Source organism: Adiantum capillus-veneris, chromosome 14 (genome assembly GCF_014529385.1).
Source record: "Adiantum capillus-veneris isolate H3 chromosome 14, ASM1452938v2, whole genome shotgun sequence".
Taxonomy (NCBI): Eukaryota; Viridiplantae; Streptophyta; class Polypodiopsida; order Polypodiales; family Pteridaceae; genus Adiantum; species Adiantum capillus-veneris.
The window spans coordinates 120,468,246-120,612,424 of NC_140944.1; the positions used below are offsets into that span (position 1 = coordinate 120,468,246).

The 144,179-nt window shown below is 44.0% G+C and overlaps 1 protein-coding gene across 1 annotated transcript; it reads left to right on the plus strand.

Annotated features, from left to right (window-relative positions):
- The first annotated feature begins 37,905 nt into the window (after window positions 1-37,905).
- On the plus strand, window positions 37,906-105,591 carry LOC147443034 (cysteine synthase-like). Its single transcript, XM_086528979.1, has 10 exons — window positions 37,906-38,299; window positions 81,629-81,738; window positions 81,842-81,899; window positions 82,282-82,545; window positions 82,782-82,919; window positions 83,082-83,133; window positions 83,211-83,290; window positions 83,382-83,441; window positions 104,455-104,535; window positions 105,362-105,591. The coding sequence occupies exons 1-10, from the start codon at window positions 38,003-38,005 to the stop codon at window positions 105,452-105,454; spliced, it is 1,233 nt and encodes a 410-aa protein (XP_086385105.1). The 5' UTR covers window positions 37,906-38,002; the 3' UTR covers window positions 105,455-105,591.
- The last annotated feature ends 38,588 nt before the right edge of the window (window positions 105,592-144,179 follow it).

Genomic DNA, 144,179 nt, shown 5'->3' on the forward strand with positions numbered 1-144,179 from the left:
CATTCTTCTTTGGAACTGTGAATCACCTGTTTGAGTATGGAGCACAAGAAGGCTCCAAGATTCCCAATTTGATTTTCTCATTTAGTAGCTCTACTAACTTTGGCAAATGAGCCTTTGGAACCGGAATAGGCCGTAGATTCCAAGGCACATGAGGTATTGTGAAAATTACCATAGGAGCTACAATAGAAGGATCAACAATCCTATCTCATGTGGCTCAAATGCAAAAGCCTTATGAAAATTACCATAGGAGCTACAATAGAAGGATCAACACATCCTATCTCATGTGGCTCAAATGCAAAAGCCTTACCATGCTTTGAAAGCATTTTTTTGAAGCACTTTGTCTCCTCCTGTGTTAGAAACTCCTCGCGACCAATCTGCAAAACTTGGAAAGACTCCTTTGTGAAGGTATGCCCAATCTTTTTAGGATTCCTCAAACTTGGTTGTAAAGAAGCCTGCTCAATCTTTTTCCTATTGTTGGGTGGTAAGGGTGAAGCTACTGGTTTCACCTTCTTTGCTACACTCTTGTATTTCGTTTCAACATGGACTTCTGGGCCAACTGTTTGGTTTTCTTTAAAGGCTTCTATTACTTGATACATTTCCATAGAGCAAACTTCCACAACTTCATTTTCAAGATGCAAACTAGACCCCATTATAGCATGAAGCTCACCCATAGTATCTACAAAAGAAACTTGTTCACACAAACCCAAAACATTTTCAGTAGGCTCTAGCAACCCACTCTTTTTCATGCCTATTTGTACATTATGCACATATTGCCTCTCACATCTCTTCAAATCTTCAAGTTTTGTAGAACATACTGGTCCATTCTTGTTACCAAGGAGCTCGTTGAGAAAGTTTCACCTATATTTGGATCAGGCGAGACCCTTTTTCTTTCTGTACGACTGCAATCCCGCTTTACAATGGTACTTGGCGAAAACCCATCATTTCTCTATGATCATGAAACTCTTTGCCCACCTTTGGTAGAGGATGTTCTCTGAGGTTGTCATGATTTCTTTCATGGTTTACACAAATTGTGAGAAATTGGACGGCTCGTTTACCATCTTTGCTACATATCCTAGCATATGCTGAACCATCATCCATTACCTTTGTTTCCATTCAAACTCCCACACTGTAGGGGTGTCCAAGGATGAGATGATATGAAGATGTATTCTATACAAAGAAGTTTTGGTCAATCTTTACATCACCTATTGTCACCTTCACACCTGGACATGCTGCATACAATTCACCGAATGAATTGTTTGCCACTTTTACCATCCAACCATGATCTGTGTCCATCGGCCATTTGCACTTGTTGTAGAGACTCTTTGACATTATGTTTATTTCTAAATCATGGTCAATCAAGGCAACAAATGGCTCTTCAAGGTCACCTACCTTGACCAAAGTTCCTGCAGTAGCCCTTGCCCAGTGACTTCATGAATAGTAGCTCCTAGGAATAGCTTCAACTTCTTCATCATCATTTGAGAAATGCACTTGCTTCACTCTCCCACTAGATTGGTAGCATCCTACCACAGCTCCATCATCCTCCTTATTTTTCAACTGCATCCCTTGTGTCTTCAAGGTTTCCCCTTCAACCTGCAGATGAGAAACTTCAGCAAGGGTTTGCCTCTTCCTCTTGATGATGTCAATGATCTCCTCATGAAATTCACGCTTTGCAATTCCAAGAACTTGTCCTAGAGTAAACTCAATCTTGCTACTCAAGATCCTTTCCTCCAAAACTTTCTTTAAATCTGTAGCAACCTCAATATCATATCGTAGTTTATAAGTTGGGCCTTTTGTCTTACCTTTTGTTGGCTCTTTCTTCTTTCGTGTTGTAGACTCCTCCATGAGTACTTCAGGTGGAGATGCTCCTTGTGTTGAGGGTGTTTGAGAAGGCATTGAGTCGCTTCTTTCCCCACTTCTAGAAGCTCTTTAGATGGTCCTTCATCAGCATTCTCACGTCTGCGCTTCTCTTCTACAATAGCTTCATTTTGTTGGCATTTTGTAATGTAGGCATGCACTGACAATGAGTCCACTGGATCATTCCATCCTGTTTCTAGACGTAGCAATCACCTGCTTCATGTAGAATCTCTTTTGTAAGCTTTCCCTTTTTAGCTAATTGCATGACATTTGGCCATGATGGTCCCTCACCTCTACATCACTAAGATGCTCAATTTTTACTCCATAAGTAGCTACGTCAACTGAAGAGGTGGCATGGTTAGTTGCCATATCTTCAACTAGGTTTGCATTCCCCCCTTCCCAAAGGTAGTTCTCAAGCGTAGACCTGTCTCTCTTAAGTGGATTTTACCATCCTTAAAAAAGACAACATCTTTTGACAAAGCATCACTAAAATCATCACAATCCCTTCTTACATGGTTTGTACTATCACACCAAAAACATCTATTAACAAACCCTTCTTTGGATTGTTGTCTTTGCCCAGGAAGTGGCCCTGATGATTGGCCTTTTTCTTCAAGCTTTGCAAGCTTCGCCTTCAAGCCACGCATTCCCTTCACAAGCTCATCAAGCATGGACTCATCAAACTTAGGAGCGATAAAAGTAGGCTTTACCATTTTGTCAGAAGTTGAGGTGGAAGGACTTGTAGTGTTTACTACCATCTTGTCCCTTCTTCTTTGTCGTTTGGCAAGCAGTGAGACAGCACCTTCAACTTCATTCCAGTCGGTCTTTAGTCCTTGCTCAGCATCTTTATCTTCAGGAAGAAGCTCCAAATTTTCTTGAAACTCTTTACCTACAGCTTGTAAGAAAAGATCTGTCTTCTCTGCATCTAGTGTGGCCCTTTCTGTCCTAGTGAGTTGTGCATAGCGCCGCTCAAATTCCCTAAGTAGCTCTGTTATTGATAGTCCTTTATTTGGCTTGACTACCCATTCTAAGAATTTTCTTTTGGTTACTCTCTCAGAGTCCTCCATGAAATATTCCTCCTTTAAAGCTACTTTGAGATCTTCCCAGTTTCTCCCATGTCCATCTTTGATTCCCCTAACATGTTTCCTAATTTCTGGAGCAACAACTAGCTCAAAGCTTTGAATCGTCTCACCTTCAGTGACACGCGATGCAGCTCCATCTCCTTCACATACTCGCGTAAGTACTTGGTTACATCTTTGCCATTGAACTGATCCATTCTATTGACGACTGCTTGTATGGCCTTCGTTGTTGAAATCTCCCTTCTTTCAGTGGCATGTTGTTGTTGCATGAACATTGCAAATGCTTGAAACATTTGCATTGTTGCTGGGTCAAAATGCATACCCTATTGCTCAACATGATCACCCATGGTTACCCAAAAACTCTCACCCTGGAAGATTCGCATCGGGTTCACCAAAAATATGTCGACAAATTTGCAGTCTTACAGGAAAGCACCGTGCTTTTGGCTGTGAGAGTTTGTGAGAGAACTCCAAAAACTATATGAAGGAGTTAAACCGTAGATGCCATGAAGTATAGGGTTTGGAAGGAAGTGCAATCAAAGAAGCTTCATTCTTTCTTTCTTGTACTCACTCACACAAAGAAAGAAAACAAAAGAGAATATCAAAACAACACAAAAATGAAAACATCAAGGCTATGGTCATAACGTATCATAGGTAATATGAAAAGGTTAATAGATGAGTTAATGGCATTCAGTCTTTGCGGACCAAACAGGCTACGAATTGTTCTTTGGAATTGTAGTTTTGTGCTTACCATAATATATATATTTTGTCTAGTGATTGGGATTAATTGTGTGTACAAATCCTCTTGGTTCATAGCAAGATAACTACACTTATGTCAAAAGAAAAGTTATAGTCTATAAGAGGCAGTATGATGGGTTCCGATGAAAGAAGTATTTCATTGAGCCTTTCTGGGCCAAAGAGAAACACTATACGTTGTTGAAAGTGTATTTTACAGCTAATCCATACGTTAATTCTAATAGATCACACAGAGTGCAAGCGATAGAAATTCTCATCATGTGGATTATTCATTTAGGATAGTATGTGAGAAATGTAGATATGAGAGAAGTGAAGAGATGAAAATTTTCCCTCCCAAGCCCTATTCTTGCCCGTAAGCAATAAGGATACTGCGGGGAGAGATGTACATGTAGCAAGGAGAACCTAGAATTTATAGAGAGAATGAATTTCTAAGAGTGAGAGAGATAGGTTTGGTTAAGGAGATGAGATTAGATATATATATATATATATATATATATATATATTGGATTAGAGATGGAAAAGAAAACAACAAGAAATCAACAAAATATCAATGTAGAACACATCTTACTTGTCAAACCCTTCGGCACCATTTTTGATGGAGAGAGAAGAAGAAGGAAGAATTCAACTTTGATTGATACACCAAATCCAAGACCTTCTTCATTAAAGTCGATCTTCCAAGGATAGGTTACAAGAATGGCTAGTCTTCCTCTAAGAGAAAGTGTAGGCTTAGGCTTATGTTAATGGCTAAGTACAATTAAGCATTACTACTCACTCCCTCATGAATTCCTCGCATCAATGGCTTGAATGTTTTAATGGTTTTCAAGGAATAACAGGTCCCTTTTATAGGTGAGGGGAACCCCCAAGGGTTTACACAAGAAGATGAGAGCCAGTGTGAATAGAAACTGAAAAAGTTGGAAATGAGTTGTCCCTCCATGATGTGGGCAGATTGGGGTCCAGTATTTTGATCATATCTCCTCAACCGTGGCTCCAAATAAAAAAGTAAAAATATAGGTAAAAAATTCAGCTCATTAGCTATGAGTCCCATTTTATATACTTTTTTCAATTCGGTTTGGAACCTTGTGTTAGAAAATCATCAAAATAGGGTCCATTTTTGGCATCAAAAGTCTTCCTGTGGTCCCCTTAGCTTAGACTTTCATTTGATTCCAAAGGACACCTCATGCAATACAAAAGCATGACATTGCTCCTTGACAAAGTTTTGTAATCATGCTTGCAATAATGCATCAAAAAAAAGGTATCTTTGAGAATCATGCAAGCTAGTGTCCCACTAGGATTTGATTCCTTCCTAGTAGCTATTTAAAAAGAAATATAAGAAAAATATGGAAAATACATAGAATATATATATATTAGAATCTACCCTAGATATAGGATCTAGCTAGGGTGTGAGATAATAATGAGATAGTAGAAAGAAAGAATCTTTTTTTTTGCCCCAAGCTAAAGAGGCGGAGCTATTGACTCTTTTCAATAGTACTTTTTGACTGTAAAGTAAGAATATGTTACCCTTGAGATAATAGAATGAGATAGAAAGCTTATTATTATACTTAAATATGCATATGTACATTATAGGAAATATAATTACGTATCTAAAAAGTTACAAGATAACTCTTATAGCATGCGTTCCCACTATGTACATGTCATAGCACGACAACGCCTTTCTATGTACACCCCTATACGTCTTCTGCTCTTTGCTCTACTGCCAGAGGCTCAAAGAAATGGTCTACTCCCACAAACAAGATGCTGAAGCAAAATCCCAAATGCAAGGTGCAACTCTGCTTGGGTTCCTCCACTTCTTTATCGTAGTGGCAATACTCCTCAACCCTTCGAAAACACGACGGCAATTGAAACTTCAAGCGTTATCAATTGAAAGTTCATGCATCTGGAGCCTTTGTAAGTCAAATTAACTTGAAATAAATTTGAGTTGTAGACAAATTAAGTGCCCCTAGATTATTAACAAAGGAGTGCCTTTGGATGTGAGAGAGAGAGAGAGAGAGAGAGCTAGCTACTTTATCTTCCTTTGTGAGTTAAAAAACGTGGCCTTTTTATGTAGGCTCAAAAAATCTCACCATCAACCATCCCCTTCTCTTTAAAGAGTTGGCACATGTAAAGGCAACGAGAGAGCTACACCCACAAGTGAAGAGAAAGGAAGAAAATTACAGACCGTCTGCGCACATGTTGTAAGTGCACAAGCACCATTATTATTATTATTATTAAATAAGCATAATTTGACATGCTAGCGGCATTGGCATACGCAACATGCAAGAAGACTGGGTGTTGGTATTTGGCAAGCGAGGATCCCGCACTTTCAGACCCACCAGCAAACTTGGCATTAAGCTTACTCAAGTGAAGCAAACATGGCAAATGATCGTGGGCTTACAAACATGCATGACAAGGTTCAACTCCCTTGCATCATGGGCAGAACAAGTTAGCCTTGCATTGTGCACAAAGCCCATTGGGTGCAAGTGGAGTGGCAAATCTACAAGTGCTTGCACAAACCAATGAGTCCGGTTAATGTTGTAGTCAACAAGGCAGGCGATGGTGGGATTGCAAGCCAATGGTAGTGTTGTACTTGGGAATCAAGGAAGGAACGTGGTGATATTGTGACACAAAGGTTATTGCATGCTAGAGCCAGCCGTTTCATGCAAAAAACTGTGGTTGAATTAGTGTTTCAAATGTATTATGACACATGTTATGGTAGATGACTTCAAAGGGTGGCAATAGACTACAAAGAGAGAGAGAGAGAGAGAGAGAGAGAGTTTACTTTTGATGCTTTTTTTGATTTTGTATTAGTTTGTGTGTATTGTGAGGTGTGGCATATCTTTGATAATCTTTCTGCCATTGTAGCCTCTGCCGGAGGAGGAGGGAGTCTCACTCGTGCTCCAACTCATGCGGTACAAAATTCATTGTTGGTGATTTGGAGGCTCTACATTCAGATGAGTCGCTAGTGGACTGTGCATGTGAGGTGCATCCGCTAGTCCTTTTTTAACATGCATGGCAAGTTGGCAAGGGTTTTGACTTACGTAAAGGTAATTGTGGACAATTGAATATAGCTTACCGATTGGTGCCACATGGCAATCCAATATTGGCAAGCCCTTTTTCTTTCATTTTCTTATATTAGCTAAGAATTATTCTATGTATGTGAGAGAAAGTTGAGACGTTTGTTTTCCAATTGTATAAAGGGAGACATAGAGTAGCTGGTCACACAAAAATATTGTCCTCTTATGTAGGCCACTATGACTTTTCATGTTGATTTTTTCTTGTTTTAAGGTTATGATCTCAATCATAAACCATCCTTCATGCAAAGACCTTATGCATATTGTAAAGCCTTGGGTGACTAGACCTTAGGATTCTCCTCCCAACCTCCCAATATAAAGGCAGGCTCTTAGTCTCTTGCCCTAGACGGATCCCCTTGTCCACACTGCCTAGCTTGGCCCTTGGCCCAGTCCATGACTCCCTGTCCTTGCCCTTGTCCTGACATTACTCTCCTCTTAAGAAAGAGTTTTCGTTCTCGAAAACAAAAGTGGGAAACTTCTTCTTAAGAGCACTAATGTTTTCCCAAATGGCACCTTCCTCAGGTCAATCTTTCCACTTGATTAAAGCTTGTCGACGTACATGATGACGCGTACGTAAATCATGATAGTCAAGAATTCGTTCTGGTTCATGCGGTAGGGTAGGAGGTTCAACGAAATCGACCAGAATATGTTGGTCAATGACATTGTCATCCCCATGTAATCGCTTATGTAAACGGCTTACATGAAACACCGGATGGATACGAGAATGTGTGGGTAACGATACTTTGTAGGCACAATCACCAACTTGCTTGAGTATTTTGAAAGGCCTACAATATCTTGGAGATAATTTAGGTGTTGGCTCAATTTTCAAACTTTCTGAATGTTCTAGCACACATAAAAATAAATCCTCCCCTTCCTCAAAGGTAACTTGCTGACGTTTCTTATCAGCGTATTTCTTATACCAATCATGCGCTTGTCGAACGTTCTGACGAGCGAGTTTCAGCATATCCATATGGTCTTGGAGAAAATCCTTAACCTATTGGAGTTTTTTGGTTGCCAACCCCACCGTAACAAGTGACCTAGGTTGAAAACCATACATGAGCATGAAAGGACTAAATCCAGTCGTGACATGCTTAGCACTGTTCTAAGAAAACTTAAGAAGAGGTAGATATTCTTCACGGTCTGTTTGTTTCTTGCTAACGTATGCACGTAACGTATCCTCTAGCACTTAGTTAACTCGTTCAGTCTGACCATCCGTTTTTGAATGATCAGTTGTACTGAGGTTGAGTTGTGTACCCAATCGTTTAAACACAGCCCTCCAAAAATGACTATTAAACTTGGGATCACGATCACTCACAGTGTTACTTGGCAAACCATACAACTTATATAGATTGTCCACAAATATCTTGGCTAATTCTGGATTCTTAATTGTTGATTTGGTTGGAATAAACTTACATAGTTTAGTCAACCGATCTACGACCACCCATACTGAGTCATGACCTCGTACAGTGGTTGGTAAACCCACAATTAAATCCATAGAGATACTTTTCCATTTCTCATCGGAATCTCCAAAGGATGTAAGAGTCCTCCTGCTTTCAGGCGCTCTGCTTTGTTAACTTGACATTTTTGGCAATGCAAGACATCATCTTGAACAAAGCCATGTAATCCTGGCCAGTAAAATTGTCGTCGTACGAGAGCATAAGTCTTTTTAATACCCGTGTGCCCTGCACTTGGACTATCATGACATTCATAAAGAATTTGGCGCCGAATGTCTGTGTCCGTCGGTACACAAACTATCCCCTTATGGAGTAGGTACCCATTGTCGATGGTAAAATTCTTCCATCGCTATAGTTCATCACTCAATAGAGGAGAACTGTGTGTGGAGGTTAATGATACACTACTAGCATTGGAGTGAGAAGGATCCCTCATTTGCACATGGCTCCACACTTTGGAATATGCGTCATCCTGCTCATATTTGCCCTTTAGAGAATCCAAAAATTCACTGCGAAGTTCAATGAACAAGACAGAATTGATCTCAAGCATATGACTAAGAGCATCAGCCACCACATTGTATCATCCTTTACGATACCGGAGCTTTGCGTCATATTCCTGAAGAATCTCAGTCCACCTGGCTTTTTGACCCTTCAAGTCGGTTTGTTTTGTAAACCATTTAATGCTTTCATGGTCAAACACAATCTCAAATTGAGCGCCATACAAATAATGTCTCCATGTTCTCTCATAACCAGAATAATTTTGTTGTGCTGAATCAAGCTTCTTGCTTTCAAATGCAATTGCATGGTCACTGGCATCTGTTTCCATAATGAATGGTTTCAAAGGATCTACAATAGCTAGAATTGGAGCTGTAGCTAATGTATCCTTGAGCGTATCAAAACTATGCTGCTGAGCGGATCCCCACTGAAAGGTCTTGCCCTTGCCTTTCAGTTGGTCCGTCATGGGCACAACAATATTAGCATAGTTTTTAACGAACCTTCGATAAAAACCTGCAAATCCTTTAAAAAACTGTAACTCTTCTAGATTTTTAAGAGAAGGCCACTGCCGAATGGTATCCACTTTAGATTGATCCATGTATAGCCCAGTAGCTGAAATAACATGCCCAAGATAGTGAATTTCTCCTTCAAGATAGTGAAGAGGAAAGGGAATGAGATCAAGTGAGAGAGAGAGAGAGAGGGAGGGGGTATAGCGGCTTAGTACTTAGGCACCACAAAAGGATGGCGAATCCGCACACCCTTCACACATACACAAGCTCACTCCAAACACGCAACTAGGTGGCGATTCCGCACACCTCACATGGGCAAAACATTGCAAAAAAACATACTCACAAAACCTCAAGCTTTATTTAGAGAATAAGGCGATGAAATGGGAAGCATAGGGTAGGGGAATGAGAAGGGAGAGAGTGATAGAGCACATGGCGGATAGGTGGGAGTTGATGGCGAAAACTCGCACGAGGGTTATGGACATCATCCTTCATTTAGTTGCCCTTCATCTTCCATAGCCCAAGGGTGTAGAGGTCATGCTCAAGACGAGCATGGTGATTGTGGTGATGGTGATGGTGATGGTGTGGGTGTGTGTGTGTGTGCACTAGGCACACACAGTGCATAGTGTACTCTTTGGTGATGTTGTGTGTATCTTTAGTGTGATGGTGACCCCTCTTTATATAGGTGTGGAGGGAAAAGAAATTCTAAAATTTATAAATGAAGAAATCATTATCTACATAGGCCATGTGACTGTGGGCCCCACTTGTCTGGCTGTGTGTATATGTGCCAGAACAGCAGTCTCATGAGAGAGAGACTAAGAGAGAGAGATGGGTTGATGAAAAAAAGTGAGAGGTGATATGGAGAATAAAGTAATTATAAGAGAGGAGAGAGGGGAGTGTCTTCAGAGGTGAATCTGTGTGCAGATGTGTGTGAACACAGGAAAAATCAGCGAACCACCGCGTGGGGATGGGTCTGTGGGCACCTTTTTCAATGAAACTGAGTGTGTGTGAGTGTGGGGGAGGTTATTTAGCTACAAGACAAGAGACATGGCGCCCTTTAGAGAGAGAGGGGGGTATTTGGGTCATGGGATATGATAGGAGAGAGAAAAGGGGGGGTGGGATATACTATTTTAGAAGATAGGGTAAGTTGCATGTGAGTTAGGGTGCATTATTGGTGAGTTAGAATGCATTATTGGTGAGAGGTGGGGTAGCTTGAGGGGAGAGAGAAAGGAGAAAGGACAAGGGGAAGAGAGAGGGGTTTACCTTTTGAGTGGAGGAGAGGAAAAGGGACACACGGCGGGACAACAGTGAAGAAAAAGGAGGCAAGGTGGGGATGGGCTGCCCCGCAGGCATGAGGTGGCCTATTTTACCTTTCTCATATATTTACATAATCATACTTTTTTTTTTCTTACTTTTTTCCAATGCCTTTTATCACTCCCTCCCTAAGAGGGGGTTTTCATGGGGTGGGGACGAGAGAAAAGGGGTATGGGAGCTTGGCTTGTAAAAAGCCCCCATCAATGCTATCTTGCACTGATCGTGTCAGCGGTAAGCATTAGCAACCTTTGCTTGTTGAGAAGTAGTCGTTGTTGGTGGAGGAGATGAGAGAGAAGCATGCGGCGTTGAGGAATGTTCAACAAATTCAATATTAGACAGAAAATGAGACAATGAGTAACACAAGAAAACTTGACCTATTTCATTATCAGAAACGAGCTGCATAAGCTCAGCTGTACATATCAGTGGTGAGGAAGGTACATCCTTCTCTCCTGACAACACATGTGCGCCATGGGATTCAAACATCAAGCTGTTGTGCTCATAGCTACACTTCAGTAATGGTCCTAGGCTGTGCAACCATTCCCTACCAAGTACCACATCTGCCCTCTCCATGTTCATCACCTGAAAATCCAAGGATGTGGAGTAGCCTTGTACTTCCAATGGTACAGCTCGGACTTGAGTATCCCAGATTTCAGCATCATAACCATTCATCATTGCTACCTTGTAGTGGTGGGAACTCGGAGTTTGAGGCAATTTGATTTTTTTCACCAATGCATAATTAATGAAATTGTGAGTAGCGCCGTCATCTACCAAGATGCACACCTTGTGACCTTACAAAGATTCGTGCATACGCACTAACTCGTGTAGACCGAAGGTCTAATGCCACATGGAAGCTGTGATACAGCATTCATGCACTACCTTGGTGTGTGTTACTTCTATCGTAGAGAATCGTGAGGAAGAGTCAAGAGATAGTAGTTGCACCATGTGCACTGCTTTCTCCTTGCCATGAGCAGCAAATTTTCCCTTGGGACAATCCTCTTTGCCATGGCTGCTTCCCAAGCATTAAAAACATAACTTCTCTTTTTTAGCATTATCAAAGTCCTTAGGAGAGAGAGGACCACGGGACCCCTTGGGTTTTTTAGCTGCTTCAGAATTGGCTACTATAAATTTCCTTTTATTGTGCCCATATTGTGTATGTGTATTAGCAGGCACATGATTATTATGTGATTTCTTTTCATCTGGATCATCATGAATGTGTGCTTTCACTATGGCCTTTTCAAGTGTTTTAGGGTCCTGAGTCTTGACGTGCTTCTTAAGTTGTGGCGTCAAACCGCAGATAAACCCACGTACTTGCTGAAAGGTGTCTAGTGCTTCCAACTTGAGGATAACATCCCGATAGTGAGAGATATATTCAAGTAATGATGGGTGTTGGCGCATGGAACACGTGTCCCAAGCCGTCCAATTTTGGTATGTCCCATTTGTAGGCAAAAATTCTTTTGAAACATAGCCTCAAAGGCTGCCCAACTCTGTGGTATGATATTCTTCTCCTTGAGAGACATCCACCATTTGTAGGCCTTACCTTCCAGAGTTAGACTTGTTTGCAGTGCTCTGACTGCATCCGGAGTACGTCGTAAGGCGTGAATTCCATTCCACTTGCTGAGAAAGATATTCACTGCATCCTTATTGCGATCTCGGTCTTCCCCCTTAAAAGTCGGTGGTTTGGTGTTTTTCAACAACTCGTCCACCTCCTTTGCAGTGAGAGTGTGCAAAGAATCTAGAGATGGACCTTGTCCATGATCAGAAGGGCCCTTGTCCATGATCAGAAGGGCCTTGCCCCTGAGTAGCAGTGTCCTCATGCATGTGTGTGTCAACAGGGCCCTTGGCCGGCTGTTGCATAAATTGTATCACTAACATAGATAATTTAGTGACATTTTTATTTAAAGATGCAAAATTTCCTTCCATTACTGATATGTGTGACTGAAGTGCACAAAATTCCTGAATATCAAGCAATTCATAAGCGTCATCACCTCCCGTAGCGTCGCGGGCACCCTCCATGAGAGCATCCAGCCGCGAGCCATCATGGGCAGGATCAGGCGTATGATGCTCGAAATCAAAGGTCATATTGATATCTGAATCCATGGCAACACCGTGCAAGAGAAAGAAGAATACCTTGAGTCGACAAATAATCCTGTAGTCGTAGTTTTCACCGCAGTCAGTAATTAGCCGTGCTAATTACGTTGGATACTTGTTTGAAAATTTAAAAGTCGTCGTCGACGAAGCTTGATGCGATGCTACAATTTTGCAATTTGGAAGATATAGCAAGGAATTGACGTCCTGTCGAAGAAGTTCTTGGCCCTTTGGCGAGGTTATATTGCCCTTGTCCGGGTAACAAATTGAGGTTCAAAGCCGAAATTACTGCCGTACAACAATTAAGTGCAAAATTCTACAACTTAATCACTCTTGGCTTGCTGAACGGTATGCCGAGAATCGAGGATGGTGCCCCGCTATATATGTCAAGACCCGTTTGGGTTGTAAGGGTGTATGCCGGGGTGGGCATGCACCCTATGTTGAAAACTTTTGCCCAAAGTTTTTGGGCCTTAGGGGCAACATGTGAAAAGCCATGCCAAAAACGACGATGGCGTTCTGCTGCTGCAGGCCGCCGAGAGGTGAGGAAGCTCCCAGCACTTTGTGAAGTGCTCGGTTGAGCCCGCCTCAAAAACGAGATCCCCTCACCATGGGCTCGCGCGTCGTTCAAGGCCGAAAATGACAGAGTTGGAGCAGGTGATCCTGTTGCCTTCCTCCCTTGCAAGCGGGGTTACGCACCCAAGAACTCTTGTCAAGTTTGCTGTGGAGAGAATTTATGCCTTCATGCACATGCAAGAAAGCTCCAAAGAGGTGTGGCTCTCCACGCATGTGTGTCCCAAAAAATTAACTTGCTCTTGATATAAGTGTAAAGCCTTGGGTGACTAGACCTTAGGATCCTCCTCCCAACCTCCCAATATAAAGGCAGGCTCCTAGCCTCCTTCCCTAGATGGATCCACTTGTCCACACTGCCTAGCCTGGCACCTGGCCCAGTCCGTGACTCCCTGGACTTGCCCTTGTCCTGACACATATTTCTACCATGCCTCCCTTGTGTGTTCATGATGGAGGCATAGTTATCGATGAAGGTTATTGATATCTATGCCTTGTTTGACCACCATAGTTTTTCACATTTTTGTAGCATTTGCCATATGTTTGAAGCCATAGCCAATTCCCTAATGTGTCTGGATGTGCTTGACAAGTAGTTTTAGAACATTTTTGAGTGAAAACTTACATGATATTTGTGTAACCAGGTCTTACCAACAATCACCTAGATGCCTTTAAAATGAGATCCCATCAACATACTTGCTCTTAGTGCCTAAGGGTGCCTTCTATGAATCCTAGCTAGAGTGAAGTAATAGTGCAAGTATATGCTATAGTAGCTCTCAAGATGAAGAGAACTAGTTCAAAATGCCTAAGAGTGCCTTCTATGAATCCTAGCTAGAGTGAAGTAATAGTGCAAGTATATGCTATAGTAGCTCTCAAGATGAAGAGAACTAGTTCAAAATGCCAAACCTATTGTATTGTGAAGGTCCACGTAGTTTCAACGTTGCTCAAATGGTTTGTGCTAAGCTTAGACAACATTATGTTCAGAGAATAGAAAGAGCCCTCCTACTAATTTCTCTATCCCATTCCAAGTTTTCTCTTTCCCATACCAAGCTTGTGCAACTTTTTGGATGGGTCATAAAGGAACACATCAACTTTAGCACCATTCCGTGGATATATAATATGGTTCAGAATATAAAATTGGAAGGATGATAATGAACTTGAATGGCTCTATGTTGGCGAGGATCTGATGGGCTAAAAAATAAACAATTCCTACTCGCCTCTGCAAAATTCTGAATTCATTGAACAGTTTGACTCAAGACTCCTCCTAACTTGGAATTCATTGGCCGGTACGCTTCATAATTGAAACCATTTGATCACAAATTTGTAAAGAGCAAAGGGGAAAAAAGGAAAATAGGGCTAGCCTTGCCTTGGGCCTCCAATTGCGCTATTGTGAGAAGATTGCATGCTTCCTTATAGTGTGCCGGACCTCAACGACCAGCTGTGAGGAGGAGCTTACATGTGCGAGGAACATTGTAGAAGCTCGGTGAGTGTGGGAGCTTGCCGGTTGAGTACAATTGGAAGTGGGGAGGGGTGCAGCTAAAGGAGCTTATAGGTGTGCAGAGCTATAGAAGCTTGGTAGGTGGAGGAGCTTGCAGATCGAGTGCAGCAGGAGGGGAAGGGTTATGGGAGCGGATGAGTTTGCACACAATAGAGGCAAGTAGCTTCTCTTATCGCATGCCATGTCGGGTTGTAACGCCACTTGCGGCATAGGAGTAGCGACCCTGCTTGTGACCCGGCATAGACTATTAGATGTCTGGCAAGGGTTATGGGAGTGGATGAGTTTGCACAGTAAAGGCAAGCATCTTCTTTGACCCTGCTTGAGTTGTAATGCCCCTTGTAACATAGGAGTGGTGACCCTGCCACTCTAGCTCATTGTTAATGCATTGGTTACATTGTCCAGCCACCATAAAAGTCATTGGAGAAATAGAGCCAGAGATGGCGATAGAAGAAGCTAGAGATGTAGTGCAATCATGGGGCCACCCTGCATAGGTCGGATGTTGGTAGGCCAAGTGATGCAGCCCAGGCCTTAAATTTGGAGGCCATTTTGGGCGTCATTGGCATTTTGGGCATCAAATGAAGGCTAGAATGGTCCACAAAGGCTTCACCATGAAACTTTCTTACTAGGGGGAAGGTGTCATTAGACTCCCAAGTATAAGGAGTAGGGTGTCATATATATATATAGATATAATGTGTTGTAACTTGTGTATTCTTATTATCTCAAGGTTAGATACTTCAAAATACTATGCAATTTTGAATATGAGCTCTCTCATGTTTCAAATGTTTATTATGAATGCATGTATGTGTAGAGGTGTCACTTGTTATATTGTAGTGACATAGTATCGTACAATGTTAAGCGTCATTTGAACTGCACAACTCAAAAATCGATTGACGCCCAGCTTTTATAGGCTGAGTGTAATTTGAAGCTCGATAAATGTAGACTAGGAGTCGTATATATTTAACCAAAATCTAAGGGAGGGAGTCAACTTTAAGGCCTGATGCAGCCTGCATAGGTCGAATGATGACTGAGTGGTGAGCGAATGGGTGGATGTCACTGGGTGAACGGACCAGATACCGAATCATGATGGTGGAGGGAGTCTATGCTAGAGGAGCTTTTAGGGAGCATCGATCTATGGGGTTGGGAATCATGTAGCCATGGCGAGCGCTGGATAACACTGAGGAGTGAGGATACATCATAGGAGTGGGAGAGCAGCTATAGAGAGGGAAGAGCATTAAAACTCACAAAGAAAGAGACAGCGAGAGAAGATGCACCATGTAGCCATGACGAGTGCTGGATAGCACTGAGGAGTGAGGATACATCATAGGAGCGAGAGCAGATATACAGAGGGAAGAGCATTAAAACTCACAGAGAAAGAGAGAGCGAGAGAAGATGCGGTGCATTCAAACCGTTTCAGGCTATGGAACAGAGAGCGTCAATGAGGCAGTGAGGCAGGTGGTCTTTTGTCACACGGCCAATAGGGGTGGCATCCCTCTCTAGGCTCTCCTCCAAGCTCTCGCTGCTCGGACTCCCACATCCTCCTGCTACCCGGACTCCCACAATGTATCACCGGATCAAGGAAATGGCACCACGTGGGGTAAGGGGCTGTCGAAATCCCTTTACCTTTTATTATAGTATGCGTACGGGCGACCGCCGAAGGCAGCCTCTCTCTCTCTCTCTCTCTCTCTCTCTCTCTCTCTCTCTCTCTCTCTCTCTCTCTCTCTCTCTCTCTCTCTCTCTCTCTCTCTCTCCCCCCCCATCTTTATCCCGTGCATGTGAGCTTCTCTCACTGTTGGCATTTAGCTTTCAGCTCGCAGACATTGACACGTGTAAAGGGCTTCTCTCACTTTTGGCATTTAGCTTTTTGCTCGCAGACATTGACACATGTAAAGGGCTCTCCTCCAAGCTCTCGCTGCTCGGACTCCCACATCCTCCTGCTGCTAGGACACCCGCATTGTATCACCGGATCAAGGAAATGGCACCATGTGGGGGAAGGGGCTGCCGGAATCCCTTTCCCTTTTATTTTAGTACGAGTACAGGCGATCGCCGAAGGCGGCCTCTCTCTCTCTCTCTCTCTCTCTCTCTCTCTCTCTCTCTCTCTCTCTCTCTCTCTCTCTCTCTCTCTCTCTCTCTCTCTCTCTCCCCGTCTTTATCCTGTGCATGTGAGCTTCTCTCACTTTGGCATTTAGCTTTCAGCTCGCAGACATTGACACGTGTAAAGGTTCTTATGTCGGCTCCTCGACGTGTAAGTGGGAACCAAGTCAATGGAGTGCTTCAGAAGGCAATGGAGTTGGAGGTGATTGGCCAGGCATGAGTGCGAAGTTACACGACAGCTTGTGGATTGGAAGGGAGCGTGGAGGCAAAGAAGAGGTTAATATACACATTACTTTGATGGAGTATATTTGCTGTCGGCTTTGGGGGGGCTCAAAATCACAATCGCCGAGTCAATCATTTTCGCCAAACTCCATATGCATGCCATTATGTTGTGCACCCCAGCCTCTTAACCTGAACTTGGTGCAGCTCTCCCAGTTTGCTGACTCTGCTCGCCAACATGTAGCCGTTGTGCTAGTGCGAGAAAGAGAGAGAGAGAGAGAGGGGGGGGGGGGGGGGGGGGGGGGCCTTGAAAGCCCTCATCCACTACAAAATATAGGCATGGGTTTTTAAAACACCGATGGCAAAGGATCCCTTTCCTTGAAAAGAAGCGGGTAATTGAATAGCAAGGCGTGTGAAACTAAGAGCAGCAAAGAGCGCATAGTACACTGGGAGGAAACCGGAAGCGAGCTATAAACTTTTTTTTAAAAAGTGGAGGTCTTTACCGCGACAGCACTTACACCTCTCTCTCTCTCTCTCTCTCTCTCTCTCTCTCTCTCTCTCTCTCTCTCTCTCTCTCTCTCTCTCTCTCTCTCTCTCTCTCTCTCTCTCTCTCTCTCTCTCGTCCTCTTGAGGCTCAAAGAACACTCGTCGGACTCCTTAGAGGATGACATGTGGCACCACACTCCCTTCAAATCCACAAGCTCCCATGTAACTTCACGCCCATGCCTGGCCAGCTGCCTCCAGCTCCTTTGCCTTCTGAAGCACTCCATTGACTTGGTTCCCACTTACACATCGAGGAGCAGACATAAGAACCTCGATGAGCCCTTTACATGTGTCAATGTCTGCGAGATGAAAGCTAAATGCCAAAAGTGAGAGAAGCTCACTGCGCGGGATAAAGAGGGGGAGCGAAAGAGAGAGAGAGAGAGAGAGAGAGAGAGAGAGAGAGGCCGCCTTTGATGGTCCGCCGTACTCGTACTATAATAAAAGGGGAAGGGATTCCGGCAGCCCCTTCCGCCACGTGGTGCCATTTCCTTGATCCGACGATACAATGCGGGAGTCCGAGCAGTGGAAGGATGTGGGAGTCCGAGCAGCGAGAGCTTGGAGGAGCATCTAGAGAGAGATGCCGACCCTATTGTCCATGTGGCAAAAGCTCCACCTGCCTCACTGCCTCATTGACACTCTCTGTTCCGTAGCCTGAAACGTTTGAATGCACCGCATCTTCTCTCGCTATCTCTTTCTCTTGGAGTGTTGAGTCAAACCGTTCAATGAATTCAAAAGTTTGCAGAGGCGAGAAGGAGTTGTTTATTTTTCAACCCATCAGATGGTTTCAATTGTGAAGCATATCGGCCAAAAAATTCCAAGTTAGGAGTCGTCTTGAATCAAACTATTCAATGACTTCAAAATTTTGGAGAGGACAGAAGGAATTGTTGGTGTAATTAATGAGAAGGAGTGTCTTTGGCCATGGAAGTCTTATAGCAGCATAATCTATCACTTTTCTTTGTGCTAGTTTGGTCAACTTTGAGTCTTGGCATGTTGGCATATAGCATCCTCCAACTTTAGGAGGTTACTTGATATTTTTACTCTAAAGTGTTTCCAATTCAAAGTTTTGAGTCTCTTAGTTTTCTTTTATTCATGCAATACTAAGTTATTGAGAAATATTTGTGATCGTTTGTTTGTGAATCCAGCTTGATACTGATTCAAGAGACAATTTTGGAGAATATTTGCTGCTATAAGGCTTTGTCTTTGTAGATACTTTTTTGTGGCTTTGTAAGATACTTGGAGCTATGGTTTGTAGTATATTGTCATGCCTCGATCTCCTCTTGCATTCATCTATATACTATTATAATGGGGGATGGAGTATATTTGCTGCCAACATTGGGGGGCTCAACATCACAATGGCCGACTCAATCGTTTCCCCAGCCTCCCAACCTGAACTTGGTGGGGCTCTCCCAGCTTGCCGGCTCTGCTCGCCAACATGTAGCCATTGTGCTAGTGTGAGAGAGAGACAGAGAGGAAGGGGGGGCGGGGGGGGTCTTTGAAAGCCCTCATCCACTACAAAATATAGACATAGGTTTTGAAAACACCGAAGGAAAAGGAGCCGTTTCCTTGAAAAGAAGCGGGTAATTGAATAGCAAGGCGTGTGAATATGAGAGCAGAAAAGAGCGCATAGTACATTGGGATGAAAACTGGTAGCGAGCTATAAACTTTGAAGAAAAGTGGAGGTCGTTACCGCGGCAGCACTTACACCTCTCTCTCTCTCTCTCTCTCTCTCTCTCTCTCTCTCTCTCTCTCTCTCTCTCTCTCTCTCTCTCTCTCCTCTCCCCTAAGGCTCAGAGAACACTTGCCAGACTCCTAACAGGATGACATGTGGTAGGGGGAGGGGCTAGAATCCCTTCCCCCATTATAATAGTATATAAATGAATGCAAAAGCTCGTTTTAAGTAGCTAGAGTTTTAAGCTATCTCAATTAGTTCAAAATTATTTGCAAGAGGAGATCGACTAGCAACAATATACTACAAACCACATGTCCAAGTATCTTACAAGGCCACAAAAAAGTATCTACAAAGACAAAGCCTTATAGCAACAATATTCTCCGACATTGTCTCTCGAATCACTACTCAAGATGGATTCACAAACAAACGATCACAAATATTTCTCAATAACTTCGTGTTGCATGAATAAAAGAAAACTAAGAGACTCAAAACTTTGAATTGAAAACACTTGAGTAAAAATATCAAATAACCTCCTAAACTTGGAGGATGCTATATGCCAACATGCCAAGGCTCAAAGTTGACCAAGCTAGCACAAAGAAAAGCGATAGATTATGCTGCTATAATACTTCCATGGCCAAAGACACTCCTTCTCATTAATTACACCAACAATTCCTTCTGGCCAATTTTGAACACATTGAATAGTCTGATTCAAGATGACTCCTAACTTGGAATTTTTTGGCCGATATGCTTCACAATTGAAACCATCTGATGGGTTGAGAAATTAACAATTCCTCCTCGCCTCTGCAAAATTTCAAATTCATTGAACAGTTTGACTCAAGACTCCTCCTAACTTGGAATTCATTGGGCGGTACGCTTCATAATTGAAACCATTTGGTCATAAAATATTATAGAGCAAAAGGGCAAAAAAGAAAAATAGGGATACCCTCGCCTTGGGCCTCCAATTACGCTATTGTGAGAAGATTGAGTGCAACAACGTCACCTTTTCTTTTTATAGAGTGCCAGACCTTAACAACCAGCTGTGAGGAGGAGCTTACATGTGCGAGGAACATTGTAGAAGCTCGGTGAGTGTGGGAGCTTGCAGGTTGAGTACAACTGGAAGTGGGGAGGGGTTTGCAGCTAGAGGAGCTTACAGGTGTGCGGAGCTACAGAAGCATGGTAGGTGGAGGAGCTTGCAGGTCGAGTGCAGGAGGAGGGGAAGGGTTATGGGAGCGGATGAGTTTGCACACAATAGAGGCGAGTAGCTTCTCTTACCGCATGTCGGATTGTAATGCCACTTGCGGCCTAAGAGTAGCGACCCTACTTTTGACCCGGCATAGACTACCTAATATCAGGCAAGGGTTATGGGGGTGGATGAGTTTGCACAGTAAAGGCAAGCAGCTTCTTTGACCCTGTTCGAGTTGTTATTCCCCTTGCAGCATAAGACTCGTGATCGTGCCACTCCTAGCTCGTTCTTAATGCATTGGTTACATTGTCTAGCCACCATAAAAGTCACAGGAGAAATAGAGCCAAAGATGGCGGTAGAAAAAGCTAGAGATGCAGTGCAATCATGGCACCACCCTGCACAAGTCGGATGTTGGCGGGCCAAGTGCTACAGCCTGCACATGTTGAATGACAACTGGGAGGTCAACGAGAGGGTGGATGTCAATGGATGAACGACTAGATACCGGGTCATGATGGCGGAGGGAGTCTATGTTAAAGGAGCTTTTAGGGAGCATCTATCTATGGGGTTGGGAATCATGTAGCCATGGCGAGCGCTGGATAGCACTGAGGAGTGAGGATACATCATAGGAGTCGACGCAACTATAGAGAGGGAAGAGCATTAAAACTCACAGAGAAAGAGACAGCGAGAAAAGATGCACCATCTAGCCATGGCGAGCGCTAGATAGCATTGAGGAGTGAGGATACATCATAGGAGCGGGAGCAGCTATAGAAAGGGAAGAGCATTAAAACTCACAGAGAAAGAGACAGCGAGAGAAGATGTGATGCATTCAAACCATTTCAGGCTATGGAACAGAGAGCGTCAATGAGGCAGTGAGGCAGGTGGAGCTTTTGCCACATGGCCAATAGGGGCAGAATCTCTCTCTAGGCTATCCTTCTAGCTCTCGCCGCTCAGACTCCCACATCCTCCCGCTGCCCGGACTCCGGCATTGTATTGTCGGATCAAGGAAACGGCACCACGTGGGGGAAGGGTTTGCCGGAATCCCTTCCCCTTTTATTATAGTACGAGTACAGCCGACCGTCAAAGGCGGCCGCTCTCTCTCTCTCTCTCTCTCTCTCTCTCTCTCTCTCTCTCTCTCTCTCTCTCTCTCTCTCTCTCTCTCTCTCTCTCTCTCTCTCTCTCCCCCTCTTCATCCCGTGCACGTGAGCTTCTTTCACTTTTGGCATTCAGCTTTCTGGTAGCAGACATTGACATGTATAAAGGGCTCATCCAAGTTCTTCTATCAGCTCCTCAATGTGTAAGTGGGAACCAAGTCAATGGAGTGCTTCAGAAGGCAAAGGAGCTAGAGGCAGCTGGCCAAGCATGAGCATGAAGTTACACGGGAGCTTGTGGATTGTAAGGGAGCATGGAGGCAAAGAAGAGGTTAATATACACATTACCTTGATGGAGTATATTTGCTGCCGACTTTGGGGGGGCTCAACATTACAATGGCGGACTCAATCGTTTCCGCCAAACTCCATATGCATGCCATTATACTGTGTGCCCCGGCCTCCTAACCTGAACTTGGTGCAGCTCTTCCAGCTTCTCGACTCTGCTCGCCAACATGTAGCCGTTGTGCTTGAGAGAGAGAGAGAGAGAGAGGGGGGGGGGGGTCTTTCAAGGCCCTAATCCACTACAAAATATAGGCATCGGTTTTGAAGACGCCCATGGGAAAGGAGCCATTTCCTTGAAAAGAAGTGGGTAATTGAATAGCAAGGCGTGTGAAGTTCAAAGGAGCGAAGAGCGCATAGTACACTAGGATGAAAACGGGTAGTGAGCTATAAACTTTAAAAAAAGTGGAGGTCCTTACCGCGGCAACACTTTCACACCTCTCTCTCTCTCTCTCTCTCTCTCTCTCTCTCTCTCTCTCTCCCTCTTGAGGCTCAGAGAACACTCGTCGGACTCCTTAGAGGATGACATGTGGCAGGGGGAGGGGCCAGAATACCTTCGCCAATTATCATAGTATATAGATGAATGCAAAAGCTCGTTTTAAGTAGCTAGAGTTTTAAGCTATCTCAATTAGTTCAAAATTACTTGCAAGAGGAAATCGACGCACGACAATATACTACAAACCACAGCTCCAAGTATCTTACAGAGCGACAAAAAAGTATCTACAATGACAAAGCCTTCTAGCAGCACTATTCTTCGAAATTGTCTCTCGATTCAGTAAAGCTGGATTCACAAACAAACAATCACAAATATTTCTCAATAACTTCGCGTTGCATTAATAAAAGAAAACTAAGAGACTCAAAACTTTGAATTGAAAACACTTTAGAGTAAAAATATAAAGGAACCTCCTAAACTTGGAGGATGCTATATGCCAACATGCCAAGGTTCAAAGTTGACCAAGCTAGCACAAAGAAAAGCGATAGATTATTCTGCTATAAGACTTCCATGGCCAAAGACACTCCTCCTCATTAATTACACCAACAATTCCTTCTAGCCTCTGCAAAATTTTGAATTCATTGAATAGTTTGATTCAAGATGACTCCTAACTTGGAATTTTTTGGCCGATAGGCTTCACAATTGAAACCATCTGATGGGCTGAAAAATAAACAATTCCTCCTAGCCTTTGCAAAATTTCGAATTCATTGAATAGTTTGACTCAAGACTCCGCCTAACTTGGAATTCATTGGCCGGTACGCTTCATAATTGAAACCATTTGATCATATAATAGTATAGAGCAAAGGGCAAAAAAAGGAAAATAGGTCTACCGTTGCCTTGGGCCTCCAATTACGCTACTGTGAGAAGATTGCATGCACCAACACTATGTTTTCTTCCTTATAGTGTACCAGACCTCAACGCTCAGTTGTGAGGAGGAGCTTACATGTGCGAGGAACATTGTAGAAGCTCGGTGAGTGTGGGAGATTGCAGGTTGAGTACAACTGGAAGTGGAGAGGTGTCTGCAGCTAGAGGAGCTACAAAAGCTTGGTAGGTGGAGGAGCTTGGTAGGTGCGGAGCTACAAAAGCTTGGTAGGTGGAGGAGCTTGCAAGTCAAGTGCAGCAGGAGGGGAAGGGTTATGGGAGCGGATGAGTTTGCACACAATAGAGGCGAGTAGCTTCTCTTACCGCATGCCATGTAGGGTTCTAACGCCACTTGCAGCCTAGGAGTAGCGACCCTGCTTTTGACCCGGCATAGAGTACCTGATCTCGGGCAAGGGTCATGGGGGTGGATGAGTTTGCACAGTAAAGGCAAGCAGCTTCTTTGACCCTGCTCGAGTTGTGATGCCCCTTGCAGCATAAGATTCGTGACCCTGCCACTCCTAGCTCGTTGTTAATGCATCGGTTACATTGTCTAGCCACCATAAAAGTCACCGGAGAAATAGAGCCAGGGATGGCGGTAGAAGAAGCTAGAGATGCAGCGCAATCATGGGGCCACCCTGCACAGGTCAGATGTTGGCAGACCAAGTGCTGCAGCCTGCACAGGTCGAATGACGACTGGGTGGTGAGCGAGAGGGTGGATGTCACTGGATGAACGGACCAGATACCAGGTCATGATGGCGAAGGGATTCTATGCTAGAGGAGCTTTTAGGGAGCATCGATCTATGGGGTTGGGAATCATGTAGCCATGGCGAGCGCTGGATAACACTGAGGAGTGAGGATACATCATAGGAGTGGGAGAGCAGCTATAGAGAGGGAAGACTATTAGAACTCACAAAGAAAGAGACAGCGAGAGAAGATGCACCATGTAGCCATGGCGAGTGCTGGATAGCACTGAGGAGTGAGGATACATCATAGGAGCAAGAGCAGCTGTAGAGAGGGAAGAGCATTAAAACTCACAGAGAAATAGACAGCGAGAGAAGATGCGGTGCATTCAAACAGTTTCAGGCGATGGAACAAAGAGCGTCAATGAGGCAGTGAGGCAGGTGGAGCTTTTGCCACATGGCCAATAGGGGCGGCATCTCTCTCTAGGCTCTCCTCCAAGCTCTCACTGCTCGGACTCCCACATCCTCCTGCTCCCCGGACTCCCGCATTATATCGCTGGATCAAGGAAATGGCACCACGTCTGGGAAGGAGCTGCCGGAATCCTGCCCCTTTTATTATAGTACGAGTACAGCCAACCGTCGAAGGGGGCTTTTCTCTCTCTCTCTCTCTCTCTCTCTCTCTCTCTCTCTTTATCCCATGCACGTGAGTCTCACTTTTGGCATTGAGGTTTTAGCTTGCAGACATTGACACGTGTAAAGGGCTCGTCCAGGTTCTTATGTCAACTCCTCGACGTGTAAGTGGGAACCAAGTCAATGGAGTGCTTCAGAAGGCAAAGGAGCTCGAGGCACCTAGCCAGGCATGATGAGCGTGAAGTTACACGGGAGCTTGTGGATTGGAAGTGGAGCGTGGAGGCAAAGAAGAGGTTAATATACACATTACCTTGATGGAGTATAATTGCTGTTGACTTTGGGGGGCTCAACATCACAATGGCCGTTTCAATCATTTCCGCCAAACTCCATATGCATGCCATTATGATGTGCGCCCTAGCCTCCCAACCTGAACTTGGTGCGGCTCTGCTCGCCAACATGTAGCCATTGTGCTAGTGCATGCGCATGCACGCGCGCGCGCGCGAGAGAGAGAGAGAGAGAGAGAGAGAGAGAGAGAGAGAGAGAGAGCGAGAGAGAGAAGGGTGGGGGGTCTTTGAAAGCCCTCATCCACTACAATTGTTTTAAAAACGTCGATGGCAAAGGAGTTGTTTCCTTGAAAAGAAGCGGGTAATTGAATAGCAAGGCGTGTGTAGCTGAAAGCATCGAAGAGCACATAGAACACTGGGATGAAAATCGGTAACGAGCTATAAACTTTAAAAAAAACTGGAGGTCCTTACTTAGGCAGCACTTACACCTCTCTCTCTCTCTCTCTCTCTCTTGCCCTCCTGAGGCACAGAACACTCGCCGGACTCCTTAGAGGATGACATGTGGCAGGGGGAGGGGCCGGAATCCCTTCCCCCATTATAATAGTATATAGATGAATGCGAGAGCTCGTTTTAAGTAGCTAGAGTTTTAAGCTATCTCAATTAGTTCAAAATTATTTGCAAGAGGAGATCGATGCACGACAATATACTACAACCAACAGCTCCAAGTATCTTACAAAGCCACAAGAAAGTATCTACAAAGACAAAGCCTTATAGCAGCAATATTCTCCGACATTGTCTCTCGAATTAGTACTCAAGCTGGATTCACAAACAAACGATCACAAATATTTCTCAATAACTTCGTGTTGCATGAATAAAAGAAAACTAAGAGACTCAAAACTTTGAATTGAAAACACTTTAGAGTAAAAATATCAAGCAACCTCCTAAACTTGGAGGATGCTATATGCCAACATGCCAAGGCTCAAAATTAACCAAGCTAGCACAAAGAAAAGCGATAGATTATGTTGCTATAAGACTTCCATGGCCAAAGAAACTCCTTCTCATTAATTACACCAACAATTCCTTCTGGCCTCTGCAAAATTTTGAACTCATTGAATAGTTTGATTCAAGACGACTCCTAACTTGGAATTTTTTGGCCGGTATGCTTCACAATTGAAACCATCTGATGGGCTAAAAAATAAACAGTTCCTCCTCGCCTTTGCAAAATTTTAAATTCATTAAACAGTTTGACTCAAGACTCCTCCTAACTTGGAATTCATTGGCCGGTACGCTTCATAATTGAACCATTTGATCATAGAATAGTATGGAGCAAAGGGCAAAAAAGGAAAATAGGGCTAGCCTCGCCTTGGGCCTCCAATTGTGCTACTGTGAGAAGATTGCATGCTCCAACGCCACGTTTTCTTCCTTATAGTGTGCAGGACCTCAACGACCAGTTGTGAGGAGGAGCTTACATGTGCGAGGAACATTGTAGAAGCTTGGTGAGTGTGGGAGATTGCAGGTTGAGCACAACTGGAAGTGGGGAGGGGTCTGTAGCTAGAGGAGCTTACAGGTGTGCGGAGCTACAGAAGCATGGTAGGTGGAGGAGCTTGCAAGTCGAGTGCAGGAGGAGGGGAAGCGTTATGGGAGCGGATGAGTTTGCACATAATAGAGGCGAGTAGCTTCTCTTACCACATGCCATGTCGGGTTGTAACGCCATTTGCGGCCTAGGAGTAGCGACCCTGCTTTTGACCCGACATAGACTACCTGATATTGGGCAAGGGTTATGGGGGTGGATGAGTTTGCATAGTAAAGGCAAGCAGCTTCTTTGACCCTGCTCGAGTTGTAATGCCCCTTGCAGCGTAAGAGTCGTGATCGTGCCACTCCTAGCTCGTTGTTAATGCATTGGTTACATTGTCTAGCCACCATAAAAGTCACTGGAGAAATAGAGCCAGAGATGGCGGTAGAAGAAGCTAGAGATGTAGTGCAATCATGGGGCCACCCTGCATAGGTCGGATGTTGGCGGGCCAAGTGCTGCAGCCTACACAGGTCAAATGACGACTATGAGGTGAGCGAGAGGGTGGATGTCAATGGATGAACAACCAGATACCGGGTCATGATGGTGGAGTGAACCTATGTTAGAGGAGCTTTTAGGGATCATCGATCTATGGGGTTGGGAATCATGTAGCCATGGCGAGCGCTAGATAGCACTGAGGAGTGAGGATACATCATAGGAGCGGGAGCAGCTATAGAGAGGGAAGAGCATTAAAACTCACAGAGAAAGAGACAGTGAGAGAAGATGCACCATGTAGCCATGGCGAGTGCTAGATAGCGTTGAGGAGTGAGGACAGATCATAGGAGCAGGAGCAGCTATAGAGAGGGAAGAGCATTAAAACTCACAGAGAAAGAGACACCAAGAGAAGATGCGGTGCATTCAAACCATTTTAGGCTATGGAACAAAGAGCGTCAATGAGGCACTGAGGCAGGTGGAGCTTTTTCCACATGGCCAATAGGGGTGGATTCTCTCTCTCTAGGCTCTCCTCCAAGCTCTCATTGCTCGGACTCCCACATCCTCCCACTGCCCGGACTCCGACATTGTATTGCCACATCAAGGAAATGGCACCACGTGGGGGAAGGGGCTGCCGGAATCCCTTCCCCGTTTATTATAGTATGAGTACGGCCGACCGTCGAAGGCGGCCTCTCTCTCTCTCTCTCTCTCTCTCTCTCTCTCTCTCTCTCTCTCTCTCTCTCTCTCTCTCTCTCTCTCTCTCTCTCTCTCTCTCTCTCTCTCTCTCTCTCTGTCCCGTGCACGTGAGCTTCTCTCACTTTTGGCATTCAGCTTTCTGCTCGCAGACATTGACATGTGTAAAGGGCTCGTCCAAGTTCTTCTGTCGGCTCCTCAACGTGTAAGTGGGAACCAAGTCAATGGAGTGCTTCAGAAGGCAAAGGAGCTAGAGGCAGCTGGCCAGGCATGAGCACGAAGTTACACGAGAGCTTGCGGATTGTAAGGGAGCATGGAGGCAAAGAAGAGGTTAATGTACACATTACCTTGATGGAGTATATTTGCTGCCGACTTTGGGGGGGCTCAACATCACAATGGCCGACTCAACCGTTTCCGCAAAACTCGATATGCATGCCATTATGTTGTGCGCCCCGGCCTCCTAACCTGAACTTGGTGCGGCTCTTCTAGCTTGTCGACTCTGCTCGCCAACATGTAGTCGTTGTGCTAGTGCTAGAGAGAGAGAGAGAGAGAGAGAGAGAGAGAGAGAGAGAGAGAGAGAGAGAGAGAGAGAGAGAGAGAGAGAGAGAGGGGAGGGGGGTCTTTGAAAGCCCTCGTCCACTACCAAATATAGGCATGGGTTTTGAAAACGCCGATGGCAAAGGAGCAGTTTCCTTGAAAAGAAGTGGCTAAGTGAATAGCAAAGAGCACATAGTACATTGGGATGAAAACCGGTAGCGAGCTATAAACTTTAAAATAAGTGGAGGTCCTTACTGCGGCAACACTTACACCTCTCTCTCTCTCTCTCTCTCTCTCTCTCTCTCTCTCTCTCTCTCTCTCTCTCCTCTTGAGGCTTAGGGAACACTCGTCGGACTCCTTAGAGGATGACATGTGGCAGGGGGAGGGGCCGGAATCCCTTCCCCCATTATAATAGTATATAGATGAATGCAAAAGCTCGTTTTAAGTAGCTAGAGTTTTAAGCTATCTCAATTAGTTCAAAATTACTTGTAAGAGGAGATCGACGCACGACAATATACTACAAACCACAGCTCCAAGTATCTTACAAAGCCACAAAAAAGTATCTACAAAGACAAAGCCTTATAGCAGCAATATTCTCCAAAATTGTCTCTCGAATATTTACTCAAGCTGGATTCACCAACAAACGATCACAAATAATTCTCAATAACTTCGTGTTGCATTAATAAAAGAAAACTAAGAGACTCAAAACTTTGAATTGAAAACACTTTAGAGTAAAAATATCAAGTAACCTCCTAAACTTGGAGGATGCTATATGCCAACATGCCAAGGCTCAAAGTTGACCAAGCTAGCACAAAGAAAAGCGATAGATTATGCTGCTATAAGACTTCCATGGCCAAAGACACTCCTTCTCATTAATTACACCAACAATTCCTTCTGGCCTCTGCAAAATTTTGAATTCATTGAATAGTTTGATTCAAGACGACTCCTAACTTGGAATTTTTTGGCTGGTATGCTTCACAATTGAAACCATCTGATGGGCTGAAAAATAAACAATTCCTCCTCGCCTTTGCAAAATTTCGAATTCATTGAACAGTTTGACTCAAGACTCCTCCTAACTTGGAATTCATTGGCCGGTACGCTTCATAATTGAAACCATTTGATCATATAATAGTATAGAGCAAAGGGCAAAAAAGGAAAATAGGTCTACCGTTGCCTTGGGCCTCCAATTACGCTACTATGAGAAGATTGCATGGACCAACACTATGTTTTCTTCCTTATAGTGTACCAGACCTCAATGCTCAGTTGTGAGGAGGAGCTTACATGTGCGAGGAACATTGTAGAAGCTCGGTGAGTGTGGGAGCTTGTAGGTTGAGTACAAGTGGAAGTGGGGAGGGGTGTGCAGCTAGAGGAGCTTACATGTGTGCGGAGCCACAAAAGCTTGGTAGGTGGAGGAGCTTGCAGGTCGAGTGCAGAAGGAGGGGAAGGGTTATGGCAGCGGATGAGTTTGCACACAATAGATGCGAGTAGCTACTCTTACCGCATGCCATGTCGGGTTGTAACGCCACTTGCGGCCTAGGAGTAGCGACCCTGCTTTTGGCCCGGCATAGACTACTAGATATCGGGCAAGGGTTATGAGTTTGCACAGTAAAGGCAAGCAGCTTCTTTGACCCGCTCGAGTTGTAATGCCCCTTGCAACATAAGAGTTGTGACCCTGCCACTCCTAGCTCATTGTTAATGCATCGGTTACATTGTCTAGCCACCATAAAAGACACTGGAGAAATAGAGCCAGAGATGGCGGTAGAAGAAGCTAGAGATGCAGTGCAATAATGGGGCCACCCTGCATAGGTTCGATGTTGGCGGGCCAAGTGCGGCAGCCTGCACAGGTTGAATGACGACTTGGTGGTGAGTGAGAGGGTGGATGTCACTGGATGAACGGACCAGATACCAGGTCATGATGGCGGAGGGAGCCTATGCTAGAGGAGCTTTTAGTGAGCATCGATCTATGGGGTTGGGAATCATGTAGCCATGGCGAGCGCTTGATAGCACTGAGGAGTGAGGATACATCATAGGAGTGGGAACAGCTATAGAGAGGGAAGAACATTAACACTCACAGAGAAAGAGACAGCGAGAGAAGATGCACCATGTAGCCATGGCGAGCACTGGATAGCACTGAGGAGTGAGGATACATCATAGGAGCGGGAGTAGCTGTAGAGAGGGAAGAGCATTTAAACTCACAGAGAAAGAGACAACGAGAGAAGATGCTGTGCATTCAAACTGTTTCAGGCTATGGAACAGAGAGCGTCAATGAGGCAGGTGGAGCTTTTGCCACATGGCCAATAGGGAGGGAATCTCTCTCTAGGCTCTCCTCCAAGCTCTCACTGCTCGGACTCCCACATCCTCCCGCTGCCCGGAATCCCGCATTGTATCGACGAATCAAGGAAATGGCACCACGTGGGGGAAGGGGCTGCCGGAATCCCTTCCCCTATTATGATAGTACGAGTACGGCCGACCGCCGAATGGCCTCTCTCTCTCCCTATCTTTCGCTCCGCCTCTTTATCCCGTGCACGTAAGCTTCTCTCACTTTTTGCATTCAGCTTTCAGCTCACAGACATTGACACGTGTAAAAGGTACTCAAACTGCTGTTATAGAATGTTGGGGTTAAGGCCTATGTGCCTTGACCGGTTGCCCAGGTCATGGGCGCCCGCCCACTGTTACCCTATACTTATAGTGAGTATCCTATATAGGGGGAGCTGCCACTTCACAGTCTCCCCACCCACATCGTGTGTGTATCTCCTTCTCTCTCTCTCACTCTCTGTCTGTGGTGCTCCCCGATCCCCTTCAATTGGTATCAGGCCTTAACCCCAACAACCTTCCACTTAAAGGCTAATGTGCCTTTAAGCAAGATCTACTAGTGTACAACTAATAGAAGGTGAGATATTCTCTCAACTTATGCCCACTGACTCTCGATGAGCTAGTGCATCCGGCTCTACTGATAGACAAACATCCCGCTGCGGAAGCCACACAGAGCTAGCTCCAAGCTCTGCAAAGAGTCTACAAGAGCTCATGCACTCCTGCAAGTATCGATCCAATACCTGCAAACCTCCCCTATGCTCTATGCCGAGATCAATCATCGAACAACTAATCAACCCTGCTGCAAATGCTCCCACTGCAGCTGCTATGTCGGGCCTCGAGATCAGCATCTCGTACATGAGGACACCGAACGTTGATGCAACCCTGGCAACCTCTGCCACCTCCAACTCAGAACTCAACTCATGGCAATCCTGTCCCCTATCATAGAGACCATGGCACTCTGACTCCGAGCTTTGGAGTGATTCCTCGTGCCCACCACATATCACATGTGTACCAAGAGTATCCATCTGTCCTGAATCTGCATCAAGCTCTGGCATAAGCATATCAAGAAATGACTCCACAATAGCCGACATCTCAGCATCCATGTGAGTCATCTCTGTCATCACCTCTGATGACTCATCCTATTGTGACTCACTAGAGCTGTCCCGCTCTACCTGTGCATCCGTAGACGCAACCTGCACAACAAGGTCACTGCTCTGCACTCCATGCAAAGCATCCTGCAACCCACAAGAAAAAGAGACTCGCCTGCTCTCTCGCTCTCTACCTGGCTGCATGATCACAGAGACAACACCGTCTCTCCCGTGATCCACATGCAATGGGTAACCTGTACCACTCCTGGCACCCCTTGCAATCACTAGCGAACCCAAATGCATCACAAAATCTCGCTCTCGTAGCGAAATCTAACATCCACAATCTCTAAGCTGACCAATCGAGATCAAACTCACTGTCAAATCTGGTACATAGCGCACATGTCGTAACAAGTAAGATGCACCACTCGGTAATGACAGTCTCACATCTCCTGCACCTGCTATCGCATGCACCGATCCATCGTTCAAACGTACACTACCAAGCATCCCTCTAGAATAGCTACAAAACCATGCACGATGCGGCGTGACATGAAACATAGCATCTGCATCTAGCAACCACTGCGAAGGGAGTGCACTATCCACATGTATAGCATCTCGTGCATAGCTCGAGGTAAAAGTGACATCCCCGTCACTAGTATACTCCGACACTACATGTGCCTCAACTGTCAAATCAACCGAGTCCATGGCATCACTACATACATCTCTGAGACTGCCATGTCTCCTATGATGTCGCATACGACAAAAACAGCACCGTCTAACGTGTCCAGAATGACCACAATACCAACATGTCACATGTTGGCGTGCTCGTGAATGTACATGTCTCACACGAGTCCATGATGACTCAGATCTATCATACATATCATGTAATCTGCGCCAAAGTGCTCTCGAAGTAGTCTCATACATAACAAGAGCATATACAGATTCCGCAAGGTGCAAAGAGAGCGTAGATAGTGCCATCTCCTCTAGCTCCTGCCACTGATCGTCAGACATGTTTGAAGGTCTACCTACATCACCACTCAATGGTCGATGCAACCCTCGCTGTGTCAATGCATCAAGCATACACTCTCTCCATGCCGCTAAGTCTGACCCATCAAACACACGCATCTGTGAGAGGTCACAATCTGATCGATCACCTGTCTCTGCCATGAGCACAATGTAGCAAACTAGAAAGCAAAACCACCTCACCAACAACACGTGGAAACTGTCTACAAATATGGCCAGAAACACAATGTAAAACCTGTGAGACACACTCCAAAATAGAGCTCCCGCAATGTCAACCAAATCAGCCCTAAACTGGCTCGAATCGCATCAACAAAAGTCTGCAAATATGGCTGTAAAATCTGATGCAAAGTTGCACCAATAACCGTGCAAAGCCTTTCACAAAATCACAAGTCAATATGACTCAATCGCGCATAAATATCTGACAAAATTTTGGCAAAGTCTCCTTTGTAACTGGAGCAAAATCTCAACAGTAAACCTCAAAGAGACAATAATATATGCCACAATGGCCAATCCGGGAATAAAGTCGACTGGAATCACCTCACAAAGTCGTACATATGAGCATACCCGCTCTTGCCGGAGTACCACTCAACGGCACCTCAAATGACATACATGTGAGTGATGATTGCTGCCAAAATACCTTTCAATCGATGACCAAATGTCTGCCAGATAACTATAGCAACATTTCGCAAAACCTTGCAAGATCTGTCGCTATGCGCAATACGAAATACGGCACACAAGGGCATACACAAGTGACTCCAAACTCCAACCAAATGATGACTGAAAATCACTTGTCAAAGTGGGAGTAAACTCAACCACTAAACTGTCAAAGAGCAACCTACGGATACGTAAAAGCTATGGCGAGAACCTGGATAAAATCCAACAGAGTTTCTTCTATAAATTGAGCCAAATCTCAAATAATCTCAGCCATAAACAAATACACAAATCCATATATGGCATACATAAACCGCCAAGACCATGGCAACATAGCTCACTCTCGCATGAGTGGCTCTCTGGACAAATGTATATCCAAAAACCTGTGTACACCTATGAATTTGCTGGTTGCTGCAGAAAATACTCCGTCTGTGTGAGATATACCAAAAACAGTGTTTTTGGGACCCGAAAGTGCACAAATAAACCTGCTGCTGTACCTGCTGTAATTCAAAGCATAATTTCAGAAAATAGACATCACTATCGCGTCCGGAGCGTGCCAAAAACCTGACCTAGACTCTTGGATCATGTAGATCTGACTCTGTATGACGGAGCTACGCAAAAAACTGCGTTTTAGAGCCCGAAAATGGCAAAAACGGGCTGCACACAGTCTTGAACCTGCTCCTGCTCCACTCTGCATGATGCAATGTCCTCTCAATGCAAGATCCAATGCAAGAGCTCTGCCACAACATCATCCAAGCACTTGAATGTCAAGCTCTCCTCCGCCGAGCACTTCTCTAACGAGCTCCACTGAGCTCAAAAGCTCCTCTCACCAAGGAAGCCGCAACCGCCTCCTCGACCAAGCTTGACCACACCAAGCTCCTAAGCTCCAAAGACAATGCTCCTCAAGCTAAAATCGCTCTCCGTGAAACTCCGCGATCGAACTCCACCGTCGAGAGCGAGCGAGCTATCGCCTCGAAGCTCTCAAAGCCGTCGTGCTCTCTACGGTCACCATAGCTCTGATACCAATTGAAGGAGTAGAGCGAGTTCACCATATCGTCGTGCTCTTCTTCTCGCACTCTCTCTCGCGTCGCACTTTCGCTCGTACTCCTTCATAGAATACATATAGATACATATAGATATCTATACTATTTATTAAGCGCACAAGGATTCCGGTCCGCCACGCGGCAAAAGAAGAGCTGCTACAAAGGGCTTGGCCGGAGGTAGGAAAACGGGCATGTAGGGAGCTGAACAGGCAGGCATCACAAGAATTCCAGTCCGCCACACAACAAAAGAAAAGCCGCTGCAAAGGTCTTGGCCGGAGAGGGGAAACGGGCATGTAGGGAGTTGAAAAGGCAGGCATTCTGGTGAATGAGGTGAGAAGAGGAATGTAGGTGAGGGAACCAGCTTGCAGCCATTGGTTTTCTACTGCTACATTTCACTAGGCGATGCCGCCCTGTTCCCCTCTCTCATCACATGCATGCACACAGTGAGCACAACAACTTAGGAAATGGAGTGCTCCATGCAAGCTAACAACAACAAGAGCATGGCATGGGACAACCTAACTTTAGTGTTCTGATGTATTTTGCAGGATGCAAGGAAGAGAGTTTCGAAGTGTTGCGAATGAGAGTAGAGTTGGTGGAGGACAGCTCCTGTGAGAGAGTTTCAAGGCCAGGAGTCTTGAAGTGTGGGACCGATCCTGATGCACTCTCTATTCTCATAATCAGTGTTGCTTCCAAATATACAGTCTGGACTTTGTGTTGTTTGATCTCCAACTCCCATTCATCCACCGCAAGTCTCTGGAAGCTTATTGGGATAGGGACACCGCGTGCATAGAGAGAGAGAGAGAGAGAGAGAGAGAGAGAGAGAGAGAGAGAGAGAGAGAGAGAGAGAGAGAGAGAGAGAGAGAGAGAGAGAGAGAGAGAGACTTGCAACACGCTATACTATCTATTCGCCATTAAGTGCAGGCTCATTCTCTTTGCACGACAGTGGTGACGACACATCAAGGAATGCTCTCTCTCTCTCTACGTTCAATAGACAAGTGTGCAAGGGGCAGTACCGTCCAGCGTCTCCCCTCTCTCTCTCTCTCTCTCTCTCTCTCAGACACACTCATAGACAACGATGGAAAGCACCATAGTGGGTCAAGGAGCTTGAGAAGCCTGAGAATGATCAAGCATGTTGGGCGAGGGCACACACACAACTCCTTGCCTATCTTTGCTGAACGCTCAAACAGAGATTTGATCTTTGTCGCACATCTAATTTACTGACGCAGAGAGATCATCGACAACACCCGTGAATTTGCATATGGACATGAATTCGCATGGCATGGGGCAAGGTCTGTTGACAAGCTGTGAGGAGGCTGAGGTAGACATCCCACAGTGAGCGAAGTCGATCCCTACACCCGCGCCCCTTGGCCCCAGCGGCGCCGTGCACCCCTCGCTGCTCCTCTCTCTCTCTCTCTCTCTCTCTCTCTCTCTCTCTAGGTACTACAGTCACCGGCAGCTCAATGCTCAAACATGCGTACCCAGCCAACGTTGGCGACATAGAAAGATGAGAGATGAGAGATGGGAGGGAGAGAGTGCACGGGGGAGCGAATGCGGATGGCATCGCTTTTGTTAATGTTGTCTTCCTCCTCCTCCTCCTCCGTTATGCGAAGAGAGAGGCAGTTGGCTTGCAGCCCATGGTGCTCAACCTGCTCAGAGAGAGAGAGAGAAAGAGACTCCGCAAAGAGAGAGAGAGAGAGAGAGAGAGAGAGAGAGAGAGAGAGAGAGAGAGAGAGAGAGAGAGAGAGAGAGAGAGAGAGAGAGAGAGGCAGCACAAAAAGTACTCTAGGAGACAGAAAAAGGGGCAATCGGCGAATAGTCCAGGGTGCCTCCGCGAAGGAAGAGAGAGAGAGAGAGAGAGAGAGAGAGAGAGAGAGAGAGAGAGAGAGAGAGAGAGAGAGAGAGAGAGAGAGAGAGAGAGAGAGAGAGAGAGAGAGAGAGGCGGCACAAATAGGAGCTTCCTATATGACAGGGCCAAAGAGCTCTAAGGTAAAAGCTCCATATTAAGGACATTGAAAATACCAGGGCAAAGTCTCAAGATATGCTGCGGAATTCTAAGGTTGGAAGGATGCAGCGTGTAGCTCAAGAGGTCGCCAAGCCGGGAAACAAGTCTTGAGTATTTTCGCTCAGCACGCAGTAAACGTGACAGAGAAAAAAATTCGGGTCCCATTTTTAGGACTCACCCTGCCCCAACAAAAGACCAAGTTGGCGATGCCATTTGAACATGCTCTCTGGCCATCCGTTAGACGACGCATCACTGATCTACACCAAGAATACGCTCATTGGTGTACGCTTACTGGAGCGTGAATGTGATGCTTTATTGGCGGCAGGATAGGCCGTCTGCAAGGACCCGTCCGCTTATCGGGCTTTTACCCTAGGCTATTTTCAGGGGATGCGACATCGTACCTCTCACTGCCTTGGTCGGCATGTATGCCAAATGTGGAGCACTTTATAAAGCACAAAAAGTGCTTGAGCAGGTTCCTATCTGGGATGTCTCTTGGAATGCATTGATTGTAAGATATGCCCAACTTGGGCAGAGCCAAGGAGTTATGTAACCCCTCAATCCGTCTGAAATTTGGCACTTAAAACCATGTTGAATTCTTCCATGCAACAACCTTCACAATGAGTAAGGCGGTGCCCAATTGCAGAGATTAACATAAGGAACTTGCCATCTGTTCCGCCGACCCAGCTTTAACAGGTCTACCTAACAAACCCTTTTGCGCCCAAGCAGAGCGTAGACTTCACACGTATGAAAAAATCCAACCTATAGTGAAAGGTCTCTTCAACATGGAAAACTCCATGGCCAATGAGCTCATGAGTCACCCGTGTTACATTTCAGCTTTTTTCACTTTCCCTTTCGAATGTGTGGTTGCATTTTAGGATCTCTGCTTCTCATGCATGATTGCGGGATATGCCAAGGAGCTCTCGACCATTTTCAATAGATGCGACGTCGTGCTTGGCACTACCTTGGTCAACATGTATGCAGGTGCACTTCATAAAGCACCAGAAGTGCTTGAGGAGCTTACTATCCGAGATGTCGTCTCTTGGAATGCAGTGATTGCAAGATATGCCTAACTTGGGAAGGACCGAGGAGCTTTGGGCATTTTTAGCGGATGGGAAGTGAGCGTGTCTATCCAGATGCAATCGCATACGATGTAGGCTGTTTTTATGTGATGCAAAGAGAGGGCGTCTCTCATGATGCAATGTTTGTCTCAAGGAGTGCATTGATTGTAGGATATGCCCAACTTGGGCAGGGCCGAGGAGCTCTGGGCGTTTTTCAACGAATGCGAAGCGAGAATGAGCTCTTGAGTCCCCCCCTGCTACATTTCAGCTTTTTTCACTTTCCCTTTCGAATGTGGTGGTTGCATTTTTGGATCTCTGCTTCTCATGCCTGATTGTGGGATATGCCTAACTTGGGCAGGGCCAAGGAGCCCTCGACCATTTTCAGCACATGCGATGTCGTGCTTGGCACTACCTTGGTCGACATGTATGCCAAATGTGGTGCACTTGATAAAACACCAAAAGTGCTTAAGGAGCTTACTGTCCGAGATGTCATCTCTTGGAATGCACTGATTGCAAGATATGCCCAACTTGGGCAGGACCAAGGAGCTTTGGGCATTTTTTAACAGATGCGAAGTGAGAGTGTCTATCCACATACATGTTTTGTAAGCAATGACAGATCCAAACCTTACACGAGTTTTTAGAAGAATAAAAATTCACGCTTTGTAAATACCATGTGTGTCATGGTAAGAGCGAGCAAGCTAGTAGATTATAGTAGAGAGAGATGAAATTCAAGCAACCAGAATAGGCTAAAGAATTGTCAAGGTTCAATGAACTTCACACTTAGACGTTGCGTCGTCGTCTTCTCACATTCCAAGGGGACGATATAGCAGAGCTCGGTTTCATTATCCGAGCACATGGCGGCCGCCTCTTGTTCTCGCTGCGCGATGCAAGCAGCCTCTTCCTACGTGGCAGCAGTAGCAACATCGCCATCAGTATCTTCGGCATCATCATCCCTTCCTGTAGCCCGCTCAGCAGCGAATGTGATCCCTGGGTCGCAGAAATCTCGCCTTCATGCAACTTTTCTTCAAAGATCTCCTGTGCCTGCTCGTCCTCATGTATTGAAAAGCCCTTGCTGTGCTGTCTCAGTTGGGATCTCCTCCGAGCCAGAGACCGCAGTTGAAGGGGTCAACATAGCTGAGGATGTTACCCAGGTTTCTTCTTCTTTCTAATTTTGCATAATGCTCATTCATAATTAGCCATTCTGGTAAGTGAGTATTTCTGAGAGAGTTTACAAAGAGTTAGCTCTTAAAAAGTGCATCTTTTGAGCGTTTGTCGTATTTAGTCTTAAAGCGTTACACCATCAACTTATTATAGACCTATGAACATTGTTTGAACTTGGAAGATTAGCATTGAATTTGGAAATAACAACCATTGACAAATGACCACACCTTAATCTAGCTCGAGGTCCTCAACCGGTACTAGTCTTGATCATGGACGTTAATAAATTCTTCATCATATTTGTGACTTCTTTCTTAAACACAACTTTTTATATGTTCTAGCTTCATCTAGGTGCACATATTATGCTTAGCTCAAGTATGAGCTGATTGAAGAAGGGATGTAATCAATACCGCGACATGTGCTTTTCTCAAATTGTAGTGCATTATCATAGATTCAACACAAAATGACATTCTCCTCAGGAAGATCACAATGTTGTGATGTTGGTTTTATCAGATTGTGCTAAGATGTTTAAGCTAGCAATCATTAGAGCTCTCAAACATTTGAAGCATATATAAAGAAATAATTATCGTGCAAATAGTCCTTTGAGCTTGAAAACTGGAGCAGCTGCGAGCAGCTAGGGGATGGATGGCAGCAAGATAGTACGGGGAATGGCTGCTTTACATCTGGCAGCTGGCAGCTACTGGGAACTCTTAGCCGGCTGCCCACATCCTCAAGTGCTTCCTCTAATCTAAGGGAAGATGATAATGACACTAGTTTAAAGGAAATCGGGGGCATCGGACTGGCTTCAGGTTTGCTTTGGCTATTTAGCAGTTTGAGGTGCCTACAAGGTTATCCTCCATGGAGATTGCGACCCACTGAATACATCAGGAGATGCATTGAATCAAGCTATTAATGGTGCTTTCCTGATGCCTTGCGAAAGGAAGGAGTGCTTATCAATAGAATTATTATGTCTTCAAGATGGGAAACTAGCAATTGTTGAAGCTGCTAGAAATATATGCCTTAAATCTTTGCAATCAAGTGCTTCCTGTTCAAACAAGGTCATGCCTCGTCATGGGTCACGGGTGCAATGGAGGTGAGAGAGTGCTATGCGAGGGGGATCGGACCCTCTAGCTACTTATCTACCCAACCCATTCCAGAAATTGGTCACTTAGCTTGGGTATTAGCTTTAGAAAATTATATGGTTGTCACTAGTTTTTGTATATATCTGCAATGTTCAGAGATCAGTGATTAAAGATCAGGCCTTTGTATATATTTGCTTTTGATTTTAGTTACTTATCTCTTTATTCTCAGCTACAAACTCCCACAGCTATGGACCCGGTGTCTTTCCAGCACTGCGCGCAACACTTCTCGACAACGTATTGAAGGGGATGCCGGTCGCCTTGTGTCACAAACGGGAGCGCATAACAATATAAAATATAATTGGATAAATAGAATTTATCACTTAATATTGAAGCCAGCGGATATAGAGAGAAATAGATAGATAGAGAGAGATAGAGTGAGAAGATCGACACAGTACTGGTGACCAGAAGATTGGCTGGTCCCCCCCCGTAATAGTATTTTTATTATTGAGGAGAAGTCTATATAAGCACTTGAATCGAACGTATTACCACGTTCGTTCTAGAATAAGACTTGATGGTTCCTGGAAGTTTTAGCTTCCAATTCCTAGGGCAAAACCCTATTCCAAGGAACTTCCGTTCCTTATTCCAATTCCTCGAGAATCAAGGTTCTCGCCTCTGGATCTCACCTTCTAGACTCAGGGCATGGCATCCCTGCAACTCTTTTCCAACTCTCTTTCCAAAGTCCTCTTCCTGCAGAACAACTCTGCTTTCTCGGACACGAAGTCCTTACTTGGGAATCCCAACTTCCGGATCACAACTTGAGAGACTACCTCTCTCCGATCCGTGGATCTACTTCCCAAACTCGGGTACGAAACCCCTGGGCTGATCTCGCTCTAGTTCCTCAGAGCGCTTTTCTCCTGTAGAGGCTCATACCTTCCTTTGCTCCTACTCCCTCACTAAGAGGAAGTACACCTACAAACAAATACTCAGAGTTCATAACATGAAAATCGTTACCTTCAAAGTTTCGACGCTTGAAACGCAACTCCGTTCTCGAAAAGCAATTCCCCGGAAGAGATCTCTCCATAGAAAATCCTCTCTTCCAATCCTACACACAAAAGAGGTGTGTTCTCGGGTTCCTTCTCGTAAATCAGCCCCGTCTACGACGTTTATGGGCTGAAAACAGAGAAAAACAACAGCTTGTCGCGATGGAAACATGCTCCGTAGGCACTTCTTCGCGAGGGAACTCGCGCACTAGGTCTTGACGACATCTGGTACACTTGGGGCAGCCATGGGCATCACCTACAACATCTTTACGGCTGAAATTTGCAGAAGCATCTCCTCCTTGCAAAGATGGGTCCTCCTCCCTGAGTGAGGGCATGTGATGCTTTTATAGCTCCTAGCCACGAGCACAAATAGCTGCTCGCATAGAGATCGCGCCGTTTTTTTTTTTTTTTTTTTTTTTTTCAATTTTTTTTCGCCGTTTTGCCAGACAAATAGGGAGAGAAAACACTGGCTGATCTGTTGCCTTATTTATCAGATGGCTGGCCACTTATTAAGTGGGCGGCCGACGTATTTTCAAAATAGTCTGAATCTGCCCAAAAACTCAATAAAACCTTATAAGCTAAAAACAATGCTTTCACAGCACTTCCGAGGCGTCCCTGGATGCAATCACATGCACAGTTGCAATGCAGACATAGACTTCCTCGCGATAAAGCATCTGCTTTCCCGAAAAGCAATCCCGCTTTCTCAGAATGCATCTGTTTTTCCTCAAAGTTTCCTCTGAACTCATCTTCATTCAAGTGCTTGCTTTTCCTTGTGCACAATTCCAACATAGTTCGGAATTTCCTCCCGACTATGGATATTCCCTTTCAGATGCACCCGTCACCCACCTTGTGACGCATCAGGAATACCCATCACCTAGTCCTTTCCTACCGAACTTATGGTACAATCTCCTTCACGATGCTCTATGTCACCCATCCTATGACGCATCAGAGATGTCCCTGTCACCCATCCGATGTGACGCATCAGAAGTACCCGTTCCTGGTGGCCTTACAAATATTCCCGTTCTCAGTGCTCCCGTCATTACTTTGAATGACGCACTAGGAATACTCTGTACTCGGATGTCTCCAGTGAGAAAAACCCTCTCACTTAAAATTCCAATAATTCATTTAGAATTATTTTTCATGTTGTTCCAAGCGAGAAAACCCTCTCACTTATAAATCCAATAATTCATTTAGAATTATTTTTCTGTCAGTTAAAGCCAATTTAGCAACATCCCTCTTACTTATAAACAGTTGTCCTCAACTGTAGAGGTCCAACTGAACTGTCGGGGAGAAACCGTAAAGATTCCAAATCTTGCTCAATAGTGAGTTGAGCTAGTGTCACAAAACGGGAGCGTACACGAGCACTTAGAAAATCTGAAAATTATAATTCTTTGAAAACATGAGAGAAGGGAGAAGATCGACACAGTATTGGGGACTAGAAGATGGGCTGGTCCCCCCCCTTAAGAGTATTCTTTTCTTCAGGGAGAATTCTTATACAAGCACGAGAACCCGAGGAAACCCCTCTGTTTTGTAATCTTAGACCCGAAGGTCATGCTTTCCCGTAAAAGGGGAAAGCATGACCTTCGGGTCAAGGCCGTTCCTTCCCGTAAGGGACTTAGGCGTGAAGCCGTACTTTTCCGTAAGGGACTTAGGCGCGAAGTCGTACTTTCCCGTAAGGGACTTAGCCGTGAAGCCGTACTTCCCGTGAAGGGCCTTCCCGTGAGACGGGAGATTCCTGCAAAACAAACCACACAAAGCAACAATTCTCAATGCGTATCAACACCTTATACCTGTCACTCCTTGCTCGGAGAATCGACCTCCGTACTCAGTCGTCACGCGAATACTTGCAAATTCTGTCGCCAGGCTCTACGTTAAATTAAATTTAACGGTCCGTGCCCTGGCAGGCGGCCGGACAAGTGTGAACAGGTAAAAGCGGTGCAGTGCCAGTGCGGCATTGCGCCGGCAGACCTTTGGTGTTCTCATAAAAGAATCATTGGTAGCATTTGTTAGTTAGTTGCACATTTTTAATTAATGAGCTAGAAGTTTTCAAAGTCAAAAGTTGAATGGTTTTTAAGTTTTTACAGTAAGTGTGCCAAGTGGCACACTTACCAATGCAAACTAACTCTCACTCTCACTCTCACCCTCTCTCTCTTCCTAGCGCCCCCTCTCCCTGATGGCTATTTAGGAGCGCCCCCCCTCCCCCATTTTCAAGGCTGGCAGTGCACCTACCCCCCCTAATGTGAGCGTGCTCTACGCGGTGGAGTCCTCCATTGAAGCTTGAGAGCAGCCCCTTGCGACATATGTGGTAGCCTTGTGCTCCCATTGTCAAGAACAAGGGATCTCACAGTCATAGACACCTTCTGGTGAAGTTTCATCGCGAGAAGCTGTCGTAGACGCTCTCTTAGCAGAGTGCGGCTGCTGTAATTCTCTGTTTTCAGCCCCTAATCACCTTGATTAGGGCTGTTTTCAGCAGATCAGCCATAGAAATTTCTTCTCTCTCCTTATCCTAAGTCTAAATCAAGTTTGGCGCGATTCCATCGCGAAGAAGACCTCTGTTTCGGCGTAGGGGTGTGCACAGGTAAGAATTTCAGGTTATGTGCAGAAAATTACAGCAAGCATGTGCATGTGCATTTTGCTTGTTTCTCTTTTGTGTTCGATGCATGAATGAATGAGCATGAAGGCAACACATAACGGAAGATGGACTCTCCTCTGTGAGAGCTTCCGATGAGCTGTTTTGGAAGATAGACTTTCTTTTCGAGAGCTTCCAACCAATCTCGCAGAAGAGGGGAAATCCCCTAAGCAGAAAGAAAGTGGAAACACTTTCTCAGTCAGTAGTCAGAACAGAACAGAAGAAAGAATAGAGGACGGGCGTATGCCCCGTTCCTGTGCTTGTAAAGATTCTCCCTTAGTAATAAAGATATTCTCTTTATGGGGGGGGACCAGCCCATCTTCTGGTCCCCAATGGAGTGTCAAGTTTTCTCTCTCCCTCTAATTCTCTTGAGTATTTGAAGTGCAATTAAACGTCAGTTTACGCTTCCGTATTTTTGTGACACAAACACAATTCCAGATGTTCAAGGAAACACCGAAACAGAGAAAGGAAAGCGTCAACTTCTGAAGGGCTGGGGGTCTTTGAACAACCAGCAAGTATTGATTCTTTATGATCCAGGATCCACAGATAACTTCATCTCCCTGGATACTGCGGAACGTTTGTGCCTCACACCGGCTCAGCTTGGCACACCGGTTACATCCGGATCGGCATTCGAGGGGTTGACAACCAATGCAACTCCCGTGCAAGGACAACTCAATCTTCGGATTGGCGAGTACAAGGACCGCGAATCATTTTTGATGGCACCTATCGAGGGATGTGATATCATCTTGGGTATGCCATGGCACTTTCACATGACACCTATTCCCGATTATGTGGAAAAGACCCTCACTTTTGATCATGGGGGTAAGAAAATAAAGATTCAAGCTGACGCAGGAGATTGGCAGTTCCCAATTGTAAGCCATATCTCCATTAAGAAAGAAATGAAGATGTGTGTTTCTGCTTACTTGATTTTTGCAAAGGATAAAACTAGTAGGGACTCTCTCTCTAGTCTGGAAATTAAGCGTCTTCAATTTATTGAAAAGTACAAGGATTGTTTCACGGAGACACTTCCTGATGAACTCCCTCCGGTACGCCCGGAAGATCACCACATAGATCTCATACCGAAACTTACCCTAAGGCTTTATTAGCTTTATTAGCCTTAGGGTCACTGTTCTAAGGACCCCATCTCATTCATGTGCTTGTACTGACGCACGTATTTTTCCTGAGCCTAAAATCTGAGGCTACTGCTTACCCCTTTCTGAAGACCCGATTTCCCAATCACTAGGGCTTCATGGTAATTTCTGCTAAGGTCCCTCTGAGGTGTTGTGGCCCGCATTTAGGCTCACCTGAGGCCTTAGAACTGCTAGGTCTATTCTGGTGTACACACAACTAATTAGATGATTCTGTTCTCGTAAATAAATTAATTATTTACAAAGTCCGACTTAGTTACATCCCTCTTGGTTCTAAACAGTTGACCTCAACTGTAGAGCGTCAACATAACTGTGCAAGATGTCAGGGTAGTCCTTAAGATCGGACTCAGTCATCCACTTTGCATCTAAAGGAGTGTAATTCTTGAACTTGACTAAATACTTTCGATGTAGACTCCCCGACTTGAGTTGTCTCTCCGAGTGGTGTATTATCTGTTCAAGTTGAAGGATTTTCTCAGTCTCTTCGACTTCTGGAGGATCTTTTTGTACGGGCGCCACTGGAGGAGGTCCAACATATGGTCGGAGGAGACTGATATGAAAGCATTGTGGATGCGCCAGTTAGAAGGCAAATCCAATCTGAAAGTCACATCATTGACTTCATCTGTAATTTTGAAAGGGCCGTAAAATCTATGGGAAAGTTTGACAACTTTCCCTTTGCCGACCCGCTTTTTCAATCTAGCTTTCTCAAACCGAAGCAAGACATATTGTCCTTTTTCAAGATTGAGATTCCTTCTGTGCTTGTCTGCTTTTCTCTTCTGTTGCTCTTGAGTACCAAGAATCGCTTGCTTTACTTGTTGATGGGCAATATCAATATTGCGCACAAATTCATCTGCGGCGAAGATGTTTTCTTTGGTCACCATAATAGGAAGTAAGAGTGGCTTCCCATAAATAATTTCGAAAGGGGCTTTACCAGTTGAGGAATGTATGGTATTATTATATGCAAACTCAACTATTGGTAAGTACTGTTCCCATTCGGATTGTCGTCCCGAAACATAGCACTTGAGGAGATCTAAAACAGTGGCATTAGCGATTTCGCTTTGACCATCTGTTTGAGGATGATAAGCTGATGAAAAATCAAGCTTTGTTCCCAAGTTTTCGAACAATGCCTGCCAAAATAGACTAGTCATGCGGGGATCTCTGTCGCTCACAATAGTCTTTGGCAATCCATGGTGTTGAAAAATCTGAGCTAGAAATATTCTAGCCATGTGATCAGCTTTGATCGTCTTCTTTACAGGAAGAAAATGGGCTTGCTTACTGAATCTGTCTACTATAGTCCAGATTGCATCATTTCCATTCTTGGATCGAGAAAGATCCGTAATAAAATCCATGGCAATACTTTCCCATGGCGTGTTAGGCACAGGGAGCGGTTGAAGCTTGCCATAAACTTTATGTCTGTCATATTTTACCTTTTGGAAAACTAAACACTCACGTACATGTTTTTCAATGTCCGCACGGTGTGTTGGCCAAAAGAAATACCTTTCGAGGGCACTAGTGGTGGAAGCAATTCCCCGATGCCCGGCATAAGGAGAATTATGTGCTTCATCCATCACCTTTTGTCGTAAGGGCTGAGCTATGCATATTGCTTGTTGACGATAGAGTGTATTATCCCTGATAGAATAAGGTGGCTTTGGGTGACCAGCTTGAAGATCTGCCCAAATTGTGGCGAAGTCTGGATCTTGAGGATACATCTCGCTGAGAGATTCTAGTTCCTCATGATAAATTGTTGTTAGTGCATTGATCTTTGGACGCCTGGAGAGAGCATCTGCAACTGCATTCTTTGTTCCAGAAGTGTGTAAAATCTGAAAATGAAACATTGAAAGAAAGTTGGCCCATCTCATCTGCTTTTCTGATAACTTTCTCTGTGTGAGAAAGTAGCGAAGACTTTGATGATCTGTCTTGATAATAAAATCAGCTCCTAATAGATAGTGTTTCCAAATGGAAAGAGCATGAATTATTGCCATTAGCTCTTTTTCGTATATGGGACATGCAACTCTGCATCTTTAAGGCGCCGACTTTCATAGGCTATCGCGTGACCCTCTTGGTTCAAAATTGCTCCTACACAATCTCCAGATGCATCGCAGTATACCTCGAAAGGTTTGCGAAGATCAGGGACGGTGAGAACAGGTCCGTGACTGAGTAGATACTTAAGCTTTTCGAAAGCTTGTTTTTGTCCAGACCCCCAATGGAATGGAATCCGCTTCTTTGTCAGGTCATGGAGGGGACCTGCTATCACGGCAAAAGCTCGAATGAAACGTCGATAATAAGAACAGAGGCCAAGGAAACTTCGTACATCATGTATTGTAGTTGGCGTAGGCCATTCTACAACTGCTTGAATCTTATCAGGGTCCATTCTCACTTGGTTGTGAGATACTATATGGCCCAAATAGTGGATTTCTTTTAGAAAGAACTCACTCTTCTTAGCATTCACAAATAATTTGTGTTTGCGTAATTTTTCAAACACTAAGGCGAGATGCTTATAGTGTTCGTCTTCCGTCTCTGAGAAGATTAAGACGTCATCAAAGAAAACGCCTGTAAAGCTTCTGTATGAGTGGAAGATTCTATCCATCATTCTGTTGAATGTAGCTGGTGCATTAGTGAGCCCAAAAGGCATCACTAGAAATTCATACAACCCGAAGGTTGTTCTAAATGAAGTCTTATGCACATCCTGAGGAGCTATGCGGATTTGATGATAACCGCTCTTCAAGTCTATACGACTAAAGACATTGGCTCCTTGTAACTTATCAAGAATGTCGTCAATCCGAGGGATTGGAAATCGATTCTTGATTGTGATCTTGTTTAGAGATCTATAGTCTATGCACATGCGGAATGTGCCATCCTTTTTCTGTACTAGCAAGACAGGTGAACAATATAGAGAAGTACTAGGCCTTATTAAGCCCTTCTCCAAAAGTTCGTTAACCTGCTTGAGAATTTCCTCTTGTTGCATTAGACTAACTCGATAAGGGGGCTGATTTGGAGGAGAACTTCTTGGGATCAAATCAATTGTATGATCCTCAGGTCGCGAAGGTGGGAGTTCATTTGGAAGTTCATCTGCAAAACAATCTTTATATCTTTCTATTAACTTAAGTCTTTTTTGCTCTAAAGAGGAAGAAAGTTGTGAAACAGACACATCTCTCTCTCTTGCAAAAATCAAGTACGCTGAAACACACTTTTTCATTTCTTTCTTGATGGCAATGTGATTGGCGATAGGAATACGCCAATCACCTGCATCTGCAAGTACAAGATACTCCTTTCCTTTATGAGCAAAAGATAAGGTTTTCTGAACATAGTCAGGAATGAGATGCATCTTGTAGTGCCAAGGCATTCCCAAGATAACATCACATCCTTCAAGTGAAGCTAGTAAGAAAGACTCTTGATCCTTGTAGTCGTCGACCTTTAGATTCAACTTCCCTATGATTGGAGTAGAGTTTGAGTTCTGCCCTTTGAAAGCAGATTGCGCTTGAATAGAGACTCCAAAACGATTGGGCTGCAAGTTCAGGTCGTCAGCTAGCTTGGTAGAGATGAAGTTGTCTGTACTACGAGGATCAAACAAAATAAGAGCCCGCTGGTTGTTGATACTACCCCATGCTTTGAGAAGAGCTCTTTCTTTTCCATCCTTGGTTGTATTTCCCTGTACATCTGGGACTGCATTGGAAGAGGGTGGTTGTGGAGGTTTGGTTGGACAGTCACCCTTCATATGACCAACTTGTCCGCACTTGAAGCATCTTCCTTCACTAATGTAGGTTCGCAACTCAGCAGGAGAGAGATATCTCCCTTTCTTGGGCTGATTTGGCTTTGCTTCTGCTTCGGAGGCGGTTCTTTTCTTCTTTTGAGAAGAAGTAGAAGAGGTAGGCTGCTCATGGAGAGCCTTCTGCTTGGCATGGTAAGTGCTTTGCTCCATCTTCCTGGGAGTACCCTTGTCATGTATTCCATTAGCTATGCGGGCTGATTCCATAAGTATCTGCAAGTTACCTCGAGGGTAAAGCTTCATAGCCTTTTGCAAGGCTTCATGTAAACCTGCTTCAAACTTGCGCATCTTCTCCGAATCGTCAATCTTCTTGAAAGGAGTGACTTTCAAGAGAACGTCCCAAAACCTATCCACATAGCGTGGAACAGTTTCGTTCTCTGACTGTGAAAGTCGATCCCGTTCTTTCTTTACCTCTTCCTCATAGTCTGGAGGAAGGAACTGTGCGTAGAACTCCTTCTTGAAGGCAGTCCAATCTTGGGGTTTGCGATCTTCCAGGATAAGGGTTAACCACCAATTGCTGGCGGTGCCTTTCAGGTACAAACTGACATGGCGAAGCTTGGATCTTTCCTTGAAATTCCCTTCTGCAAATGCAACTTCAAATTGGCGGATGAAAGCCAAAGCTGTCATTATCACGCCGTCCATTGTAGGTGTCGAATTTCACATCTTTATCTCCCGACTTGAATGTTTTCTGCCTATGGTGTTTCTTCTTATGGTGCTCCTTCTTTCTATGCTTAGACTCCTTGTGGACAGAAGTCCTTTCCCTTGAATGCACTTCTTGCTGCGACGGATCGTCGAGAAACATGTCTTCTGGAGCAACTATGTCATCCAGATCCTTCATGAAAGAGAACTGAGGGGAATCAGGGGGATCTTGCTCTTGAACTTTTGGAGTAAACCGCACATGACGTTCTGGAGGTTTCTTCTGTCTCTCGTGCATGCGGGAGGTTCCAATCAAAGGATCTTTCCTTGGTTGTGGCGCCTTTGGGTTCTGCGGGATTTCTCCCGACCCCATCGGCATTTTCTCCTTCCCATTTTCAAGAGTATGGAGAATCTTTTGGACTTCTGGATGGGAGAGAGCTTTCTGCAACTCTTCCACCTGCTGTTGAAGGAGAGAACTCTATCTCGCGTCCTCCCATTTCTGCAGTCTGCCAAGGGTCGTCAATCCCTTCAGGAAGAGAGAGAGGACCTTGCTCTGATACCACTGTCACAAAAATACGTAAGCGTAAACTGACGTTTAATTGCACTTCAAATACTCAAGAGAATTAGAGGGAGAGAGAAAACTTGACACTCTATTGGGGACCAGAAGATGGGCTGGTCCCCCCCCCATAAAGAGAATATCTTTATTACTAAGGGAGAATCTTTACAAGCACAGGAACGGGGCATACGCCCGCCCTCTATTCTTTCTTCTGTTCAGTTCTGACTACTGACTGAGAAAGTGTTTCCACTTTCTTTCTGCTTAGGGGATTTCCCCTCTTCTGCGAGATTGGTTGGAAGCTCTCGAAAAGAGAGTCTATCTTCCAAAACAGCTCATCGGAAGCTCTCACAGAGGAGAGTCCATCTTCCGTTATGTGTTGCCTTCATGCTCATTCATTCATGCATCGAACACAAAAGAGAAACAAGCAAAATGCACATGCACATGCTTGCTGTAATTTTCTGCACATAACCTGAAATTCCTACCTGTGCACACCCCTACGCCGAAACAGAGGTCTTCTTCGCGATGGAATCGCGCCAAACTTGATGTAGACGTAGGATAAGGAGAGAGAATAGAATTTCTATGGTTGATCTGCTGATAACAGCCCTAATCGAGGTGATTAGGGGCTGAAAACAGAGAATTACAGCAGCCGCACTCTGCGAAGAGAGCGTCTACGGCAGCTTCTCGCGATGAAACTTCACCAGAAGGTGTCTATGACTGTGAGATCCCTTGTTCTTGACAATGGGAGCACAAGGCTACCACATATGTCGCAAGGGGCTGCTCTCAAGCTTCAATGGAGGGCTCCACCGCGTAGAGCACGCTCACATTAGGGGGGTAGGTGCACTGCCAGCCCTGAAAATGGGGGAGGGGGGGGGCTCCTAAATAGCCATCAGGGAGAGGGGGCGCTAGGAAGAGAGAGAGGGTGAGAGAGTTAGTTTGCATTGGTAAGTGTGCCACTTGGCACACTTACTTTAAAAACTTAAAAACCATTCAACTTTTGACTTTAAAAACTTCTAGCTCATTAATTAAAAATGTGCAACTAACTAACAAATGCTACCAATGATTCTTTTATGAGAACACCAAAGGTCTGCCGGCGCAATGCCGCACTGGCACTGCACCGCCTTTACCTGTTCACACTTGTCCGGCCGCCTGCCTGGGCACGGACCGTTAAATTTAATTTAACGAAACTTAACCTAAGGCTTTATTAGCTTTATTAGCCTTAGGGTCACTGTTCTAAGGACCCCATCTCATTCATGTGCTTGTACTGACGCGCGTATTTTTCCTGAGCCTAAAATCTGAGGCTACTGCTTACCCCTTTCTGAAGACCCGATTTCCCAATCAGTAGGGCTTCATGGTAATTTCTGCTAAGGTCCCTCTGAGGTGTTGTGGCCCGCATTTAGGCTCACCTGAGGCCTTAGAACTGCTAGGTCTATTCTGGTGTACACACAACTAATTAGATGTTTCTGTTCTCGTAAATAAATTAATTATTTACAAAGTCTGACTTAGTTACAGTTTGAGCTTGGTGGTGCGGGTTCTTTCCGTGCTTTCTCTTGCCTCGTAGAGGCTTGCTCTTGCCGTTGCTGCTTTAGCGGGCAGTCCGGTTTCATATGTCCTTTCTCGCCACAGTAGAAGCATCTTCCTTCCTCTCTGAAAGTTTGAAGTTGAGTAGGAGAAAGGTACTTAGCTCGCTTGCCAGTGCCCTCTGGCTTCTTAGAATGATTATCGTCTCTAGATGGAGGACGTTTTCTTCCTTGGCCCCCTTGGTCATCGTAGACCCCTCTTTGTCTTGCACGGTAAGTGCTATGCTCCATCTTTCTGGGCGTCCCAGTTGAGTGCAAATCCTCAGCAATGATTGCTGACTCCATCATCCTTTGAAGAGTATCATGCGGATACACCTTCATACTCTTTCGAAGCTGCGGTTGGAGACCCGCTTCGAACTTTCTTTTCTTTTCCTCGTCGGCAATCTTCATAAAGGGAGTGACCTTCAGAAGAACCGACCAATACTTGTCCACATAAGTCGTTACTCTTTCATGTTCCTTTTGGGCAAGCTAGTCCCATTCCTTCCGTATGTCCTGCTCGAAGTCAGGTGGAAGAAATTGTTCATAAAATTCAGATTTGAAGCTCTCCCAAGTTGTGGCCTGAGAACCTTCCAGAATCTTGGCTAACCACCAATTACTTGCCGTTTCCTTGAGGTGCATCCCCACATGGCGTAATTTGGATCTTTCTGTGAAGTGCCCGTTGGTAAAGGCGACTTCAAACTGTCTGATGAAGGAGAGTGCTTTGGAGATGTCTCTCCGTCCGTTGTAGGTTTCGAACTTGATGTCCTTGTCGCCCGATTTGAAGACTCTCATGCGATGTTGAGACTTGCGACCATGCTTCTTGAATCGAGGCTTATCTTTAGGTTGATGTAGGGTAGTTGCAGTAGCGGCTTCCTTCTTCTGACGAGATGATCGAGAAGTAGAAGTATAATCAGGAGAGTAAGATGGTGATGAGATTGAGATGTCCTTGCTCTCGTCTAGCAGAGAGAGCGCTTGTTCTTGGCCTTTCCTTGAAGTAGGCCGTTCATTCCGATCCGAAGATCCTTTGTGCACCTCGGCACGTTCTTCTTCTCTCGCCTCCTGTGGTCTCACGCCAACAGTGTTGTCTGGATGCTTGGCTGCATCAGTTCCATTCGTTTTCTTCATTGCGCCCAAAAGCTTTTGGACGTTTGGCAACAGTAAGATTTGTTGCAACTCCGCAAGCTGAGCTTGCACTTGTTGAAGCTCCTCTTCAACGCTTCTCCCTTGGCTCGACATGGTTCTTCCTGTTCTTCCCGGAATCGTCCTTCTTTGCACAGAAAGAGAGGAGTCCGAGCTCTGATACCACTGTCACAAAACGGGAGCGTACCCGAGCACTTAGAAAATCTGAAAATTATAATTCTTTGAAAACATGAGAGAAGGGAGAAGATCGACACAGTATTGGGGACCAGAAGATGGGCTGGTCCCCCCCCTTAAGAGTATTCTTTTATTCAGGGAGAATTCTTATACAAGCACAAGAACCCGAGGAAACCCCTCCGTTCTGTAATCTTAGACCCGAAGGTCATGCTTTCCCGTAAAAGGGCTTGGGCACAAGGCCGTTCCTTTCCGTAAGGGACTTAGGCGCGAAGCCGTACTTTCCCGTAAGGGACTTAGGCGTGAAGCCGTACTTCCCGTGAAGGGCCTTCCCATGAGACGGGAGATTCCTGCAAAACAAACCACACAAAGCAACAATTCTCAATGCGTATCAACACCTTATACCTGTCGCTCCTTGCTCGGAGAATCGACCTCCGTACTCAGTCGTCACGCGAATACTTGCAAATTCTGTCGCCAGGCTCTACTCCAGAATCCCAGCGCTTGCACTTTCTGCTGCTTCCGGCTCCCTCCAAACTGAAACGCTGGCTACCCTTTTATAGGGTCTGACACCCGACAGGAATAGAGGTCCAAAAGCAGAGCTTGGCGCTCCTAGAGAGAGGAGAGAGAAAATCGCGTTTTCTAGAGAGAGGAGAAAGAGAGATCGCAATTCAGCCCCCCTGCCTTGGTTTTAGCGTTGGCTTTTTCTATAAGAGCCTTGCCTGCTTTATTTTATTAATAAAGGGGCCGGTCACTTAAAAGTGACCGGTCACTTTATAAAATAAAGTGTGAACCTGTTCAAACTTTAGAACCTCACTCAGTTAGTGAAAACAATGCTACACGGACACATTCCAGGCGTCCCCGGGTGCAAGACACGACACAGATGCAATGCAGACATACACTCCTCGTGGGAAAACATCTGTCCTCCCGCGACTGTTCCTGCTTTTCGTAAAAAGCTTCATTGAACCCATCTTTATTCTTGTGCTTGAGTTCTTACGTGTATTTTCTTACTCAGTTCGGATTTCCTCCTTAGCCTACGGGTTGCCCCCTTACTGATGCACCCGTCACCCATCATGTGACGCATCAGCGGCACTCGTAACCCGCCCTTTCCACCGAACTTACGGAAACTCCTTCGCGATGTTTACCGTCACCCATCAAATGACACATCAGAGTTGTCCGTTCCTGATGGCAGTTCTTGTAGCTACAATCTTTTTAACAGTTCTTAGTGCACATAATAAAACATCCTAAAAAAGAGATTTAATCATTAAAAATAAGAAAATAGTCCAATTAGCAACAGCTAGTTCTTTCTCAAAAGAGAACTTAAAAATTAAATTACTTAAAAATTCAATAATTCAATACTTACCTTACTGGTTCATGTCCTTCCTCTAGTAGCTCAAGGATATCCTTCACCAATCATCAAACTTATGAGCCATGTAAGAACTCGTCATTCGCGTCTTTCCAATAGATTGGAAGTTTCCTCATCCGAGAATCTTTTAACTCAATTCCACCTTCTCAATTCCGAGAAGAATAATCCTCCTAGAAATCAATCTAGGTCTATGTCCTTGCACATAACCTTGCGCTATTAGTCCTGAGGATATTAAACCTCTTGTGTCCTCCCGCATAGGGCATGTCGAGAGCATTAAGCTCATGTGAATCTTCCTGTGGTAGACAAAGTGTGCCACCTTACCAAAGTAAGTTCTTATTCTGGGCCTTTGCTTTGGGTAGGCCAATTGTTCTGATTCAAAGTTTCCTTATCCGAAACTCTGTTAACTTGATTCCGTCTTCTCAAATTCGAGAAGAATAATCTTCTTAGAAATCAATGTAGGTATCTGTCCTTGCGCACAATCCTGCGCTGTTAGTCCAGAGGGTATTAAACCTCTTGTGTCCTCCCACATAGGGAATGCCCAAGTCATAGAGCATTAAGCTCGATGTCTTTCTTTCACAATTTGCGATCACCTTAAAGAAGGTTCTTGTTCCGGGCCGTCGCTCAACGTAGGCGGACGGCTCCAATCCGAAGATTCCTTGTGCACGGCAGCACTTCCAAATTTTTTTCCCTCCTGCAAGTTATTACCACCAGCAGTGTTTTCCAGACGCCCATTAGAGTGTCTTCCTTACAGAATCATAAAAAATGATTCACCTTGCGAGCATCAATGACGCCTTGCAAAATCTCAGGCAGATAGGATTCTAGCCATAGCATTTTCTGAACGTACGTTCAAACCCGGTTCACAATAGAGCGAACCCTCTTTGATTCTCAGGGATGTTCTCCCATATGTAATTCTTACTATTTTGAAACGGTTGGTGAGCTATATTCTTACGAACATAATAGTTCGAATTTATTCCAGCAGCGTGTAAACGCTACTTGACCTGCTCATGGAGAAACATATACCGCAACCAAAAGTTGCTTCTGTAATGGTAAAAGCACATAGCATACTCAATGATCAACGATCATCAGAAAACCTCTTCTCCGTAGAGAAACTCAAATTCCTTCTACCGAACACATCTCAAATAGAGATTCTCGTGTCGGAATATCCTTGCGCGCAAAAAGACGCTCAAGAGAGTATAACAAACTCTCGTCCAGTTCCTGGCATAGGTCTGCATCTTCGTGTGTTATCCATGTACTCAAAAGTGTACATAATTCTTAAGTTGTGTTAGAGTTTCGGTGAACCTGGGAAATTTCCTTCCCTTCATAAAATACTTAGAGCGAAGACGCTCAACTTGACGATCCCTTGGCTCGATCTTAGGGCAAAACCCGCTCATCAAATAATTCTTGGATTCCTCGAGCACAGGCCGTAGTCGTCGTTGGTTCCTTCCCTCGTAAAGAGAGTGTTCATTCACTTGTGCGAAAATCACTACCATATCTTCCTTACCGGGTAGGGGGTGTTGGTTCATAAGGTCCTCAAGCTTACTGAAAGCTTTTCTTTGGTTGAAATCTCGGAATGGTTCCTTCCTTTCTGCCGTCCTACCCGCAATAGCACATAATTTGTTGGTGAACTACCGGATACGAGATCAATAGTTGACCTTCCGGACGGTTGAGCAAACCAATTCATCGCATAAAGCAATGTTTCAACTCAATTCTACTCTCATAAACACCTGAGAGTGATTGTCCTGGTTAGACACATGCATATCTTGTGCATAAAAGCAATACGTAGTTTATGAGTTCCTCAAAGATTTAACTTTGATCAAAGACCTGCCCTCTCACTTAAAGTTCGAGGGTCTTTTGTTCAAAATCTCACGAGTGAGATTGAATTCCCTTACTCCAAACTTTCTCCGAATAGCAATGTATCCTTCGAGGAGAGGTAACAAAAATTCATTGTTTCTGTGTTCAATGGTTCCCGTCCCACTGCGGGGATTAAAGTCTATGTACACTAAGGTGTACACTTTCAGCTTTTATCGCTGACTCCACCATCTGCTGCAAAGTATCTTGTAGACGCGTCTACAAAATTCGGGCAAAAGTCCTTCATTTAATTTCTTCATCTTTCCTTCCTGAAAGAGGATCAAGAGTGGAGCTATCTTGGCAAGAATGAACCACTACTTGCTTTGAGTCACTCGTGTTCCTATTGGGAAAAACCGATCCCAATCATCTTTGATGCCTTCCTCAAAGCGTAGAGGAAAAAAAAATTTGTCCAAAAATTCAGCTTTGAATTGAATCCAAGTCTTGTTGTAAATTCCTTGCAGAGCTTTGGTATACCACCAAGTACTTGCAATCCCTTGAGGTGTTTGGTCACAATACCTCACCTTCGATGCTTCTCAGAAATTGCCGTTTGCAAAGGCAACTTCAAACTGTCGAATGAAAGCAGTAGCTTTCAGGACATCTTCCCTTCCATCAAAAGTATCAAACTTGACTGGAGTGTTTCTAGGTCTAGAGACCGTCTTCATATCCTTCCCGAGATGACGGGATTTCTTGGCTATGGTTCTGGATTGATGTTCATGGATATCTTCTGGATTCTGAAGGATCTCGAGCATTCCGCTCCTTGAATTCTCTAGGTTCTTGAGCATCATTCTCTTGTCGCCTTCTCAGAGAATTCCAAATCTTGTGTCGCCTTCTTGCAGAGAGAAAAAAATTTCCAACTCTGCGAGGTTTTTCTGCAGGACTTAGGTTTCCGCCTGCTTACTTCTCTCTTGGCTTGTCATGGCTTCTTCCCGTATCTTCCGAGAGTCGTCCTCTTTATAGAGAAAGAGAGGAGACAATGCTCTGATACCACTGTCACAAACGGGAGCGCATAACAATATAAAATATAATTGGATAAATAGAATTTATCACTTAATATTGAAGCCAGAGGATATAGAGAGAAATAGATAGAGAGAGAGAGAGAGAGAGAGAGAGAGAGAGAGAGAGAGAGAGAGAGAGAGATAGAGAGAGAGAGAGAGAGAGAGAGAGAGAGAGAGAGAGAGAGAGAGAGAGAGAGAGAGAGAGAGAAGATCGACACAGTACTGGGGACAAGAAGACGGGCTAGTCCCCCCTGTAATAGTATTTTTATTACTGAGGAGAAGTCTATACAAGCACTTGAATCGAACATATTACCACGTTCGTTCTAGAATAAGACTTGATTGTTCCTGGAAGTCTTAGCTTCCGATTCCTAGGGCAAAACCATATTCCAAGGAACTTCCATTCCTTATTCCAATTCCTCGAGAATCAAGCTTCTCGCCTCTGGATCTCACCTTCCAGACTCAGGGCATGGCATCCATGCAACTCTTTTCCAACTCTCTTTCCAGAGTCCTCTTCCCGCTCTGCTTTCCCGGACACGAAGTCCTTACTTGGGAATCCCAACTTCCGGATCACAACTTGAGAGACTACCTCTCTCCGATCCGTGGATCTACTTCCCAAACTCGGGTACGAAACCCCTGGGCTGATCTGGCTCTAGTTCCTCAGAGCGCTTTTCTCCTGCAGAGGCTCATACCTTCCTCTGCTCCTACTCCCTCACTAAGAGGAAGTACACCTACAAACAAATACTCAGAGTTCATAACATGAAAATCGTTACCTTCAAAGTCTCGACGCTCGAAACGCAACTCCGTTCTCGAAAAGCAATTCCCCAGAAGAGATCTCTCCATAGAAAATCCTCTCTTCCAATCCTACACACAAAAGAGGTGTGTTCTCGGGTTCCTTCTCGTAAAGCAGCCCCGTCTACGACGTTTATGGGCTGAAAACAGAGAAAAACAGCAGCTTGTCGCGATGGAAACACGCTCCGTAGGCACTTCTTCGCGAGGGAACTCGCGCACTGGGTCTTGACGACATCTGGTACACTTGGGGCAGCCATGGGCATCACCTACAACGTCTTCTTTACGGCTGAAATTTGCAGCAGCATCTCCTCCTTGCAAAGATGGGTCCTCCTCCTTGAGTGAGGGCATGTGATGCTTTTATAGCTCCTAGCCAAGAGCACAAATAGCTGCTAGCGTATAGATCGCGCCGTTTCTTTTTTTTTTTTCATTTTTTTTTCATTTTTTTTTCGCTGTTCTGCCATAAAAATAGTGAGAGAAAATGCTGGCTGATCTGTTGCCTTATTTATCAGATGGCTGCCCATTTATTAAGTGGGCTGTCCACTTATTAAGTGGGTGGCCGGCGTATTTTAAAAATAGTCTGAACCTGCCCAAAAACTCAATAAAACCCTATAAGTTAAAAACAATGCTTTCACAGCACTTCCCAGGCGTCCCTGGATGCAATCACATGCACAGTTGCAATGCAGACATAGACTTCCTCGCGATAAAGCATCTGCTTTCCCGAAAAGCAATCCCGCTTTCTCAGAAAGCATCTGTTTTTCCTCAAAGTTTCCTCTGAACCCATCTTCATTTAAGTGCTTGATTTTCCTTGTGCACAATTCCAACACAGTTCGGAATGTCCTCCCGACTATGGATATTCCCTTTCAGATGCACCCGTCACCCACCTTGTGACGCATTAGGAATACCCATCACCTAGTCCTTTCCTACCGAACTTACGGTACAATCTCCTTCATGATGCTCTATGTCACCCATCCTATGACGCATCAGAGATGTCCCTGTCACCCATCCGATGTGACGCATCAGAAGTACCCGTTCCTGGTGGCCTTACAGATATTCCCGTTCTCAGTGCTCCCGTCATTACTTTGAATGACGCACTAGGAATACTCTGTACTCGGATGTCTCCAGTGAGAAAAACCCTCTCACTTAAAATTCCAATAATTCATTTAGAATTATTTTTCATGTTGTTCCAAGCGAGAAAACCCTCTCACTTATAAATCCAATAATTCATTTAGAATTATTTTTCTGTCAGATAGAGCCAATTTAGCAACATCCCTCTCACTTATAAACAGTTGTCCTCAACTGTAGAGGTCCAACTGAACTGTCGGGGAGAAACTGGAAAGATTCCAAATCTTGCTCAATGGTGAGTTGAGCTAGTGTCACAAAACGGGAGCGTACCCGAGCACTTAGAAAATCTGAAAATTATAATTCTTTGAAAACATGAGAGAAGGGAGAAGATCGACACAGTATTGGGGACCAGAAGATGGGCTGGTCCCCCCCCCTTAAGAGTATTCTTTTATTCAGGGAGAATTCTTATACAAGCACGAGAACGCGAGGAAACCCCTCTGTTCTGTAATCTTAGACCCGAAGGTCATGCTTTCCCGTAAAAGGGCTTGGGCACAAGGTCGTTCCTTCCCGTAAGGGACTTAGGCGCGAAGCCGTACTTTTCCGTAAGGGACTTAGGTGCGAAGCCGTACTTTCCCGTAAGGGACTTAGGCGTGAAGCCGTACTTCCGGTGAAGGGCCTTCCCGTGAGACGGGAGATTCCTGCAAAACAAACCACACAAAGAAACAATTCTCAATGCGTATCAACACCTTATACCTGTCGCTCCTTGCTCGGAGAATCGACCTCCGTACTCAGTCGTCACGCGAATCCTTGCAAATTCTGTCGCCAGGCTCTACTCCAGAATCCCAGCGCTTGCACTTTCTGCTGCTTCCGGCTCCCTCCAAACTGAAACGCTGGCTACCCTTTTATAGGGTCTGACACCCGACAGGAATAGGGGTCCAAAAGCAGAGCTTGGCGCTCCTAGAGAGAGGAGAGAGAAAATCGTGTTTTCTAGAGAGAGGAGAGAGATCGCAATTCAGCCCCCCTTGCCTTGGTTTTAGCGTTGGCTTTTTCTATAAGAGCCTTGCCTGCTTTATTTTATTAATAAAGGGGCCGGTCACTTAAAAGTGACCGGTCACTTTATAAAATAAAGTGTGAACCTGTTCAAACTTTAAAAACTCACTCAGTTAGTGAAAACAATGCTACACGGACACATTCCAGGCGTCCCCGGGTGCAGGACACGACACAGATGCAATGCAGACACAGACTCCTCGTGGGAAAACATCTGTCCTCCCGCGACTGTTCCTGCTTTTCGTAAAAAGCTTCATTGAACCCATCTTTATTCTTGTGCTTGCGTTCTTACGCGTATTTTCTTACTCAGCTCGGATTTCCTCCTTAGCCTACGGGTTGCCCCCTTACTGATGCACCCGACACCCATCATGTGACGCATCAGGGGCACTCGTAACCCGACCCTTTCCATCGAACTTACGGAAACTCCTTCGCGATGTTTACTGTCACCCATCAAATGACACATCAGAGTTGTCCGTTCCTGATGGCAGTTCCTGTAGCTACAATCTTTTTAACAGTTCTTAGTGCACATAATAAAACATCCTAAAAAAGAGATTTAATCATTAAAAATAAGAAAATAGTCCAATTAGCAACATCATTCTGGCTTCTAAACAGTTGACCTCAATTGTAGTGCTGGGACATATACCTCCAGTATCTTGGGATAAGCTGCTAATTCCTCCTGCGTCATCCACTGAGCATCTAGATTCGAATATTTCTTAAACTTAACCAAATACTTCCGTGTTATATTTCCGGATTTGAGAGACCGCTCCTGATGACTTACTATCTGCTCCGGTTGGAGTATTTCTTCTGTTTCCTCAACCTCGGGAGGTTCCTCAGCACTAGGTTGGCTCGGAGGCGGTCCCACATACGGCCGGAGTAAACTGACATGGAAAGCATTATGGATCTTCCAATTAGGCGGTAGCTCTAATCGGAAAGTGACGTCATTCACTCGCTCAGTGATCTTAAACGGCCCATAGTAACGGGTAGAAAGTTTTACCACCTTCCCCTTATGAGATGCTTGTTTCTTAAGTCTTGCCTTCTCAAACTTGAGTAAGACTAACTGTCCGGTTGTTAAGTCTAGATTCCTTCTTTGCTTGGCTGCAACTTTCTTATGCTTTTCCTGAGAGCGTAGAATAGCTCTCCTAACTTGCCCGTAGGCTGTGTCCAAATCCCGGACAAATTCATCTGCTGCAAAGATCTTATCCTTAGTTAAAAGGATCGGTGGAAGCAAAGGCTTACCATAAAGAATCTCAAAAGGTGCTTTCCCCGTCGATGACTGTATGGTATTGTTATACGCATACTCGACAAGAGGCAAATATTTTTCCCAGTTAGATTGCCGGTCTGACACATAAGGTTTTAGCATATCCAATACTGTGGAATTGGCTATCTCACTTTGCCTGTCCGTTTGAGGATGGTAGGCAGATGAAAAATTCAGCTTTGTACCAAGATTATCCATCAAGGCACACCAAAAATTTCCTGTCATGCGAGGATCTCGATCACTCACAATAGAGAGAGAAAACGCTGGCTGATCTGTTGCCTTATTTATCAGATGGCTGCCCACTTATTAAGTGGGCGGCCGGCGTATTTTAAAAATAGTCTGAACCTGCCCAAAAACTCAATAAAACCTTATAAGTTAAAAACAATTCTTTCACAGCACTTCCCAGGTGTCCCTGGATGCAATCACATGCACAGTTGCAATGCAGACATAGACTTCCTCGCTTTCCCGAAAAGCAATCCCGCTTTCTCAGAAATCATCTGTTTTTCCTCAAAGTTTCCTCTGAACCTATCTTCATTCAAGTGCTTGCTTTTCCTTGTGCACAATTCCAACACAGTTCGGAATTTCCTCCCGACTATCGATATTCCCTTTCAGATGCACCCGTCACCCACCTCGTGACGCATCAGGAATACCCATCACCTAGTCCTTTCCTACCGAACTTACGGTACAATCTCCTTCACGATGCTCTATGTCACCAGGAAAGCAGACGAAGATGGGAAGCTTTGCCTCCTTTACTAGCACATCTGTAGCTGGATCAAAACCATGTCTCCATTGTCGAAAGTGGGCTTGAACTGCTCGGATGGCCAAGAGGCTCATCGTGATGACCTTGGACGCCATCTCGAAAGTCTCAAACTCTTATCTAATAGTAGCCGTGTCCGAGCACCACCTCCATGCGAAGTATCCATTCCGGTTCGGGTGATGACCATCCAGTGAAGTCTTGGGTTTTTAAGTTCACGAGGAACTTGGGCGTCTTGGGTTCTTGGGTTCTTGAGTGTCTCGCGTTCTTGAGTTCTTGAGGGTCTTGAGTTCTTGAGGTTCTTTCTTTAGCTTGCAATCTGTGTTAGAGAAGTATCTTTTCTTCACCCGAGCTCTTCTCTTTTCCGCGGGCACACCCCTTGGCGGCCTTGCGCTCACACCAAGGTTGCTTTTCCCCATCTCACGTCGATTGGCCGGCCGCTAAGTGCACGGTTCGCTCTCAATGAGTGAAAAGAGAAACAAGGGGAGGCTGGACAAGCCCTTCTCTCTTGGGTTTCCTGTCACTCTTCAAAAACACGATTAGGAATCGACACACCCAAGAGGAATTGGGTTATGTGCGACCGCAACAAGCAAAAAGAAATTTTGTGGTTCTAGTGGTTCTTTCCTTGAGTGATACAGAACACTGCCAAAGCTCTGATACCAATGTAAGGTGCAGCGGAAGTGAATGTTGAACTTTGCTCAAGATGAGTGCTCCAAACTGCGCTCAAGGATTCCTTTTACTTATGAAAGGAAGAGCCTTCCGTTCCTTTAGTGAGAGTGCAATGGACACAAACAAAGTGATGAACTTTTTTGATTTCGTATTTAGCTTACCTGAGGACTTAAGAATGTGTTCCTTTAGAAGTTGTGTGAAGTTTGATTTCTAGGATTAAGTTTTTAAGATGTCTTATTCTTTTTGGCTTAAAGTTGAGTACTTGTTTTAAGCCAAGTAAGTTGCTCAAATTATTTTATGCATGCCTTTTTTAAAAACATTATTAAGTAATGTTTTGTTTTATCTAGTTTTGTTCTGTAGCAAACAAAGTGATTTAGTTTGTTTGTTTTTGTGTTTTCTTTTCTTTTCTTGTGACCCTTGCTTTTATAGTTTTATGAGTGCTTTATTCCCTCTTATAATTTGTGAATTTAGACTATTCTGAACTTATATATAATAGTAGGCGGTTGGTTAAGTCTTGAAAAACAAACCGAGTACGGAAAAGAAGGAAGATGTTTTAAGTGTCACACTAAAGGTCACATGAAACGAGATTGTCCTAAGAAAGAACCCACAACACACATATAACTCACATCTTTTGTTAGTGTCATGAATGAGCCAAGTCGTGCGCCCCAAGTTTCTATTGATTATGAGTCTCTCATTAAGTATTATGGTCATGTGAATGGTGAGCGCATAGTGATCTTGTTTGATTCTGGTGATATTCATGATGTGAGTAGTCTCTCTTGTGAAGAGAGCACGCTTAGTAGCTATTCCAACGGATCTCATTTTGGTTTTTGGATTTACTCTTGGCATGCACCCTTCCATCATGCACGAATGTCCTAATGTGACAGCTTGTGTTCAACAGAGATATTTTCGTCGCAAGTTTGTTGTTTCTCCTCTTTCTGGATTTGTGATGATTTTTGGTATGAAGTTGTTTTATGAGATTGATCCACAAGTTAGTTGGAAAGAGAATATGCTAACTATTTCTCGGGAGGGGACATTGTAACAGACTTGGACACTCCAAGTCAATAATCAATCACGACAGCACCAAATAACCACTTCAAACAATTCACAGATCACAATGGATTTGCACTGGCCTGACGGAGTTCCGTGCCTAGAGATATTGGCCCCAAAGACTGGCGCCCCTTTCGGTATTTCTTTTTGTATTAATCAATCATCAAAGTACAAGAGAGCGATTAGGGTTTCACTCTCAGACTCTGCGTCCACATGCTCTGAGAAGTGAGGCCCTCACCACTAATTTAAAGATTACAAGGGATGCCCAAAAGCAGAGCCCCAAAAGCTTGAAAGCAAAAGCAGATTCTCTCTCTCTCTCTCTCTCTCTCTCTCTCTCTCTCTCTCTCTCTCTCTCTCTCTCTCTCTCTCTCTCTCTCAATGAGAGTAAGTAAAAAGCAAGTTCTCTTTTTCTCTCTCTTTCTCCCAAATCATAGTAAAAAGCTGAGATTTGTGTCGCTCAATTTTTTTTTCCACCTCCGCGATTTCATGAAATTAGGGTCAGAAATTAGGGTTTCTGCTGTCCGTAGCCACGTCATCACTTTGTGACATACCCCTCTCTTGAAAGCATTGTAATCGACCGCGATTACGCTTGCAAAACCGATAAAAGCCATAAACCGTCTTAGTAGACACTGACTGTTAGTACCTACGTACTAGGAACACACATCTAGCACATGTACAAAATCGACAGTCACATCACACGACATCACAGGACATCACCAGACATCACAGGACATCACATGACATTCAACATTCATTCGGATCTTAGAGCATGATTTATCGGCAATGTAGCTAGCAATCACATCTAGGTCCAATCGGGACCTCATCGATGTCCAATTGACTAACCCCTATTGCAACCATGTCTATTCAAGATCAAGTAGACCAAAATGCTGTAGTCATTTTGTCTATCAGTTCCTGCACTCAAAAGAAGTGAAGAAACAAATCAGTATCATTATCAAGAATTCCATTTCATAAAGTCATCCAGCAGAATACTGTCAGCTATCAGTATCCCTGAAGCTCAAAGAGACATCAGTGACTTTAGTATCAAAATCGAGGCATCTCTTGACAAGGGAGCGGAGTGACTCCCCTCTTGTGCATCCCACTGCACCAGATCTCCGGCCAAGCTGAATTCTGGGTTCCGTTTGGAGTAGACTATTCTAAACCAAAACATCGAGGTAAAAGTTTCACAATCCGAGGAGTATCTGCTAGGCCCTCCTCCTCCATCCACTTCACATCAAATGCAGGAAAGTTCTTGAACTTAACCAAGAACCGCCTTCGGACTTTACCTTTCTTCGTATCGTTATGTGCCAAAATCTGTTCAGGAACAAGGATCTCCTCGTTTTCTTCCACTTCGGGTTGCTGATCAGGTTCCCCATCATCAGGCACATCACCCTTAACAAGTTTCAAGAGACTCACATGCAATGCATTGTGAATCCTTCAAGTATCTGGCAGTTTCAATCGGAAGGAGACATCATTTATCTTGTCAGTGATCTGGAAAGGTCCGTAGTATCGCATACTAAGCTTTGGAAAAAGCCTCTCCTTTCCCTTTTTCTTTCGTAGGCGTGCCTTCTCAAAACGTAAGAGCACCCAATCATCCTCCTTCAATTTCAAGTCGCGACGATGGCGATCCGCTGCCTTTTTCTCTCGTTCTTGAGACTCTTGCAAAGTCTCGCGAACCTTGGCAAAAGCCGTATCCAAATCTCGCGAATATATATTCGCTTCAAATATCTAATCTTTCGTGCTCAGGAAGGATGGAACCTTCGCAACACTCTCAACAATCTCACATGGCGTCTTCCCCGTCGAAGAGTGTATCGTGTTATTGTAGGCAAATTCCACCAAAGGTAAGTTCTTTTTCCATTGAGTCTTCTGATCCGAGATACAAGACTTCAATAAATCTAAAATCACTGAATTGGCAATCCCAAATTGCCCGTCAGTCTGCAAGTGGAACGATGACGAGAACTGCAACTGCGTGCCAATGTTCTCCCAAATTGCCTTCCAAAACAAACTCATAAATCCGGGGTCTCTGTGGGAGACAATCGTCTCAGACGTGCCATGTAATAGGAAAATCATTGTGATCTTTTTGTGTTCTCGGGAGATAAAAAATGAAATCCATTTCAATACTTTTCCAAGGGCGGGTGGGTATGGGTAAAGGCTTTAACAATCCCTGTGCCTTATGCCTGTCAAAATTGACCTTCTGGCATACTAAGCAACTGCGCACAAACTCTTCCACATCCTTTTTGAGTCTCGGCCCAAAGAAGTATCTCTCTACCCCCTTCATGGTGGTAGCAATGCCGCGGTGACTCGTAAAAGGTGGACAGTGGCATTCAGTCATAACCTTTTCCCTCAACGTTTGTGTAACGCACAACATAGTGTTTTTCATCAAGTAGCCTTCTCGAAGGGAGTATTCAGCTATAGTCTCCCCATCCCGTATCCGTATGAAAATATATGCAAAATCTGTATCTGTGGCATACTAATCGACCATATCCTCGAAGCTCCTATGATGTATCGCAGAAATAGCCAGAACCAACGGCTTCTGAGACAAAGCATCTGCCACCACATTCTTCTGTCCCTGCACCTGGACAATCTGGAAGTGAAACTGTGACAAGATGTTCGCCCACCGCATCTGCTTTTCCGAAAGCTGCTTCTGTGACAAGAAGTAGCGCAAACTCTGATGGTCTGTAAAGACAGTAAAATTCGCTCCGAGTAGGTAATGCCGCCACTGAGTAAAAGCATGGATAACCGCCAAAAGCTCTTTCTCATATATCTGTGCTGTCATCTCCGGCCTAGAGAACAATCGGCTCTCGTAAACAATGACATGGCCTTCTTGCATCAAGACCGCACCCAGACTACGACCATAAGCATCACAAAATACTTCAAATGACTTCTGCAAGTCCAAATCTGGTCCTGTAGTCAATTTCTCTTTCAATGTCTGAAAGGCAGTCACCTCTGTGGATCCCCACGAGAAAGGGACTCCTTTCTGTATCAAGATATGCACAAGGGGAAGCAACCTCTACAAACTTTCGTATGAACCGCCTGTAGTACGAACACAGTCCCAAGAAGCTTCTAACTTCATGGACATTCTTCAAATCGGGCCAATCACGGATAGTCTCTATCTTGGCCAGGTCCATTTGCGCTCCTGTTGTTTGCTAAGACAAAGTTTCCCAAAAAAAATGTACCTTTGAAGCATGTGATCTCTGTGTTCTGCTTCATTCTTGGAGAAAACAATGATATCATCAAAGAAAGTGCCAACAAATAGCCTGTACTCTCGAAATATCTTGTCCATCATCCGGTTAAATGTCGCACGAGCATTGGTTAAGCCAAAAGACATCACCAAAAATTCAAATAACCCAAAAGTCGTCCGAGAGGCTGTCTTGTAGACGTCTCCCGGCGCGATTCGGATCTGATGATATCCACTCTTCAAGTCAATCCTGCTAAAGCATGAGGATCACTGTAACTTGTCGAGTATATCATTGATCCTAGGAATCGGAAATCTGTTCTTGATGGTGATTTTGTTGAGAGTTCTATAATCGATGCACATTCTCCAAGATCCGTCTATCTTCAAATCCAACAACAATGGAGAGCAATATGGTGAAGTACTATGCTGGACAAGACCCTTTTCCAAGAGGTCTTTCACTGGGTTCATAATCTTTTCATTCTGTACTTGGCTCACATGGTAAGGTGGCCGGTTCGGTGGCGTGCTTCCAGGTATCAGATCAATGGTTTGATCTTCAAGCCCTCTGAAAAGCAATCGGCATGAGTGTGGAGAAAAATCTTGGCGTTCTTTTGATCAGGTCAAAACATATTAAACCTTTATCCATCGTTCAGTTCTCTCCCAAAAGAATGAGTAAGAAATTGAAGTTCATCAAGTACAATCTCTAAGCCCTTCATTTATCAAAGTCGCTTTCTCGGCCCGATAGTCAACCACGGCGTAGTTCTTGTGGTACGAAGGGATCTGAGTAGAACGTCACTCGCGTGCCCTGAACACCCTTGCCATTGCAAACGAAGTTTGCCAATGCTCGGTGTAATGGCAACATCCCATCCGGGTGCCAGTCGAACTACCTCCGCCTGTGGCGTCAGTCTGTCGGGCGTAATTCCAAATCGAGCCGCCAATTCCAAGTGAAAAGAAGTTGGCCTTGGCTCCTTCAAAAGAGCTTCCTGATCCTTCACTTTGCCCCAAAAGCGGCAAAGTTTATACTTTCATTCATTAGATTCGGTGCAGGTCCCACGCCATGTGGTACCAGTTTTGCTTTTCTATCTGCCTTTTATGCCACGTTCCTCAGCTGCTCTTGAACTCTCAGGCCTGTCGCCGTTCTTATCATTCTGTTCTTTCGGTGCCTGTTTAGGGCACTTCGCGGAGATATGTCCATGTTCCCCGCATCCAAAGCACTTCCCCTCCCTAATGAAGCGAGCTTTCTCCTGAGGAGTAAGCTTGGGTCGTGCATCCTTCTTCTCTGGGTTGCTCTTTTTCCTTCTACTTTCATTCCCAGAAGTCTGTTCGGCTCGTTGTGTCATGGCCTCATCTGTGGGGTTGGTCAGATTGCCAGAGTGAATGGCAAAGCCCCGCTTTGCATGACTCATCAACTCCTGAATAGAAGCTGACTTCTGTTCCAAGTAGTGATCTTGGATCTCTGTAGGTAGACCCAAGGTAAACCGCTCAATCTGTTCTCTGAACGAGATCTTCTTGAATGAAGAGGCGGGTAGAAAAGAGCTCCAGAATCTTTCACAATAAGCATTGATTGTATCTTTCTTGGTCATCCGAAGATGGTTCCAAGCAGCTCGTACATCTCGTTCATATTCTTGCGTCAACCAAGAAGAAATAAAAAGCTTCTTAAATTTCAGCCATTTAACTGGCGCAGTCTTGCTTAAAAGAAGCGTGAACCACCAAGTACGAGCATTCCCCTTAAAGTAAGAGGGAGCTCTCCGAATCTTGAAGTGCTCTGAATAGCATCCTCCCGCTAAAGCGATGTCAAACTTGTCACGTGACACATCCCAACCCTATGTGTCCGTGGACAAGCTACACCATGGCAGGGTTCCCGTCAGTTCAATCAGTTTAGATTTGCAATGATCTGGCACTTTTGTGAGTCTATTCGTAGACCGTGCATGCCCAGTCATTAGCATAGATGCATATCCTCCTGTTGCACACAGCATGATCATTGGAATTCCCATCAGAATCCATTAGCATCAGTTAGGGGAATTTTCCAGTGCATTTAGCCTATTTTCCTATTTATTGGTATTTTCACTTATTATTTTTAAGTGACTTTTCAACAAAAGTAGGTAGGGCAATTTTGCTAAGTTAATATATAAGCAAACCCAAGTTAGCACTTTCTGGCAGAAGAGGCAGCAAGAGCTTCCCGCTCAACAGGCAACTTCTTAGCAGTAACCCCCCCCCCCCCCCCCCCCCCCCCGCACCCCCAGCGTTTGGATCTCCATTTTCGCCGGGCAAGTCCCCATCTCTGGCGTTTTCCCTCTTTGCAGTTACCGCCGGCAGCATCAGGTTCCCAGCATCTTTCCCTTGCATAATCGCTCTGTAGTAGGATTCAGCCCAGTGTTTTTCATTGCAAAAACGCTACACTTCAGCCAACGTTTTTCTTGCCAAAAACGCCAGCCCAAGAGCAGATCTGAGCGTTTGTTTTCAGCATGGAATAGACCCCCAGATTCAGTGTTTTCAGCAGGTGCTGTGCCTGAAACTAATTTGACTATTTTGTTTCTAATTTCTATTTTCTAGAATTAGGACTTTAATAAGAAATGTGTACAAGTTAACTAATAAGTTAAGGAATCACAGATCTGTAAGAAAAGCCATCAGGAAACAGACAACTCTGGTGTGTCATATGATGGGTGACAAGAAGCACCGTGAAGGAGTTGGCCTGTTAGTTCGGTGGGAGAAGACCAGGTAATGGTGGTCCCTGATGAGTCACAAGATGGGTGACAGGTTCATCGGTAAGGGGACACACTAAGGGTCTACGGAGGAAATCCGAACTCAGTAAGAAAATACGCGTAAGAACGCAAGCACATGGATAAAGATGGGTTCTAAGAAGCTTTGGTAAAAAGCAAGACGAGAAGCGGATGTTTTTCCGCGAGAGAATGCTTGAGTTCATATTCGGGGACGCCTGGAAGGAATAAGTGCAAGCATTGGAATAAGTTTATAAGGTTTAAACTTAAACAGGTTCACATTCACTGGCCAGTCAATTTTAAGTGAACAGACTAACTTTTAATAAGTTTATTAAGTGACCGGCCGCCCGCTTAATAAGTGGGCAGCCAAGTACTAAAATTGCTGCAGGACGTTCTCCAAAAAGGAGAAAAGGCCAGCGCCTCCTAAACCTGCAAGAAAAAGCCAGTGCCCACTATTCTGGCAGAAAAGCAGTCGACCCTCCCTATTCTGGCCGACCTGCAGGGCTTATAAAAGCAGCCAGCGCTCTCATCTATGGGAGGTAGAATTCGTAGGAGGACCAAAAAGCAGCCAGCGCTAGTAGATTTCAGCCATGGAAGAGATCGCAGAAGCACCCTCACGCTGCCCTACTGCTCGCGTGAAGAGATCTCGTCGCCAGAATGCAATTGCAAGAGGATTTTCCCAAATTCCTACCCTGCTGTCCTGCAATTTCAGCAAGCTTTCATCGCGAAGAACGAGTTCCAGAAGAAATCTACCGCGACAGAAACTCTCCTCCACGTCCGAGAAGTGATAGGTAACGATTTTCAGCTTTGTTTATGATGAAGTCCTTGTGTTTGGATGATGCAGGAGTGATGACCGAGTTCCTAGCAAGGTAAGGAAATTGATGACGGAGTTCCCAGCAAGGGAAGTGAATTGATGCCTAAGTACCCAGCAAGGGAAGTACGGCCTCGTGCCTAAGTCCTTTACGGGAAAGTACGGCCTCGTGCCTAAGTCCTTTACGGGAAAGAACGGCTTTGCGCCTAAGCCCTTACGGGAAGGAACGGCCTTGTGCCCAAGACCTTTACGGGAAAGAACGACCTTCGGGTCTAGGACTACAGAACGGAGGGGTTTCTTCGGGTTCTTGTGCTTGTATACGACTCTCCTTGAATAAAGAATACTCTTGACGCGGGGGGGGGGGGGGGACCAGCCCATCTTCTGGTCCCCAATACTGTGTCAATTCTCTCTCTCTCTCTCTCTCTCTCTCTCTCTCTCTCTCTCTCTCTCTCTCCTCGTCATGTTGAACTGTCTCTCTTAAATTACTCATGATATTTATCTGAGTGAGCAGCTACGCTTCCGTATTTGTGACAGTGCCAGCGTTTTCAGCCAAGATAAACAACTCAAAAACGCAACCTAAAGAGCAGCAGCATCAGTGTTTTCATTCTCAGCATGACTCCCGACATAGCCAATCATTTTCAGCCATCAAAACAGTAGTAAACAGTCCATTTTCAGCTCGAAACAGACAGCATCACAATATACTTCAAATGACTTCTGCAAGTCGGGCAAAGTCAAAACAGGTCCTGTAGTCAATTTCTCTTTCAAGGTCTGAAAGGCAGTCACCTCTGTGGATTGCCACGAGAAGGTACTCCCTTTTGTGTCAACATATGCAAAGGGGAAGCAACCTCTGCAAACTTTCATATGAACCGCATGTAATACGAACACATTCCCACGAAGCTTCTAACTTCATGGACATTCCTCAAGTCGGGCCTCTATCTTGGCCGGATCCATTTGCACTCCTGCTGTTGACACAACGTGTCCCAAAAAGTGTATCTCTGGTAGGAAAAATTCACTTTTCTTTGCATTAATCACTAACTTGTGATCTCGTAATGCCTGAAAGACTTGAAGCAGATAATCTCTGTGTTCTGCCTCATTCTTGGAGAAAACAATGATGTCGTCAAAGAAAGTGCCAACAAATAGCCTGTACTCTCGAAAAATCCTGTCCATCATCTGGTTCAATGTCGTAGGAGCATTGGTTAAGCCGAAAGGCATCACCAAAAACTCAAATAACCCAAAAGTCGTCCGAAAAGCTGTCTTGTAGACATCTCCTGGCGCTATCTTGATCTAATGATATCCACTCTTCAAGTCAATCCTGCTAAAGCACAAGGATCCCTGTAACCTGTCGAGTATATCGTCGATCCTAGGAATCGGAAAACTGTTCTTGATGGTGATTTTGTTGAGAGCGCTGAAATCGATGCACATTCTCCAAGATCCGTCTTTCTTCAAAACCAACAACACTGGAGAGCAATACGGTGAAGTACTAGGGTGGACAAGACCCTTTTCCAAGAGGTCTTTCACTGGGTTCATAATCTTTTCATTCTGTACTCGGCTCACACGGTAAGGTGGCTGATTCGGTGGCGTGCTTCGAGGTATCAGATCAATGGTTTGATCTTAAGGCCCTCTGAAAAGCAATCGGCATGAGTGTGGAGAAAAATCTTGGCGTTCTTTTGATCAGGTCAAAACATATTCAACCTTTATCCATCGTTCAGTTCTCTCCCAAAAGAATGAGTAAGAAACTGAAGTTCATCAAGTACAATCTCTAAGCCCTTCATTTATCAAAGTCGCTTTCTCGGCCCGATAGTCAACCACGGCGTAGTTCTTGTGGTACGAAGGGATCTGAGTAGAACGTCACTCGTGTGCCCTGAACACCCCTGTCATTGCAAACGAAGTTTGCCAATGCTCGGTGTAATGGCAACATCCCATCCGAGTGCCAGTCGCACTACCTCCGCCTGTGGCGTCAGTCTGTCGGGCGTAATTCCAAATCGAGCCGCCAATTCCAAGTGAAAAGAAGTTGGTCTTGGCTCCTTCAAAAGAGCTTCCTGATCCTTCACTTTGCCCCAAAAGCGGCAAAGTTTATACTTTCATTCATTAGATTCGGTGCAGGTTCCACGCCATGTAGTACCAGTTCTGTTTTTCTATCTGCCTTTTATGCCACGTTCCTCAGCTGCTCTCGAACTCTCAGGCCTGTCGTCATTCTTATCATTCTGTTCCTTCTGTGCCTTTTTAGGGCACTTCGCGGAGATATGTCCATGTTCCCCGCATCCAAAGCACTTCCCCTCTCTAATGAAGCGAGCTCTCTCCTCAGGAGTAAGCTTGGGTCGTGCATCCTTTTTCTCTGGGTTGCTCTTTTTCTTTCTACTTTCATTCCGAGAAGTCTGTTCGGCTCGTTGTGTCATGGCCTCATCTGTGGGGTAGGTTAGACTGCCAGAATGAATGGCAAAGCCTCGCTTCGCATGACTAATCAACTCCTGAATAGAAGCTGACTTCTGTTCCAAGCAGTGATCTTGGATCTCTGTAGGTAGACCCAAGGTAAACCGCTCAATCTGTTCTCTGAACGAGATCTTCTTGAATGAAGAGGAGGGTAGAAAAGTGCTCCAGAATCTTTCACAATAAGCATTGATTGTATCTTTCTTGGTTATCCGAAGATGGTTCCAAGTAGCTCGTATATCTCGTTCATATTCTTGCATCAACCAAGAAGAAATAAAAAGCTTCTTAAATTTCAGCCATTTAACTGGCGCAGTTTTGTTTGAAAGAAGCGTGGTCTACCAAGTACGAGCATTCCTCTTAAAGTAAGAGGCAGCTCTCCGAATCTTGGAGTGCTTTGAATAGCGTCCTCCCGCGAAAGCGATGTCAAACTGCTGTATAAAAGACAAAGCCTTCGAAGCATCTGAGTATCCTGAAAAAAGTATCAAACTTGATCGAGTGGCCACCTTCCTTAAACTCTCGGACTTTCTTGCTTTTATCTTCGAGAAAGTCATACTCGTTAGCTTTGTAAAAAAATTCTTCTTGTTCGCATAAAAGTTTCCGTCATCGGAATCTGAGCTGTCTGTAGACGAGTCCTCAGTAGAACTGTCAGTCTCTGGGCGAGATGTAGCCTTCTTTGCCTTTTTCTTGCCCTTTCCGAAGCTTTGTTTCTTGCTTCGCTTTTTTTGCTTTTTCTGTCTTCTTCGCTCGAGTTTGAAGAGCTAGAAGAACTGTCAGAAGAAGAAGAAGAACTGGGTAAGCCACGCTTCTTCTGTTTCTTTGCCTTGTCGAATGTCGACCGACGACCCAAATATCCCGGGAAGTCAGTGCCTTTCTTTTGGTTTTTGCCGTGCTTTTTGTCTTTCTTTTGCATGTCGAAAAGCTGAGCAATCCGTGCATCAACCACGTTCTCCAGTTCCTCTCCGTATATTTCTTGGAGGCAGAAGGTTTCTTGAGAGCGGGTTTCGGGAGTGGTGTTGTGGTTCTCTGCCACTCCATCTGTACCTCTTCCAAAGAGGTTTGGTTCATATATTTTGCCATCTTCGGGTCCTTGGCAAAATTGAGCATCATCTTTGTTGCATCGCCAATCAATTGACGACGCTCCATCTCTTGCTGCTCCGCCTGAGTAGGCCTAGGCGGGCCATACTCTCTGTCTGAATCTTCGTTGTGATCCCAGCCCGCATCTCCAGATGCAGAGGGAGTCGACTGATCCTTGCGTAAAGCCATAGGTGCCGTGGAAAAAAATTTGGGGATCGGATTTCCCGTAGAAGAGAAATTGGCTGTGCTCTGATACCACTGTAACAGACTTGGACACTCCCAAGTCAAGAATCAATCACGACAGCACCAAATAACCACTTCAAATAATTCACAGATCACAATAGATTTGCACTGGCCCGACGGAGTTCCGTGCCTAGAGATATTGGCCCCAAAGACTGGCGTCCCTTTCGGTATTTCTTTTTATTTTAATCAGATCAAAGTACAAGAGAGTGGCTAGGGTTTCACTCTCAGACTCTGCGTCCAGATGCTCTGAGAAGTGAGGCCCTCACCACTAATTTAAAGGTTACAAGGGATGCCCAAAAGCAGAGCCCCAAAAGCTTCAAATCAAAAGCAACTGCTCTCTCTCTCTCTCACAGAGAGTCAAAACTTGAAAGCAAAAGCATTCTCTCTCTCTTTCTCATTGCGTAGAGAAAAAGCAAGATTCGCGTCGCTCATCACTATAATTTTTTTTAAAAAAAATAATAAAAAAGCCTCTGTGATTTTCGGAAATTAGGGTTTTTGGCAGAAATTAGGGTTTGCAGGAATTTTAGGGTTTCTGGCAGAAATTAGGGTTTCTGCTGTTCGCCAGGTCATCACTTTGTGACACATTGTAACAGACTTGGACACTCCAAGTCAAGAATCAATCGCGACAGCACCAAATAACCACTTCAAACAATTCATAGATCACAATAGATTTGCACTGGCCCGATGGAGTTCCGTGCCTAGAGATATTGGCCCCAAAGACTGGCACCGCTTTCGGTATTTCTTTTTGTATTAATCAATCATCAAAGCACAAGAGAGCGGTTAGGGTTTCACTCTCAGACTCTGCGTCCAGATGCTCTGAGAAGTGAGGCCCTCACCACTAATTTAAAGGTTACAAGGGATGCCCAAAAGCAGAGCCCCAAAAGCTTCAAATCAAAAGCAACTGCTCTCTCTCTCTCTCACAGAGAGTCAAAACTTGAAAGCAAAAGCATTCTCTCTCTCTTTCTCATTGCGTAGAGAAAAAGCAAGATTCGCGTCGCTCATCACTATAATTTTTTTTAAAAAAAATAATAAAAAAGCCTCTGTGATTTTCGGAAATTAGGGTTTTTGGCAGAAATTAGGGTTTGCAGGAATTTTAGGGTTTCTGGCAGAAATTAGGGTTTCTGCTGTTCGCCAGGTCATCACTTTGTGACACATTGTAACAGACTTGGACACTCCAAGTCAAGAATCAATCGCGACAGCACCAAATAACCACTTCAAACAATTCATAGATCACAATAGATTTGCACTGGCCCGATGGAGTTCCGTGCCTAGAGATATTGGCCCCAAAGACTGGCACCGCTTTCGGTATTTCTTTTTGTATTAATCAATCATCAAAGCACAAGAGAGCGGTTAGGGTTTCACTCTCAGACTCTGCTTCTAGATGCTCTGAGAAGCGAGGCCCTCACCACTAATTTAAAGATTACAAGGGATGCCCAAAAGCAGAGCCCCAAAAGCTTGAAAGCAAAAGTAGATTCTCTCTCTCTCTCTCTCTCAATGAGAGTTCAGCAAGTTCTCTTTTTCTCTCTCTTTCTCCCAAATCATAGCAAAAAGCTGAGATTTGCGTCGCTTTTTTTTTTCCTGACCTCTACGATTTTCGGAAATTAGGGTTTCTGTTGTCTGTAGCCACGTCATCACATTGTGACAGGCATCTTCCATAGTCATTCGCAGTCATAAGAGTATGCTCTATGTTAACTTATCTGTCACTCTCATGTTTTGAAAGGGGATATAACACAATCTTGTTGTCATGGGGACCGCACCACATGCCAACGAAAAAGAACAACTGATTTAAGTACTTCAAATAACAACTGAACCAAGGTCGCATCCGTACGTACGTATAGATTCTATCCGTACCGTACGTCCGCACAGTACAGTTCAGTACGTATGGATAGGTTCCGTATACTTTTTTTTGGGGGGGGGGGGGAGGGGGGGGGGTTTGGTTTTTGGGTTGCTCTATCTCAGTCGATTAGGCCTCTTTTTGAAAAACGCCTTGTTGCAGCTGAGAGCAACTGGTTTTAGTAGAGATACAGGTACAATGCAGTGTGTGCTCCTCTCTTGCAGGTGGTAGCTTTGAGTGCAGTGTGCGGTTTGTAGTACTTACTACTTATTAGAGTCAGGACTTCAAACTCTAGTCTTGGATTATGATGATTCATTATGTAGTTTTATTTGACCATGACAACAGACATCTTACACTGTTTGGTTAGCTAAGCTCAGCTTTGTATTTTCATTGTTTGGTTAGAGTCGTGGACTCTAGTTTTTGGCATTTGCAATGGTCTATTGTTGATTTGCTAGTCTTTATTAAAAGTCTTGGTGAATGCATATATAAATGTATGAAGTACTCTCAATTTAAGGCTTTGTGAAAAAAAGTACGAATTTTTACGTACCTAAAAACTCAATCCATTCTGTACTACGTACCTTACGAACTGAATTTGTATAGAACACTACGTACCTAACGACCTTGAACTGAACTGAAAGAAATAGAGAGTGCACAACACACAAGATGGGGAGTGGCGGAGTTCCACCCCGAGAGAGCACTGGCCCTAAACCTTGGCGCCCAGAGTTACCCGGAACACGGAACGGGAATGGCGACAAGCCTCCCTGTGGAACGGGGGGACGGCAAGGGGTTTGGAACGGGAACGACAGGGAACTGGAGGCATAAAAAACACCCAAATAGTGCAATTTTTAGCGTTATGTGTTTGAATACAAGTAGTATTAGAGTCCTTTGACGCTAATACTCGCAAAGAACACGATTTAAAGACCATTCAACCTTATTATGATTCGATTGTGATGTGCGGTGCCGCGGTCATAGTAGATACACAACAGACACAATGCCCATACACAATAATACATGCAATTACAGATTAGAGCTCTCAAATAATTGCAAGAGTAGAAGTTAAGAGATAAGACGTGAGAGTTGAGCCATAACATTGAGCAAAATTTAGTTCTCTCTTAACTTTGGCTAACAAGACCCGCCAAGGCGCTACAAAAATCCAAAGGTGACATATACCATAAAGAAACTACAAAGGGGGCAAGCCGCAATACCAAAAAACCAAAGGTGACAAATACCATAAAGAGGCTACAAAGGGGGCAAGCCACAATACAAAAAGGTATGGATAATGGAAGTCCTAAAGTCTCAAGAGTCAAGACTCAAGAGCCACTAGCCTGAGAAGCCTCCCAATTAGTAGTAGTCGGCCTCCCATGCCTCATCATCGAGCTCTAGGCCCGGCTCGACCTCGGCCATGGAGGAAGTACCTGGTGTCGGTGCCTCTATATCTCCACCTACCTGAGGAGCCTCTTGCTCCATCTCCCACTGTGTAAAAGGATCTGTATGTTCAGTTGTACTCTTGCAAAGCATTTTCAAATTTGCGCTAACACTCTTGTCATTCATTCTCTCAAACATGAGAAGCATGGTAGAGGTTTTAGTTTCAGTATTGATCATCATGCCCTCAAGTGGCGCCGATCTCTACCTGGTGCATTTAAGAGCGACCGTTAAGCTAGACGGTCGTAGTCTGTCGAGCAATTTGGTGGTTTGATCGATTATGTTCCTAGTAAAGCTAACGTAGTTGCAGATGCGTTCAGTCGCAAAGGATCGATCTTGGCTCTTGAGTCGAGGTCCGTAGTACCCATTTAGGAAGTATCCGAAGGGTCCGTATGCATATTTTGTGTGTCTCATTCGTGAAGGTCTCTTGTATTTTTGTCAACGTCTTTGTGTGTGACCTTCTCATAGGAAAGCCATATTGCACGATGCACATGATTTTTTCACGAATGAGCACAGAAGCTTGAAGTTCAATTTAGAAAAGGCAAAAAGTTTGCACTTAAAAAATACAAAGTGTTTCACGATTGTGGATCTTGTCGACAAGTTTTGAATGCTCATTCCTTGGCAGGACACAATCACAGCACAAGGATTAGCACGATCGTCCATCAAGCATTGGTATTCCTTGTATGGTTTGCTATAGTTGATAGTTTTAGGTAGAAAAATTAAGTTTAGATCACATTTTTGCCAAGCACTCTTTGAAAAGTATGGCACTCTGTCACATTTTTCGTTTGCATTTCATCCACAGTCTTTAAGGCAGCATAGTCTTTTTTAAGTCATTAGCAGAGAAGATGTGTGAGAAATTTTGGTTGCATAACTCATGGTCAATGCACCCAATTTCCGTGTTTTTTTGTTGAAACTGTTTTAGGGAGATCCTTCTCAAGAGATTCTTGAAGAAGCTGAACTTGATATCGTAGACAAAGTTGAAGACATGGAGCCGGAGCATATTATTTTGCATGGCTTTCTACGCGGCTCAAAGAAGAAAGCACTGTAGCTCTTTTTGAATGTAGCAAAGTGGGTCGACAAAGATTTGTTCTTAGATTCCCCGGTTCTCAAGTGACACATCCAACCCTATGTGTCCGTGGACAAGCTACAACATGAACAGGGTTCAGTTCCGTCAAGTCAGTCTAGAATAGGAGGTGATTTGGCACTTTTGTGAGTGTGTTCGCAGACCGTGCATGACCAATCACTTAGATTAGATACATATCCTCCGGTTGCACACAGCATGATCATAAGCATTCCCATCAGAATCCACCAGAATCCATCGGGGGAATTTTCCAGTGCATTAAATCCATTTTCCCTATTTTTGACATTTTTCACTTATTTATTAAGTGACTTTTGTTGGGAATTAGGTAGGGCATTTTTGCTAAGATAATATATAAGAAAACCTAAGGCTAGCACTGTCTGGCAGAAGAGCAAGGAGAACACATGCCAAAGCGCAACAGGTTCCCTCTCTCTCTCACAGCAAGACTTCCCCTCTTCCTTTGCTGGCGTTTTTCATCAGCAATTGCAGCCCTACCCCTCGACGTTTTCATCAAGAAAAGCCAGCAAATTCAGCAAACACTTTCGCAAGCAAAACAGTAGCAGATCAGCCCGACGACCTCTACCTCTCGCAGATTTCCCAAGCACTCAATTTTCAGCCTTAGCATCATCCTCGTCGTCCACACCGTCGACATCGACATAGCCCATTAGATTTGCATTCAGCCCTTGTACCAGATTGTGCAATCAATAGTGGGGCCCTTGGAGGAGGGTTTTACAACGTCTCTGGTGTCGTATTCTCTCTCTCTCTCTCTCTCTCTCTCTCTCTCTCTCTCTCTCTCTCTCTCTCTCTCTCTCTCTCTCTCAGTCTCATGCACTTTCACGCAGAGTGTCCATTCACTTTGTTTGTGTCCATTGTACTCTCATTAAGAACGGAAGGCTCTCCCTTTTATAAGAAAAAGGAACCCTTGAGCACAGTTCGGAGCACTCATCTTGAGCAAAGTTCAACCTTCATTCCGTTGCACCTTACACTGGTGTTGGAGGACTACACGGAAGCCATGCAGCTCGGTAGAAGTACCTCACCTTAAAAAGGGAGGGATGTCAAGTGCACATCTAACCCACCCTATGTGCATGTGGACAAGCTAACTCCTACCTCTAGAGTTTAGGACAACCTAGGAAGTGTTGTGCCACCCTTGTGAGCCTGTACGGAGGACGTGCATGTCCAGGCACTTTAGATTAGTTGCATACCCTTTGATTGTACAAGAGCACTGCCAATGTCTGCTAGGTGTAGGCACTGGGGATTGTTCACATTATAGTTTATAGTTCCTAGTCTAGGTAGTTATCGCATGTGAAGCACCTCTTATTAGTAAGTTGCAAATTATTCATATAGCAACATTTTAGTAAGTCGTCGGGTAGCCCTGCCTGACCTAGTATTAGATACCTATATAAGTGGGTCACCTAGTACCAATACCCTCAGGTAGGATGTAGAGTCTTTGGCGTATTTGCATCAACACCTTCAACCCTCTAGCATTTTTCATCAAGCACCCACCACTAGTAGATTTCAGCCCTAGTGCTTTCAAAGCTATAGATTAGCCTAGCTTTTTTGCATTCATTAGCAACCCATCCACACGATCAGCCAACGTTTTCAGTTTTCAGCCCATTTTTGTCACAAATTGATGACGTGGCATGCCAAAAGGGGAAGAGACCCATAGTAATAAGTTGTTCCAACTTATAAGGTCCCGTCCGATGGGGCCCTAGGGACATTATTTTTTCTAAAGATGACTGGCGGGCTGGCTATACGGATCACCACGAATTGCTCTGGTTGGCTGTACGGACGAGAATCATGCTGACAGTGCTGACGTTGCAGCGTACGGAATTCCACAATTTGCGCATGCTGAAATTAGCACCAACTTTTGGAAGTTATCGCTTTTGAGTTTGAAAGCTTTTCATGTAATTGCTTCTCCATGGCCAAGGGCTTTTAAATAAGACCGTCGGGCCACTCTCTGGCTCAGTTGTGCTGACGAGCCTTCGAGCAGAGAGGATCCCCAGACAATTGTGCTTCGCTCAAGCATTAATATAAAAAGAAATACCGAAAGGGGTGCTAGTCTTTGGGGGCAATCTCTTTGGGCATGGAACTACGTCCCGCCGTGTCGACTCAATTGAGCTATGAAGTTTTTTAAAGTGATTCTCTCGTGTGTCGTGCCAGATTCTCGACTTGGGCTGCTCAAGTCTGTTGCAGTGGTATTAGAGCCAGGTTTCGATCGTGGGACTTGTGGGTTATGGGCCCACCACGCTTCGGTATTTCTTTTTATATTAATGCTTGAGTACAATTGTCTGCGGGTCCTCTCTACTTGAAGGCTCGTCAGCACAATTGAGCCAGAGAGTGGCTCAGTTGAAGGCTCGTCTCTACTTGAAGGCTCGTCAGCACAACTGAGCTAGAGAGGGGTATTATTTAAAGGCCCTTGGCCATGGAAAAGCAATTACATGAAAAGCTTTCAAACTCAAAAGCAAAAACTCTCAAAAGATGGCTCTACCGCGAGTTGTGATGGCTGGTTGTATTGAGCTCGGGAATCACGCTAACAGTGCTGATGTGGCAGCGTACGGAATTCTGCAATTTGCGCATGCTGAAATTGATCCGTATAGCCAGCCCGCTAGTCATTCTTTCTAATTTTTAACGTCCCTAGGGCCCCATGGGACGGGACCCTAAGAGTTGGAACAACTTATTACTTTGGGTCTATTCCCTTTTGGCATGCTATGTCATCAATTTGTGACATACATGTTTCCTTTCACATCCGCCATAGTAGATCAGCCCATAGCCTCGTCAGTTGCAGATCAAAGTTTTGCATTTTCAGCCTTTAGCCTCGTAGATCCAAGCACCTACAACACGATCCCTTCAACATCTCAGCCTCTAGGACCATTGTATCAACATTTGTGCAATACCTCCCTAGCGATAGAGAGGGGGAGGGGGGTTTGGGACCCATCCCGTGTTAAGTCTTCTTTCTCTCTCTTCACTCACAAAACCTTCACTCAGAGTATCTCTCTCCTCTTTTTGGTCTTTTGCACATTTCATGAAGTAAAAGGGAACTCTCTCATGAAGTAAAGGGAACCTTGAGTACGCATCGAGTACTCTTCCTATGTTATCACCATAAATCACATTTGCTGCACATAACAGTGCGCCTCTTTCGTGGGGACTCAGAAGTCAAGTGCGAAGTGTTTCAATTTTTGGTTTGAAAAGCTTCTTTTTGATGTTTTTTTTCCAAAGAAATCCAAAAATCTCTTTGAAGGTTGAGATTTTGGAGACAATGCAGAAGTCAAAGTTGGTTCTCTCGACAAGCCCTACGCATTGACGTGAACGGATTTTGATTTTGACCACCTCCTAAAATTAGGGTTTTTACAAAAATTGTGCTAAATCGATTTAGTTCACATTCATGGGAAACAAAAGCAAAAATAGCACACCCACGCCACACACATGCAACCATGCAATTTCGTACAAACACATGCATACCAGATAGACAAGGCAAGCAACACTGGCAAAAACAAAAACCACATGCATCCAAAACAAACAATTAAGCAAAGAATTTAAGAAAACAAGGCAAAATGAAGACAAGGGACCTGCGAAACATAGAAAGAATTAAACCGGTGTAGGTGGATGAACCGGACAAGGGAAGGTGTATGGAAGGAAGAGGGGAGGCGCTGCCAATCAGGATAGGAGTTGCAAACAGCCCGATCGCAGGATGGCAGCAACCTGAAGGAGATGGGCGAGCAACCCAGACGACTGCGACAACGAAAGAAGCAGTAGGTGTGCTTGTGATTGGGAGAGCCAGAGATTGGCCAGGCCAAGGCAAGTCCCCCCCCCCCCAACCTCTCTGTCTCTCTCTCCCCCCTTTTCTTCTCTCTCCTGTACTTGATCTTAATTCAGTAGCTCATACAAACATCAAGTTCTGAGTGGTATATGTGTGCGCTTACCTAAGCTGTATTGACAAGCTAAAATGTTGCATCTCTTTGATTATAGTGTAACTTGTTTTCTATATTCTTGTGAGCAGCTTATAGGGAAAACTCCCATGGTTTACCTGAATAAGGTGACAGATGGATGTGGTGGCTATATTGCAGCTAAACTGGAGTCCATGGAACCTTGCTCTAGTGTTAAAGACAGGTTCCCATTTCTTCACTTTCCTGTTGAGTTTCTTAAGCATTTTCTGTGGTTCAGGGGAAATTGCTTATTTAGCTGTCGTTTCTTTTTTGGTTTATCCCATCAGGATTGGGAGAAGTATGATTGAAGATGCCGAATCAAAAGGGCTTATTGTCCCCGGAAAGGTTTGCTCAAAGACACTTGCTGGATCTAGGTGGCCTGTGTTCTTGTTCAAAGCACTCCTTTTGTGAATGGCTGATTGCTATTGTAACTTGGAAGCATCTCGGATGTCCAAAAATCTATTTCTCAATCAATGTCGCAGTCCATGTTTCCCTTCTTTTTTTTCCTACATTGTTGCTATTTTGTTGGTCGGCATTTTCTGACTTTATTTGCTTGTATACCCTGACCTCTGATTTTGCAATAATTTCTGCACTCTTGATGGATGGCTTTCAGTATGCTTTTTCTCCCCCTTTTTGTATCTTGTGAATATCTGCTGACGTAAGTTTCTTCTATGGAGAGATTTACGAATATATTGCATTACGTAAGATTTGTTCTTTTCGTGTGCAGAGTGTTTTAGTTGAGCCTACTAGTGGAAACACGGGTATTGGTTTAGCTTTTATAGCTGCGTCTAAAGGCTATAAGCTAATCCTTACAATGCCTGCATCAATGAGTCTGGAACGGCGTGTGCTACTGAAGGCGTTTGGTGCTGAGCTGGTACTGACCGACCCTGCCAGAGGAATGAAGGGAGCGGTGCAAAAGGCTGAAGAGATTGTGAACAAGACACCCAATGCATACATGCTTCAGCAGTTTGAAAACCCGGCAAATCCAAAGGTAAACAAGCTTTACTTCCTGCATTTGTCCTCCAGGTTTAAGACTAGTTAGAACCTTTGTCAGTGTTAGTATCCATCCCCACAAAGTTAAGATTGGAAAAATCTGGTGATCTTTGTTGTTATTCTCATTATTCACAGTTTCTCTGAAGCATAGTAAGTAGTTTGAAATATGGAATTTTAGTGGTTCTCTTTTAAAACTGTCAAGTACAAGAGAACCATTTTGTACTGATTTTGCAGGTTCATTTTGAAACCACTGGTCCTGAAATATGGGAAGACACGGCTGGCAAGATTGATATCCTAATTTCTGGTATTGGAACCGGTGGGACAGTTACTGGTGCTGGACGTTTTTTGAAAGGGAAAAATCCAAATATAAAGGTGACTTCTTTAAAAAAGAAAATACAAAGTCTTGTCGGAATGGGTCTGGAGTATTCAAATGGTGGAGTCAGTTTCTTTTTGTTAATACTAAAGGATGGGATACAAGAATATCTGTGCTCTCTGGAAGGGGCTCCTTTGATCTGAAATGTTCTTTTCTTACAGATCATTGGTATAGAGCCAACAGAAAGCAGTGTCTTGGCTGGAGGAAAACCAGGTAGACTTTATGAGGAGCTTTCTTTCTACATTGGATGGTTTTGAACCACTTCTGAGTTAGCAATGTATTAAATGAAGGTCCCCACAAGATTCAAGGAATCGGTGCAGGTTTTATCCCTGGGATTTTGGATGTTGACATTCTTGATGAGGTCTTGCAGGTAATAGGGCTTGTCTGCTTTTTGTTAACTTATGGTCACTAAGTGTTGTTAATTCCTATGATGTGGCTGCACTATTCATCTTTGTATGCAGGTCTCTAGCAATGAAGCAATTGAAATGGCCAAACAACTTGCTTTGAAGGAGGGCCTTTTGGTAGGCACATTTGTTTGACTTTTACCACTTAGAACTGTTCTATATTTGTATTTGTAACCTAAGAGAGAGTTGGGGCTTTTGTTAGATTTAAGAAAACTCAAGAGACTAAATGTGGACGGAAACAAGATTCTTTATGATAATGGATACAATTGATAGATACATGCTGAGATGATGGATAAGTTGCTCAAAAAGAGGTATAAAAGGTGGATAAATGGTGACAGAAATCTTGATAGGTTCAGAGATTACTACCTCAATGTTGTTGAGATGAACATCATGCATAGCTCAAAGGAAACAACCATGCATGGGTAAGGATCATGGCTTAGAGGCATGTGTTCATAACATAAGAAGCAAGTGTTCATGGTTGAATGGTTGAGTGCATATGACTTTCAGGAAAAACCATATGAACCCCCGCTAGAGCGCAAGGATCTAAGCTTCTGTTTGAAACTCCTGTAAGAAGCACCTGAGAAAAGTTAGCCATTAGACGAAGGGGCCACAAACTGATGGTGCTGACAGTTTTGAGAAGCTAGGAGTGACCTTGCTTGTGCATGCGAGGCTGTTTGTAGGTGGCCTGTGATACACAACCCTTCAGGGTGCTTGAGAGCAAGCGATGAAGCCTTGAGGTACAATTGATGAGGCTGTTAGAGTGTAGGAGATGGGGTTGATGGAGCAAGTGATGAGGGTATCGTTGGCTTCTTGAGCCACTCATGAGCAAGTGCAGAGAGAGAGATGAGGAGTATGGGGGAAGCCCTTAGAACCTCTAAAAATATAAAATCGTTGGCTATTTTTACAGCCTATTAAAACTTTTGAGCATTAAAGCCTCTTTGGAAAAGGGTCAAAAGAGTTTAAAGTCTCTTAAAGAGACCAAATTTCTCATAATCTAATTTTAGATAATAAAACCTTAACCATTATCAACATGGGCCATGGCTATTGGCTAATGAAATTCTCTCATGGATAAAGTGATAAAACCCTTAAGATATTATGAATAAATCTCCAGGATTATAATGAAGAAAATAGAGAATACTAAAGAGAGGAAAGGATCACATATGCTTTGAGACCATGTTAGGTTTAAGAGAACACGAGAGACTTTGATAATGGATACAACCGATACATGCTAACAGTAGGCTTGTACATAGTGCATAGATGCCCAAGTACAAGACTCTAAAGTAGACTGAGGTAATGGACCACTAACCTTAGTTGTTGGTTTCTTTCCCTTGATTTTTATTTAATTTTTGGGACCATCTTGTTGAAGTCACAAATTTTCGTACATTGTTCGGCCAGTGTGAAACGGCCGATTTTTGAAAGTTTCACCCACAACAATGAAGGTCAGGTTGCCACGAGCTAGTTGGGCCAATCAGCACTGAAATCCGAGTAGTAAAAGGGTTGCTAGACTCAGTTCAAAGTCATTTAGGCCCCACGCGACACTTTATAAGTTGGTGGGTACTAGGAAATTAAACCGAAAGGAGTAAAGTGGACACATGGCAGTAGGAAAGCAACCTGTAGGCCAACACACGCTCCGAAAGCTCATCCGAAGAGGGGGCACCCAAAATGAAGAGGGGCTGATTTTTCATCATAAGTGAACTACAATGTGTGTGAGTAATGGGTGCAGGTGATCATAGCTTTAATGGAAAGCTTGCCTTCTCCCTTGTCTCATGTAGCACGATGATTTGCTGTCATGCATCTGAAACCGGCCTGTTCAATCCAAAAAGGGCGGTAGACTTTACTTTAAACCTTGATTTAGCTTTCACCCATTATTAGTCGTCTATTTTACCTGTACTTTCAAGACACAACAAAGGGGAGAGGGATACAGGCTGCTAGATTGCACCTGTATGAGTAGACGGACACCAGATTGGCCCCTAACTTAGGCGCCCCTTTCGGTATTTCTTTATTGTTCAAAAGAGGGAATAAACGCTGTGGTTCCCTACAAGCTGCCCCGCACAAACTCGGCTGAATTTCCACTGTTCCAGCCCGATTTCGGCAGCATAACTGTACTAGAACCCTTCACGGTCAGTATTCCCACGCATTGACTGACTTTCCCGACGCATACGGGCACTTTGCAAAACCTGGCGAGAATCTGCAGCACGCTGAATTCTCTGTTTTCAGCCCTGAAAATGCGCCAGATCGCCTGTACAGCGGTCCCCTTGCGTCCCCGAACCTCCTGGGGGTATTAGGGTCCGTTTAGGGCCAAAACCCTAAACCTGCAAAAATACACAGCAGGCTGTAATTCACTGTTTCGGGCTCCGTTTCGCGTGCCGGTCGCATCCCTAGCAAGTCCTCGAGCTCCCGCACCTGTAGGGCTACTTGCCCTTTGAATCGGACGAGATTTCTGGCGTGAAACCTCTCCGAATTCACCTGTACCTGCGGGGGGATTAGCCGCTAGCTAATCCAGTACCTGTGCAAGAGGCTCTTGCCTCGGCAATCGCGCATGAACCCACACAACTGTACATTGGTCAAATGAAGAGCCCACTAGAGGGGCATAACATACTGCCAAAGGGGAGAGAGAGGGCAGTGCGTAGCGTGCAGGGCATCACTCCTGGCACCGCACTGTGCATAAGAGGGAAAGCAAGCACTCCATAGCTCTTAACCTGTGACAGAGACTTGCAAAATGAGCCTCCCAGCTATAAATCACGTTTTTGCCTTCTCTATAAGTAGTAAACTGGCCTCAAAGTGCCAAGTGTCACTCATTTGTGCATTTTCCCGCTTTAGACCCTCGGGTCTAAAAATATCTCACCTGCAGCCTCTGTTGACTTGGCCACAGAGTAACAAAATGATCCCCATGTCAAACTGCACGTAATGACGCGAAGACATTTTCAGGTCCCAAAATAGCAGTTCCCTAAATTTTAGGAGATGCTGCCATTGTATCTTTCTAGGTCATCCGACCCTCTTTGTACACTGCGGCCACATCCAGAACTGAAATGTAGCCTCTGTAGCAAAGGATTCCACTTTGGCTAGTCAATGACCCCACTTGGCTAACCATAGTCCTTGTCCAACCTTAGTGCTCTCTTGCCCTCAGGCCTGGACTCCCTCTGTACAGTTCCACACTAGCTATGCAATGCAGGGCAGTTAGATTTCCCGAGGGGTGTTTCCAAAAAGTGAAAGTAAATAGATAATAAGAAAGAAATCAACAAAAAGGATAGATAGTAGTCACACGCTGGTGACATACCCCCCTCCTGAAATCTCAAACGTCGTCGTTTGCATCTATGTCGTACATGCTTACTGTGAACACTGATGTATTCAACAGCTGTCGACACATATACGACACATACATGCTCATTGTCAACCCTGGTGTATTCAACACCTCGTCGACTCATGTATTGCCTGCGTGTGAACCCTGTCCCAATGACATAGTGGTAGCTTCGCACTCTGCCATTGCTTTGAGTCACTAACTTTCGAATGACAAAATGGTAGCTGCACATTTTGCCACTGTCTTATAGTACACGTTGGATCCCGTAACACTTTCGAGCATACCCAAACCGACAGTTTAAGAATGCAGTTACACATGTACTCTTCAATAGAAGCAATCACTGTATCCTTGACAAACTGACAAGAAATACTCACTTCTATAGCACTAACCAAACTTTTGGACATTTCATAAGAGCAATTGCCAAACTGACAATCTGTACAGCTCTAACATTCATGTAACAGGTATTTCATTTGAGCTCACTTTAAATACCATGTACATCATTTGTTTCAGAAGCCATTGTCACACTGACAATCCATTTAGCTTTGAAACTCAAGGGGTCAAGGTAGGTTGCAAATCGAAGGCTTCCAGGTAAAGTGATAATACAGTTGGTGACTCTGCAAGTTCACCTTCTTCCATCCACTTAGCATCCATTGGTGGATAGTTTCTGAACTTTACCAAGTAACGCCTAGCAACCTTGCCTTTCACTTTCCTTTCTTTGTGTGCCAAAATCTGTTCAGGGACCAAGATTTCGTCAAGTTCCTCGACTTCCGGCTGATCTTCAGCTGGCATATCTTCTGGCACATCACCCACATAGGGTCTGAGAAGACTCACATGAAACGCATTGTGAATCTTCCAACTGTCAGGCAATTTCAGCCTATATGCAACATCACTGATTATGTCGCACACTTGAAAAGGCCCATAGTAACGCATGCTGAGCTTTGGAAACAGTCTTTCCTTGCCCTTCATCTTCTTTAACCTTGCCTTTTCAAACCGTAGAAGCACCCAATCACCAAGTGAATATACCACTTCACGACGGTGACGATCAGCTGCTTTCTTTTGCTTTGCCTGAGTCCTTTCTAAGGCCACTTTGACCTTCTTGTACATTTCATCCATGTCCTGAACATACTTATCTGCTTCAAATATGTTGTCCTTTGTATGCAGTATGGGAGGAACTTTCTTGCCACCTTCAACTATTTCAAAAGGTGCCTTGCCAGTTGATGAATGCACTGTATTATTGTATGCATACTCCACCAATGGCAAATACTGCTCCCACTTTCCTTTATGCTCTGACACATAGCACTTCAGCAGATCTAGGACAGTAGAATTTGCCTCTTCTGACTGCCCATCTGTTTGAGGATGAAATGACGAAGAGAATTTGAGTGTGGTGCCCATATTCTCAAACAAGCCTCTCCAGAACAAACTTGTCATGCGTGGATCACGGTCGCTAATAATCGACTGTGGCATGCCATGATACTTGAAAATATTGCTCATAAACAAGCGTGCCATCTGATCTGGCTTTATCTTCTTCCTGACAGGAATAAAATGAGCCTGTTTGCTGAATCTGCAAATAATGGTCCAAATACCATCATTTCCTGTCTGCGTTCTTGGAAGATCAAAGATAAAATCCATAGCAATACTTTCCCATGGTTTATCTGGAATAGGTAGTGGTTGCAATAACCCTGGTGCCTTTTGCCTGTCAAACTTGACCTTTTGGCATATTAGGCATTCTCGCACAAAGGCATCCACATCCCTTCTCAATGTAGGCCAATAGAAGAATGTCTCTACCGCTTTAACTGTAGCATCAATACCACGATGCCCTGCATACGGTGGGACATGACTCTCTTCCATAACTTTGCGTCGCAATGGCTTTGTGACACACAATCTGCCATGCATCATCATGAACCCGTCTTTAAGAAGATAGTGTTCATGACGTTGTCCATCCATTAGTTGCTCGAAGACCCTTGCAAAATCTTCATCATTTGCATACTGTTCTCTCATATCATCAAGTTCATGATGATAAGGAATCGACACAGCTGAAATTTGTGGCTTCCTTGACAAGGCATCAGCCACAACGTTCTTCTTGCCTTCCACATGCACAATCTGAAAATGGAACATGGACAAGATATTTGCCCATCGCATATGCTTTTCAGATAATTTTGTCTGTGTCAAGAAGTATCGCAAGGTCTGATGGTCCGTTTGGACAACGAAATCTGCACCTAGCAGGTAGTGTTTCCAACTTAAGAGCGCATGAATCACAGCCAGTAACTCTTTCTCATAGACCTGCATGGTCATCTCTGGCCCTTGCAAAATTCTGCTCTCATAGGCTACTACCCTGCCATCTTGCATTAGCACAGCACCAATGCTACTACCGCAGGCATCACACTGGACCACAAATGACTTCCTAAGATCCGGCAACACAATGACTGGATCTGAAGTCATCTTTTCCTTTAAGAGATTAAAAGCTGAAATCTCTTTTTGTGTCCATTTAAAGGTGACTGCCTTCTTTTGAAGAGCATGTAAAGGTGAAGCAATCTCAGCGAAATTTCGGATAAACCTTCTGTAATAGGAGCATAGTCCCAAGAAGCTTCGGACATCATGCACCGTCTTCAAATTTGGCCATGACTTGATCGCTTCAACTTTTGCAGGATCCATTCTGACACCATCCTTTGAGACAATGTGTCCCAGAAAGTGAATCTCTTCCAGAAAAAACTCACTTTTCTTTGCATTGATGAGCAACCTATGACTGCGTAGCTCTTTGAACACAATGGCCAAGTGATGCCTATGCTCCTCTTCATTCTTTGAGTAGACTATCATGTCATCAAAGAATGTACCAACAAACTGCTGGTGTGGACGGAAAATTCTGTCCATCATCCTATTGAACGTAGCAGGAGCATTTGTGAGACCAAAGGGCATCACTAAAAATTCGTAAAGGCCAAACGTCGTTCTAAAAGCAGTCTTGTGCACATCCTCTGATCTAATGCGGATCTGATGATACCCACTCTTTAGATCTATCCTGCTAAACATAGCTGCTCCTTCTAATTTGTCCATAATATCATCAATTCTAGGTATAGGAAACCTATTCTTGATGGTATTCTTGTTCAGTGCACGGTAGTCGATGCACATACGCCATGAGCCATCCTTTTTCTGCACCAACAACACTGGAGAACAGAATGGAGATGAACTGGGCTGAATCAGCCCCTTTTCTAACAGCTCCTGTACTTGGCCCATTATCTCTTTCTGCTGAGCCGCACTAACCCTGTACGGAGGCTTATTTGGTGGGCTACTGCCTGGCACCAAATCTATCGCATGGTCCTCGGGTCTCTCTGGCGGTAATTGAGACGGTAATGAATCGGAAAAGCAGTCACTATACTGTTGTAAAAACATTGACCTTTCTTTATCTAGCACAGATAAATTTGATTCATCACAATCTGACACTTCACGTGCAAAAACCAAGTACGCAGAAAGATGCTTTTTCATTACAGAAGTAATAGCAGAAGCTGATACAGTAGGAATAGACTCCCCTTTAAGCTTTACATCCAGAATGTGAGTCTTTCCCCTGCTCTGTACAGTGATCTTTTTGTTGTAGGCATCCATGATTCCCTGTACACGAAATAACCAAGGAATACCTAACAACACATCACATCCGTCCAGTGGCATGATGTAAAATTCTTCAGCATCTACATAGGACTGGATATGTAGACGCAACTTTCCAATGATGGGTGTCACAGCCTCTGTATGGCCAGGACATGCCAAACCTGCCTCTGCTGTATACCCCATCTCTTCAGGTCTGATTCCCAACTTTGAAGCCAATTCTGGGGAAATAAAGTTGGCTTTGGCACCTGGATCAAAGAAGATAAGCACTGTTTGATCCCTGACCTTTCCCCATGCTCTGCAAAGCTCACTTGCATCCGAATTTGGCTTATCGCCCACCATATCTGGCACTAGACCAGCCATGGGCTTCTTTCCTTTCTTGTCTTCCTTGTCTTCAGAATCAGCTGGCCTTTTCTTTGTAGGACAGTTGTAAGCGATGTGGCCAGGCTGCTCACATATAAAGCATTTGTTCTCTGTCCTCAGGACCTTCTTTTGCTCTTCTGACTTGCGAGGAAAACGTCTTTTCCATTTCTTTGCTGGTCCTTTTTCTGATTCAGCCGTAGCTTTGTCTTTCCCTGTGTTGGCCGACTCCTGAGTCCCTTTAGGAGCCTCATTGGGAACGTGCTTCTTGGCTGAATTTTTCTTGCCTGATCCTGCCTTGACGCCAGTGTTAAATTCACAATCTTCTCCCTTGAGCAAACCATTGCCAGTGTTTGCTACCTCGATGAGCTGCGTCAAAGTAGTGACTTTGGTCTTTGTGCAGTACTTTCTCAATCCTTTAGGTAGGCCACAACAGTATTTTTCAATCTGTTCTGTCAATGGCACAAACCTATAGGAAGTTACTGGAAGTAGAGCTTTCCAAAACTTCCGATTGTAATCATCCAGATTTCTGCAAGTGGCAGCATTAAGCTGGTGCCATTCTGTCATGACATCTGCTTCGAAATCATCAGATAACCATGCTGCTGCAAAAATCTGCTTGAAGTAAATCCATGTGGACGGAGCTTGCCCTTGAAGCAATAAAGTTGTCCACCATTGTCCCGCATTCCCTGTCAAGAAAGTGGCTGCCTTGCGGACCTTTGAAGCCTCTGTAAAGTTTCCCCCTGCATAGGCCTTATCAAACTGCTGGAGGAATGAAAGAGCCTTCTTCCTGTCATCAAACCCTGTAAAGGTCGTGAATGACACTCCTTTGCCACCTTCTTTGTACGGAGTTGGCCTCTCCAGCGGCGTTAAATTGTCATATGGAAGTGACTGAAACATGGGAACACTATTAAGGTTCATCTGTGTTCCTTGGCCGCTATTAACTTGACCTGGAAATGCCATATTTGGCTGCTGATTTGTAATTCCAGCCATACCAAAATTTGCTTGTGGCATCCCAAATTGTCCCTGAGTGCTTTGAAACCCTGGTTGCATACCCATGACACTGTACATGGGGTTAGGCATCATCGTTTGAGCACCCCCAAACACTGTTCCTGGCGTATAAAACTGATTTCCAGGTGCATGACCAGCCATGCTCTGAAATACCGATCCACCTCCAAAATAGCCAGGGTGTACTGAAGGTGGTGGGAAGACCTGTTGCATAGCCTGTAAGTTGCTTCCCTGCCCATTAGAACCAGCTATAGGCTGCTGAAAGGTGGTGGGCTGAATTGGTACAGCTTGAAAAACTGGCATCTCAGCCACCTGTTCTTGCACCTTAGGGGTACGTTGTGGAGACTGCATGTTCTCCGTCAAGTGTACAGGTGTTTCCATTGACTGTGCGGTATGAATCACCTGTGTTCGAGCCTTAACAGGCTTTTGAATATGATCCAGTGACCCAACTTGCTGAGACGGAACAGGAGGTTGCAGAAAGGCTAAAAACCTTGGGTTCTGCATTACTTGTGTGAACATAGCCACAGCAGTAGCCAACTGGGTCCTGAATATATCATCATCAGTCTGTGGTGGTCTTGAGGACTCACCCACTTCATGTGTCTGTTGACCCTGTGAAGAGGAAACCTCTTCAGTCACATCATCTGGTCTGTCAGCCATAATTACAATTCCCTGTGTCTCGTCTATGATCCCCTGTGTCTTCAAGCCCAAAACTGACCAAGGCTCACTTCTATGGGAAAAAGTGATTTTATCCCGTCGATGGAACCATGAAACCGGCCTGTTCAATCCAAAAAGGGCGGTAGACTTTACTTTAAACCTTGATTTAGCTTTCACCCATTATTAGTCGTCTATTTTACCTGTACTTTCAAGACACAACAAAGGGGAGAGGGATACAGGCTGCTAGATTGCACCTGTATGAGTAGACGGACACCAGATTGGCCCCTAACTTAGGCGCCCCTTTCGGTATTTCTTTATTGTTCAAAAGAGGGAATAAACGCTGTGGTTCCCTACAAGCTGCCCCGCACAAACTCGGCTGAATTTCCACTGTTCCAGCCCGATTTCGGCAGCATAACTGTACTAGAACCCTTCACGGTCAGTATTCCCACGCATTGACTGACTTTCCCGACGCATACGGGCACTTTGCAAAACCTGGCGAGAATCTGCAGCACGCTGAATTCTCTGTTTTCAGCCCTGAAAATGCGCCAGATCGCCTGTACAGCGGTCCCCTTGCGTCCCCGAACCTCCTGGGGGTATTAGGGTCCGTTTAGGGCCAAAACCCTAAACCTGCAAAAATACACAGCAGGCTGTAATTCACTGTTTCGGGCTCCGTTTCGCGTGCCGGTCGCATCCCTAGCAAGTCCTCGAGCTCCCGCACCTGTAGGGCTACTTGCCCTTTGAATCGGACGAGATTTCTGGCGTGAAACCTCTCCGAATTCACCTGTACCTGCGGGGGGATTAGCCGCTAGCTAATCCAGTACCTGTGCAAGAGGCTCTTGCCTCGGCAATCGCGCATGAACCCACACAACTGTACATTGGTCAAATGAAGAGCCCACTAGAGGGGCATAACATACTGCCAAAGGGGAGAGAGAGGGCAGTGCGTAGCGTGCAGGGCATCACTCCTGGCACCGCACTGTGCATAAGAGGGAAAGCAAGCACTCCATAGCTCTTAACCTGTGACAGAGACTTGCAAAATGAGCCTCCCAGCTATAAATCACGTTTTTGCCTTCTCTATAAGTAGTAAACTGGCCTCAAAGTGCCAAGTGTCACTCATTTGTGCATTTTCCCGCTTTAGACCCTCGGGTCTAAAAATATCTCACCTGCAGCCTCTGTTGACTTGGCCACAGAGTAACAAAATGATCCCCATGTCAAACTGCACGTAATGACGCGAAGACATTTTCAGGTCCCAAAATAGCAGTTCCCTAAATTTTAGGAGATGCTGCCATTGTATCTTTCTAGGTCATCCGACCCTCTTTGTACACTGCGGCCACATCCAGAACTGAAATGTAGCCTCTGTAGCAAAGGATTCCACTTTGGCTAGTCAATGACCCCACTTGGCTAACCATAGTCCTTGTCCAACCTTAGTGCTCTCTTGCCCTCAGGCCTGGACTCCCTCTGTACAGTTCCACACTAGCTATGCAATGCAGGGCAGTTAGATTTCCCGAGGGGTGTTTCCAAAAAGTGAAAGTAAATAGATAATAAGAAAGAAATCAACAAAAAGGATAGATAGTAGTCACACGCTGGTGACAGCATCTCTCTCTCTCTCTCTCTCTCTCTCTCTCTCTCTCTCTCTCTCTCTCTCTCTCTCTCATTTGCACATATGGTAATGCCCCATTAGTAGGGCTTCTTAGATGGCCATGTACAGTTCTGGGGTTTTATGCGCGCTTGCCAAGGTAAGAGCCTTTTGTACAAGAACCGGATTAGCTGATTGCTAATCTCCCATAGGTACGCACAATTCCATCGCGAAGGATTGCAAAAACGGAGAGTTTTCTCGCGTGAAAACTTGTCCGATTCAAAAGGGAACTATCCCATTACGTGCAGGAGCTCTTGAGACATGCGTAGACGTGATCGCTCCGCTCAAAATGATCCAAAATGGAAAATTACGGCCTGCTGTGTTTCTCTGCTGCAAGTTTAGGGTTTCATACCTAAACTGCAAGATATCTCCAAGGGAGCCTTGGGATGTTTATACCGGGCTTTGGGCACGTGACAATGACCAAAACAGGGAATTACAGCATGCTGAAATTGACCTGTAGCTTGTAGGAAAGCTTCCAAAATTAAAGGGAAAGTGTCCTAGGCATGTACTTTTGACCTATAGGGGTTTTGGCGTCACTATGTTGCTAAAATTGGGTCGAAAACCTGCAATTACAGCCCTGGCAGAGTGGGGTATCCTGAAATGCTTGCCACAGAAACCCCAGCAGATTATAACTTGAAATTTCTCGACATCTCGCAATAGGCATCACTTCTCGAGCTGATAACCTTGGAGGTCCAATGTGATTGCTATGTCTAGGGAAACTACCATCACCGCCAGAGGAAGACTATCTGTCGAGGCTTGTTTCGACTATTCGAGAGTTTATTGTCACGTGACACATCCAACCCTACGTGTCCGTGGACAAGCTACACCATAGCAGGGTTCCCGTCAGTCCAGTCAGTCTAGACTAGAAGTGATCTGGCACTTTTGTGAGTCTATTCGTAGACCGTGCATGTCCAGTCACTTAGTGTAGATGCATATCCTCTGGTTGCACATCGCATAAGCATAAGCATTTCCATCAGATTCCATCAGAGTCAGTTTGGGGATTTTTCCAGTGACTTTATTCTATTTTTCCCTATTTTTGACATTTTTCACTTATTTATTAAGTGACTTTTGTTGGGAACTAAGTAGGGCAAATTGGGTAAGTTAATATATAAGCAAACCCAAGTTAGCACAATTGGGCAGATGAGCAAGGAGCACAACAGGCTTTCAAGCAACAGGTACTCGCTCCCTCTCTCAACAAGATCCTCTCCAAGCCATCCCTTGGTGAGCCATCCCCATCCAAGCCTAGCGCCATACCTCTCCCCCCCTTGGCGTTTTCCACCAACAGCCCATCGCCAGCCAGTTCTTCTGTTAGGCGTTTTTCCCACGACCAGCAGCCACAAACCCTAGCGTTTGTTATCGCCAGCAAAGCCTGCAGTTTCCAGCGTTTTGACAGCGTTTTACAGCAAGGACAGCAGCGATTTAATTCAGCCCTAAGTCCCCTACAGACTACAACGTTTTTGGTACAGAACTCAGCCCTAAAAACACAGCTACATCTGCGTTTTTCAGCCCTATGGAAACAGCCCCAAAGTTTGCAGATTTCAGCCCCCAAGTCTCACAGATTTCAGCCTCTAAGTCGTCGCCGTCGTCGTCATCGGCATAGACCCAATTTGCATCAATCCATTTGCATCGTCATTGTACCACTTTGTGCAATCCATACGTAGACCACTCTGGCCGGCGAGAGTGGGGCCTTCGGAGGAGGGTTTTACAACCTCTCGAGTGTCGTATCTCTTTTCTCTCCTTCTCCCAGTCTCATACACTTGCACGCACAATATCCACTCACTTTGTTCGTGATCATAGCACTCTCCATAAAGACGGAAGGCTCTCTCCTTCCCTAAGAACTAAAAGGAACCTTGAGCAAATATAGATCACTAATCTTGAGAAAATACAACATTCATTCCGCTGCACCTAACATTGGTATCAGAGCTTTGGCAGTGTTCTGTATCACTCAAGGAAAGAACCACAAGAACCACAAGAATTTTTTTTTGCTTGTTGAGGTCGCACGAACCCAAGTTCGCTTGGGCATGTCGATTCCTAATCGTGTTTCGTTGAAGAGTGACAGGAATCCCAGGAAAGAAGGGTGTCCAGCCTCCCCCTGTGTCTCTTTCCACTCATTGAGAGCGGACCGTGCACTTCGCGGTCGGCCAATCGAAGTGAGGTGGGAAAAAGCAACCTTGGTGTGAGCGCAAGGCCGCGAAGGGGTGCGCCCGCAGAAAGGAGTAGAACTCGGGTGAAGAGAAGATCCTTCTCCAATGCGATTTGCAAGCAAAAGAAAACCTCAAGAACCTCAAGAATCTCAAGAATCTCAGGAACCTCAAGACCCTCAAGAACCAAGTTCCTCGTGAACTTAAGAACCAAAGATCCTACCTAGTGCATGGTCGTCACCCGAAGCGGAATGGATACTTCGCATACAGGTGATGAGCATGAGAGAGGCGACGAAGGATTCTCCTTACCAGGAGATTTTTCCAACCCTCCCCCTTCGCCATCTACACCACGAGTTGTTCTAACTCCTATGGAGATGATGGTCAAGTCAATGATGGACATGATGTTGGCACAACAAGAAGCGACTCGCATTACGATGGAACGAAATGAAAGAAACGCACTACAACAACAAGAAGCGACTCGCCTTACTTTAGAAGCGAATCGAGTTGCGTTGGCACAACAAGAGACCAATCGCCTTGCTTTCGAACGCGAGCGCGATGAACGAAATGAATGAAAAGCAGAAAGGAAGGCTGAGCGTGAAGCTCAAAGGAAGCTACGTACTCAAGAATTGCTTTGCCAAGTGCTAGCCTCGAAGACCGAACCACCCAAAGATCGTGGGAATTCCTCAAATGGTGCAAGCCACGATGCGGATTCCAACAACCCAGTCACCGAAAAGTTGACTTTCAGTAAGTATGATGGTAAGATGGATGCTACGGTGATTCATTCTTGGTTGCATCTATTTAATGCTTATTTTGCGACAACTAAGAAAACAGGGAATAACAAAGTTTTGACGGCAGCTATGTACCTTGCCGGTGATGCCATCAATTGGTACCACTCATGGCAAGAGGCACAGCTAGCCGCGCACCTAGAGGAAGACGACGAATTCACACCCCTCTTTTAGTTGGGCTGATTTCCAAGACAAGCTCAAGGCGCGGTTTATGCCACCTCAGTACCTCGCACGATTGAAAGAGGATTGGCGCAATGTGAAGCAACATGGTATGCAAGTCATGTATTTTTCTAACCGTGTTTTGCAGCTAGGCACTCAATTATGCAAATCGGATGATGAGCGCAAAGAGGCTTTTCTCTCTGGGTTACACGAATACATCAAGTTTGATGTCGAAGTCTTTGACCCCGCGGATCTCAACAAGGCGGTAGCGATCGCTCTCTCCCAAGAGATAAAGCACAACAAGGAAAAGCCTAAGGAGAACAAGTCTTCTCAAGGGACCTCTCAGAATTCTCAGAACACACAGAATGGTAAGAACGGTAAGAATGGTAATTCTTCTAGCCCTTCTTCCTCTAATTCCTCGGAAAAGAACTCTAACAATGAATCTAAGGGTAAAGCTAAAGCACTTGCAAAACCTAAGCTAACCCTTCATGAAAAAGCTTCACAAGGAATTGTAGGAGGATACATCACGGTTGAAGAATAAGTGATTTATGCTAAAGAAGGTAGATGTTTTCAATGTCACGTCAAGGGGCACATTAAGAAGGCCCGTCCTAAGACAGTCCCATCTAAAGAACCAAAGGCACCCACAACTACCACAAGCACTGTCACAACACAACCTGCATCTTCTCCCGACTCTGACACACACATTGATGAGTCTCTCTTGAAGTGTTATGGTCATGTAAACGGGCAGTGTTTTATCATATTGTTTGATCAGGCAGTATGCATGATGTGATTAGTCCCCCTCTTGTTGAGAGAGCCCGCCTAGAGGTTAGTCAGAAATCTCCTCTCGAGGTTTCTGGCTTCGCTCCTGGTATGGACTCTCTCATCACGAAGGAGTGCCTTGATGTGATGTTTACTGTTCAACAAGCTTCTTTTCGTAGGAAATTTCTTGTGTCTCCTTTCTCAGGATGCGAGATGATTTTGTGCATTAAATGGTTTCGGGAACTCAACGCTCTCATTGATTTTGAGGCTAATACTCTCATTTTACATGCCAAAACTGATTCCCCCCTCATCATTCGTGCTGAGGAGGGCTTGCATTCTTTGCCTCTCATCTCGCATGTGCAAGTAACGAGGAGCACAAGCGGCATTCATTTATGCTGCTCCGGTTTCCCAGAGCATTCAGGCTCTAGGTAAGTATTCAGAGTTGTTTACGAAGTTTAAACATCTTTTTTTTGCAGGATGATCTTCCACCTCGTCTCCCACCCGAGCGGCCGGAGGACCATCGTATCGAGCTTATGGAGGGAGCGCATGCTGTCAGTAAGGCTCCCTACCATTTGAACAAGTCACAGGAGGAAGAGTTAGAGCGACAACTCACGGAGTTGGTGGCTGGAGGATTCATACGTCCTAGTGTAAGTCTTTTTGCTACCCCTATTTTGTTTGTTTGCAAGAAGGATGGTTCGTCTCGTTTGTGTGTTGATTACAAGGCATTAAAGAAGATGACCGTCAAAAACAAGTTTCCGATGCCTCGCATTGAGTATATCCTTGATAGGCTCAACGGGGCAAAGGTTTTCAGCAAGGTCGATCTCAAGAGTGGATACCATTAGGTACGGGTATTCAAAGGCGACATTTGCAAGACTGCCCTTTGTACCGAGCGAGGGCAATGGGAGTACATTGTTATGCCTTTTGGATTGACAAGTGCCGTGGGTACGTTCAATCGTCTCATGGTAGGTCGTTCGGCGATATGGTCGGTGTATGTGCGTTCATCTTTTTAGATGATATTCTCAATTTTTTTGCATCGTGGGAGCAACATGAAAGAGATGTTGAAAGGGTACTAACTCGTTTGGATGAGTGTCCGTTGTACATTGCAACTAAGAAGTCTGAATTTTTTCTTACTGAAGTCACGTATCTGGGTTATATCATTTTTGCAGAAGACGTCAAGCTAGATCCCGTGAAGGTGGAACAGGTTCGTAATTGGGATTTGCCCAAAACTGCATACGATGTGCGTTCTTTTTTTGGTCTATGTCAAGCATATAGTTCGCACATAGAGAATTCTGCACGCATTGCTGCACCTATGACTAATGTTTTGAAAGGGATAAAGACTCGCCATTAGCGTGTAGACTTGCCCGAGGTAGCCATTGAGGCTTTCGCAGCTCTCAAGGTTGCGGTGACTGAAGCACCGTGTCTTATCCTTGTCTCTTGGAATGATCCCTTTGAGGTATGGACGGATGTGAGCAATGTCGCCATAGGCACTGTGCTCCAGCAGCATGGTCGCCTAGTAGCTTTCCTTAGCCGGAAGCTCAATAGTGCGGAAAAGAATTATTTAGTGAAAAATAAAGAACTTTTGTCTGTCATTCACTCTCTTAAGCATTGGAAGCATTTTTTGTATGATAGAGAGTTTACAGTGTGCATAGATCATCAAGTCCTCAAGTGGCTCCAGTCTATGTCTAGTGCACATTGGAGTGATCGCCAAGCGCGGTGGTTACAATTTTTTGAGCAATTTGGCGGTTTGATTGAGTATGTGCTTGGAAAAGCTAACCCTGTTGCAGATGTGTTGAGTCGCAAAGGACAGATTTTGGCTCTTGAGTCAAGAACCACATTTTCTATAGAGGGTGAATCTTTTGATAGCATGAAGAATCAGTATGCAGATTCGGAGTTTGGTAAGTATTGGTTGCAGGCTCTTGCTTCCCAAGGGCCCAACAACTATCTCATTCGTGATGGATTGTTATTTTTTCGTCAGCGTTTATGTATGTTGCACTCTCTCAGGCAAACCATATTGCATGATGCACATGATTCTCTCACGGGTGGGCACAGGGGAATGAACATCACATTGGAAAAGATTGAACGATTTTTTTATTGGCCTAAAATGCGAAAATATGTGTTTCGTTATGTCACATAGTGCACTATATGTCAAAAAGTAAAAGCTCCTCGGGGTAAGCAGCAAGGCCTCTTGCTTCCGCTGCCTATTCCCAAGGGACCTTTTCAGGATATCTCTATGGATTTTGTGACTAACTTACCACCAAGTTTGCATTCAAGGAACACTCTATGTTTAAAAATTGTTGATCGTTTCAGCAAATTTTGCATGTTCATTCCTTGTAAGGCCACAGTCACGGCACAAGATGTAGCACGATTGTTCATTAAGCATTGGTACCCCCTCTGTGGTTTGCCAAAGTCCATTGTTTCAGATAGGGATGTTAAGTTCACGTCCAACTTTTGGCGCGCACTCTTTGAAAATTTTGGCACAAAGTTAAATTTTTCATCGGCTTTTCATCCACAGTCAGATGGTCAAACAGAAATTTACAATCAATTGGCTTTTGATGTGTTAAAATCTTATGTTCATGGTTAGTAGTCTCAGTGGGAGCTCTATCTCCCCTTGGTTCAGGCTATTCTAAATGATTCCTTTGCTTCTGCTATTGGTCGAACTCTGTATGAGGTAGCTTTTGGCCGTCCGTTCCAGTCACTTTTGACTAGATCGGTCAATCAAATGCCTGATGTCAATGCTGAGAGTCAGTCATTGGATGAGATTTCTGAGCGTGTGAAGCTTCAGCTAAGCAAGGCTCAGGAATCTTATTCTCGGCAGGCTAACAAGCCTCGTCAGGAGGTCTCGATCAAGGAAGGAGATTGGGTGTATCTACGAAGCAAGTTGGAAAGAAATGTCCTAAGTTGTCTTTTCGTATGTATGGTCCATTTCCAGTCATCAAAAAGATAAATGAGGTTTCAATGAAATTGCAGTTGCTTAACTCATGCACAACGTTTTCCATGTTTCTTGGTTGAAAGTGTTTCAAGGAACACCTCCAAAGGACGTTTCGGAAGAAGAAGAACCGGAGATCATTGATGAAGCTGAAGTCATGGAGCCGGAGCAAGTCTTGTTGCATCGGTTTCGCCATGGTTCGAAGAAACAAGGACGACAATATTTTTTGAAGTTCATAGATCGAGGAACCCATGAAGCGGTGTGGGTAGAGATCATCGATGAAGCTGAAGTCATGGAGCCGGAGCAAGTCTTGTTGCATCGGTTTCGCCATGGTTCGAAGAAACAAGGACGACAATATTTTTTGAAGTTCATAGATCGAGGAACCCATGAAGCGGTGTGGGTAGACGAAGAGTTCTATCCACAGTTGTTGGCAGACTACAAGGAAGCCATGCAGCTCGGTACCAGTACCTCACTTTAAAAAGGAAGGGATGTCACGTGACACATCCAACCCTATGTGTCCGTGGACAAGCTACACCATAGCAGGATTTCCGTCAGTCCAGTCGGTCTAGATTAGAAGTGATCTTGCACTTTTGTGATTCTATTCGTAGACCGTGCATGCCCAGTCACTTAGTGTAGATGCATATCCTCTGGGTGCACACCGCATAAGCATAAGCATTTCCATCATATTCCATCAGAGTCAGTTTGGAGATTTTTCCAGTGACTTTATCCTATTTTTCCCTATTTTTGACATTTTTCACTTATTTATTAAGTGACTTTTGTTGGGAACTAAGTAGGGAAAATTAGGTAAGTTAATATATAAGCAAACCCAAGTTAGCACAATTGGGCAGATGAGCAAGGAGCACAACAAGCTTTCAAGCAACAGGTACTCCCTCCCTCTCTCAACAAGATCCTCTCCAAGCCATCCCTTGGTGAGCCATCCCCATCCAAGCCTAGCGCCATACCTCTTCCCCCCTTGGTGTTTTCCACCAGCAGCCCATCGCCAGCTAGGTCTTCTTCTGGGCGTTTTTCCCCACGACCAGCAGCCACAAACCCTAGCGTTTGTTATCGCCAGCAAAGCCTGCAGTTTCCAGCGTTTTGACAGCGTTTTACAGCAAGGACAGCAGCGATTAATTCAGCCCTAAGACCCTTGCAGACTACAACGTTTTTGGTACAGAACTCAGCCCTAAAAACACAGCCACATCTGCGTTTTTCAGCCCTATGGAAACAGCCCCAAAGTTTGCAGATTTCAGCCCCCAAGTCTCACAGATTTCAGCCTCTAAGACATCGCCGTCGTCGTCATCGGCATAGTCCCAATTTGCATCAATCCATTTGCATCGTCATTGTACCACTTTGTGCAATCCATAAGTAGACCACTCTCGGCGACGAGAGTGGGGCCTTCGGAGGAGGGTTTTACAACCTCTCGGGTGTCGTATCTCTTTTCTCTCCTTCTCTCAGTCTCATACACTTGCACGCACAATATCCACTCACTTTGTTCGTGATCATAGCACTCTCCATAAAGACGGAAGGCTCTCTCCTTCCCTAAGAACTAAAAGGAACCTTGAGCAAATATAGATCACTAATCTTGAGAAAATACAACATTCATTCTGTTGGACCTTACATTTATGGACCATGCTTGCTATGTCTAGGGACTACCATAACCTTGGAGGTTCAATGTGATTGCTATGTCTAGGGACTACCATCACCGCCACAGGAAGACTATCTGTCGAAACTTGTTTCAACTATTCAAGAGTTTCTGGACCATACTGCGGTCGTCTACCTTATGGAAGAAACTCAACCCTAATCTTGGTGCAAGTTTCAGAATGGAAAGCCAGTCGTCTTTTCAAGCTCGATTGATGTCGAGATTGCTTTTTAAGTTTCAATATTTTTTGATAACTGTTTGGTGATCCTGTTTGTAATTTGTTTGAAATGGATGGTATCTGTTTTGAACCTGTCTTGGTGCCCATTTGAATTGTTTGACTTTGGTTTTAATACTCATTTCAATGATTGTGATTTTACTAATGGGTGGAGTAGTGAGAAATATTGTTTTGGTATTGTCTGAATCTCAGAACGACACAGATGGGATGTCTGTGGAGCATTTAGTTGTATGCTTGAAAACCTCAGAACGATGGAGACAGAATGTCTGGAGAGCGTTTTGTTGTATATCCGAACCTCAAAACGACGCAGGCTGCGGTGTGGGGGGCGTTTGATTGTAAAAGGCCTCTATATTTCCCGGCCCGGACCTTTTTAGGTTATGCGAGAGGAGTGTGTGTGTGAGTAGTGGATGCAGGTGATCACGACTTTAATGGAAAGCTCGTCTTCTCCTTTGTCTCATGTAGTGTGATGAGACAATGATTTGCTCTCGTGCATCTCTCTCCCCCCTTTGCACATATGGTAATGCCTTGCTAGTAGGGCTTCTTAGATGACCATGTACAATTCTGGGGTTTTATGTGCATTTGCCAAGGCAAGAGCCTTTTGTACAGGAACCGGATTGGCTAATTGCTAATCCCCCACAGGTACGCACAGTTCCATCGCAGTATACACACCTCTATGCTGATTTAGCCAATTGTAAGGCTTCTTGATTGTTGGCTCTCTCTCTAACCGGCCCGTAGTCTCACTAGAGGGCGGTAGACTTTGGCTTTCACCCGATCTTTAGGTTAATTAATTTTACCTGTACTTTACGACACAACAATTGCATACATAAACGTGTGAGACTGGAAATTATGTTGCTTGTGAAGCTATAGGTGCTTGTGCAGGCCGCCCTCGAGAAGGAAAGCTCGTAGAGCATATAGGGGGACCCATAGCCTAGCAAAGGATCCAGAGAACGGAGGAAGGCTACTAGCTCCAAGCATACACATCTCTATGCTGATTTAGCCAATTGTAAGGCTTCTAGACTGCTGGCTCTCTCTCTAACCGGCCCGTAGTCTCACTAGAGGGCGGTAGACTTTGGCTTTCACCCGATCTTTAGGTTAATTAATTTTACCTGTACTTTACGACACAACAATTGCATACATAAACCTGTGACTGGAATTCAACACTTCAAGACACTTCACAACTTAGTAGCTAGAGCGCTCCAAAGTAGACAACGACACCCTGTAGGCCCCAAAGACTAGTGTCCCTTTCGGTATTTCTTTATGCTTATTGCAAATAAACGACCCGAACACTTTCACCTAACTCCCAACCACTTTGCTAGGCTATGGGTCCCCCTATATGCTCTACGAGCTTTCCTTCTTGAGGGCGGCCTGCACAAGCACCTATAGCTTCACAAGCAACATAATTTCTTGCAGCTCTCCTGCAGCTTCTCAAATGGTTCCTGCAAAATCAACAAGCATGTCAGTGCATTCAACACTCGCAGATATTCAGCCCTGTCCATGGCTGTGGGCCAAATTGGTGACAGTTGCAGGTTAACCCTGCAATGGCCAAAATCGGTGATAGGTAACCATTCCCTCTAAATGTAACTGTTTTCACTTTGGATGTGCGCACTGACTGTGTTGATGTACATCACAATGCATTTTTTTGAACTATAGGTGCTTTGGCAATTCGTTGTGTTTGTCAGCTATTCTTTCTTACCGTGGTCAATGTATTCTGTTATGTGCAGGTTTTGTTTCTCAATATCTATTGACTTGTCTTTTAGGCTTCAGATGTGCTCATTTTTTCTCGCATCAATGTGGTCCTGCACAATCTGCTATTTTTGTTAAAACTTTTCTATACTTTAGAGAGAGAGAGAGAGAGAGAGAGAGAGAGAGAGAGAGAGAGAGAGAGGGGACCGAATAACAGTAGTTATTATTTTCTGGCCTTGCACTCACATGTTTTTAATTGCAGGTTGGCATCTCTTCAGGAGCAGCCGCAGTTGCTGCTATTCAGGTTGCCAAGCGGCCTGAAAATGCTGGCAAGCTTATTGTGGTAAGACTTACTCGTTTTGAACTTGAACAAGTGGTGATGCTGTAAAGTCAGCTTTTTCTTCCTTCGTGATCATGTATTCCTGCATTTCAAACTGTGTATGTCTGTATATTGTTGTGTAACTTTCTGCATTTCTGTGTGCATTTGGGCATTCTTTACCTGCAACTCTACATTCTCATATCCAGCCTTTTCCAAGCATATGGGAAGTGGCATGGACGAGCTTGAAAGCAATCATGAACTTACAGACAAATACTAGGTGAAGGTTAAAACTTTGGAGACAGTTATTGGATGGGTCATAATTGTGGAGGGGCTGCATTAAGAGCGTATAATAGCTAAACTCAGTAGGAACCATAGGGAACACTCTTCATTTGACATAATATTTTTGGTATATTCTGGCAAATGCCCTCGAGACCTATAAATATGAACCTTAGTGCTTCTCTCAACCCACTTCCCAACACTATGTGCCTTGGGTTACTATCAGAAAATCTTCCCTACCCTGCCCCAAAGGTTAAGCCGACAAAGGTCAATCCACATTAATATTGACATGAGAAACCTCATCTAATGTGGGTCCCACCAATGTCCAGGCTTAGACACGGCTTCTCCTCATAACGAGGGCCTTACAGCTTGAGCCCTAAACAGATCACACATGTGCCTCAAGCAATTGTGGACTTCAGTAAGTTTTCATGTGCTTGTTGCATGATGGGCGTTGATGTCAGTACACAAGCTTTTGCATATGAAGTGGGTGGACGCATGGATTGCACAATCTATGTGGTTCATTTGTTTTTGGATTGCACAATCTATGTGGTTCATTTGTTTTTTCTTTTTATAGGTTGTTTTCCCCAGTTTTGGTGAGAGATACTTGTCGACAGTACTTTTCCAGTCTGTTAGGGAGGCAGCGGAGAAGATGCAGCCCGAAGCCTGATGTCAGCCTGCTAACTGGCCTGCATCACAAACACAGATACAGACTGAGGAATAGGAGAACTTTTTCAAAGCTGTCCCATTTGCTTCAAATTTTGGGTGTGATCTCACGCATGACAAATTTATGGGGGGTGTTTTCCATGGTGTTGGGGAATGCCTGCCAATTGTATCAGAAAGATTTATGGGCATCTTCTGTAATTTTTTCAAAGGTAGAGATGGTAATTTTTTAATGTTCAGATCAAGGCAACAATAATATAGATGTGGATGCTTACGTAAGTGGAGTTCTTGCTTTGTGGGGTTTGGAAGTTTCAAGTGTCTGAAAGGAACTCAATGTCCAGAGAAGGACAAACTGAGAGAGAGAGAGAGAGAGAGAGAGAGAGGGAGAGAGAGAAGTTTCCTATGCTGAAAATCTGAATTAGCAACACATAGTTCTAGAAACTCTTCGATACGCTTTTGACCTGGAAGCTGAGGTGCGCGTGTCATGTTTGCTCACTCATTTCATGGAGTGGTTGGTTCTCATTGTGTCATTTCTCCCTGTGCCTCGGTTGTGCCTCTATGTTCACATGTCTAGGAAGTTGCTGTTTATGGTGTGGTTTGGCACGAGCGAAATTTGGCGCTTTTTACCAAATAGAGGGGTCAAAAAAACCATTGTCAAAGAGTGGCACCAGAGCGAGGGTAGCAAGTCAGAGCAAAGTAGCGCTTGCGCAAAGCACCCGCAACTATGCATACAGCAAATTCAGCAAGCCATGTGTGGTCACAATATGGTGGTGGCTGAAGGGGATCGGGGAGCACCACAGACGGAAAGTGAGAGAGAGAAGGAGACACACGACACAGATATGGGTGGGGAGACTGTGAAGTGGCAGCTCTCCCTATACAGTATACTCACTATAAGTATAGGGTAACAGTGGGCGGGCGCCCATGACCTGGGCGACCGGTCAAGGCACATAGGCCTTAACCCCAACAACCTCTCACTTAAAGGCCAATGTGCCTTTAAGCAAGATCTACTAGTGTACAACTAATAGAAGGTGAGAGATTCTCTCAACCTATGTCCACTGACTCTCGATGAGCTAGTGCATCCGGCTCTACTGATAGACAAACATCCCGCTGTGGAAGCCACACAAAGCTAGCTCCAAGCTCTGCAAATAGTTTAGAAGAGCTCATGCACTCTTGCAAGTATCGGTCCAATATCTGCAAACCTCCCCTATGCTCTATGCCTAGATCAGTCATCGAACAACTAATCAACCCTACTGTAAATGCTCCCACTGCAGCTGCTATGTCGGGCCTCGAGATCAGCATCTCGTACATGAGGACACCGAATGTTGATGCAACCCTGGCAATCTCTGCCACCTCCAACTCAGAACTCAACTCATGGCAATCTTGTCCCCTATCATAGAGATCATGGCACTCTGACTCCGAGCTCTGGAGTGACTCCTCGTGCCCACCACATATCACATGTGTACCAAGAGTATCCATCTGTCCTGAATCTGCATCAAGCTCTGGCATAAGCATATCAAGAAATGACTCCACAATAGCTGACATCTCAGCATCCATGTGAATCATCTCTGTCATCACCTCTGGTGACTCATCCTGCTGTGACTCAGTAGAGCTGTCCTGCTCTACCTGTGCATCCGTAGACGCAACCTGCACAACAAGGTCACTGCTTTGCACTCCATGCAAAGCATCGTGTAACCCACAAGCAAAAGAGACTCGTCTGCTCTCTCGCTCTCTACCTTGCTGTGTGATCACAGAGACAACACCGTCTCTCGCGTGATCCACATGCAATGGGTAACCTGTACCACACCTGACACCTCTCGCAATCACTAGCGAATCCAAATGCAACGCAAAAGATCGCTCAAGCAGCGATACCCGACATCCACTATCCCGTAACTGTCTGACTGAGATCAAATCTCGTCTCAGATCTGGCACATAACGCACATGACGCAGGGTAAATCTCATACCACTGGGCAAGGACAAACGTATGTCTCCTGTACCCTCAATGTCATACACAGCACCATCAGCCATGTGTACACAACCAAGTCTCCCACTAGAAAACGTGCTAAACCACTCACGATGCGACGTGACATGGAAAGTAGCATATGAATCTAGTAACCAATGTGAAGACAATGTGCAATCCGATATGCAATCCGTAGACATAAGATCGTCTGAAGACAAGCTAGATGTAAATGTGACATCGCCATCACAAGCATACTCAATAACCACTGTACTGATCTCACTAGCATCTGTCGTGTTCAAATCTGCATCACGCATCTGTCGCCTCCGTCGTCTCAAACGCCTGAAACATCGACGCCTAATGTGCCCTCTATGTCCACAATGCCAACATGTCAAGTCTCTATGCCGTCGAGACTTGGGTGTGGGACCAATCTCTCCCATGGACATAGAAATGGGACTAGACTTCCATGTAGACATGGATGTCGCATACATAGCATGTTAACTCTGCCATAAAGCATGAGTTGTAGTCTCCCTCGAGACCTGCCAGTAAACAGACTCAACCAGATGCAAACAAATCGTAGATATGGCTAACTCATCAAGATCCTGCCAATCATCATCACGCATAGACTTGGGCTTCGCTGATAAACCACACAAGGGTTTATCCTGCCCCAAATCCGCCAATGCAACAAGCATATGCTCCTTCCAAGCAACAAAATCTGCACCATCAAACTGTGTCAGACCATAACGCTGGAAGTCAAATGAAAAATCAGCCATAATGCTCGCAAAAGAGCAACCAACAATGAGTAGCAAATGTCAACCAAATCAGCCCTAAACTGGCTCGAATCGCATCAACAAAAGTCTGCAAATATGGATGTAAAATATGGCTGCAAATCAGCCCCAAAACAGCCTCAAAATTCAGCTCTTAAACAACTGCATAAACAAGTCACAAACGTGTCCCAGATCAGCCTACAACCGAGTCATACATGGACACCTGCAAAGAGGAAACAATCGCCCAAATAAGCCCTCAAATAAGCCCTCAAACCTGCCTGTAAACTTGTAAACCTGTAGCTGAATCCTGCTGAAAAACCTCAAGCCATTAGTGCTCGAATCCGGCTACCTAGCTCGTAGCCATACAAGCATACATCACAATACTCACTCCTGCGAGAGTGGATACAAAAACACAAAACTGTGTCCAAACTGACAAAACCTGTCAAAGTGAGAGTAAACACTCGATCACAAACTATGGCGAGAATCTGGGAAAAATCCGACAGAATTTCCCTTGAAAACTGAGCAAAAAACTCAAGTACAATCTCTACCATAAACCATAACACTACTCAATGCCAATGAGTAGAAATGCTAAAATGGCTCCACATTTTCACATACAATGGCAATCCGCACTCAACGTACATCAACGGAGTGACCGCGCATAAGCAAGCGCCAAAAGATTTGCAATCCGGAAACTTGATCAATGCGAAAACAATGCTCTCAAGAGAGCTCACCGGCACTTGAAAGTGCTCGCCAAAATGCATGTATAATGGGCATCAACCATGCGCCATAACCATATGCAAACCATCCTCAAAGACCATGAATCCAAGCACAAAATCACTGCCAAAGTATCCTGTGAAAACCAGTGAAAGAAGCTCCACCTGTGTGCTCCAAAAAACTACGTCTCTCAAGAGACCGCTTCGGTGATGTGTAAACGTTTCCATACTTCGTTGCCCAAGTCTACCAAAAACCCTCAAACCACAAGCTTAACACAAGCTGCAATTGCATCTTCAGCTCAGAATTTATGCACTCAATATTAAGCATCTCCCGTGCTTCCAAAAGTGCATCAAACTCGCACACAATGCGACAACAGAAAATCTGGAATTTCTGTATACAGTCAGTCTGAGCTGAATATCAGCAAAACGGTGAGGAATTTGCAAAAAGTTTCTTCTGTAAAGTTGTAGACCATGTCGTAACGGATGGGCCAACCGGACAGAATTCTCAGATCTGCATTCTACAAGGAGAAAAACGAATCTGAAAACTGTGCTGCTGTGCACATAGTTTTAGGGAAGCACCTTCACTTACACACAATCTTCCACACTCCTTTCTGAGCTTCCACAAGAGCATACATCACTCTCAACTGAGCTCACAAGCTCCCATTGCATTCTCACAGCAAGTCTTCTGCTTTCTTAATCTCTCTACCGTCGAGAGAGAGCGAGCTATCGCCTCGAAGCTCTCAAAGCCGTCATGCTCTCTGCGGTCACCATAGCTCTGATACCAATTGAAGGGGATCGGGGAGCACCACAGAGGGAAAGTGAGAGAGAGAGAAAGAGACACACAACACAGATATGGGTGGGGAGACTGTGAAGTGGCAACTCCCCCTATACAATATACTCACTATAAGTATAGGGTAACAATGGGCGGGCGCCCATGACCTGGGCGACCGGTCAAGGCACATAGGCCTTAACCCCAACAACTACCAATTGAAGGGGATCGGGGAGCACCACATACGAAAAGTGAGAGAGAGAGAAGGAGACACACGACACAGATATGGGTGGGGAGACTGTGAAGTGGTAGCTCCCTCTATACAGTATACTCACTATAAGTATAGGGTAACAGTGGGCGGGCGCCCATGACTTGGGCGACTGGTCAAGGCACATAGGCCTTAACCCCAACAGTGGCTAATCTTAGCATTTAGTGAAGGTGGTGAGGCAGCAGAGATGGTGCATGGGGAGGGATTGTTTGTCTTGGGAGGTCCTGTAGGATCAAGGGAAAGGTAGCCATGAGCCGGCTGTCACCTGGGCTTTCATAGGCAGGTCTGTCATTGTGGTTGTTAGTGCGACAGATTGCTTGCTCTTTTCGGGTTATGTCTCAGCTTCCCAAGCTACATGATATTGCCATGCTATCAAAGCCGAGACGGCCGGGAGGTGCATGTAATGAAAATCAAAGACTTAGGATAGAGGGGCCAATATAGAGACACGTAACTTGAGACGCTTCGATCTCTCATCGGAGGTTAATTTTCATCGTTGAGCAGCTCATCTAAATTGCCTAAACAAGAGCATTCATAGGAATAATTTTTATTTTGATGCGAGTCACATATCGAAAGATACGGCATCATTTGTGCAATCCCTTGTAACAAAAAAAGGGGCCAAAATGGAGATGTACCTTGGGCTAAAAGAGAGCGGAGCGTGCCACGGAGGTGTGAACCCACACACCAGCCAATAGTATCGCTTTATTTCAAATGAGCTAGCCGTTTGGCCTCACCTTCTTGGTAGTATGACTAGTCAAAGAACATGTTATTATTGGGGATACCACTTTCCTTGTTTTGGGGGCCGTCCACTTACTGGCCTCTCTACCATAAGGGAAGGTAGAAGAAAACTAGCTGAAGGTGCAGTGGAAAATGTCCAAGAATGTTGAGCACTTACAAGAATGTTCAGCACTTACCTATTGTGGAGTTTCTCTGACAACTTGTTCCTGAGCTTTTGTTCTCAACCAAAAGGCTCCTTTTTTTTGCGACCTTCATAAGGTGGAGCCTTCACCCCGCCCGGATAAAAGGTGGCAAAGCAGTCATCTAAGAATGGGGAGAAGCCCTATAGGGCCAGGTGCCATCCGAGCAGCCAAAGGGGAGAAAAGTGTTTTGGGGGGGGGGGGGGACTAAGAAATTTCTAGGAAAATGTTTGGAACAGACCCACACATAATGTGTGAGACACAAATTGTCAACTTGTCAAGGCTCAAAATTTGAAGGATCTGATAGTTTGTTTACTACCTACTTACCTTGATTTTAATGTATTGACGTTTAAGGGCGGCATTTCATGTTTTTCTTCCTGCGGACTGAACATTTCATGCTGAAACTATGCGTTTTCGGTTTTGGAGCTGAAATGATTCGTGGTAACGTTGCAATCAACGAACGATAATGTTGAAGGTATTTCGAAATCTGTCACATATTCCCAAATGCGTTTTTGGGTCATAATGGATAATCCATATTGGAATATTTGTTTTGACATAAAGTGTGTGTGTGTGTGTGTGTGTGTGTGTAATGGTTGGCCATGTCTTGGGCAAACTCCATAGAGCATGAGCTCAATCTATATGTCGATCCAGAGGGCTTGAGATGACTAGGACATGCAAAATTTAGGAGAGCGCTCTCCACATATTCACTTTGAGGTGTTGGAGTTGACTAGACTAGGGTGAGGAAGAGAAAGCTATATTGTTGCTTTGTGGATTTTCACAAATCCTTTGATAAAGCACCACAAGATATGCTTTTCCAGCACCTATAGTCATTGAACATACCATCGTATATGACATGGGGCATCTAGGAGAGTTTGATGCCCATGAGGTATGCCAGAGACCATTGCTATCAATATTGGTGTTAAGCAGGGATGCCCACTTTATCCCACACTCTTCAAATTATGTGAAGAGGAGGTGGTTGACTTCATTATGTATGGTGATGGGCAAGGATTCAACTTAGTAGGTAATCTGGTACATATTATGCTAAATATTGATGATATTTTATCAATTTCTAAGTCCCTAGGAGGTCTATAGCAGCAAATGATTGCAGTAGCTGATTTTTGTACATGAAGAGGTCTCACAATGAAGAGAGAAAACCCTAATTTCGAACCCTCATACACTCAAATACAAGGTTAAAACAACGTGGGTTTGCATTAGTACACCATAGAAGAAGCCTGTGTATCCCCCTCTCAAAGAGGCTTAAAGTGATGATATTCTTCTTCAAACAAGCTCCCTCTTGCTTAGTCACGACATCATGAGTGATGTGGCATTTTGAGCCATTTGTTTTTCTAAAATGGGTATTTTTTAAAATCGTATTGACCCATTTTGGTTGTAAAAATCCCAAACGACTTGGAAGAAATCACTAAAATTGTGAAAAAAATTCCTTGAGCTTAATTTACATGTTGAACCTCATTTTTCCACTTGTCTTGACTTGTAATCACATGATTGATGGCTACATATGCCAATTGCTATTTTTGGATGATGTTCGTCCGTGTCGAACTTTTTGAACGAAACGAGAGTGCCACCACAATGCACTCGACATGTATACATTATCATAAATCTCAAGTCCAATTCCATACAAAGTGTCGACAACCAATAATTATAAACCAAATCCCAAATCTAAGTCCAATTTCAAATCCAATATTATTTTCATTACATACATGGGTAACAAAATCATATTAAAGACAATGGTGGCCAATCAACTGCATCATGATTTTGTAATTTGTGTTGCCTAAATCGACGAATCAACACCACCAATGAGACATGCTACCTACCTAAATCGACGAATCTATAGTTATGCTACCTAAATCAGTGAATCTACACTGATATGGTTTAAACTGTTGATTCTGTTGTTTGTTGGTGTGCTGCCTAAATAGGCCAATGTGCGGTTAATTGGTGTTGCCTAAATAGACGAGTTTGCATGATTAATTGGTGTTGCCTAAATCGATGAATCCACACCGAGATGAGCATTTACACATTGCCTAAATCGGTCAATTTATGTGCATGTAACCAATGGATTAAACAAGGCATAAAAGACAAAACATTTACTACCTGTTTGATGCCAAATATGAGTAGGTTGGAATATTGAAGTATGTAAAAATATCGACGATCATCCCAAATCACCTGAGCTCATGTGAGTGGTTGTATAGTTTCATGACAAATCATCTCAGTAAAAGTTCCAATCAATATGTAAGTACAAGCCATGACGTTAGAGATAATTGATTTTACAACTTATAGCAGAATGTAGACAAGTAAAAGAGCCTTGTCTTCTAAAAATGTACGGTAATATTCTCACTTGTTGCAAAATTGCTTGAGTGTATCCTCTTAGGAATATCTACAAAGAGAGTCACTTAAAAAAAATACAATAAAATAAGCATTTATAAGACGAGATATTAAACTGGAGGATTGTTGTACAAGAATGTCATAAGAGGTGGTGCAAAATTTAGAGATCTTAAGATAAGAAAGAAGTAGAATAAGCACTAGGATGTACATTATAGATGGCATCTAGCCCTATCACAAAGAGAGCTGACTCATTGAAGATGATTTGATTGATCTTGCTAGGTGTAATGCATTGAGAAATTTCATACATGAGGGTTCAATGATATGATAACTTTGTACGTAGTTTTATCTACAAAAGTGTTTCTTGAAGACAACGCACTAAAGATGAGTTCTTGTTAAATTTAGTAATAATTTCACCACATACTAAATACATTAATACTTTTAAAGCTATTGATGATAAAATTGATAAGTTGGATTTGTTTACCAATAAAAGAGAAGAGAAATGTTTGCTGGAAGAGAATAGTGCAAAGGAGGGACATGTAATGTGTGGAGGGTGAGGTTCACAAGGTTGGCAACCAATTTTTTTGTTGCCATCATGTCAACCATTGCATCCAAAAGCAGAGTGGCAAGATCTTCATCAATGAGAAATGTTTTCCGTCCACAAGCAATGCAATAAAGACCCAAGAAGTTGTTGTAAGATAGTGCCAATTGAAGGCCGGCAGACATCACTCGCAAGAAGCCAAAGCTCACAAAAGAAAATAGGTGTCATTGCTCATCAACAGAGGGTAGCTCCCAAATCTTGGGTGAGATGGGCTCTCAGCTGTAAAGGAAAATTTGGAAGCAAAACCAAGTTGATTCCTGTAGGATGAAAAACACTCCCATCTCCTCAAATTGGCTCAGAATAACATCTTTGATGAGATCCTTGTATGATTTTCATTCAACAACATCTTGCAGTCAGGTTAGACGAGATTTTAATTCATCGCTCTTCTCGTGAGGTTGAGGAGCCTTGAATACAAAGGTACATCCCACAAGAAGATGACATCAACGGGGGAATGTCGATGGTGAGCTGCCAACCATGCATCTCCGAGAAGCTTGTACGACATTGGGTCATTGCAATGTAGAGAGTGCAATGCAGTATCTGAGGCAACAGACTGTAAAAAACTCTTGAATTGTGGGATTCCATATGTGGAGGAGTAGACCACATGGTGTAGTAGACTCTCAATTTTGTTTGACCATTTCCAGAGAGAGAGAGAGAGAGAGAGAGAGAGAGAGAGAGAGAGAGAGAGAGAGAGAGAGAGAGAGAGAGAGAGAGAGAGCGATTGAAAAATTGCATAGCCTTAGCCTCCGATAGTTTGAGTCGAAAAGGGGGCGAGTGGTTGGCAGAAGCAAGAAATGAGAGCGAGAAAGAAAGAAGACCATGGGGTTGGTAGCTTTCATCACTGCATGTGGGTGGTGATCAATTTAAAAAAATAAAAAATTGTGATAATAATAAAAAGAATGGCCCAACTAGGTGGCGTCCATCTACATGCATTTGGATGCCCTACGTTGTAGCAATGGCAGATGGTGTGAGTAAGATGTTTCTGTGGGTAGGTGTACACCAAAAACGTGAGTGGTAGGTGGTGTTGCTGTGGAATCAACGCCTACTCGAGTGTCGAGGGAGAGTGCCTTACATGTGGTGGTAATAATAGTGCACAGTTGAGAGTTGCATAGCAAATTCATCGGATTTGAGAGCGGCAAGTGGGGTGATATTTAGTTTGCATGGCATTGTACGAGAGAGCTCAACGTGCTACCATTGCATCGCAACACTACCTTGATTTTGTTATCTTCTTGTGTAAGTAAGTCCTTCTAAAATGAATTCTAATTATGGCACGGCACGAGCTGAGTGTTGCACGGGTGAAACCAAGTGTTGCGAGCTTGCAACAATCAGATTGTAAAAGATTGGATACGTGTTTGTTGACTAGGACCTACATGGATGTGTCGCTATGAGGCAACAAGTACACATAACATCACCTTTACTTTGCACAAGGAGATGGCTATTCGTTGTGGATGTGTACATTGTGGGTTTTGACACTCTACCCCAGTACTTGGGCGACTCTCCAAAACGTTGCTATTTTGGAGGTGGTTCTTGCTAGGCACTCTTCTACCCAAAATCACCCATATATTGTGGATTGGCTATCTCAAATGCCCTTTGAGTAGTAAGTCTTTACTTGAAGTCTTATCGAACAGACCTTTGAGGTTAATGGGAACTGTTCCTACAATTGAGATAACCCTTATGTTCTTTTCTCCGTCTAAAGAAATTACTCTGTTGTCTTTGCTCCCTTCCAAGAAAGGATCCGGGGGCATATTCCTACGTTGTTAAGGACGTCTAAATTATTCTTCTTCTACTTCTTCTTCCCCTATTTTTTCACACTCGTAATAATTCCTCTTTTTAGTGATTTTCTACCATGATTTTCATGTGCATCATAACTTAATTGCAATAAATGTGCACAAATTAATCCTAATATTCAATTAGTTAAAGTTTTCCCTAGAATGTATTTACTAGAAGCAATTAATTTATCTATTATGCAATTCAAAAGGCTAGATCTAGCAATGATTTGATCCCAAGTCGATCAGGTCTAGACTAATCAAAGTATAAAGATTCCATGACAGAGAGAGGGCATAATCTTAAGATTTAGAAAAAGAAAAAGGGATACCAACACTTAGCTTTGACGATTGTTTATGAAGTTCATCATATCCCTAACTGCACCATAGCCAAGAGTGTAGCACCTTGCTTTGATACCACTATTATGTGCCTACAAAATACACCAAAACTATATACTACAACAAATAAATCAACAGATTTGCATATATGGCAAGTCGCACATACACACAATTAAGCATTGTACACGATCTGAGAGAGGTAGAGAGAAAGATAGAGCATGAGAGCACAGGCAGGTGCACCTCATAGAGTGGAGTGCTACACCAACACAATGAGAGAGGAGAGAGGAGAGAAAAGAGGAGAGAAGATGAATACAGATACTAGGTGCAACCTCCCCCCGTGCAAGAGTGAGAATTTTCCTCTTGTACGTATTTATTTATAAATTTCATGAATGCTCAAAATGAATATAGATTGTCCACCCAAACATAAAGTGACCATATCTCATAAAAAGCACTTTAATAATGAAATGCTTATAAATATGTTGTCTTTTCACATAGTCCATAGCTCATTTATGATTTTGCCACATGTTAGCTGCAAAAAATAAATAATTATCAATTTCCATTACATGGTGGCTCCTGTGTAGAAATTGGTGACCACAACAATGGTGCCAAGTAGCCACCAATGATGATGATGGTAGCTCCACCCAATAGCACTAGCATCGGCACACACAAGTGTTGGAATTAGGGTTGCAGAGAAACACACAGCTTGGAGAAGACGAAGGAAGCTCAAGGCACACAATAGAGAGTGTGTTACTTAGTGTGTAATGGAAAGATAGATAGCCCTAGAGTGATGGGCGTATATACAATGCTTGGGGGAAAAAACCTCTTAAAGAGGGAAAAAATGTCGCGGAGGTCCTAGTGTGTTCACACACATCACTACCACATGTATATGGTAACAAATCCCCCCGGAGTGATGCGGTTAACGAGAGCAGGCACATGAGTAAAGGGAAGTGCCATGCCCTGAGGACATGATCAGTCCACAAAGGGGAGTAAGCCCAAAGCTTTGCGGAAAGCTTCAAGATTCTCACGAGACAATGCCTTTTTGAAAAGATCTGCAAGGTTGTCCTGTGTGGGTACATAAGCCAAGGTGATCTCTCTTGCTAAGAGCCTCTCCTTGACATAGTGGTGAGGCATGCTTTTCCATGCATGGGAACCCCCCATATTTTTTTTCTCTTTTACCAAAAATATTTCCTATTATATAAGTTACTTTTGATTTTTTCTTCCTTTTTCACAAACGTTTTAGCCTTTATTAAAAAATAAAACTTATGTTAATCAATCACGATGTAGCATAAATAAGTAAGCTTTCTTTGTTGATATCTCTTTTGACCTTAAATATAAATATATATATTCTAAATTACATTATATAGTTTAGTATTTTCTAATATATTTTTCATGTATATATATTATTCCACCCTACCAAATATTTTATTCACTAGTTTTCATTTTCAAACCTCAACCCCACTTTCAAATTTCAATAATACCTCCATCTAGATGATTGCCAATCTTTTCAAAACTCTAGGTCATGTTTTCATACACATGAAGGAGCTTACACTTGAAGGCAAGAGAGAAGTCCACTCAAAGGGGACCACCAAAAGACTTTTGCAGCCACAAATAATACATTATTTGGCTGAATTTTTTAAGTAAAGAAGAACCCCGAATCTGAAGGAGCGTTCAACGTGAAAGATGTAGCTCGTGATCTCAACTTTTAGCTCAATTTTTTTCAGAATTTTTGGAGTTATAAACATGGAGATATGATTTTTGTAGTGGACCCCAGTTTTCTCGTATAATGGTGACACAGGCCATCCCCAATTTTCTTCCCTCTAGAATGGCTATGGTTCTACAAGTCTTCAAGCATGATTACAAGAGACAAGGCTCTTTTAATGAGGTCTTGGCAAGTCTAGAGTGATTCTATCACCATTTTTGGAGGATCCATTCTCATCAATAACTATCCACCTTTGACAATCTCTTTTGTAAATTTCTTACCTCTCTCTTCTCTCCCTAATAAGCTTATGTCTAGCCAAAGTTAGACTATTGTAAATATCTCCTATCCTCTACATCCTACCCACATTCTCTCATCTTCTCTCTCTATTGACTCTGGTATTTTAAATAATGAGGAGACAAGATGGGAGCCACAGTCACATGCACCCCATTTTCCTAGTCACCAAAGTGGGACACTCACCTCAAATAGAAATATTGATAAATCCTCCCCTCCTTCCCTATATAAGGAGGCCATGAGAGATCACTTGGAGATACACACACACACACACACACACACACACACACACACACACACACCTATCCATACACACTTTTGTGCTACATGCTTGTAGCATGAACCCTAATCACATAATCACAACACCATCATCATCACCATCACCATGCACAAAAGATGAGCACCACACCTCCACACCACTTGTAATTAAGATTTGAAGGCACAATTTCAAGAAGAAGAAGTGTGGACACACTCATGATATTCCTCGCCATCAACTCCCATCTCTCCATTATGCCTCCTACGATCTTGTCCCCTTCTCATTTTCCTGCCATACGCTACCTATTGTATTCATCTTTTGCAAGCAATCAACACACTCCATCTTGGTGCCATACTTTGTGTCGCTTTGGATACATCTCATTGTGAGTATGGTATATGCTTGTTCGTTGCCTTTTTTTTTTTGCTTATGTAAAGGTGTGCGGATTCGCCACCTCTTGTATGATAAGTGAGCATACTCGCAAGTTTCCCCTACCTCATTATCTTCGTTACTAACATGCACGAGTAGCGAGCCCATTCTCACTCACTCACCACTCCTCTCACCTTATTCTCCGACCACCCCATTCCACATTTGGGCGTGGATCTTGAAATTGTTTTCCATGGCATGCTTCATTGTGTATATGTATGCGTCCTAGCCGCATATCTTGCTAGGTGGTGCCCCTATTGTGTATCCCCCATGATGAGGCCATTGTGCATAGTCTTGGTGTAGAGGCCACCGGGTCTATATTTTTCACTTCCGCCTCTCATTTGGTGCCCCCACGGAGGAGGGCTCTTGACCTTCAGTTTACAAGGCTGACATGTTTACTTCTCTTCATGGACGAGTGGCTTCTTGAATTCTGTAATTGGACCACTGAAGAGAAGGAGCTTCAAGAAGGTTTGACTCAAGTCATCAAGACACTCTTTCCAGGGTGTTGTATTGTTAGCATAGAAGAAGTGGTAAGACCCTCTTTCCCTACTCAGATTGTTTACATTTCTCAAATTCCCCGTAAGCGTAAAAGCAAGGCACAAGCTGCATCATGCTCACATTGTAGCCAAAAACCGCACCTTCGACATGAGTGCAACCCAAAGTGAAGAAAAGGCCATCATTTTCTCCCTCGATATCCGCACAGGCTTTCTCACAACGGTAGGCTTTCAAGCAGCACCAGACTTCTCTACATCTACGTCCCCATCTTTGCCACCTATTCCACCTACATCCACAACAAGCCTTCACAACTTGAGGAAGCTTCTACGAACGCGTGGTTCCTCCCTCTCCCTTGCACCAAAAGATTCAAGGGTTTTCCAGCGCCGACAATCATCCCGTCTCCAAAACAAAAGGGTAAATCCTCCAAAGTCTTTCTATACCTCACTCTCATCTCATGAGCCAGGAACTAGAAATAGCAGCATGGATTCTACGTCGTCTACCGAGTGAAGTGGCGGAGCTTGTCATCGACAAGGTCTTTGACACAGGTTTTGCTTAGCAGAAAGACAAGACCCTCCACCTTCAAGGGGTGTTGCTTGTGAATCAAGGCTATGATGACGACTTTACAACTTACTATGTATCCATCCAACTTGGATTAATACAAGTGGTAAGACTCACCACCTACCTCATCACACCTGTGTATACACTAGATGGCACTCTATCTTGCAGGAAAGTGAAGTTGCTCAAAGAGAGAGAGTTCAAGATTTTCCAAGAGCTTGCTAGAGGGGCATTGCTAGAGCTAGAAGACGAAGACAACCTTGTCCTGTGGTACTATAAATTTGACCTCGACTACCAAGAGCTCTACACCTCTCACTATAACCTTCCACCACGAAGGAGAGAGCCTTTCCGAATTATCATGTGATGGACCCAGCGCATCAGCCTTTTGCAAGGAACCAAACTTATGCACCACAACGAATTCAATCAATCAAAGTAATCTTGGACCGTAAGATGTTTTATTAGCAGATCATTACAACCATGTTTGGTAGAGAACGACTGCAAGAGATAAACACCTCTTCTCTACCCTTTATCCTCCCTATGATTAATCATGAAGTGTCTTTTGATGTAGTTATTTTCATCCTTGTATAGTATGTTTTCCATCTACCGAGCACCCATGTATTGAATCTCTATTTATAAAAAAAAAATAAAAAAAAATTCTAAGTCGAGTTAATTTTCTCACTCTCACAATGGCAAGTGTAGCATTTCCAACCTTTACTGGTAAGGTGGGTGAGGATGCTGCAGACTTTCTAGACAACTTGGAAATAGCATGTGTCATCTCTGCGAGAGATGATGATGCTTCGCGCTTGCGCATCTTCCCACTTCTAATGAAGGTGGAGGCAAGATCATGGTACAATGCCTTGGCACAAGTAACCAAGGAACGGTGGGACTTATTAAGAGCAGCCTTTGTCAAGCGTTTTGGAGAGGGCACAACATCAGAGAAGCTATGGCAATTGTTGATAGAGTTGAAGCAGGGCAGTATGCTGGAATACGCATCATATGAGTCAAAGTTTGTAGATTTATGGGGGCGATGGGTTGCATCGCTAAGAGAGGATGAGGGGGCACCTGATTTCCTAAAAAAAGATCGGTTTGTGGCTGGGTTATGGCCAACTCTTAAAGAGAAGGTGAAGGGAAGATTTCCTGCTACGTATGAGCTAGCAGTTGAAGTGGCCCACCTTAAAGACAAGAAGTTGCGCCTACAAGCCAGGAATATCGATGAAGAGGAAGCCGTTAGGACCCGACCACCTCTAGCACCACCTACAATAGCCGCCCAGAGGATTCAACTACAAGAACCAATTGAAGATTAGCAAGACCTGCTCAATCGAATCACCAATCAACTTGAGAATCTCTCAGTCCATTTGATACAACAAGGGCATGCACACAATCGCAACCAAGAGCAAGGGAGAGGACAACGAAGGCAAAACCAAGAATACCACTGCTACAATTGTGGGGAGGATGGTCATGGCATGTACTACTGTCCACACCCAAGGAGGCAAAATTTCAACAGAGGAGCCAGGCAAAACCAGGTTTCACCACCGAGAGCAAGACCACCACCACCGAGGGCACCACAACAAGCACCACCCGTGCAAATCCTACAACCACCCATTCAACCACAACCACAACCACCACCACCAGTTGGAAATCAAACAGTAAGCGTCATCAGTCTTGAAGGTAAAGGAAAGGAGAAAGTGGAGGAGGATAAGACCAAAGTTAAAGGAGTAGATTCCATAGGGGTAAAACGCGCTAGGCATGGTGAATCTTCCCAAAAGGAAGAAAAGATGAAGACTAAAGGGGAATCTAGCAAAAAGCCGTCCAAGTCACGACGTAAAATTGACATTGTAGATTTCTCTTTGGGTGAATGTTCTAAACCATATGATTTGGTTCAAGATGTTTCTATGCAGGGCCCAAAAATCACCTGGCCCCAGTTACTCCACCTAGCACCTAGGGTTAGGAGACAATGGACAAAGATGGTTAGCACTAAAAGACCAAAGCCAAAGATAGCTGGGGCTATCTCTGGGAGGAATGTAGATGACATACTACCAGTGATGGATGCTTACATCAAAGGGCAACACATCTCCAATATCTACATTGATGGTGGCGCACAAATATGTGTCATGAGTGCAAAAATGATGCACCGTTTGGGTTTAGAGGTGAGTCGGCCGGCACCATGCCGAGCCAAAATGGCAAATAATTTAAAAGTTCAATGTGTTGGTGTCATAAATGCAGTTAGGATAAAGGCAAGTAAGCTACATCAAATGCTCTCTAGTGAGTTGTGTGGGAAGGAGCGTGAAGATTATATTTTGATGCTAAGTAATTTTACCACATTGTTCATTGATGAATATGATAAAATCACTGGCATCACAATAATTCAACATCACATTAAGCTCAAGGAGGGAAGTAAACCTGTAGTGCAGAAGCTCAGGCGGCTAGGAGTAATTCAACAAGACGCCCTACTCAAAGAGGTGAGGAAATTGCTAGAAGCCGGTTTTATCTATCCTGTTGAAGACTCAGAGTGGGTTTCTCCAGTGGTAGTCACACCAAAGAAGAATGGTAAGTGGAGGCTTTGTGTTGATTACAAGCCTCTTAATGCAGCCACAAAGAGGGACCATTTTCCTCTTCCTTTTCAAGACGAAATACTCAATGAGGTAGCAGGACATGAGCGCTACATGATATGTGATGGCTACTCAGGCTACTTCCAAATTAGCATCGCTGAAGAAGATCAAAAGAAGACAACCTTCATCACACCATGGGGATGTTTTGCTTACAGAGTTATGCCTTTTGGTCTCACTAATGCTCCAACCACTTTTCAGCGATATGTGACATTTGTTTTTCAGCCATTCTTTGGAAAATCAATCCGTGTTTTTATTGATGACTTTTGTATCTATAGCTCTTGCTCTCTTCATTTGGAGAAAGTTTATGAAGGTCTAGCTAGGCTACAAGCTTTGGGGGGTCAACTCAATGTGGAGAAATGCCACATTGGTGAAAGTAAGGTTACTCTTCTTGGCCATGTGATCTCGGCCAATGGCATTGAAGTTGACCCAAGCAAGGTTCAAGCCTTGGTGGATTTGACCTCTCCCACCACAACAAAGCAGTTGGTCTCTTTTCTTCAAAAGGTGAGGTATTTGAGTAGGTGCATTCACTTGCTCTCCCAAGTGGTTCTTCCTTTACAACAAGTTACCCATTAAGAGATTTTCACTTGGAGTGAAGAAAATGAACAACAATTCAATGAGGTAAAACAAATTCTAGCTTCACTTTCCACCATAGCACCTCCAAAGTGGGATGAGCCATTTTATGTAAACCCTAGTGTGGGCAATGACACGCTTGGGGCTATATTGATGCAAAAGGATCCTCAAACTTCTTTCATGCGTCATATCTACTTCTCTAGTCGAATGATGACTCCATCAGAAAAGGGATACAGGGCAGTGGAACACATGGTGCTTGCATTAATGTTTACTACCACCAAATTTCTCTCTTATTTATTGTCTAGACCATTCATAATCTTAACAATGGAAGAAGTATTTCCTTATGTAATGCAGCACATGGATGTTTCTTCTAGGATTTCCAAATGGCTCACAAGGCTGCAAGAGTTTGACTACACAATGCAAGTGGAGAACTCCACAAGGGCCAGTCTAGGAGGTATTCTCACTCATCGCCACTATGAAAAGAAGCTAAAGATAAATCCTAATGATCAAGATATTACACCCGTACTGGAAGTCCCTAAGGTAGAGGAGGCTCACTCTCTTTTCTTTGATGGAGCCTAATAAGAGGAAAGTGGACAAAGCTGCAGCAGGCATTGTCATCTTCAATGAGCAAGGGGATAAGGTTTTCTCCATTGGGAATCTCTTGGATTCTCACTCTAAAAATGAGGCAGAATATGCAGCCTTAACTCTTGGGTTAGAGTGGTGTGTGACACAGGGCATTCAACGGTTAAATGTATTTGGTGATGCCATGCTTTTAATAAAACAAATACAAGGAACTTGGGCTTGTAAAAATCATAGCTTGCTAGGCCATTTTCGCAAAGTCAAGGAACTTTTAGGGAAATTTCAAGCTGTACAATTACATCATGTCCCTCGAGCAGAAAATCAAGAAGCAGATGCTCTAGCTAGAGAGAAGCTGCAAGATGTTTCAGTGGTGGGTGCTATCAAATTGAAGCTGCCTCTCTTCCAAGGTAGCGATGCTATGCCTGACATCATGAGTTTCTTGGACACAGGAGAGTGTCCTAAGGATCTTACTAAGGGCCAAAAGCAGTGGCTTGTGCGCAAGGCAACAAAATACCGCCTTATCAATGACGACCTCTACTGCAAGGGTAAGGATCAAATTCTTAGGCGTGTACCTCTCTCTAGAGAGATCACTGAAATCATTTCAAGTTGCCATGATGGTGTTTGCGGAGCACACTTTGCACTTGACATCACTAGTAGAAAGATTCTACAAGCCGGGTTTGTATGGCCTAGTCTACATAGGGATGTGCATCATTGGTGTAAAACATGCAAGGAATGTCAAAAGGCAGGGGATAGGAGGCTCACATATGAGCCACAGACTCCTATAATCTCATATGGACCATTTGAGAAATGGGGAATTGATGCTATTGGGCCTTTGCCAAGGAGCCAATCAGGTAAATTTTATATCATCATGGGTGTGGACTACATGACTAGGTGGGCTGAAGCAGTTGCCACCACCGGGATTACAGCTAAGGAAGTGGCTAAGTTCGTATTTGAAAAAATTTGTTGCCGTTTTGGCACTTCTCTTGAAATAATTTTTGACAAGGGACCAGGTTTTAGAGGAGACCTTGTAGGAGAGCTAATGGAGAAGTTAGGTATCTCACGACGACACTCAACTCCCTACTACCCACAATGTAATGGTTTGGTGGAAAAGGTAAATGGTATGATCTGCAAGATCATCACTAAACATGTAAACAATCACAAAAGTGATTGGGACAAGCATCTTATGGCTGCAGTTTGGGCTTATCGCACTTCATTTCGCACATCCCTTGGGTTCACACCATATCACTTGGTGTTTGGTAAGGAAGCCATTTTACCCATTGAAGTACAATTGGCTAGTCTCAGGGTGCTAGCTGGGTAGGTGGAACGTCCTAATGCTCATCTCCACAACCAGATTCTTGATCTAGAGAGGCTTCAACTAGATAGAGAGGATGCTATCAACTATTATGCAGCACAGTCAGAGCAACGTCGACTTACCTTCAACAAGGGACTTAGGGCAAAAGGTCTCAAGAAAGGTATGTTGGTCCTACGGTATGATAACAGGTTTGACACTAGGAAGGATAAAAAGTTTTCACCCAGATGGGAGGGGCCATTTGTCATTAGAAAGCGCTACGCCAATGGCAGTTACCAATTGATGGATGCAGATGGTAGGCTCCACAAAACACGTGTCAATGGATGGAGGTTGAAGCAGTACTTTTTGAGATTTGATCAAGCACCTATGATGGAAATCCCCGAGGAGGGAGACTCCTCCACCTCAATTGAAGAAGAATCAAGTACAACGCTAGAGGCATGAATACCTGTAGACTTAGAGGGAGGGCTAATGAGGCATGCTTTTCCATGCATGGGAACCCCTCATATTTTTTTTCTCTTTTACCAAAAATATTTCCTATTATATAAGTTACTTTTGATTTTTTCTTCCTTTTTCATAAACGTTTTAGCCTTTATTAAATAAATAAGACTTATGTTAATCAATCATGATGTAGCATAAATAAGTAAGCTTTCTTTGTTGATATCTCTTTTGGCCTTAAATATAAATATATATATTCTAAATTACATTATATAGTTTAGTATTTTCTAATATATTTTTCATGTATATATATTATTCCACCCTACCAAATATTTTATTCACTAGTTTTCATTTTCAAACCTCAACCCCACTTTCAAATTTCAATAATACCTCCATCTAGATGATTGCCAATCTTTTCAAAACTCTAGGTCATGTTTTCATACACATGAAGGAGCTTACACTTGAAGGCAAGAGAGAAGTCCACTCAAAGGGGACCACCAAAAGACTTTTGTAGCCACAAATAATACATTATTTGGCTGAATTTTTTAAGTAAAGAAGAACCCCGAATCTGAAGGAGCGTTCAACGTGAAAGATGTAGCTCGTGATCTCAACTTTTAGCTCAATTTTTTTTCAGAATTTTTGGAGTTATGAACACGGAGATATGATTTTTGTAGTGGACCCCAGTTTTCTCGTGTAATGGTGACATAGGCCATCCCCAATTTTCTTCCCTCTAGAATGGCTATGGTTCTACAAGTCTTCAAGCATGATTACAAGAGACAAGGCTCTTTTAATGAGGTCTTGGCAAGTCTAGAGTGATTCTATCACCATTTTTGGAGGATCCATTCTCATCAATAACTATCCACCTTTGACAATCTCTCTTGTAAATTTCTTACCTCTCTCTTCTCTCCCTAATAAGCTTATGTCTAGCCAAAGCTAGACTATTGTAAATATCTCCTATCCTCTACATCCTACCCACATTCTCTCATCTTCTCTCTCTATTGACTCTGGTATTTTAAATAATGAGGAGACAAGATGGGAGCCACAGTCACATGCACCCCATTTTCCTAGTCACCAAAGTGGGACACTCACCTCAAATAGAAATATTGATAAATCCTCCCCTCCTTCCCTATATAAGGAGGCCATGAGAGCTCACTTGGAGATACACACACACACACACACACACACCTATCCATACACACTCTTGTGCTACATGCTTGTAGCATGAACCCTAATCACATAATCACAACACCATCATCATCACCATCACCATGCACAAAAGATGAGCACTACACCTCCACACCACTTGTAATTAAGATTTGAAGGCACAATTTCAAGAAGAAGAAGGGTGGACACACTCATGATATTCCTCGCCATCAACTCCCATCTCTCCATTATGCCTCCTACGATCTTGTCCCCTTCTCATTTTCCTGCCATACGCTACCTATTGTATTCATCTTTTGCAAGCAATCAACACACTCCATCTTGGTGCCATACTTTGTGTCGCTTTGGATACATCTCATTGTGAGTATGGTATATGCTTGTTCCTTGCCTTTTTTTTTTTGCTTATGTAAAGGTGTGCGGATTCGCCACCATACACACACACACACACTCTCTCTCTCCCTCTCATATTCCTATCATCTTGCTACTTCCATCTTGAGGTGTGCGGATTCGCCACCTCTTGTATGATAAGTGAGCATACTTGCAAGTTTCCCCTACCTCATTATCTTCCTTACTAACATGCACGAGTAGCGAGCCCATTCTCACTCACTCACCACTCCTCTCACCTTATTCTCCGACCACCCCATTCCACATTAGGGCGTGGATCTTGAAATTGTTTCCATGGCATGCTTCATTGTGTATATGTATGCGTCCTAGCCGCATATCTTGCTAGGTGGTGCCCCTATTGTGTATCCCCCATGATGAGGCCATTGTGCATAGTCTTGGTGTAGAGGCCACCGGGTCTATATTTTTCACTTCCGCCTCTCAGTGGTAATGCCCTCAATGTGCTTTGTGCGAGCATGAAAAACTGGGTTCCTTGCAACTGCCAATGCGCTCTGACTGTCAGTGTAGATAGTATTGGCAGTGTCCTCTCCAACACCGAAATCAGTCATAAGGCGTCTGCTCCATACACACTCAACCGTAGCTGTGAAGACTGCCCTGTACTTAGCCTCACAACTCGGAGTAGCCATAGTAGGTTGCTTTTTGCTCAACCATGATATACATGAACTGCCAAGCATGAAACAAAAACCACTTGTGGACACTTGTGTGTCAAAACAACCAGCCCAATATGAGTCCGAAAAAGCATGTAAGTGTGGCGGCAATGATCCCCCCTTGGGATAAAACAAGCCAAGATGTAAAGTGCCACTAAGGTAGCCGAAAATATTCTTGACAGCCTACCAATGCTTAGACCCTGGGCTATGCATAAATCTGCTGACCTGTGAGACTACAAACTAAATATCCGGCCTCGTGTTGCATACATAAATGAGGCATCCAACAATAGTTTGGTAAAGAGTGACATCAGCAGGATCACCAGCATCATGTAGACTCAACTTCAAACCTGTTTCCATGGGAGTGGCAATATGTTTGCAATCCTCAAGTCCAAACTTACATAGCAATGTCTTTATGTAGCTTTTCTGACACAAGGAAATACCACCATCATACTGCTTAAAGTGTATACCCAAGTAATGATGCAACAACCCCAAATCTTTCATCTTGAAAGTAGCATTCCATTCAGCCTTAAATTCAGCAATATGTCTCTCATTTGCTCCAGTGATCAGCAAATCATCAACATAAAGAACCACAATGAGAAGTACATCACCCTCACGCTTTACATACAATGTGCTTTCTGTTGGACTGTTACGAAAGCCTTGTTTGACCAAATGAGTGTCAGCTTTCTCATACCAAGCACGAGGAGATTGCTTCAACCCATATAAAGCCTTCTTACATTTGTACACTTTGTCCTCTTGTCCTTTTATGACAAAACCGCGAGGCTGCGTTACATAAACTTTCTCAAATATGTCACCATTCAAGAAAGCAGTAACAATGTCTGATTGATGTACATCCCAACCAAAATGAGCTGCCAATGCACATAGAAAACGCACAGTAGTCATACGACAAGTGGGAGCAAAAGTCTCTTCATAATCTATGCCTTTTTGCTGTGCATAACCCTTTGCAACAAGTCGAGCCTTATGGCGATCGATCTCACCATCCGGCTTGCGTTTCAACTTGTAAACCCACTTCGTACCAATGGCCTTTTTGCCAGGAGGCAAATCACATAAAGTCCATGTGTCATTTTCTATGAGTGCATCATATTCTGATTGCATGGCAGCCATCCAATTTTCTGAATTCTGTGCTTCATCAAAAGACAGAGGCTCCTCAACATCATGTATGCTAGACACAGCCAAAGCATAACAATCTGATGCATAAGATGCATGGCGAGAGCCTGAACGAGTATGACTAGACAAAGGTGCATCCAATTTACTCTCACGCAAAGTGTGCACCAGGCATTTTGGCATACCTCTAGCTTGCTCATTTTCATCCCTTTCCTCATCAAGTACAGCATGTACATCTGCATCAGTAATAGGCTGATCTAAAACATTTTCAGAAACCCCCATAGATTAAAATAGGCCTCATTGGAACTTACATTCGTATTTCCACCACTGAAAAGAGGCAACAAAGGGTCATAAATGTCCTGTGAGCTTACATTACTGTCTCTAGTACATGACAGCAAGGGCTGAACAGAATCTTCCACAAACACTACATCTCGAGGAACCAGAATACATTTTTTTTGCGGATGATACAACATGTAACCTTTGCTTTCAGCACTATAACCAACAAAAATACATTTGACAGTCTTATCATACAATTTTCTGTGCTGCACTTGTGGCACCAAAGCATATGCCAAACAGCCAAAAACACGCATGTGCTCAATAGAAGGCTTTCTATCATGCCATGCTTCATATGGAGTAATAGACTGCAAATCTTTTGTAGGACACCTGCTAAGTACATAAGTGGCACACATGATGGCTTCAAGCCAAAAAGAATGCGGCAAAGCTTGACTTTTTACCATACATCGTGCCATTTCCCTCAGTGAGCTATTTTTCCTCTCAACAACACGATTTTGATGAGGTGTATAAGGCACTGTACATTGGTGTTTTATCCCACGACTACCAGAAATGCATTAAATTCATGAGACATATACTCCCCCCCTCGATCCGAACGGAGGGTGCCCATAGTACATTTCAAGACATTTTCAGCCATTGCCAAAAATTGTTTGAAGCACATAAAAACTTCGGACTTCGCTTTAATAGGAAATACCCATGCATACCTGGAGTAATCATCAATGAAAGTCACGAAGTACAGGTAATTGCCCAAGGACGGAGTTTGCATGGGTCCACAAACATCACTATGCACAAGCTGCAACCTGCATGTGACCCGAACTGAACCATCCTTTGGAAACTTAGAACGCTGCATCTTACCCAAAATACAGCCTTCACAAACATGTTTGACAGGTGCTTCAAGAGGCAGCAAAGAAGCAACCATATCAGATTTTTGCAAACGCAGCAAACTGGCAAAATTCAGATGACCAAAACGTGCATGCCAAAGTTTTGCATCTGAAATAGCCCTTGAATCTACAACAGCATTTGCAAAATTTTGTCCACACTTGTCATACAAAGTGAGCTTATATAGCCCACGTCACAAAAGCCCAGATGCAACAATTTCATCACCAAAACTGAGATCATGAACTGTACATCTGTCATCCACAAATTTGACTACAAGTCCAAGTCTAGTAAGTGTGGATACAAACAAGAGATTCTTCTTGATCCCAGGTACATAAAGTGCATCAACAAGTGTGAAGGAACTGCCATTAGCAGCAGTGAGCACAATCCTTCCAACTCCCTGAACTGGATAAGAGGCGTTGTTGACACAAGTGATTGAATTCCCATGAGGGACAAACTTGAGAGAGGTAAACAATTCACGATGTGAGGTAATGTGCTTTGTAGAACCACTGTCAGGATACCACACATGTGAATCTGTAGCAACTAACAAGCATGCATCATGGACAACAGGATTGTAAGTGCACTCTGTGCTAAAATCCCATTCTGCATCAACATCAACAACACACTCTCCTTTCACAGAAGACTCAACAATGGATGCATTTGTAGTGGAACTAGCATTTGCAGTGGAACCACCCTCTTTCTTCTTAGCCTCTTTGGCCTTCAACTTAGGACACGACTTGATCAAGTGGTCATTGGATTTACAATAATGGCAACGCATCTTCTTTTTGCCCTTATCACCAGAATTTCTAGACGAATTGCTGCCAACAGAAGCATTAGGAACAGAATTTTTACCACTCGCAGCAGAACCATAAGAAGTGGCTACATTGCTGTTACCACCCTTTCTTTGAGAAGCAATAAAAGCCTGTTCAACTGCACGCTGTCTAGTCCTGTTTTTTCTGGAAAGTGACTCTTGCAACAACAATGTGCATAATGCATCAAAATTGACAACTTTTGGATTCCTTGGGTCATAAGTCTCCAAGTACTAGCAAAAGTCTGGTAAGAATATGGTAAGGCATCAAGAACAGTTTGCACAAGGGAACTGTCTGAAATAACTTCACTTGCAGAAATAAGTTGCTCATTGATATCCTTGACACTAGCAAGGAAAGTGTCCATATCATCTTCCTCATGCATAATCTTCGACTCCAGCTCTTTACGCAGCAAAGCAATTTTAGCCTCATTGCGGCTTGCATAAAGACGAGGTAGAATATCCCAAGCCTGTTTTGCAGATTTTGCTGAATGGATGTGAGGAACAATGGTGCGCTTCATAGACAACGCAATCAATGCATGAGCCTGTGCATCCTTAACATCCCAACGAGCTTGTTCTGCCGTAGGCAAAACAACTCTAATAGCTGCAATCCTTGCAACAAGACCTGCAACATCCTCAACATCGCATACATCCTCAGAACCAGGACGTACATCAATGCTCTGTACAATGTTCCATACACCCTTTGACACATGAACATGTTGCATCATATAAGCCCACATAGGGTATGTCCCCATCCAACCTGTCCTCAACAGCAAACATCTTGAACACATCTGTGTTGTTGTTGTCAGCCATGGTAAATGCTGCACCTGATGTGAAAACTGCCTGAAAATAGGAGAAACGGAGCGGGAACAACCTGTACTAAATAGCACAAACCGTAGTAGACTATAATGCACCTGTTATGCAAAAAACGGCACTGACAAAAATTTTGCACAAAATGACAAAATAGCCTATGCAGTACTGCCTGTAGTGGAAACGGAGGCCGAAATGAGCCCAAATCAAAATTCTGAGCAGACCGAGCTCTACAAGCTATCCCAAAATATTTGTCAACCTGTGAACGCTTGCCAAAGATCACTGAAATTGGAGAAAGTGAGCAGGCATGTTCTGGAGCAGCTGGCGACTAAGCCCGAGAGGACGTGACCTACTCTAATACCAATTTTTGAAATTAGGATTGCGGAGAAACACACACAGCTTGGAGAAGACAAAGGAAGCTCAAGGCACACAATAGAGAGTGTGTTACTTAGTGTGTAATGGAAAGATAGATAGCCCTAGAGTGATGGGCGTATATACAATGCTCGGGGGAAAAAACCTCCTAAAGAGGGAAAAAATGCCCCGGCGGTCCTAGTGTGTTCACACACATCACTACCACATGTATATGGTAACAACAAGCACGCATGTTGCCATAGCTAGAGGAGGTTTAAGGCTCACTACGCCTTTTGTGATTCCTTGTGACATGCTTTACTTTGATACTTATAGAGCACACTTCAAGGGCAAAAAATTGCATATGCTTTATGTTTCCATCACATGGAAGCATATGGAGCGCACATTGGGCCTGCTAATTGGCAAAAAATCTTAATCATGAAATTAATTTGGCATGCAATCAAAGTCCTCTAAATTGCATAAATGGAGCAAAAATAGACAAATGGGGCCTATTCTAGATCAAATTGGAGCTTGAAGACATCCAAAACGATCACGAAGACGAACCTCATCCATTCAACAACATTTTCAAGAAAAAATTACTCCAATCATATTCTTCTTGTTGCATCTTGCGTCCACATCAAACACTTAGCCGCTTCATCTTCATACATGTCCTTAAAGAATGACTGAAGTGCAAAAACCAAATTCCCACATCCTACGTGCAATTGTGAGGAAGTAAAGGACTTTGATCACACATCTTTGCATTTAGAAACCTTATGCTATTCTTCATCAAATCTAGCTCTAGATGGCATGTCTGCAACTAGATTTTCTTTACTTGCAATATGATAAAACTCAAGATTCAAAGATTTTATGTAAGCAATCCGTTGTAGCATAACAATATCAAGAGTAGAGCAACTTATGATAATCCCAAGCAAATGTAATCAATTTGTTTCTACAATCATAGAAGCACCTATGAAGTACTCCTTGTCACACTTTAGGGTGCAACACCTTAAATCTCTCCTTCTACTTGTGGATATGCTTTTCTACAAGCACTCAACACTAATTGCATACTTCTTTCCATGCTTGTCATCCCCTTAAATAGCCCCAACCAATATCTATAGGACTAGTCTCAACTATCACAATGATCGGCCTCCCACATTTATAGTCCACTTTTCTCAATGTAGGGACCATATGTAGCATCTTTTGTAGCTTTTAAATAGGCTTCGTATGCTCTTTCCTCCAAAGAAACTTTTGCACCTTCTGTAGAAATTGATACAAAACCTCTGCAACATGGGCAACATGAGGCAACCATATCAAATAAAAGACACATGCATCTAATAACTTTGAACTTCCGATAACCAAATTGCACATCTTGCTTATCCTTGAATATCAATCTTCACTGCTTGGTCTTCTATCAAGTGGTCTACATAAGTGGCCCACAATCAAAACTTCTTTAACCCTAAGCTTGGAATTTTGACATGAAAGATCAAGGTTGACCTCTTCAAGTCTGGTAATATCCTATTGTAGTTAGCAATATGATTAAAAGCAAAATTTCTACACCCCCTCTTGTCCATTTTCATATCCTTTTCACCCTCTTCAAACCCCTTAATTGGCACGTCGACATTAAAGTGCATGGTGATATGAGGAGTAAAATCTTGTAGCAACTTGTTCATATCGTTCATTAAGTGAGAAACCAAATTGGTTGCACCCTGTAGTAATGTACACATTCTTCCCAATTCCAATGGAGTATGCATAGTAGTCAAATCTCCATTATCCATAATCAATTGGAAATGATCATAACCTAAATGTAGGTCTCCCATAGAATAGATGGCTTTACCTATGAAATCCTTTGTAAACTCATCAACAATTGGACATGTTCCGACATTCTTGATAGTTACCTTGTTGACTAGCTACATGTCTTGTATGAACCTCAATGCGTTGTTCTTTTTGGGGACTATTAACCACCTACTGGAATAAGGAGCACAAGAGGGTTCTAAATACCCATTTAATCTTTTCATTGAGTAAATAAATAAATTTAAGAAGATGAGCCTTTGGAATAGGAATAGGCCACAAGTTTTAAGAGATATGAGGAAGAGTGAATATTATCATTGGAGCTACAACATTTGAATTGACACCCAATCCACACAACCAATCTCATTTGATTGGGGAAAGCAAAAGATTTCCCATGGCTCTGCAACATCTGTTTAAAGAACTCCATTCATCTTGATTTAAGAATTATTCATCACAAATATTTAATTTTAATATTTCTTTACTAAACAAATGCCAGTCTTACATGGATCCCTAGAAGTAGGCTGTTACCTTCTTTGTAACCACATCACTTTCTTTTGGCAATGGTACAACTATAGTTTTGACATTCTTTGCCATTGTCTTGTATGTAGTGTTAACTTGCACTTCTTTCACATCCAATTCCATTTTAAACTCCATAAGAAATTTTTACACATGAATTCAATTTACCTTTAATAAGTCACCTTGAGAATTTGATTGCACAATTGCATCCAATTCTTTCATTGTATCCACAAATGAAAATTCTTAATAAACCCTTGAGACTGCTTTATCCGGATCCAACACTTGAACCACTTGAAAAGCTTCATTATTAAGACCAAAGCTCCCAAGGTGTGCACCATATCCCACATAATGGACTCAAAAAAACCGATAATAGATCCCAGTCCACTTACCCTAATATAATTAATAAAATCAACCATTAATAGGCTACTTAAGGACCTCTCTACTTAAGCAAGAAAAGCCACATGCTCTGATACCAATGTAATGGTAATGGCCTATGAACTTTGAGAATGACGGAATTAAGAGAATTAAAGTGAATATTTTTGTAGATCACTTTGAGAACATAGAGGGTGAACGTAATTGATGGTAGCAAAATAAACATAGTACTTAATTAACTTGGCATGAACAATACTTTTGCAAGAGAGAGAGTATTAGAGAACATGACAATAGTTGAGGACCGGATTTACTTGGAGCCGGGTTCCCCCCTCGAAAAGGCATTTGTATTATAGATTCTCCCATCAAGAGAGACTTGGTACAATACAATCTTTGTGTTCCTTGTGGCCTTGGTGATGCTATGAAGATGGAAAGCTTCATGCATCATGAGCATAACATAAACTTTTCAAAAAGCATTAACTATCCCAAGCCTCAGTCTCAAGGCCCCAAACACCTTCGAAGGTGGAGAGAGCTAGCGGGGAATGAGGGTAGGGAAGAGGAAGAATCCATAGCAGAAAGAAACAGTTCCTCACTTATCATCACTCTTCTTGCTTAGCATAGCATAACAACATATTAATGAAGATGAAGAAGATGGAAATCTTAAGCATTGAAGCATGGCTCTTGGTTGGATTTGCATTCCATAGCCAAGATTGTTGGTGTAGGCTCTCAATTTCTCAACAAGCTTGGAGAAGGAGATGGAGCTCTTACATTTTGCACTCCACAAAATGAGAGAATGTGTGTGTGTGTGTGTGTGTGTGTGTGAGTATACCCCCCTCTCATGCTTGGTCCACCCCCCCCCCCCCCCCCCCTCTCTCTCTCTCTCTCTCTCGTATTATTTAATTATTTCATTTGGACATGTGTCCTCTTTTTTCTCTTTGAGAGAAAGAACTTAATTAGTTATTTTTTATGCATCTAAATTCTCATTGGACCCCTTTAAAGCCTATCCAATAGGCTTTAAGCACATCACGAGGGCCACATGTGGAGGATTTTGACATGTGTCTTTTATGCCTTTTAAGTCATTGGATTTGAATTGAACACTTCAAGCACTTAGTCAATTAAGCATGGAAACCATTTATGCCTCTTGAGAGTTTATCTTTGAATTGAACACTTCAAGAACCTTAGTCATTTAAGCATGAGAATCACCTCAAGCTTGGGCAAGGTTCCCACAAACACTTTAAGCACTTTAGTTAGCAAGCTGATAAGCACCTCATTTAAAGGTCTTTAATGAAGCTAATCCTAAGGTCTTTTAAGCAACCTGAAAAACACTATCTTTTGGAGGTCTTTAATGAAGCTAACCCTAAGGTCTTTTAAGCTCCATTAGATGCACCTTTCTCTTTGATAGATTACCTCCTTTTGGACCCCTATTGAGATGTAACCATCTCTCCTCTTGGTCCCTTGGTAAGGTAAGTTTAGAAGCACTTATTGCACATTGCTCTTTGGTAGACCGTCTCCTTTTGGACCCCTATTGAGATGCAACCATTTCTCCTTTTGGTCCCCTATTGAGATAGGTCTAGAAGCACATATCTATATCCTAACTATTGTTCCCCTTTTATCCTCCAATATTAAATGATCAGTTTAATATGAGAAAATCATTTGGTAAAGTTAGATATTATATTTTATGACAACTTAAATTGCAATGTCATCACCTGTTAGACGACCGACACCGACAACAATCATGATGCTGAAATGATAGCACCCCCACTCGCACCTAGAGCCATTGCACAGGGTCGCTCGCAGTACCAACGCCTTGGCTCACCAAGGAGAGCTCTCTCTCTCTCTCTCTCTCTCTCTCTCTCTTGTGATCAATGAGAGGGCAATGCCCTAGTATATATACCATGGGGATCTTACCCCTATTCTCACATGTGGGATTTCATCATGCCACGTGGTGCTGCTACAGCTTCGCACCCTCACAAACCCCAAAAAGACTCCCTTCGAAGCCTCTAAAACCTCCCCTTTTTGCACTTGCTTTAAATTGCTCCCATTCTTTTCTATGGAGTCAAATGTACTTGATGTAAATCCATGGCATAAACTCACATCATCGACTTTGACTTGTAAGCAAGGGTCTGAAATTGAAAATAATTATCTGATACCACCTCATTGGCTATTGTTCCAAACTTTAACTAGGCATATCTCGCCAACCACCACTCGGATCAATGACCCGACAATTCCAACCGACTCCCTATGGTGTTTACAATCTTTGAGAAACTTAGCAAGCCCAAAACCCCCCTTCTAGTGTGCCTATCAAGACGATCAAACTGCCACACAATTTGCCTCTGGCAAAACTTCAACTGGCCATACCTTGCCCATCTAAGCTCAGATTGACGATCCAAAAAGGCCGACATGCACCATAATTTGAGCACTTCAAGTATACTTGTTGACATCAGCTTTGACACCCACCTACACTTGCCCAGTCCGTCGGGGATTTGCAAAGCTTTCCATTGTATTTTTGAGTTGGGCACCCTATTTTGGGCCCCCCTACTCTATTTTAAGCCCTTTTTCCCATAGTGGCGGCAGTCGCAACAGTCGGAGCTACATACAAGGCCTCTGCAAGGCACGCTAGCGGCGTTATGATCACGACCATAGTACCATTTGTAAAGCCTGCAAAAAAAGAAAAAAAAACTACGCCATGATTTTTTACGATCGCCATGCATGGCATTGGTTTGTTTGGCAATCTCAGCAAGTACAAGGCCAATATCAACAAAGCAACGATGAAGCTCGATCCAAAACCTAGTTTTGCCACATTGGGCAGGCAATTGTTGTTGGAGTTTGGAATACCGATTGGCTCGAGGATCAAGGGATATGCATATTGCCATGGATGTTGACGCCCACAACTAGGGTCCGTCAAGCGGTGAAATTCTTTGTCTAAGTCTAGCATGGTTAATGGCAAGGACCATGAGGAGTATCTACAGCTATGAGAGACATGAATGACATGCAATGCTACCAACAAGCTCAAGGAAATCCGAAAACCTGCCAATGTTAATTTTGATATGGAGCACTTTCAGTACGAAGGTGTTGGCAAGGCAATAAGATCGTTAGTATTTGAGCAAGGCTTTGACTCAAGATTGGACATGGTTCGAGGCTCAAAGATGCTCGCAAACGTGGGAACTGTGGCCGATACAACAAATTTCTCGAAGGCATTTAACAGGTAAACAATAGGAGGTAAATAAAAGATTTCAATACCACTTTTTTTCCCTCAAGAACATGTTGCATCAAGACACGAGAAAGGCTTGTGCAAACCATGTTGTTATCAAATTTTCTTGCATGCATGGCTTATCCGGGAATAAATACTTCGCCATGCCGAGGGTTGTGTTTAGAAAACTTTGGTTGTCCGAAGACCAATGACTGGTTTGACGACCAAAATCAAGCAAGGTTTTTGTCCAGGCCTGGCAAAGGTTAGGGCATGGTAGTGCTGGATAATCTCATGGAGATCAGCACGGCCTGCTACTAATCTTGATGAAGGAGGCAGCGGGTGCTCGACAGGACCAACCATTAATGACCATTTAAAGAAGTTGTCAAGCAAATGGTTAGGGCTTGTTTTCTAAACATCACTGGAGCAAGGCTTCGTCTCCGTAATCAAGCCAAGAAGGTACGAGGTACATATTTTTCAAGAGAATTTTATTTTTTGTTTTTCAATACATTGTACAATTTGAAAAGGTCGATTATTTGTGACTGCTTGACAAGGTCGACTTTCTTTTGCTATGACATTTGTCTATGAGCAAGAGTATCTGTAGCTCTACGGCATGGTAGTATCCAAATCGGGTCTATTGAGAAGTATCATGCAAAGACAAGATTCCTGCAATTGGACTATGCTATGATTATACAAAATTGGCGCGGAAATTGGCAATATGATTGCAGGTTATTTCATTACATACCAGACGAGTGTATATGATATTCACGCAAAGATAGGGCTATGAGCTGCACTTGAGCGATTTCTTCCTTGACATCTCAAGATAATTGGTTATAGTAGGACAACCGGTTTCACATGAAGCACGGCTTTGTCTTCGTGCTAAGATACTGCCCATTGACTTGGCATCAAGGGCATGGGCATGCAAGTTTGGGGAACTAGTACGATCACAAATTTGTTCCCATTTTAGGCGTAGTGACATCACGTTATGATGTATCACTACCTCTACAGAATGTGCAAGGCACTTATGGTTTTGGATTCCATGCTTGAGACCGTCACAATAGCCAAAGGATTACAACCTTACATTCATGGAGTTACATGCCAAGTGGACTAAAATCCACCACATCATGGATTACGCTTCTGCCATAACACTAGACACCTTGTCAAGGACAAGATAAGTTTTGGATTATTTCACATACTTTTGGTTGCTGTCAACGCACAACAACACTACAAAGAACCTAAAAAACATGACCCCTGTAGGGTAGGTGGGTCAGGATATGTTTTGTGTTTTTTTTGTTCCCTCGCTCGATGAGAGCGTCATACCAGAAAACGGTAGTATGCTTGAAGGATAAGCTGCAAATCGGGCATAAAATGCCTAAGAGCACACATTCTAGGCACACACTCTAGAAATTTAAGGAAAGTTCCTCATCCCAGCATGCTCTTCTTCTCTCTCTTTCTTTTCTCTCTCTAAGAATAATGAAAAATTTCTAAGAAGATTTTGATACATGTCTAGCTGGTGAGTCAGCTTGCGCCAAGGTGCTCTAACTCTCAGCTAAAAATTGGGCAAGATGCCATCCAAATTAGTCTTCATCGGTTCCATGATTGAAAACTAATTGCCATAATGGCTATGAGCCACACATGCTGGCTAAGATTCATTGTCAAATTTCGGGTAAGACCCAACTATTGGCATTCCTTGGGTGCTTGTTCTTAAAATCGAACAGGTCTGCCCAGTGGAGTACACATCAAACATTGACGTTAATGGACAAGCAAGAGTCTTGTCATTAGGGATGTTTAGGGTGTCATTTTTGCACTACATGCTTTTAGTGTGATGATCAAGTTGAGTTTTAATCTGAAAGTCACATCAGCTAATCTATACCACGGAATCTAGAGGCAGCAAACAGTTGTGATAGAACGACTGTTGATACGAGCTAGGCATCTTACTTGTGTGGATTTCTTGCTCCCTCTATAGCGAGTGTCTATGGCATCACAATTTTGGGGTACGAACCGGCGAGTGCTTACTAAATCACCTCATAGGAATTGAGGATCACAGTTTGATCTATTCCCATTATACTTTCAAGGAAAGAATTCCGCAATCTATCACGCGGTAGCAGAGAAATTCAACTTTTCAAGTTGATTCTCATCATTCTGTACATGGTTAACTATGTTGGTTATTGTTACTTGCTAGTTGAGCAGTTTCTACAAAGGGTCTTACCAAGTGGTTTGAGTACGTAGATTCTACCCAACGGGTTTGAATTACGAAGGCAACACCCAGGGTTTCCAGTGCAATGTTGCTTGGTTTTTTCACAGGTGGGAGATGTACTCCTGTGCATTTGAATACGGGTAACTGAACTTTCAGTTCAATCCCCAGGGCCATGCCAAGGGCATGTCAAAACAAGTATTTTGGGCTGTAGTGTCCAATGTACATTATGCTGTTATGAATCCACTTGTAGGATTCGATTTGGCACATGTTGTCACATGGGATACAACATGGTCTAGGGACTCAAGGAGTTCGGTTTAGCTAGTGTGGAGCAATGAATGAGGGTCCCTCTCACTCTTGTCGTGGAGTGTTTTAGAGTTACCACCACACACAAGTACATCTTGTACTTGCAGGATGTTCTTTTGTAAAGATCCTTACATGAGACATATTCCACATGTGGAGAATATGAGTCTCTGGACTGACACTCATGCCCATTATTTCAAATATGTGTCACGACAAAGTCCCTAGGTGCTGGTTAAATCTGTTTTCTAAACCATTTTCAGCACGATGTATCAGGAGCAATTTTGGTGGCCAAAAATTGCCGGATACTTAGAATGACTTATTCAGGTACAAGTACTGCTAAACAACATTACAGATTGTTGTTTATACATATAACAAGGCTCTAAGTTGTTAATAAAAAAGTTTTATTGTTTGTACCTAGAAGTGATCAATGTTTCACCTTCTATTATGGTTCAGACGTTTCAGCAAGGCTTGCAAAAGATTGCAACTAAAAGTATTTAGTTTCTTTTCAGAAATATTTACATTCCTTTTTAATGATGCTTGGCGCATCACATTTGCCATAAGTATTGGCAAGGATCACCATGGATATACAGGTTTGGATCTGTTTTTTGCTAAATGCATGCACACTAGGTGTTATGGGCCCTAGTGTTTAGCAAAGGCTGAACCGAAACGGCATGCGTATTCCTTATGGGTGTTTGTGGATTTTTCAAGTTAACCACGATGGTTATTCCGGACATGGTTGATTCCTCAACAATGTTACACAATATTGTGATTCCCATTTACCAGTCATCTGGGAAGACTATCTGTAAACCGTGAGGGAAAACACACCTAAGTATTGTTAGTTATCCAAGGGGATAAGCAGATTACAAAATGTAATCTTATGCTGAAGGATATGCAAAGTGCGTGCGTGTAATAGGCATGGCTGCCTATTACAAGACTGTGCTCATAGAAATGCAGAGAGAGAGAAGCACATCACAACATTAGAGAGAGAGAGAATAAGAATACATCAGATTCCATAGCCTTTGATTATGAGAAAGCCCGATACAGCGTACAAAGGAAACCCTTCCTTATGTAGAAATAATGAGCACCCTTTCATATCCCCGTAGCCTTTCCTGATTATGCCTCTTGAGATCCCCTCCTTCTAAGGGCTTATTCCCACATGAAGGTACACAACAACATGCCAGACACTCCCAATGTGATTAATGCGGTCATGTGTAGCCATGTGCGGTCCGGGCACATACACCTAGCATGCACGGTGGATTGTGCGAACCCACAAGTGCATCCCTTGATTAGAAGTCAAGTGCAATTTGTTTTTACAAATCGTTTTAGGCATAGCCGAGGCAGAGAACCTCAAGTGCATGAAGTACATTTCCAACATCATGAAAAAAAAAAGAAGGAAATCATGTCTTTTTCGCAGCACACTGGCAATCGCAACATCGCATGGTCCTCTTTGCCGCATAACCGCAAAAACTTTTGACCGTCCCTTCATGAATTTGATGCCCAGTCATAGGCGCTCCATTCGCTCTTCGTCGATATGTCCCTATGCCGCATCAACCTTCATCTCTTGGGCATCACCAATCTTGGTACAATTAAACTTCTTGGACAATGAAGAGAAAGCACAAAAATTTCCCCGCCGCTTCATCGCACTTGGAGTATTTCCGCAATCTGGATGCAGAAAATATCTAACCTTGGAACACCGCATAGCGCAACTCATTTGAGTATTGAACACCACATCAAACCCCGCATCCGACTGCTAACTCAAATGTACTTGCTATGATGACTTTTCTTGAGTTTCTAAAACTTGCGTACACCGGCGTGCTACACTACACTCTGCCTGCCAAGAAACCCCGCAAGGCGCATCTGAACCAAGGTCCGAAATCGTGAAAAACACCGCAAAATTGACCTCTCCATTTGGCATCGCATTGCTTCCAGACACCGCACTTTGACTGCACCTGCAACCATTTTGTAATGCCTGCTAACCACACAGATGCACCATTGCTTTTGTTGCTTGTAATTTGGATGCACGCTCGGCCAATCACCCTCTACTGCACTCGTTTGCACAAAAGGTCAGTGCTGCTCGCTAATCAGACCTGTGTGCCACAACCACGACTCGGTTGCCTCCTGTTGAAGAACACGCACATGCACAAGCTCGCCTATCTGCAAACGCAGCTGCATGTACGATGCCGCCTGTCCCTCTCTCTCTTGTCAAAGACACTGCGTTCCTTCTTTTCCTCTCTGGAAAGATGCTCCCATCATGCACAGAGGATCCTTTAATTCCTCATTTTACTCTGCTTCAACCTTCACCAATTGACTGACAAGCCTCTGTGAATGTGGCACTACACCTTGCAAGGGCGTCTTCACCTGCATCGATCCACATATTTTTTTTCAATTTGGTCCATTTACTTCTGCTCATTTCACAGCACAGGGTCCTCCCCCCCTTTGGCATGTTCGCGGCTATGGCCTGGTTCTCTCTCCTCAGCAAACGGCATCCTGCAAGGAGACTCTTCGTTTTCTTCCTGCAAGGTTTCTTTTCGCGTTTCCTAGCGGCTCTGCTCTCCAACATGCAATGCCTTGCTGCAACCGGCAGTAGCCTGGCCTGCCAGTATGGCGACCTCTCATCTCAGTCCCTCCTGCCACATGGTGGTTCCCCGGCTCTCCATCTCCTGCAATGCTGAACCAATGCGTACCTCCTTTCATGCACAACGAGGTCGTGGACTCATTCTCAGAATGGCCTACAACCAGCGACGTTACCCCCCGATCTCGTGCACTATCTCGCGCTCTCCTTTGCAACCGTTTCTTCATCAGTGGCACCCTTATCAGCATGTACTTCTCAACAGGGGCCACAACCGCCTTTGCCTCCACAGCAGATTTGGGTCGCCATTTTTCCCAGTCACAGCATTCACCTACTTCATCGCCCTCATAGTAGGTCGTGAGAAAGAATCCCGTGGTCGCCAAGTGTAATAGGCATGGCTGCCTATTACAAGACCGTGTTCACAGAAATGCAGAGAGAGAGAAGCACATCACAGCATTAGAGAGAGAGAGAGAATAAGAATACATCAGATTCCATAGCCTTTGATTATGAGAAAGCCCGATACAGCGTACAAAGGAAACCCTTCCTTATGTAGAAATAATGAGCACCCTTTCATATCCCCGTAGCCCTTCCTAATTATGCCTCTTGAGATCCCCTCCTTCTAAGGGCTTATTCCCACATGAAGGTACACGACGACATGCCGGACACTCCCAATGTGATTAATGCGGTCATGTGTAGCCATGTGCGGTCCGGGCACATACAATGCATTAGCACCAAGCGATCCAATCAGTAAGCATTTATTGCTCTACTTGGAGTTTGCTTACCATAAGTTAAAGCATGTTTGTGACTATGTGTAGTCTTTTCTTGTATAAAACAAGTTCTCAACCTTGAACACTAGTTATGGTGGGGGTTGTTTACTGCTGGAATTGGAAAACAAGTCAAGGACTTAAAATTGGCTGATGAATTATGTTAGCAAGTTACTTTCATGGAAAGTGAAAAGAGGTACTCTTTAGGGTACATCTTTGTGTGATAACTAGTTTTGCATAAAATGGAGTCTACACACTATGATTGGATAGGAATCGACAACACAAGACGGTTGCAAATGGACAACAATGTGAAAAATCAAGATGTTACTCTTGGTTTCATTGAACCCCCTGCTGAACCGTGTTCCGGTCAACCAAACAGTTGGATCCATGAAGGATGCCACTATAGAAAACATTAGTGTATCATCACTCTTGTTTTTGAGGACGAAAATGCTTCTCCAAGGGGGGAGTAATGTCATGCCAAGGGTAGGACACAGGCATGGCCAAGGGCCAGGATGGACATGCAGTCAAGGGGGTCCCTATATTTAGAAGGCCAAGGGCCTATATAGGGCATGGCTGGGTGGTGATGTGCATGTTCCATTTCCCTTGTCCTTTCAGCCTTCTTGGCCTAAAAACCCACCTCAACCATACATTTTAGCAACCACTTGCCTGCCTAGGACCTTCATACCTACTCTAGCACTCTTGCATGCACATGTAGGAACCCATAGCCCTGCTTTACACTATTCATAGCACGTACCAACTTTAGCTGCACCATCATTTTCCAACCCCCTTGTTGAGCATTCATGTTCAACCACAAACATGCTTACCAAACTTTAAAATAGAGCAACCATTATCAACTATTTCCAAAAAATAATGATTTATAAACAACATCAGCTGTTGATCTATATTATTATAAATTTTTGCCACATCTTTTTGGTTT

Bases quoted from the DNA above. Each gene is read 5' to 3' on its own strand.
- LOC147443034 (XM_086528979.1), top strand. From the start codon at position 38,003: ATGGCGGCCGCCTCTTGTTCTCGCTGCGCGATGCAAGCAGCCTCTTCC. The intron at 81,739-81,841 runs GTTCCCATTTCT...TTATCCCATCAG, and splicing joins TGCTCTAGTGTTAAAGACAG to GATTGGGAGAAGTATGATTG. The intron at 104,536-105,361 runs GTAAGACTTACT...TTCTTTTTATAG, and splicing joins ATGCTGGCAAGCTTATTGTG to GTTGTTTTCCCCAGTTTTGG.